The sequence below is a fragment of the Apteryx mantelli genome, chromosome 17, assembly GCF_036417845.1.
Source record: "Apteryx mantelli isolate bAptMan1 chromosome 17, bAptMan1.hap1, whole genome shotgun sequence".
Classification (NCBI taxonomy): domain Eukaryota; kingdom Metazoa; phylum Chordata; class Aves; order Apterygiformes; family Apterygidae; genus Apteryx; species Apteryx mantelli.
In genome coordinates this window covers 8,039,556-8,174,931 of record NC_089994.1, presented here as the reverse complement: position 1 = coordinate 8,174,931, position 135,376 = coordinate 8,039,556, and the positions used below count along the sequence as shown (strand labels likewise).

Here is a 135,376-nt window from a genome sequence, read left to right as displayed (position 1 = left end):
GCAAAGTTAAGGCCACCTTTATGTACTCACAAGAAAGCAGCTGAAGACCCATCGTTCTTCCTTTTTTCGGGCAAAGCACCTTCAATAACTGCTGCAGGAGTTCCCCCAAGCCCTGGAGAAGTTTGAGGCAATGAAGCTGTTTTGCCCTGAATTCAGCAGCACACGCAACACGGGGCAGCCTCCGCACAGCCAATGCTTCCTCTCTGCCCGCGTCTGCTTCCCTCCGCTCTGGAAAATCTTCTTTACACTGTATTCATTTTCTTTGGCTATCCACATTAGAGCAACAGCCTTGAGAAAAACTCACATGCTTCACTTCTTCTGGCACCAGGCCACGGCCCTTGGGGTTGGATGCTGCATCTGATGCACGACTGCAACCTGGAGGCTTTCTCTCCGCCTGGTTAATGGAGAGCGATCTCCCGGCGGTCCAGAGGCGGCTGGCAGCACGGAGCAGCCGGGGAAGCGCCTTCAGGCGGTGCAGGCTCAAAGACGGCTGCTTCTCATCTCCCGTCCTGGGTCACCGGTGCAATCCCGAGCCCCCGAACAGCCTGGCTCGGAAAGCTTCCCAGGAAGAGGAGGAAATGCTTCAGAGAAGGCTTGTGTGCTCTGAGCCCTGCTTGTTGCACTGTTCTACTACGCTTTAAGTACTCGGTGCTTTTTAGCTACAAGATGTCTTTTCAGCGCTGGAGATAGATGGAGGATAACGAGCGGAGTTGGAAAGGAATCAAGGCCGTTGGTCACCTTTCCTGGCCTTCTGTGCACTGCAAACGAGTTTAAAATAAAAAAAAAAGCGCCCTTACACGGAGGAGAAGGCTCGCGAGCGCCTGCCTTGGTTGCGAGCGGTGTGACCTCCCACAGGGGCTTCACGCTGAGAGACGCAGCCTCGGCACTGCCAGGCCGTGCAGCTGCCGGTGCCGTCGCCTGCCGCCTCCGATCGCACGCGCACAGCGGCCTCGCGCCCCGGCGCTGCCCGCGCGACGGCTGCCCCCGCCGGCCGTGGGGCGGCTTTGGCGGCCTTGCGCCTGCGTGCCGGCCACCGCGCGGGGAGGAGGCATTTTGGCCGCCGGTGCCGCCCCGACCCGCTCCCTCCCGCCTGGCTTCGGCAGCGACCTCCCGTGCCCCGTCTGCGCTGCTCCCCGGAGGCCTGTGGTCGCTCCCGGGGTTTAGCCCTGCTGCTAAGCTGCTTAGCGCCTCGCTGAGCTGCGCACTTAGCAGCTTCGACCTCCGGAAGCAGCTTAACGGCACCAGGCGCTGCCTTCAGCCTCTCCTCCGTGGGCTAGGAGCGTCCAATTCTCTTACGAAACTGTAACCCCAGTCCATAGCCTCAAATTCTGGAGGCTTTTTTAAAAGCTCTTTAGAAATATTTTTGTGAGAGAGGCATAAAAAGGGGATCCCAGTGGGACATACGACAAGGGGCATTTCGGGCCCCGCAGAGCTTTCCTCCGCTGTCCCTCCTGTCCTAGATCAGCTCCTACGTACGGTGGTGCCTGGAGAGGTCCAGGGCCTTTCCCTGCCCTCCAGCCTTGCAAAAGCATCCGTGGCAAGGAGACGTCGCCTCCGCGCCAAGCCTGGCTGCCCCAAGGCTTCCAGGACGCCCCGGCTTAATTTAATCAAGGTAAAACTCATCTAGGTGAAATAGGTGCAGCTTGCTCCCAGAAGGGAGGTAATTCTCCATGTATCTCAGATAGCTAATTAACTCGTCATTAAAGTAGTGAAAGCTCCGAACCGTCCCGTGCTAAGAAACCAAGCTAATGCCGCGCGTCACCGGGAGGATTGGTGGCCTTCCCTGCGCTTGCAGCCCTGTTGTCCAGTTTGACTGTGACCACAAGATCGCGGGCTGTTAAGGCTCTCTATGCAGGCAATACACAGGCCAACAAATCCGCCTTTTATAGGCCGCCTTAGAGCTTGATTAATTTGCTCATAATGAGCAGAGCAGTGTCCGTAATTAGCCAGCAGAACTCGGTCATTTCTAACCCCATCGCTGCACCGATGCACCCTCAGACCTGGAGCACCGCAATACTTCAGGGGCGCCGCCAATGCGAACGGCGCTGCAGCGGCAAGAGGGAAAAGGCGTGAGACCTAATTAATATTACATGGGATATTGCTGCCGTCACTTCGTGTAGCGCAGGGCATCAGCTGCGCCTGTCGGCGTGGCCGCGACTGCCAGCAGCGATGCTCTGGGGAGCCCCGAGACCCCCGTCCAGCAGAGGCTGTGCTCATCCTTCCCCCCCACCTCCACCTCCACGTACGCTGCGCTGCCACAGGGGCGGGGGGGCTCCGCTCTTCCCCGCCGTCCCCCAGGCTGCGCTGCGGCGGGCGGACGGACCTTCTCCAGGTCTGGGCTGCTCCGTTCGGCCAAGGGTTCGCGCGTGCTCGGGGGGCAGACGTGGGGCCCGGCACGTCCGCCGCAGGGGGACGGCAGGGGGATGCGGGCGGCCCTGCCGGCAGCAAAGCCAAGCACAAGCAGGAGCCACACGCAGGTAACTCCCGGGCTGCGGCTCCCTTGCCGGCAGGCGGCCGGCTCGGAGGCATCTGCCAGCAAGCTCTGAGCCGCCCTGCGAGAAATAACAACTTGGGAGCTCAGACAAGCTGGTTTGCAGGCAAAACAAAAGCTGGAGCTGTGAAAGTGCGAGGCACTCGATGCAGCGTCTGGCAGCACAGCCCTGCCACCGCCTTCATCCTCTCTCCCTTCTGAAATGTTAAACTAATCAATTACATTTGCAGCCCGGCAACAACAGCCAAAAACATAACCTTCAGCGTAGGCAAGGCAAACACCGTTAGCGCTGTCCTTCGAGTCCGGCTCGACCGGACACCGACCAGGACACCCTCGGTGAGCGCGCGCGGGTGCGAGTGCACGGGGGGGGGGGGTGTGCGGGTGTGCGTGTGTGCGCGCACACACACGCATGCCTGGTTCCTCCCAGCCGGGGCAATGGGAACTGCAGTCGCACCGCGAGCACCGCAGCGGGTTTTGGGGCAGGGGGCTGTGGGGCGGGTGCTGGCTCGGCGCTCGCTGCAGGGCTCCCAGCACCGCCTGCACCGCGCGAGGACGCGTGAGCCACCGCAGCCTCTCAGCAACCCTGCCGCCGTGCCGCGGAGGCAGCCGCCGAGCCCCGGTCGCCGCACGTGAGCCCGGGCTCCCAGCCCCGCACGGCGTCCGCCCCGGCCCTACAGGGATGAAGCGACACAGAGATGAGAGGCCTTGGCAGCCTCGCACCACGGTGCCAGCGTGGCTCCTTCCAGCAACTACCGTCCCCCCCGCTCTCCTGATGGGCAAACGGAGTCGCAGGGGCGAAGCAGGCTGCCTGACGGCAGAACGAGGTGGGAGCGTTCGATGACAGCATCAGCCCAAGGCTCAGAAGCAATCAAAAAAGCAAAGCGAGTGCCAGGAGGCAAACAGAGAGCAAAACCACAACCCTCAGCGTGCCGTCGGGCGGCCTGGGGTGCCTGTGTGCCCCCGCCGCTGCGCCGGGCGCTCGCTCAAGGCTACGGCCGATCTCGAGGAGGGGCGGGGAGCCGCGTAAGGATGATCTAAGGTCGGAAGCAGCTTCTGTACAGTTGAACTGTGGAACTCGCTGCCGTGAGATGCTGTGGAGGCCCAAAGTTTGCTCAGGTTCAAATCCTGTTTAGAAAATAACCCCGCTGAGGAGGCTTAACCACAGAGATCCTCACCTCTGGATCTGAACTACAAAAGCCTGGCGTGTGGGAGAGCGTTCAGGGGAGCGCCAGTCTACGCCGGCCCTGTTCCCATGCTCTCCCCCAGGCATCCCCTATTAGCCCTGCTAAAGCAGGATCCTGGGGGAAATCCTGGCACCCTCTTCCCAAGCACCAAGCTCTCGGCTCGCGACCGCTGTGCAAGACCTGCAGTCCTCAGCCCGTCCCACACAACAAGCGCACGCGACCCGTCTGTCTCCCTGCAGGGCTCAGATGTCCTCGCCGCCACAGCAAGGACAGGGCGGGCGGGACGCTCCTGCAGCCCGGTGTCCCCAGGACTGGCATCCTCACCCAGCGGCTCAGTCTCTCCTGGGGCTGGGCAGAGGATACAGCCTGGGGGGGAGTTTACTCTCCCCCGAGCATCTCCTGCCTCCCCCCGAGTGCAGCAAACCCTGCCGACCACCTCGGTCACAGAAATACGCTCACGCGCTGCCACGTGCCCGTCGAAAGCAGACGTGCATACAGGCAGGATTTTCGCTTAGCCCAGAGAGCTGCCAGCCGCCGCCTCCCTCGCTGAGCTCGAGCCCAGCACTGGTGGGTTCCTAATTAGCGGCTGCGATAGCGCTCCCGCTTTTCGGGCACACAGACAGGAAGGCAGCTGAACTGCTCCGGCGCCTGTTTGTTTGTTCGGAGGATTTGATCCGTGGCGGGATAGTTTCAAGTCACACACGGAGGCGAAGGTATCCCGGTAACGGCACCGTCCCCGGAGCCGCCGACTCACAGGGGCTCTGCTGCCGCCGTGGCACGAGGCACGTGGCCTTGTCCCAGCGCGAGTCTGAGCTGGAGATTACGCGTCCTCCTCCTGGCTCTCCGAGATAAGGCGTGAGACAGTGCAGCCACACAAAGCCAGCCGCAATTAAGCTGAGCCTTCGTTACAAATCCTGCTATTGCTGCTCCTTTCAGCAACGCTTGGGAACAGAGCGGGCGGCGCCGCCAAAGAGGAGCTGCCCGTCCTGCTGCCAGGTGACGGGGAAAGGCCACCACCCTCCCTCCCCGCGACACCTCTACCCACCGCCACCCCCCCGTAACGCTGCACCCAGTACAACGCAGTGGTTTTCTCCTGACCCAGTATCTCTCCGAGCTCTCCAACGAGGTCCTGAACTCCTTACTCAACATTTGCTCCCTCCCAATGGGATTTGCCTGAGTCGGACTCAGCAATATCTCAGGATCTGTCGATGTTAATTCCTCTCTCGCAGGTGCTCAGCTAGAGCAGGGAGGGGAAGAGCAGGCAGACGGACAGTCAAGGCTTTTGTCTCGTTAAAGGTTGAGTAAAACTCCGAGAAGGACCCTCAGGATGTGGCCCATCACAGTTGGAGACCTGCATAAGCACTGTGGCAAAGCCGATGCTTTGGCCAGGCTGTGGCTGAGCCCAGCCCCATTTTGTCCCCTCTGTCCAAGCCAAGCTAAGTCCTTCGGCACAGGGTCTAAAGGAGGCTGCCGTGCTGCAGGGCACCCACATCTCCTTCCACGTTCAAGGCTCTGGGGAAGACCCAGTAGGAAAAATAACTGCTGAACAGGGGAGAGCCCATGGGGAGATGCCAGTAGATCCAGAAAGTGCAAGTGGTTATACTGGGAACACGACTCGGCTGCCTGCAAAATCTCAGTGGCTGGAGAAGGGTCCAGATTTGGGGTTTTACCATCCTCTTGGATCGCAGTGATTTTCTCTGAGGAAAAGCATGTGCTAAGCTTGCTGTGCACTCCGGGGGTAGGGAGGGATGCGTATGAGGAAAACATTTCTACCCACAGCAGGTGAGGAACGGTGCCAGAATCTTACTATCAATTGCGGATGACTGGTCGTGAGCAAAATCCCTGCCGCTTTTGGGATTCACAAAAACACCTTCTCTGGCTGCAACAGCAGACTGACAGAAAACACAGCCCACAGAAGCAGTCCCAGCCAGATGGTGTATGCCGAGCCCCCCTTAATCCCGACCACCTTTTGCGGCGTTCAGAGAGTTTGCCCAGACAGAAAAGCTCCCCCAGCTGCCCGGATGGGAGGATCGGCTCCGGCCTCCCTCTCTTTGTTTCCTCCGCCAGCCGCAAGCGGATCCCGGGGGGAGCCGCAGCCAGGGATCCCCCTGCAGAGCCCCCCCGGCGGGAGGAGGAGCAGGAGGCGCCTCCGGCGGCGGAGGCGGCAGCGGGAGCTGCCCGGCGCCCGGCGGGCCAGGGGTCCCGGCGCATAAGCCCGCGGCGGTGTCGCTCGGCCGGGCACCGCCGGCGCGGGAGCCCGCGGAGCGGAGCGGGGCGGAGCCGGAGCCGGAGCGGGGCCGGAGCGGGGCCGCGGCACCGGGAGCCGGGCGCCGGGAGCGGGGGCCCGAGCGCGGCCATGGGCTCGCGGCTGAGCCGGCAGAGCAGCCTGGAGGAGGAGGGCGCCGCCGAGGAGCCCTGCGCCCGGGCGGCCGCCAGGCTGCAGGGCGGCCGGGGCGATTTCCAGCTCTCGTCGCTGCTGCTGCACCCGCAGAAGCTGCCCGGGGTGCTGAGGAAGAGCTCGCCGGCGCCCTACGTGCGGCGGGTGGGGTGGCTGCGGGAGATCCAGGCCACGCTCCGCGAGCACAAGCGGGAGCGCGCCGTGCACATCCTCCGCCTGCTCAGGAAGGTGAGTGCCGCGCCGGGGCGACGCCCGGGTGAGGGGCGCCCGGCCCGGCTCCCCGCGGCGGGGCGGGAGCCGGCAGCGGGGTCGCGCCGTGCGCGGAGAAGAGGCTGCCCGAGCCCCGGCTGCGCCCCTGCGCGCAAGCCCCTGGGGCGCCGGGACTGGTGCCCCCGGGGAAAAGCCACGGCCATCGCCTTGCCCCCTCCCAGCCGGGCTGGCCGAGGTGGGTCTTTGGGAGCATCCGGAATGGCTTTGGGGGGGCCCCCGGGGACAGCTGAGTCCAAGAGGAGAGGAAAAGGGGTCAGTGTATCAGCGGGAGCTTGTTTCTGCCTGCCGCCATTCAGGAACAGAAAAGCCCGTGTGCAGACAGCGTGGTGCCAAACTGATGCCAAGGGCAGAGCCCTGCCACTGGAACAGAGCCACCTCCTCCATCTCCCAGTGCCACCATCCCTTCCCAGGCAAACTCGGCTCCCCCTGACTGCAGGCAACTTTGCAATCAATAGCACAGGCAACAAATCCTCCCTCTGACTCAGGACATAAACCACAATCCGTCGCAGCTTATCATGTTGCTCTCCTTAGATAACGGTCTACTCTCTACTTTTCTTGTCCGCTGCCATAGAGTTCACGTGAGGAGCGTTACCAGCACCACAAACACCCGTCTTGTCACACTGATAAATAGATAATCCCTCAGCAGAAGCCGGTACGTGTGGAGTGGTACAGCAGACCCAGGCTGAATAAGATTTCAAAGACGGTTTTAGAAAGGCACTATTACGAGAAGCTAGTGAAGAAAGAGAGGCATCTGCTCACTTCACGATTGTGGTGATGTGACAAGAACAGACTTTCCTAGGATTTGCCAGAGGCCAGAACTACAAAATGTCATTTTCTATAGTGCTCGGCATCTCTTGTTGAGACTGAAGCACTCAGGTCCCTCACAGACCCTGAGGTCTCCAGAAGGTCCATGCGTGAGCCGCTGGGGTTTGGATGCTGAGTCACGGGGCCATCTGGAGTGAGGGTCATTTCTATCCCATGTGGCCTGCCAGCTCCTTTTAGGATCAGCTAAGTGCCCGGCTTCCCCATGTCTGTGCTGAGCACAGATGTGGTTCAACGACTGCCCTCGGCTGATGGGCCAGGCTGGGTCGTGTAATCAGGAGAGCGTTATGGTCCCCCCTCACTTGTCTGATGGCAGCTTTATTGGGTAGCAGGACCAGGCTTTCTCCCCGTTTATAGAACTCCCTCGTGCCCAGCTCGCTTCAGCCCTCAGCCCGGCCCCAGCACCGCATGGGCCGGCTTACCTGGGCAGCGAGGCGCTCTCAGAAGTCAGGGCTTACCGCGTCGCAAGCGGGGTCCGGCGGCTGCCTGTAAGAAGAGAGACGCCTTGTTAACTAGCGGACAGCGAGGACCATTTCACGCCATACCTTGTCGCTGCGCCCTGGGCCGGGGCGCAAACAGAGCACGCGCGGGACCTCCCGAATGACCAGGCGAGCGCAGGCAGCCGGGGACGCGGCTCTCGGGGAGCAGAGCCGCCTCCCGCCGCAAGGCAGCCGGCTCCCGAGCAGGGGCAGCCCTCGTCCTCCAGCCCTGCAGCTCCAGCCGGCAGGCTGCGGTCGTATCCGCCAGCGGTTTTTGACCGCTGCAGGCCCCACGGCCCTGGGGGCTGCTTCTGAGACATCAGCAGCACGTAACTAAGGCAAGCCAGCCAGAAGCAGGCTGGGATCCGCTAAACAGGGGTGCAAGATCCCAGCAATTCAGGGGACTGCACATGGAGAACAGCTGCAAACCGCGGGTGCACCCTCGAAGCGAGCGTGCGAGCCGTGATGGAGACGGGCACGGCAGGCACCCGCTTCGTGGCTTGCTTTGCGTATTAGCGCTCTGACAGCTCCACTGCAGGCACCTTACGGGCCTCGGAAACACCCAGCTGCCAAGCCCAGACCAGCCTCTCTGCTGGCGTGAGCGGGCGTCGCTCGGTGAAGGTATTAGACTTACACCAGCGAGAGGTCTGGTACAATCAGATTTCCCTTTGCTGAGGCACTGGTCCGGTGGCCTTTTTAAGATAACAGCACGAAGCCAGCTGACCTGGCCAGACCCATAGTACTCTGCCCTCTGCTAACTGCAGCCGCCCTGTAGACAGCACATTTTCCAAGAAAAGACGAAGGAGAGTAGGAATAAGAAAGAGAGAGACAAAGAAAGATGAACAAGAACATGCCTCTGGGCTGAGAATTTATGGACTACCAACATGAAATTAATATTTACAGCTACATTATTTATAAAACCCTCACAGGCAGGCTTTGCAATGGGAATGCAGACTCATCTTAGCGGTATAGCTCCAGTTTGCGGCGTTTCATTACAGCTCCGACATCCACTGCTGCATGCCCAGCCATGCCATTCTTTCGGCAGCTTTCTTCATCTGTGCATGCTACACTCAGCGTGGGAGGCTCCGTTTCCCCAAAGCCTTTCGGCTAAGACAGACACTGGCGCGCCGCCCTGGTACGCTCCTGGCCCGCAGCCAGCCGTGGCTGGGGCTGCCTGTCCTTCAGGGCTGATCCACTGCTTGGGTCCCTTGCTTGCCGATGGGTATCACCCGTGCATGCACAGCGATGGGGCTATAAAGCATTTGATTTGTTCTTCCTTTCTGCATCAGGTCTGCAGCCAGAGACTCTTTGGTATTGTGCGCTCTGCTTGATCTGAGCATATCCAGGGCAGGGGAGAGGGGTTTAGCAATGGCTTTGATTGCTGCTTAGGGCTAAGATCCTGCACCTCTGCCAGCTCTGGCTCCATCCCTGCTGGCAACATGCGTGCATGTGTGCCCAGCTTCCCCCCCCCCCTTTTATTTATTTATTTTTTTTCCTTAAGAGCTCTCAGTGCATCTTTTGCTGGGTGGTGCCTGAAGCACACATCCAGTGGAGCAGCGCGAACATATGGGGCACACATTTGCTCATTCATTTCTCCTGACAGCAGCATATAGAATGGGCTGAAGACTTGTTTTCTCCCTCAACTGAGCCCTCCTTTGTCAACTGAATCAAACCCAGCACCGCTCCTGTTAGGAAGCTCTTTTGTTCCATATTTCTGCCCTCAGGGTATTTTCATGAAAGTGCCTGTGATTTCTCTGCCAGGATCCCATTTTTCTGCTCAGTTTTTTTCACAGTTCTGTGGTACCTCCTCGTTGCGACGACTACGTGTCTTACATCAGATTTCAGCTTTCCTCTTAGTAAAAATAGCTTAGTTCTTGGCATCATCACCCATCCAGCCCCTGGGGATGCTTTTTGTTCCCAAGGATGCTGAGGGCTCTCCCAGCATATCCCGTACCCTGATTCATGCAGTGAGGTTGCATGGACCACAGACCTTCCCCCGGGTCACACTGTGGAAGAAGAGGGGAGGAGGACTCCCCATGACCGGCAGTTCCACTTGAGAGCTAACTATGGATTTACCATTAAAAGACGATACTGCCCATGCTTAGCAATTCCTGAGAACTTCAAAGCCCAGCTAGACTCACACTGATGGGCCGGGCTTTCAGTCAGCTAGCCACCACCAGGGAGGATGGCAGTGAGGTCTCTGAGTACCTGTAGAAGTGTTTGATTCTTCCAGGAGAGCTGAGATTGGAGTAGCATTGAGGTGGAGTAGGATTGAGAGCCTGTCCTGTCCGGGTTCTTCATCAGATTTGCACATGGAGGCTGGCAAAGCTGCGAGTTTCTCTGGAGCTAATTCTCTCTGGGCTTCAGCTGGCCTGAAATGTTATTGCTCTCACCTTCCCATGCTGAATGGAAACAAGGAGGTCAGTCTCCATGCTGTCTAGCTCAGCTTAACACTGTTCACTTCATTCAGCTCTCCAGCTGTCCACATCCTCCATCACTGTAATGCTGGATCAGACACAGCTGCTTCACCTTTCTTGGGTAGTTTCCTGTATTGAATAACCAGGTGGCACCTCGTGGGATTTACTGTCTGGTTTTGAAATAGTTCCTGGTTGTAGCTCCAAGGAAGCCTGTGTATCTGACTGCCTGTGTTTTTCTTGTAGGACCTGGGACTGGAAGGAACATTCCTCAATGAAGTGCTCTACAAAAATGCAACCTTTCTTAACTTGGTGGATCCCATCTCCCATGACTTGCTGATGAGCCTAGCTAGAGATCTGCAGTGTCCCAAAAAGGTGAACTCTCTCCTCAGCTTCATGAACCCGCTGTGACATGGTGCTGATGCACAGCAAGCTCTGATGGGAGGGCTGGCATGGGGTGGTGCTCACTCATCCTCCAGAACCAACTAGCATATGCCCTTGGTGTGGCAGCATATATGTTGTTGGGCATATTTCTGTAGAAATCAGTTAAAACTACATCGGAAAGGTGGGGAGGGTTATATGCACAGAAATCAGGAATTTACTTTTCACGCCAATAGTAAACTTGCCCACAAGGTGCATGCCAGATAAAAATGCATGGTGAGGGGGGATCAGGTGGTGGGGTCACATTCACTGGTTTGCTCCAGAAGTGCAAAGCAGCTAGTCCATCTGTACCAAGCTCCCTGGGCTCACCTCTCCCGACCCCTGCTACACCCTGCATCCGTGCTACATCCTGCGTAGCACAGTCCCATAGCAATACTGGCACCTGCTTGTGTTACCCTTTGCCACCGCAAACGGTTGGATTTGCAACGTGGCCATGACATCCATTTGCCCAACAGCCTTGGCGAGGTTCCTGTTTGCTGTAGAAGGAGGGTGACAGAGTGGATTTCTTTGTTCAAAGAGAGATATTAAGCACACACACCTCGGAGTGAACAGCAGCACCACAGGGAATATGTTGAATGCCTGGTGCAAATCAGTGGAGTTTCTGACTTTGCTCTGCTGTCCCCCGAGTCTCTCTGGTAACAAACAACTAGCCAGCAGGTCTCAACAGCCAAACTGCATTTAACCAAAGTTTAATCATCATCTCTGGGCTGCAGTAGAGCCTGAAACATCTTTCTTTCAAAGGAAATTTTTGTCCAAAGGTTATAAGCATCTAAAAAGGGGGAGAGCGGTGGTTGTGACAGAGGTACCTCTTAACCGCAGTTCACTTGACCCCAGCTCTTAGCTGTGCTAGATGACTTTACCCAGGCCACCTCCAGCCTCACGCTGCAAGATGCCCTCCAGGGGAGGCGGCATGAGGGGACCTCACCCTACTCCAGTCCCAGCTGCCTGGCAGAAAACATACTATGATTTTATACATCTGCATACACTCCCATCCTCGATTTTCGTGTCTTATAGATGCACGTGCTTATAGGCACTGAACATGCATATACCGTTACACAGATATGTTTTTCCCAGTTTCCAAGGAAGATATTGAACACCTCAGCTGCCCCTCAGAGCCAACATGAGCTTAGTTCGGGGGCTGGAGAGACTCAGCGTCTCACGGCACCAGCACCCTTCGCACCACACGCGTCGGCAGACCACGTCCCCGCTCCGAGCCGGGCTGGGTGCCTGGCGGTAGCTGCAGGACAGGCCAGAAGGGTGCGTGCAGCCCCCAGTCCGGCAGCGGAAGTTAAGTTGGGGAGGACATGGGAAAGAGCAGGAGGATGTTTCTCAGCTGTGAGCCAGCGAACGCTTGCAGGCATCGTGCCAGCTTGTGCGCGCGTGCACCCGCTCGGAAAGGTTTGCTGCTGTCGGCGACAGCAGGGCGCCGCTTCCAGCCGTGCCAGCGCGGCAGAGGGCACCTCACCCCGGGGCAGGGTCGGCCCTGCGGGATTCCCGGGGAATCGTGGCAGGGCTCGGGGCTGCTCGGCCGAGCACCGAGGCCGGGATCCCTCCCCACTTGGCGCTCAGCGCCTCAGCAAAGCGGCCACGTGCCGGCAGCGCGCCCCGGGGAGCGCGGCCGGTTCAGCGCCTGCCTGGGGAGTCACAGCGCGGCTGTTGGCCGGCGGTGCAGGACTTGAACCGCTCGCAGCGAGGAATAAATTAACATACACCCCGGCAGCTTTGCTACGTGTTTACCTATCAACCCCCTAATTGCACACGTTGCAGCACGGCTGGAGGGCCGAGGTGCGGGAATGCAGGTGTCTATCAGCATTTCGAAAACACGAGGGGGGCAGAAATCCCTGCTTTCGGCAGCCACAAGGCCGTGGAGGCAGGGAATGCGTACCAAAGCAGCAGCTCCTTGGTGCCTCCTTTTCCTGCTGGGTTACTGCAGGGGCGGGAGGGAACTGGGGGCTCGAGCCTCCGGGAGCAGAAGGGGCGGCGAGGAGACGAGGCGGAGCGCAGGGATCTCGCCGGCTCTCCTGCCCCAGCATCCCCCAGCAGCAGCAGCACTGGGAGCCAGCGCCGGGGCGCTGCTGCAGGGAGAGCGGGGCTGCGCCAGGCACCACTCCGCAGCAGCACCGCGGGACGGGGAAGGATGCCGGCTGCCGAGCTTTCCACGGCAGAGGAGCGGGTGATCAGTCCAAAGATGATACGAAGTTAGGGTTTGGGAAGCATGGCAGCAAGGTAATCGATAGAAATTTAGCAGAGCCCCCGTAGCGCAATGAGCATTGCTCAGGGATTTCCCAGCATACGGACTGTTCCCAGCAGCGTGCCAAAGGCTGAGCCGATGGCGTTGCAGCAACCAGCGTCGCGAGAAGGCAGGGAGATCCTGTTTACTACGCCTCCGGACAGGCGTCCTTCACGTGCGCACACAGGTGCGCTCTCCCGCTTGCCTCCTTCCCTCCCTGGTCAGAAATCAGCCCGCAGCGTCGGTGCTCGCTACCAGGGCACGCGGCGCTCACCGGCCAGCGCCCTCCCTGCCCGTCCTGGCGCTCTGCCCCACGCGGTCCCGTAACTTCCCCATCGCACATGGATGCCTCCGCGCCTTGACGGGTGGGCGGCAGGAGGAATCATTCCCAGTTTTGCCTCTCCATCAGCCAACCGAGCACAGGCAGCGACTGCAAACATCTGATGCAGCATCCCCTGCCTCCCCCCCGCCCCGGCGCAGGCAGCCCTGTGCCCCCGCCCTGAAACTGTGCTCGCAAGAAAAAAGGAAAAAAAAGAAAGAAAGGGAAAATATTTTCCCTTTCGCATTATTTCAGGTTTTCATGGAAAAATGAAAACATTTGGGGGCTCTGGCAGCCAGGGCCTGCTGCTGGAAATGAAGGGTTGAATGCTTTTTTTCACTTTGGGGTTGTCCAAAGTGGTCATCTCGATGGTTCCTCTACTAAAGCCTTCTCTCCCTTCCTCATTCCCCCATTATCAATGCTTGCAGAAAAGGATGTTTTTGGAGAAAATTCCCTTTGAGTCATGAAAGATTTCACACCTAAAAATACCTCTTGACAGTTTTGGGGTTTTCCAACAAAAATCCACACCCCTAAAAAGGCCAAACATTGAAAAGGCTGGGGAACAGGGCTCAAGCCAAGTTCTCCCGGTCCTTCAACCCTTATCACCGACTCCATCTCCCCGCTTCGTCCTTGCGGCCTCTGCCCCCCGGGGCTTGGTTCTGCGGCAGAAACGGGGGTTTCGCCAAGTCCGAGGGACTGCTCGTTACCAATGCAAAGGGGTTAATTTATAGCCCAGGTCGGTATTTGCCCTCTCAGGCTGGTGCAATGGAGGTCCACCACTTTTTCACGTGGCTCCATCTGTCGCTCTGAAGCGCGGTGATTATCCTCTCTTGCAGCACTGCCTAGCCGGCAAAGCCTGCACATTTATATTCTTAACTGCACGCGCAGCAAGTAGCAGATGTTGTTTTTGTGGCGGGAGGGCTGTTGTGTGGTGTGGTGGGTCCCTGGTAGGGCAGCGATCCATGCTGCGACTTGGAAATGGGATTTTCTCACTGCTCAGTAATTTGTCGTCCTCAGCATGGGCACGAGCAGCCAGGGACGGGTGCGAGCAGCCGGGGACGGGCGCTCCCGCTGCTCCTGCCAGCCCGGGAGGCCGCGTCTCGCGGAGGCATCTCCGGCCTCCTCACCGCTCTGTTTCCAGCCTCTTTTCCCCCGTCTCCTCCCTCGCACGCGTCCCCCTGCTCCGCCACCGTCCCTCTGCCCGCCTCGCCTCCTGCACCGCCGCGCGGCGGCTAAGCCGTCCCTTTGCTTTCAGGAATACGACCCCTGGAAGTCCTCGGACAGGATCTGCCGGCAGCTCATCTACCACCTCACGCCCCACTCCAAGTGGCACAGGCACGGCCTGCCCCGCAGGAAGTCCCAAGTGTGGTAAGCGGCCGGCGCGGACGGGAGCGCGGGCACCTGCCCCGCGAAACGCGGCGGCGCGGACGACCCTCCCGGCAGGGCTCGCGGGCGGCGGGAGCGGGGCCGAAGCCGGCAGCCCCGCGGATGCACCGAGCTGCCCCGGGCTCTGCGTCCCGGCGGGTCTGCGCCCCCCTGCCTGCCCGGGAGCATCTCCGGTCGCCCCGTCGGGAGGCACCGTCGGCCGGCTGCAGCTCTCCGCTACCGCCTAGGCAGTCAGGCGCCCACGCTGGCGTCCCCCGCGACGCTCGCTGGCCTTCCTAGCCGTGCGAAGAGCAATCCCCGCTTCCGCCTCGGAGCCCCCTCCCCTCGCGCAGCCGGCGCCCGCGGCACCCGCCAGCAGCGCGCAGGGAAACGCGGGAGGGCGAAAAGAGGGGAGCCCGTTTCAGCCCCACCAGCTTCACAGCAACGACCTCGGGGGCGGGCGAAAGGAGAGGCAAAATCGGCAGCGCTCTGGGAACGGCCTCGGGCGCTCCCGAAGCTCTCGGTCTTTGGTGCAAGCGCCGGCAGCCCAAAACCCCTCGTGGGAACTGGCGCTTCCAGCAAAGCTCCTCGCTCCAACTCGAGGCAGATCCCCAGGGTGACTTAAGCGATAAGGCACGGGGATGGCGTTTGACCCCGGCGAGACCGAGGGATCAGCGCTGACCAAGTGCTTTTCCAGACCCACTCGGCCACGTGGCGTATTCCCTGCGGGATCCTACAGTGCAGGATGCAGAGTGCAGGTCTGACCTTATCCCCATCCCCTCCCGTGACTTCTGAAGCCTCAAGAGGCTTAAAGATATCAGCGCTGAAGGCGGGGATGGCTGCAGAGCCCAGCAGAGGGTGACCGTCTCCGTTCCTTCCCCAAGCTTCCTCTTGCTGAATCCCAGCCTGGTTCTGGTTTTCCAAGTGTGAAAGTCCCTCCCTGCCTCTACCCGACACAACCCTCAGCCCCCACCATCCTATCTGCAGGCAGGGCAGACCTCTCCTCCTCCAGCCGGACCCAACAGCGAAGGGTCAGCCCGGAGGGGCTGCACGGCCCGGGGAGAGCTGAGGACTGCCTGCCAGCTGCAACTCATCACTTCCCAGCTATGCAGAGAGCAGGCGTGAGACCAGAGGAAGGACCCCAGCCCAAGCCCCACCGTGGGGGGTTCGGGCCCAAGGCATCAGCCGGGTGCAAGAACGTCTGCAAGCGCAAGCAGGGGGATGGCAGCAAGGCAGTGCGCGACGGAGGGAAATGTAGGGCTGAAGTGGGCGGCCCTGCCTGGCAGCCAGGCCCAGCTGCAAGGTGTTATATAAGACACACAATAATTTTGATTTAATATTAAACAGCAGCGCTTCCTCTTTTAAAACTGGAGAGGAACTGGTTTGCAGTTTGCAGCAAAAGGCGCCTGCAGAGTCGGCGCCTGAGGACGCTGCAAGAAAAGGGACGTGCCCCTAGCAGGAGGGCAGGAAATGGCAGCTTCACTTGGAGAGAGCAGCGCCTAATTTTGCCCAGCCAGGGTGTTTTTACCTGATCTGAAACCTCCACCTTCTGCTAATGGGAGCATTTTACTATAATCTCTGAACCTGTGCCCGCCCTGCCTCCAAGCCCCTGAAGAGCAGGGGTGTAGTGGCAGTACTTTTGAAGGCATTTCTACCTTCTAGCATGGATTTGGGGCAGCTGGGAGGAATTGGTGTGTGGAGACCACAGTCAGGAACCGAATTGTCCTCTCGCTTTTGCTGTCTCCTGGGCTTTGGTTTCTGGCTTTGCTGCGCTGATGCAGGACCCCCTTGTTCTCTTCTGAAATGCCATTTCCGCTTTCTGGCACCATGTCAGACGGGTCCGCAAGATAATTAGCGAGCCCAACCACGGAGAGAACTTGGAGCATCTGCCAGGTTTTAATTACCACATCTCCATAACAGCCCAAACGTAATGGGAGATGGGAATAGAAAGGACCTGTAATATTACAGCCAGCTCATGCAAGAGCTGTTTCCCCCAACACACGCCCCCGAGTGGCAAACCAGCGGTTCAGAAAAACTGCAGTCACGTCCCCATCGCCTCTCAGGGCAACCCTGCAATGCCCAGTAAGTCCAGCCCTGAGCCACCCGGGAACCAACAAAGCAGTTCCTAAAAAATAATAATAATAAAAAAAAGATGTTTCTTAGAGCCCTCCTGTTTAGGTACCCAGCAGTGCCGGGACAGCTGGAATTATATAACTCTCTTAAGGATAGATCAGACTTTCCACCAAGCAGGAACAGTCCTGTTACTCATACCACAGAGCCCAAACTAAATATTCAGTTAGAGCAAATTTAGCAAAGCATCTCCATCATCTAAGGCACGTGAGAGCTTTCTGATGCACACAGGTAGGTCCTTCTGGGCCTTCTTAACCCAAACCTGCTCCCCCATAAAGCTCCCACCCACTTCTGCTACCACCTTAAACACTGATTTATCCAAGCCGGGGTTATAGCTGCCACAAAGGAGCCGTGTGCTGTTACAGGGAAGGGACACAGTGGTTTGCCGTTTGCCATTAAGTGCCTTCTCTGCAGAGCTGGTCCTCTAGAGAGCCACCAGCAGAAATGACTGTAATAAGGTATGCGTCCCCGAGTCTGGGAGAGGGATCGGGGCACTGCAAGCTGCCGTCAGACCGCGTGCTATAACCAGCTGAGTGCCCCAGGCCAGAAGCAGAAAGATTATTGCAGCACAGGGGACCCAAAGCAGCAGCAGCTGAAGCGGGCAGGAGAGATCTAGCCCAGGTTTTCTGGCTTCTCTCCCCGATTAAGCCATCACAGATGATGCTGGGAGGCAGTCCCTTCCCTGCATCCCTGCTAGCGGGGTCTGGACACCGGCTGGCTGCCTTGTGCGACCAAGGGTTAGCAGCGTCCCTGCCGTGCAGCTGCCGAAGAGACCCTTTCCAGCTGCCCAGGTGATACCACACCAAAAGCAAGGGTTTCAGCTCTCCTCTCCTGCTAAAACCCCTCGCAGGTCTGCAGCTTCCAGCCAGCAGCCTGCACCACCTTGCAGCTGAGCCTGCCTACGCGACCAGGAAAGTCAGACTCCGTGGAGATTTACTGGGGTTTTTAAATGAAAAGCTCAAAAGCTGGGGATAAGTTTCCTCACCAGGGACAAGCACGGCTTTACTGCACAACTGCAAGACAATCCAGTTCAGCTGTCCCTTATATCCTAACGGGCTTTCTGCTGTAGCGGTGTGTTTTACAGCCTCTGCACATCACTCACCCTAAATGAGCATGATACATCCTAGCCTGTTGTATAACTCCAGTTTCTTTCTTGTTAAATTGATGTTTGTAGTGTAAAGAGTAATGAGTTAAGAGATGCTTCTCCCTGCAAACCTTGGCTTTTCAGGTTATTGGTGCCACTTCTGTGGCATTCTGACAGATGCAGAATTTGGGGATGTTATTAACTGTTGTTTTCAGAGGTCTTGAGGCTTCCTCAATTCAGCAGTGCTGAAGAATTGTGTGTTCTCATGCAAGTGCCACCATCTGCCTCCAGAACAGGGCTGGACCAAGAGGGTGTTTTGTTTTTCCAGGGCAAAGCCACACTCGATTGCACTTCAGAGCGCAGCGGGAGAAGGGTAGGCAGGTGAAGGCAGCCTTTGTTTGGAGAGCTGGATCACAGCCTAGTAACGTAATCAAGGAGCTGCAGATTACAACCGAGCTGTGTTGGCAAAGCTGTGATGGAGAACCTTATGCATCCTCCATTTACATTGTCCCCAGAGCTGGCTGCTTCAGTGCCTCCTCTCTCGAGTGCAAAGGAGCAAATCTAGATCCATAAAACATGCAGGCAGCAAACACAGTCAGAGTGATCTTTACAAGCAGGGTGTTGCTGCTGCAGGAAAAAAAACCAAGATTTTTCACACAGTAACAGGTTCTGGGAGAGCACAGGCAGCTTTGTGCACAGAGTTAAGTAACTCCCAAACTCCATAGACCCGGGCTTTCCTTTTCACAAGTCTGGCCATGGTTTGACTTTGCTCATCTGCCTGAATGAGTTTCATTTCGAAACATCTTGGCTAATCCAAAGCTGGATGGAGAACCAAGTGTCCTTTCTGGGCTCATTACTCCATTTCTCAGTTATTGATGTGCACTGCCCAGACATTGCGGCATTAGATGTGCTTTAAAATGCAAAGAAAGCACATGTGTCTAGAAAACTGCAGGGAAACAGCTCTGAAGGGCTTCAGATCTCCTCCACCCCCCCAAAACATCACTCAGGGCTGTGGATGACAGCTCTGGCAGATTGGATCTTAGCCTTCACGTGGCACCAGAATATTAACTAGAGCTTCATGTCACCCTCATGCAACACAGTAAAGAGTCACCATCATTCCTGTTTTAGAGATGGGAAACCAAGTCAGAGAACAGCAGTCAGTTAGCTAAAGCCACATGGTAGCAGAGTAGATGGGAGCGTAGGAACTGCCCCACATGATGTTTTTAAGGAAACTGCTGCTCACAGAAACATCAACTGGTGAAGACATTGTGGGGAGAGGCAGAAACTGTCTCTTCATCTTGCAGGACAGGAAGGCCCAAACACCACCCATGATCAGGCTTTCCTGAGCATCAAGAGGAGGGTCCGTCTGGAAAGGCAGCTGGGAGTGGTGGAAAGGGCCAACAGACCACTTGACATTACCCTGTCAAACATCAGAAGTAAAAGTCCAGGGCTGATGGGCAGGAGAAGCAGGACCCTTAGGCCAAAAGATGGGCAATGAATGAGATTATTCAAGTTGAGTGGCAGGTGATGGTTCAGAGGAATCATCAGACCCCTTGCACCTTCATGACTTACACAGCTGAAGCTCTGATAAGGTTATTGACTGATGGGCAACCTTTACAGTGAGGGAGGTGATGTTATTCCCTGCTTTCATGGGGAAGGCCCTAGTAATGAGGGGAAATGAATGGGTTCCCAGCCTCAGGCAGAGGACAGAGCAGAGGGGACAGCAGAGCCGAGAGGAGGAGAGGTGCTCAGCTGCATTGTCACCTATAGACACTTGTGTCCCACCCTGTCACTGAGGGAGGGCAGTAGCAGAAAGGCCACCTTTGCACCCCCTTCTCCCTGCAGTGAGGGGTCCCCCACAGTTGATCAGAAGAGCTTGGGCACCAGGACAGAGATGTGCTTGCCAGGGACTTCTCATGGAAGTGGCTTGCTCAGCACTGTCTTCGCTTCGCAGAGGTGCAGGTCTCAGCCTCAGAAGAGCCCAGCCTGGGTTAGTCTGGATCATTGCTTTTGAGGCTTCTCTTTCCTTTTTCGTGTCTCACTGGCAGCAGCTGAAGATCAGCCCTGCAAAGCAGCTCCCTGTGCCACAGAGAAGCAAAGGAAGCAGATTATGCTAAGCAGGCAGTTTAAACCCCACAGCCCATCCCCTAAATCACTGCTGAAAGCAGAAGAACCGCCCAGACGCACCCATCACTGGGCTCTGCACAAGGAGAAGCAGCCAAGAAATTCCTGATTTGTGGCTAATTAGCCATTACTGGCAGTGCCTGTTAAGGAAGAAGGGATGCAGTGGTGGGAAGCTGTGGCATAGTGAAATATAGGGAAAAAATTACATTTTGGAGACAAATTAACATAAAAATAAGAGAGGGAGAAAGCTGGTAATTCCTCAGAAAGACAGGCAGGGGGTACTGGGCATCCCTCATTACTGAAATTCCAGCTGATGGGTGTTGCATCTCTTCCAGGATCTCTGCCTCATCTCATCTCCAGAAGCCCTAACACCCTTGTGCTGAACAAGCTCCTCTAAGCTCCACAAAGCCAACGAGAGCAGCCAAGTGCCAGGGCGACAGCCAGGAGCTGTTACAGCCCTTCCCTGCAGCCAAAGGATTTAGCTGATAAGCAAGAAATTGAAAGGGGAGGGGATGGTTTGTGTGCTGATAGAAATATGCTGAGCCTTTAGCTTCACAGACTCAAAGATGCACCTAGAAGAGAGCCAGGCCCCTGGGACAGTTCCCAGAGACAAACAACTAGCTGTTTTTGGAAGTCAAGATTAATTTCAGGTCTCTTAATTCTTTCATCTAGAGATAGCTCTGAAGTCTCCTGTGTTAGCCAAGTTCCCAGGAGGCAGGAACAGTGACTGAGCCCTGTGCAGGGAGAGGAAGATTTTTATCCAAGAGCAAAGCCAAGTGAGGCACAAGGGACACAGATGAGCTGAGGCTCATCTTGCGTTTTCCCATGTGCCCAGTGCAGGCAGGGTGGTTTCATTCCCTTGCTGGCCCACATTTCCAACTGAGAGGGAGAGACAGCCTTCTTCTGCCCAGGACCAGCGTAGGGGTCTGAGGGACCTGCAGAGGGTCAGATCTCATGCAGCAGGTTCATGGTGCAGCCTGGAGACCACAGGCTAATGTCAGCTGAGAGGCAGAGCTGGCACCTCAGGAAGGGATACCTGGCAGCAAGGGGGGGGATGCAGGTTCCTCATGTCAGCGGGAGAAGGGCCAGACCCAGAGTTGGGAATGATGAAAGGCACAACTTCTTCCAGGCAAGAGAAACAAGGAGGCGTACCTAGCAGAGCCCTCGCTCCTCAGCGGGGCTGGGCTTCTTCCCACCTAGGCTTGCTGCAGAGAATACAAATACCACCCACTTCCCTGCATCCGGGGTCCGGATCCTTGTTAGATGCAATTCCCCATCATTATAAATCCAGACACAGCACCAGCTGCAGGAGCACTAGGTTAATGCAGCCCCTGGTGCTTCACAGTCCTCTGCCCACAAGTCCCATGGGCATTGAAAGCCATGTCGCTAAGTAGCTGTTTTGTCACACACACACGGGCACGCTTCTTCAGCTGAAGCAATCTTTAAGCCTATTTTACTTGCAGAAATTCAGGGATAATAGATGACCCATTTCCCTGCAAATAAACCTGGCATTTTCTCAGCTGCTGCATGAATGTCTGAGCTTGGGGTTTTTCCCTGGAGGGGAGCAGAACTCAGCAGAGCTCCAAAAATACCAAATGCCAGATAATTCAGAGCAAAGCGTCAGCCCACATCTCCCTCTGTCCCTTATCTAACAGCAGATATATATATATATAATCTTTACCTCTAAGGCAGTGGAAGGGAAGGAGCAGTGAGCCACTTGGTGCCCCATCCCAGGGAAGGAGCTGCCCAGGAGCAGAGCTGCCAGGGCTTGCAGCCCCCCGGGGTGTCTGAGCCCCAGACCCCAGGCTTCACCGCTTGCCGGCGAGCTGGGGGCTTTGCCCACCAGGGCAAGGCAAGAAAAAACAAGGCAGCAAAGCGGGGGAGGGCCCTGGCACAGCCCGGGAGGCAGAAAGGCTTAAGCACATTCAGCCAGGAGCAGCCCAGTCTGGAGAATCAATTACGGGAAGATAATTTGTCTGCTTGATTAAGGCTTCCTTGGGGTATTGGCTTGTTGCTGGGGAGAGCAGCAGAAGGTACCTGCTCTGGTCAGAGCATGAGCTGTGACTTATTACTGCAGTCTCTGCAGAGCCGGCGGCGGCGGGGGAGGCTGAACGGGCAGGGAGAGACGAGCACGTCCCTCCTGTCCTTCCGGCGGGTCCCCTCGCTTATCCCTGCCCACGCTCAGAGCCAAGTCGCCCGAAAGGGGAGCCCAGGAGCCAGACTCGCCCCCTTTCAGGAAAGCTGCTTTTGCAGACGCAGGGGGAGGAAGGGGCCCTGCAGGGTCCTGCTGTTTGTGTCCCCTTTCTGCCTCCCCTCCGGGGTCTGCTGTGGGTTGGCAGCACTGGGGAAGAGGATTTCTGACAGCCACAGGTTTTGTTTGCACCAGACAGAGCCTGAAATACTTACAGGCTTGTTTCTCTCCTCACTTATCCCATATCCTCCACCCCAAAGTCTCGATCTAAACCAATACAAAACAGAGAAGACCTCTGTCTCATCTCTTGTACCAGCCTTTTTCTGCACAGCCTACCAGATACAGAGGAAAAATTTCCCCATGCAACTAGGTTTACACTGAATATTCATTTCTCCCTGCTTAATCTGCCCCATATGAACACACATCTCCACCATGCATTTGATGCTTGGCTCTCCTAGAGCAACAGGCACCCCATATCAAATGCCCAGATAAAACACCCAGCACAGCTAGAGGGATAATGTTGTGTCAGGGGATGCCTGAGACTGTTCTAGCTTTGAGGTTTGCCCTGATAAGATTTTGCACAAGCCGAACCCTCCTTCATGGTAGATTGCGCTACACCACTGCTAGTGGTTGATGACAGACTAAACGGGCAAGCGCCCACTGTTTTTCCAGGTGAACTGTAAGAACACAGCCTCCAGGCAGCCTGGGCTGTGATCAGACACCCTTGGGTTTCCAGGAGAAGGGAGGTTAGCCCAGTGCCCACCAGCCTGCAGCATGCCCGTTCGCAGCGCCCACCGCTATTGCGGTGCTGAGCACTGCGCTGCTGTAACGAGCCATGCAGCTGATGGACTCTTCACACTCCTGTCGCTAGCAGTGCCTGGGCTCTGATTTTGGAGGGGTATCAGGTACCAACCCCAAGTGAAGGGCCTGCAAGGAACAGATTTGTGTGCTTTCAGGCTATTGATAACTCCCCAGCACATCAGTCTCTGCTGTTAGTCTCTAGAGACAAGCACTGTGGTCTGGATCATGCAGAGTGTAAACATTTGGTAAGCAATACATAAAGCTTTTCCAAATCTTTAAATCCAAAGATGTAAGCGTTCTTATATGAAGTTATTCCACACTGGTCTTATTCTCAGCCATGACAACTCATTAGCTCAAATCCACACTTCCAGATACAGCCTCAGCCTGGCACAGTGGATTCCCGCAGGAAGCACACAGACATGTAGAAGGAGCCCAGCAAAGTCCTGCTAAACCCAGAGCAGGAGCTTGAGGGCTGGAGAAGGACAGGGCAGGCCTTTTCCACTCCACGCTCCTACGCAGCGGCACAGCCACGGGTATACCAGCGTCAAATCTGCCCGCGAAGGGCCGCAGCACCCACTGATGCCGGGGAACACCAAGGCTAGCCAGGGCACCCTCACCTGCCGCAGGAGCGCCGGCAGCCCTGCGACCTTCTCTGGGGAAATCGCATGCCCCCGCACAGCCATTGCTCACAGGGACTGGCTGTGCTGCTGGCACGCAGGACACTAGGGAAAGCCAGATAGAAAAAGCAGGAGGCCTTCAGATTGGTGGTTAACTCTTAGCCCTCCCTCCTCCCACACTCCACAAGGCGCTTATGGACCCACTGAGCACACGAGTAACAACACTGGTAGGGTCCTAATAGGGCTCCCACGTCCTTAAAGTCAGGTGCACCTCAGACAGCAAGACTAGCATCACTTACATTAAGAAGTCAGGCTCTCATGTATTACACCGACACACACTCAGCCTATCTCTCACGCCAGCACTCAGTCTTGCAGCCCATCTCCTGCAGCCCCACGGCACTCGCAGACCCCCCAGCCCATCACACGGCTCTGCAGCCACCTCCCCTCGCAAATCCAACAGCCCCATGGCATGGCCCTACAACCTACCTCCACTTGCCGGCAGACAGCTCTAAACACAGGCAAGACCCACAGCTGAACCCATCTCTCTAGACCCCCTTTAGCACCCTTATGCCTTCCTCACCTCCCCACAGCTGCAGCAGATCCCAGGGGATCTGCTAACCATGGAGACCAAAACAAGCAGCTACAGGTGCTGCTCGCTTGCTAAGGGGCGCTAGGGAAGGCTCTTAAGGGGACATGCAGTAAATCCACTCCTGGAGCACAGCTTATCTATATTCACAGATTGTTTTCCTGACAAAATATCCATTTCTCAGCCTTATAACACTGCTGTCCTCTGCAGTAGCCCTACAGCAGACATCTCTTGAGGACAGACCCTGGCATTTACCTGGAGAGACAGCGACAAACAGCCCCTGCACAGCGTGAACCAGTGCACTTGGAAAGTTTGCTTGCCTTGGCCGTTTCTGCTGTTCATGCATGAACGTCTGTGCATGCACACACAGACAAACCCTTTGAAATGTGCTAGTGGAATACACTTTAGCATCACAGGCTTAGCCAGTTCTTGCAAAGTTTTTGTACCAATGCTGAGAACATACAGGAAAGCCCCAGGACACGGTCTGCCCAAAGGCATGGTGCAAACCGTCTGCTTTCCCTAAACAAACTCCATCCAGCCTTCACTTCCCCACCCACGTTCTTCATGAAGTCTCTCCTGCCCCAAGTGTGTGCCTGTAACAATCTCTCTCTCTCTCCCCTTCTCCATCATTAGCCTGAAGACCAGTCTGCAGAAGAAGGTAAGCCAGGACTCCATGGATTTGTCGGGGATCCCCCTGACCATGCGGGATGTCCACCGCATGGCCTACTACCTGCAGAACAACGGAGACCACCTCACCTCCATGGACCTGAGCTTCACCGAGCTGAACGATGACATGGTGCGCCTGCTGCTGCCCTTCCTCTGGGCTCTACCCAAGCTTACTCACCTTTCCCTCAACGGCAACCGACTGACCCGGGCGACCATGAAGGAGCTGACTGATGCCATGAAGGACATGAACAAGTTCCCTTGCCTGGCCTGGGTTGACCTTGGCAACAACGTGGATGTCTCCTCCATGCCGCAGCCCTTGCTCGTGGGCCTGCGCAAGCGCCTCAGCCAGCAGACCACGCTGCCCACCATCTACGAGGCGCTCGACTGCGACTCGGAGCTCTCCACGGGGCACGAGGGCGGCCAGCCGGAGGACGAAGGAAGGGAAAGCACCCCGCCACGCGCTTTCCCCCAGCAGGGCTGTGAGAGGTGACTGGGCAACAGGCTGGCGCTGGCACGTTGAAACCGCACCGAGGAGAAGTCTTGAGTATAAACACCAAGCAGAGGGCCAGCTTCACCGGCTTCCTTTGGCGCTTTTCTCTCGCCTTCCCTGACATCTTCCCCCAACTTGCTGTGAGACGAAAGCCTGTCGTCCCCCCACTGCTCCGCTCCCTCCCCTCGCTGCCAAACCCATCGCCCACGTTCCAGAGAGGAACCAGTGACTTACAGCGAACCTGGTCCCCAGGCAGGGTCTCACTGGAAGATGGGAAAAGACCTGACGGAGTCAAGAATATCCTCCAGCAGCCATTGGGTTGAGGGAAAGGGATGGGGAGAAACCTAAACAGAAACAGGCTTGTAGATTACTTCATTTCTTCCTTTTCCTATGCACCTTGGAAACTTTGGGACCTGCAGTCTTGAGTGTGAAGGGAGGTAGCCCAAGAGCCTAGCTGTTGTGGAGCTTAGTTAAAGGGCTCAGAGGCTGGAGCCAGAGCCCGGCAGTGTGTCTCCCTCTTGTGTCTGGCTCCTTTTGTTTTGTTTTTTCCTATTGTGTGTTTTGTATTAATGTCCGAACAAAGGGACTTGGTCAGAGACCATTGGACTGCGTAGGCTGGGGCGGATACAAGGCTTGGAATTGCAGTATCAGGAAATTTGCTGTGTGACTGGGGTGGGAGGGAGGGGAAGGAGGTATGTGTTGGTGGGAGCATGGGGGATGGGATGGGATGGGATGGGAGGAGTGGGGAGGGAACATCCTTGTAGCTTAACGGGATTGGTTTCAAAAACTGTGCGTTTATACTAAAATGACAAGTTCCAAGTGAAATTGAGGACAAGCTGACAGCCAAGTCCATAACTGTGGAACTAGAGGAGCAAGCAGCGAACGTGCCAGTGGTGGGCACTTCCCAAACTAAAGCGCAAGGCTTTGGACCAGCTCCTCACTGGCCTGTGGCATACCTCATAATACAGACATGATGTGAGCAGTTGCATCGCCATTGCCAATGTTGTCCAGAAACCAAACCAGTGATGCAATATTTCGAGTGTTTTCCGCATCGCCCATGCTGTATGTAAACACAATAAACAGTTCTCTTGGAGATGATCGTGAAGCACTGCAGAGTCTGAGTTTCTGGGTTGTTCCCAACTGCAGCAGCAGCCCCGTCGCTGCAAAAGCATAGCCCAAGAGTCCTCCCGCAGCACCTGAGCAGTGCGGGAGAGGACGAGCGGATGCCATCCGCATCGGTGGGAGCAGTTCATTTCTCTTAGGAAAATAAAGGATCTACGTGTGTTTGTGGTAGGCTGAGGCCCTGAACCAGACTAGGATCTTAATGTTGCAAAGTGCTGATACACATACGCTGATCAGACTTTCACCGATCAGTCAAGTCCTCTTGATTATCTGTCCCTGCAGGAATGTTTTCAGAAAGAAGTTAAAGAAATCCAATGCATTAAAGCAATATATAAACCTTCCCTCTCCTAAATTAATGACGGTAACTTTGCCTTTCTCTGCTGATTCTCTCTGGGGGGGTCTCAACACATATAAGAAAGTCTCAGATACTAAACCACACAAGTCCACATGAAACATGCATCTTTTGTGCTCCTTGCCAATCTCACAAGGTGCCACAAGAGGAAAATCAGTGATAGCTATCAAGTGATTTATCCCCTTTGGACCAAGAGTGTGAGGGCACTGGAAGGTATCAGTATCTTTGATCAGCCTCCAAAGACCCCAAATAGGCCCAGGCCCCTGAGGAGGAAAGCTGCATTTAGAGACATTATGACGAGTATTGCAATCTGTCATTGCGACTGCTGGACCATGTCCTGTTCCAGCTGTGGTCACTGGCTGCCCACATCCCAGTGAAGGTGGGAGAGAAAAGGCCCTGAGACAGCCAGGAGGATGGGGAACCGGGAGTGTGAAGGTAGCCAGTCCCCAGCACATCCCAGAGTGGGAAGGGAGCATGTGCTCCCCTCCACAGTTCTCACCCAAAACCTTTTTCTAGCCCTTCAGGCGAATCTGGATAAGTGGAGCGATTCCTATGGCAAAGACGGTATTCAGGGAACATGAGGCTGTTCGGCAAAAGGCAGAGCACAGAGCTTCTCAAGGGGCCGTTCCCGTCGCCGAGGGCAGGGCTGTGCCAGCTTCCAGGGATCGCAGCACGGCTCATTTTTGCCCTCTCACTGCGGCATCCGTTTCCTCTCCCTGCTGAGCAAGAGAGGTTTATTCTTTTTCCTTTTTCTTCTTTTCCTTCAAAAATGCCTTCCAGCAAAAACCAAGAGCATTTCAAATGTCAGCAGGATCTGCCTAAACTCTTGCAGTCTAAGCAAAGCAGCACTATTTGTGCCAAGAAGAAAACTGAGGCATGAAGCATTTAAATGAAGGCCTGGAGCCGCCTGGTGAGTCAGTGGCATATATAGAAAGAGGGAGCCGGGGTGCTGAGCGTTCATTCCCTGGCTCTGAGCACCATCTCGCTATGGCTCTGCATAGAGGCATCTTCACAGCTTTTCCGTCGCGGCAGCACCCCTCAGAAGCAAGGCATGGCCCCAGCGCGCGGCCCACCGCGCACTCAGCTCTTCCCTGCAGAGCCCCCGGCTCAGCCTCTTTCCAGCCCTGCTGAAAGCCGTGTTTGGGGCCCAAGCTGTGCTACTCAGCAGGATGGAGCTGAGGCATTCGGCCCCTTGCGGGAACTCTGTGCTAATTGCTTGCGAGGCCTTGCTGCCAGTTGGCAGCTCCTGGAGTTGGAGATAAAATACGACTTGGGACAAGCTGGTTCAGCGGAGCAGCTGTGAGATCAGTGTTTATTCCTTCACACGCACTTGGTTGCTCTGCCACAGAAACCTCCCCATGGAGAACTGGTTGTCAATAAATACATGCAAATGAAAATCATGAGGTCCTGGCCTAGGAAACTGCTACTGCCTCTTGGATAAACTCTGATGGGCTGCAACTTAGCTGGGAACAAATTGCCACAGCACACCCAGCCGTTCCCTGCAGGCGCCTGGTCGCGCTGACAGGCGAAGGAACCTGCGGGAGCGCAGCCTCTTCGCATGGGCTCCAGGAGACGGTGCACATCCAGCCCAGGAGCTGGGAGATGCCCCACTGCCCCCGTACAGACATGTACTCAGGGAGCAGACCTGGCAGCCCCAAATCGGGATGAAGTTGTCTTCGTAAAAGCCAAGCTCACAAACCAGAGCGGATGACACAACCCAAACGAGCATTTCCTTGCCCAGAATGAGAAAGCTCAGGGCTCTCAAAGGGGACCAACGGGGGGAGGTGCTGACACAGGTCTCCCCGTTGACACCCAGGAGGGACCAGCATCGTCTGTGTGCTTGGGGAGCGCCTGTAACACCCTTCACCCCCGTGGCCTCGCTGGGCCTGCACCCCGAGAAGGCAGCTGCAGGGTGTCATCTCAGCCCCTTCCCACCCCGGCCTCCCTCCAGATGGTCAGTCTCAGGAGAGGCCACAGAGGGAGAGGCTCAAGCAGGCCCTTCAGAAGAAGGAAGGAGCAGCCGCTGGGTGCAGAGTCATGCCACAAGTTCACACCAGCCTCTTTTTCTCAGGCCTTATTAAATACCCCTAGAAAACCTTCTTCCTCGCGGGTTTGCCCGGTCCCTTTTCACATCTACAAATGCAGCACCCCTGCACAAGACACTGAACCCCCCCCTTCGCCAGCCTGTGCTGAGAGAGCAGCTTCCTACCCCGCTCCCAGCGGGCAATTTCCTACCTGGCACAGCAGAGCCGCCTGCCTGCTCCAGGGCCGCGGGAGCAGCCGCCTGCAGCAGCGCAGCTGAAGTCGCTGGCGAGCGCTGTCAGCCGGGGCTCGCGCAGAGCCAGGCGGGCAGCAGGCAGCTCCAGCAGAGCCAGCCACAAAGCCCAGCCGCGGAGGTGCGCAAACCTGGGGATGCAGAGCAGTGTCCTTTTCCGTTACTCAAACAGAAATCCACTTGCTCCCTCCCTGCCCAAGAGGACAACCCCTTCCTCACTCCTCCATCCATCATTTTGCCCTAGCCTCTGAACACAAAGCATGGGGCAATGACGTTAGCATGCTCTGGGCAGCAAGGTCCTTGGCAGAGAGGCCACCACAAGCATCCTGCATCCCTGCGGCTCTGGTTAAATACCTGGTAATTGTTTTGCTGAGGGAAGGATGCAAAAAGCAGTGTGAAGCACAGCCTTCCCTGACCTATTTTATTTCACGCACTTCAGAACCTGTCAAGGCCCTTTTACTCCCTCCCTGCCAAGACTCTTTATTCAACTTACTCCTCATTGTGAGCACTTGGGAGAAAAAGGAGTTTGCAACGTTTTGGGCAGGCTGGCAGGCTCTTCGGTGGACAGACAAAAATGCCAAAATTGAAATTGTTTCCACTTATGAAAGCAAAGAGAGGATTAGATATTTGCTTTTAGAGATCACTCTGTCCCCCAGAAGATCACGTTTCACAGCTTGAAAGAAGAAATGGGGTGTCTCAGTACAACCCCTTATCACTGCACTATCTTGCCAGTGCAGCAGGTATAACAGCCTTCACGGGCCCCTGACAGAAAGCCCAGCCACCCAAACTCTGAGCATTTGGCGTCAGAGTGGAATTTGTTTAGCAGTTTGCTGACATCAAACAAGTACTCTTGAAATAGATGCAACAGCTGATTTAAGGCTGCCAAGAGGTAGCTCGCAACACAAAATGCACCAGAACTCGCTTTACTGAGGCCACTGCTCCAGGAAGCTGTGAACATGTCTTCATCTACTCATGAGACACTGTAAACTCAATTAAAACCTCTTCTGTTCCCCTCAAACTTGATAGTATTCCAATTCAGTGATGCTGATTCAAAACCAGAGTAACCACAAAACACAATAACCACAGAGTAACTCTTCCCAGCAAGAGGAGTGATGAGAAATTTGGCATTTCTTCCACTTGCATGTATTCCTTTTTCCAAAACCTGGCGCTCCCCCTGCTGCATCCAAACCTGCCTCAAAAGCCAGTAAACCACAAAAATCACTGAAATTTCTTTCTACAGCATCAGGCTCATTTCAGCCTGCATGCAGGCATGTCACCAGGGTGGAGACCAGGGTGCAGCTTACTGATCAGCCAGTTCCTCCACTTCTTAGAGAGGATTGTTCCTCCCAGTCCATTTTTGAGGCAATCTCACCCAGGTTTAGTGGCCATCTGTGATCCAACAGTTGGAAACAATGATAGGAAGCATTTGGAAAGCTAGCTAACATCTGCATGGGCCTTGTTCAACCCGTCTGTGTAGCTCTCCTGAAGCATGTGCTTGCTGAGTCTCCTCAAGCACAAACAAGGTCACAGAGAACTGGAAAAAGCCGCTCCGCGTCACATCTCTGAGCAGAACTCTGTTCTTGCTCCCCTGACGTTTTTCGGTTTGTGAAGCCAACAGCTTGACATATGCACCTTTATCTGAACCCTGTTGCAACAGAACAACCGATTCCTTTAGTCTGGAGATCCCTACAAGTGACTGGAGAGCTTCTCTCCATGCAGATAACCCCAGGATCTGCAGGGTAATGCTTGGCCCAAGAACACCTGCTGAAACTGAGCTAGCAGACACTGCTAGACTGGACAGCAAGTCTATCAGAAACCCTTCCTCGGGAATTTCAGGCTTAGGTACACATTATGCTTCAGGTAGCACATTTGTCTCTAGAGAGGTAAAGCAGCACTCTGTGCTTGGTTCCAGCAACCCCTGCAAGCGAGGCATGGACTTCTCAAGGCTCCACCGCAGACATCAAAGCCTTCAAAGCAGCCTGAGGAAATGCTCCCGCTACATCCCAACATGATCAAGCAGGTCCAGTCTGCAGCTGAAGGAGACTGAGACAGAAGACACCAAAGGAACAACAACTTTGACACACAACCAGACAGTCAGAGGCAACAGTCCAGACAAAGTCCCCAGCTGTAAGCCCCCCCGACCAGGTCTCAGCCCTGGACTGGACCATCCCTCAGATCCTATATAAACTTGGAGTCTTTTGCTGAGCACAGCTCTATGCCTGTGCAAACGGATGCTTTCACCGGAAGCCCCCGAGTGCTCTGTCAGTTTTTGCGTTGCTAATGCCTGTGCTGTCTCTGTCCCTTAGCAATATCATTAGGTCACTGAGTTATCTCTAAATCTGCAGCACTCACTGACTTTCCAAACTTTGGCTTTCTTCAGAAGACCATAACAGAGACTCCCTTGTGGTAACATGCAGAGGACTCTCTTTAGAGCAGTAGGAAGGAAAGTAATACACAGTTCACATCTTTCTCCCTCACTAAGCAGAAATTAAGCCAAGCCAGATAAACACAATCTCTAACCACAAACCCCAGCTGTCTCATAGGAGAGAAAATAGGCAAGATGTTGCTGTACTGGGACAGTGCTCTAGTGCGGGGCAATCGCAATTGCAAGCAGGGACAGTTCCTCCATTGGGGACAGCAGGATACATCTGCCATAAGACCTTTTCCAAGGGTCACCTCCGTAAAGTCCTTCTCACCTATTTTCTTCTTGCACTAATCACAGGCAGCTGCAACACACGGCAGCACCAAGCCTGGCACCCAGCACACAGAAGAGGCAGCGTGCAGCGCCTGCTTGGGGAGATTGCCACCAGACAAAAGCATCGGAGCCATCACTGGGGTTGGGGTTCAGAGAAAGAGACAGCCAGGACGGTAAAGTAAGACTGAGGCTCAGCGTGCCAAAGTGCAGCTGTTGCTGCTACTAGAACTCTCTCTGGTGCAACCTAGGGGAGCGGGGTGCCCCTGGCATTAGTTTCAGCCTAAGGACAGGGTTAGGCTCATGTTGCAAGAAGGAGGCAGCTGAGGCACACTAAGAGCAGGGCTCAGACGGGGTTGTACAAGTAAAGTGGGGCCTGTTTACCAGAACCCTCCAACACTCAGTCTTTAGCCAGAGGGCTCAGCATGTCCCATGGTGCAAGCCTCAGCCTAGGGCTAGGATTAGACTTCATGTATTCGGAGTCAAATTCAGACATGAAACACCCCTAATGAGTTCCCTAGAGCTTCATCTACTTACTCGGTGTTATATTTGGCTCATTAACTAGCAAAAAGTTCATACTGAAAAGACAAAACAAAGACAGCACATCCTAACAAATACCCAGGGAGAAGGAGGAAGCGGCATTTCCTCCATATGCATTTACTGCTTCTTTCCCCAAACCACAGCACTCCAGACTGCTGTATCCAAACCGTCCTCAAAAGCAAGAGGTGAACAAGACTGCAGCTAAAATGACGCACTCCTGTCTGGCTCTGAAGATGTCTCTGATGTGCAATTTTAGATAGCGTTCTTCAAAGAGAGACAATATTAGCTGATGGCTGAGCTTTGCAAAAAGGTGCCTGCTGTGGAGCTGCTCTAGAGACATGTGAGACTCATGCAGAAAGGAGCTCATTCAATTGTGAAACAGCAAAAAGCAATACCTTTGCTGCTAGAGATGAGAAAAAAAACTCCTCACTCCAGTTCTGTTTCTCAGCTCAATAACATGTGAAGAGAAAAAAAACATATTCACCCTGCAACCTACTTCAGATTTTAAAAGGCTGTAAAGATAACAATAAGCAACCTAAAATGCACCCACACGGGTCTACACATTAGCACATTCTCAGCTTCACAGCACGTCTGCTGAGGGCCATTGGAGCTGGGTTCCCTAGAAAGCTGCTTCAGATCCCTGCTAACACTGCTCTGCTGATTCCAAAACCTCCTGGAGGTTGTGTGCACTAACAGCCACGTGGCCTGACTTGTGCCTCCCATGAGGGCTAAAAACTGCCACCCCCCACAAAAGCTCATCCCCTCTCCACCAAAAACTCCAAACGCGAGAACCCTGCCAGCCCCTACTGCTAGACAACAAATCTCTTCGTTGTCAGTTATAGATGTGAATTGCACTCAACACACTTTAAATGGGAAAACGATGCCAGCGCACCCCGGTGTGCCAGAGGGCTGCTCCATTCTTAGTGGGGTGGAGAGACTTCTACCCTGGAAGAAGAACAAAAATCTCTTGAAAGAAGGATTATAAACAAACCTAATCTTCTAACCACTATCTTCTGTTGCACCTGGGCAGAGTGATTTGCAAAGTGCTCTTTACCACAGTATCCAAAAATATTTGATTAGCTATTTATTTATCCTCCCCATATCCTTGCCAAGGAAAGGAGTGCTACTATCTTGTCAAAAAACTTATCTAAAAGCCTCCAGAACAGAGGCAGGGACTGTAACCTGTTCTCCAGATTCCCGGGCTCACATCTTTCCCTGAAAGCCCTTCTCCATACAGACATTTTCACTTTTACTGACAGTGAGAAAGACATGTTTGCCAGAAGCTCAGGAAGCCTCAGCCAGATTGCAACTGCAGTTACTATGAACTTACAGGTAACATATTCTCTTATTCTTCAAGAAAGAAACATTAGTCCTTGTCCTTTAAGGATTAAAATAAGGGAGGAACTAAGGGAGGAAGATGAAACTAAATCAACATAGCACAGATTTAGTAGCCATTACTAGAAATGCCTAACAAGGAGGATTGATGCTTGTTGCAGGAGAGCAGAGAAACCAGAATACGGGACACAAGCAGCTACAACAGAAACAACAACCAGTTCTTGATGATTCCACTTTTCCAGAGGATATTGAGGGACTTCCAGCGAAATGTCTACTCCAAAAAGCCACCACAAAGTGGTTTACTGTCCAACAGGAGAATGATGCAGGAAGTAGCGTTTGGAGACCATCACTTCTGTATCAGGATTCATACGCTGTTACCGGGATAACCCAGCAGCCAGAGCACTCCCTGGGCCTCCGGAGACTTTGTCCCTGAGCTCCGGGGACACTGTTAGGCCAGGCACTTAAGAACAGGCTTTCAAAAGTAATTAGGTGCCTACCTCATTGGTTTCAGCAGGAGTTATGAGCCTAAATCTGTCTTCAAGTCTTGGTCCGAACCTCTCTGTGGCTTGGTCCCTGTCTCCCCTGGTGAAATGCAAGGTGATAATCTCTTTATACCCTGTAACAGTTTTGCAAAGAAAAACCCATGAAAGTCTGTGTGCAGTCAGGCAGTTTATGGCATGGAGCCATGAACAAGCTAGAGGGGCAGCTCTATATAACACACCATCTCCCTGCAGATCCCGACATCCCTGTCACCATCCCTTTGCTTCACCAGCCCGTTGCTATTCCCTCTCATGGGTCTATAATGGGAATCAGTTAAACCTTATCATAAGTAAACTGCAAACTTTCCCAGAAAGGGACCATGCTTTTTTCAGTCTGCAGACAGCACTTAACCCACTCGTGGGCACTATCAAAATCCAACCAGCAGCAGTGGAAAGTGCTCTGTCCCACTCCCAGTTAACATTTTGGTCACTGTGGGGCAAACAGTGAGTTTTGCCTCACAAAAAGCAGTGGCTTGCTCAGGAGCGGCTGCACTAGCATCTGTCCGCTGAGCTAGAAATAGGGCAACCCCCCAAACAGACAAAAGATCCCCAGGCAAGGGAAAATGAACTAATTAAACGCTTGGTGCAAACAGTTCACTAAACAGAAGAACAATAATAGTGCTTTTCTGCCATTCTCTTCATTTCTCTCAGCATAACTACGCATATCTTCTGGATAAAATCTGTTTCTTAGCCAGGGCTTCGGCATTCTCCCCTGAATTAATGATGCTGGAAAACCTCCACTTTTCATGGACTCCTATTCGATAGTCTCCGCGGAGCAGCAGAGGGCTGCACAATGCTTGCTTATGCAATGACTGGCCCCAAGCCAGGGCTAATAGCTCCTCTACGAGGAACAACCAATTCACACACAAAAACAAAATACTTTTCTCATTAAATGTCTGAGTTAAGTAGAGTAAAAAAACCCCAAGCCTACTGGTCATGCCATACACCATCCTCAGCCTCCACACTTAACTTAAATTATCCCACCCCTCATCTTCGAGGAACAGCTAGAGCGAGCAGAGGAGGGTAGCATTTCCCGATTCATTACCTCCAAGGTACCCGTGACGGTATCAAGAACTGTTATTACAGGATCAGGTAACAACAGGACACGTGAAGCAGTTAAGATGCAGCTTGATCTGGCAAAATACTTGCGGACAAGCAGCGCGTTGGCTACCCTAGGCACCGGCACACGGAAATCCCGGGGTACCTCTTCTGTCCGCAGGTGTGATCTCTCCCCAGAGAGGATGGGGAGCTGGGGAACAGTATCACCTTGCTTGCAAAGTACTCTCCAGCCAGCGCTCACACTAGCGTTTGTTTCAAGGCTATTCTAGACCATGTTTTAAAGCTGGTGTATCCGTATTTCATCCCAAAAAACAGTGAAAGCAGGAAGGCCCATGAAGTTAGTATTATCTAATCTGAGAGGAGGAGGACCAGGCCTTATTGTCAGAAATCAGCTTAGCTGCAATAAGGTGCAAGTCTAGATCTTAACTTTTGCCTTTGTGAGCATGGAAACATGAAGGAACCCTGGGATAACCCTTCCCTCTGTTTTAACCCCTGGCTGAGTAGTGAACAACCAGATTATCTGCACTTTCTTGCAGACCTCAGAACTCCACCGTTTGCTGTCTTACCAACTCATTACTCCTTTGAGATGTCAGCCTCCCATCCTCGCTCATGTTACACTGGCAGGAGAAAACAGGATATCTACTTCACATGAAAGCTCAGTGTGAAATTTTAAGTAGCAATGAGATATAGACTAGACAGTTACCCCGACCACCAGCTCCAGAAATTCATGTCCTCCACTCCATTCTGCCCTCCTGGAAGGGGTTTTCTGGAGGGCACTGGAGCTCTAGGGGCCACATTCCTTTACTTCTGGCTTTCCCCGGATGAGCGAAGAGAGTAAGAGGCTGCTGCCTCTCTCACCTGCAGTTTTGAGAGTTGATATAAACCAACCTCTGTTACCCTGGAGAACAGGGCTTTTACAATGTGGCATATAATTACTCTCAGAGAAGAGATACCATAGCTTGCCACTTATCTCATCTGCACAGCATGCCTTGCCAGCCTCCCTCAGTCGTAACACAATACCTCTCAGACTAATATTTTACAGAGCACTCTTGGAAAATGAACTAGACAGGTACTCAGCTTTAGGATCAAATGAAAATTAGACACACCTGGAGAGCAGAACTGGGGTGGGATGAAAGCACCTGGTCAGTGAAGAAAAGTCCCACAGTTCTGTGCAAAGCAATTTTTTCAAGTGATACCTTCCCCAACCATTTAACTCTTCTCTGCTGTTGTCGGGGTCTCCTCTCTAGTTCTCCGCTCCTCACTTTGTATGGCTGCACTGTAGCCTCTCTGCCCCACATATGAGTACTTCAAAGGCATCTACACAGGTTATATCAAAGGCGTAAATTCATGTCAAAGCTTCAGGCCATAAGTGTCTCCCTGTCAGCAGCAGGAAGCCACAGAGAGCTCTGAACCCTTTGAACAGGAAGAGATTCACAAGCCCACGCACAAAGAGCAAGAAGTAATGAAGAATGAAAAGAAGCGCTGCAACCTGTGACAAAAAGGCAGCAAATAAGGGTAGATGTTAAAGCCAGAAAACCTTATCTATCCAGAAGACCCTCCAATCCAGAGAAATAGATCACTTCAAGTTACTGAGCTAGAAGAATCAGCACTACCTACCTAAGTGCTCATGTTCAGTTAGCCAAGTGCCAGGGAATCGTGCACAGCAGCTGGAGGTCAAGCAGCAGCTGGAGTAACCTGGGTGCAAATGAAGCCAGCACACTGGGAAAGTTGAACAGGAAAGAAAAGAAGCCGAGAGTTTGCATGCTAGAGTTTGTAATAGCATCGTGCTTGTGGATTTTATACCAGAAGACACATTTCTTCCATTTTTTTCCTTCCAGAGGGTTCTGTTTTTACGTATTTTATTCTCCTAGCGACAGAGCCATCTAGTGGATGACATGTCAATTGTTAGAATGAAATTTTGATTTATAGCACTGTAAGTCAGGATAATATGTAAATCACATATCAGTTCTTCAAAGCAGCCTGTAACAAACTAGCATATTGGCTATGGTCCAGTCAGATTGTAATTGGCTAATAAAATGTTGCTGAGTGATATGGTTATCTTGGCTGGGGCTTAAATTCCTACTGGTGTGAAGCTCCCGACTTTTCAACACTAATTCCCAATACCTTTCTTTCTGCAGAGGGTAAACATTTCAGCCTAGACTCAGGCTCAACCCGAATTCATGGTGCAAAGGTTTTTGCTAATGCAAAATCCAGTATCTTCTTCAAAGCTGATCTGGATTAGAGATGTTATTTAATTAAAACTTAAACTTCCAATGCTGCTTGGAAAAAAAAGTTCTAAAAAAAGTTTTATCACCCTGTATACATACTCAGTGGACAGCCATAAACACAGAGGGCGAGAAACAGCAGCAGGGCTAAGAACTTCTTAAAGCAGATTTGCTGGAGAGTTTGTTCCAACCCTTGGATCTACTTGGGAAAGTTCCTGTTCCTCTCTGAAATTCCTTGTTGTTTCTCTGCCCTCAGCTCTGCTGAATGTCACATCATGTGTTTTTGGGGAAGAGAGGGGATCTCAAAGGAAAGAACAGAAGCTTGGTATTGCACAGGAAGGAGGAACAGGAACTTTTAAAAATAATAAAAAAGATTAGCCAATCATCATTAGTGAAAACATTCCTCAATGAGCTGTTACCGCTAAGCGGCTCTAATGTGGCTAAACAGCATTTAATTGTCATGCTGTCTTTTAGGGATCCCCTGTGTGTTTCAAATCCTTTGCTCTTCTAATAACTGTCTGTCTGCAGTCAAAATGGGTGCCGTTTTTCCCTGCCCTTTGCAAAAGAAGCTAGCACGTAACTTTGCGAAAAGGCCACCTGTTATTTAACAGTCAAAAGGAAGTAGTGAGAAACAAAGCAGATGGACCAGATTTGCAGCCTTGCCAAAATACTGAATCTCTTTTGAAAAAGAAAAAAAAAAAGTTAGTCAAGTCCCCATCTGTGGCTTGCTTCCTTTTCCACGTATTAATAATTCTTTTTGGAGACTTTAAAGAGAAAGGAAGCAAAGCTTTGAAGTCTGGGGAGTACCAGATAGCTCCTGCAAAAAAAAGGATGTAGCAAGCTTCAGTGCCTTCCCTGGAGATTACAGGGAGATCAGACCCAAAACGGTTCTGGCAAAGTGATTTCTCTTTGCTTAAACTACAACTGCATCTCTTGTCTTTCCTTTTACTAAACAAGGTAACAGTAACCTCCTTTGCCACTCTCTGTACATTAAAAACCACCAGGTTGACACTTTTTTGTAAGCAGAAGAAAAACTTACAATCCTCCAACACATGCACTCCATCCTACACTGTTATCTTTATAGAAACTAATCAATGGCACTAAACAATTTTGAGTTTTTATTAGGTACTTGTCTTAGAAAGAGAAGGTAATCTGAGCTGTCAGAGAAGCACCCTGTAAGACCTTGCAGCAGATACTTGCCTCGAATTATACAGAGGATAAGAATGTATCGTGGCAGCCTTGTTCTGCCTGTTGACAGTAGTAAACACCATTATACAAATTTCAGACTAGATTAGCATCACAAATGCAAGCCTGATGTATTAAGAGCAATAAAATCACTCAGATTGCAAATAAAGGAAACTTCTATTTCAAGTGGATACAGTGATATCTGCTGACATCTCAGGTATCACCACCTAGCAAAGCTGGTGGGTGTCAACAGAACATATTTAATGTCACCCACCAAGCCACCTCCAGAGATCCTGGGAATCAGCAAGCGACTACCACAAGCTGACACTTCAACTTTCACTACGAACTTTGTGGTAGAACTTTTCTCCTTCATGTTAAAACCCAGTGACAGAGTCGAAGCGTGCAGAATGGTTTCATATTATAAAGATTCAAAACGGACTTCATGTTTATTTTAAGACAGTCTGTCTCAAAACAGTCTGTGAAATTCAGAAGCCTTTACTAAGGCAGGTGGAGGGGAGGAAGTTCTGTGAAGAGAACAGATGTCTTCTCTCTCACAGTAAGAGTTAGAGCTAAGCTGATTACTGAAGAGCTCCAAAAAGTACGAGCAGACATTTCTGCTACTGATTAGAAAGGTCATACTCTGCATATAGACCAGTGCACTTTTTACTTGCAAGTTGACCGGATCGACTACTATTAGTCAGGCTTCCCTTTCAAGTGATTGTGGATTTGAGGAATACCAGGTTTCCAGAAGAAAAGTTTAAATACTGTTACTAAATTCCTTTAAGTGCTCGCTTTAAGATGGAAATGCTGCCTTCAGGAAAGCATTACTGTTATACAAATGAAGTATGGCTCACATGCCATATTCTGAAGTAAGGTTTTGCAAAAACTGTCTCTGAACTGATTTTGGACAAGCTTACTGAAAACCTCAATTTAAGCATAAGAAAGCATTAAGATGTTTTTTATAATTAATCCCAAGCACAACTTCAACACATTTTAAGTTTCTAATGCAAATATTAGGATGACAACTACACGGAAGAAGGAAATTTATCAAAATTTTTCTAATAAATCGGTGCTCAGTGTTTTATTTACAGACAATGCAGCAAGTTAATCCATTAGCTGAACTTCCATGTCTGCACACAAGGGAAAGTCTTTACAGCATCAGAGCAGAAGAGCAAGAATAGATATTTGACACATGCACAGATTGATAATTCATCACATAAGTAGGAGATTAGGTACAGGAGTGTTGAATTTAAACATTTCAACCATTTAAGTCAGCAATGAGAACAACCACACCATACTTTCAGCAAAATAAGCTAAAACTTTAATGAAATTTGGCTTCCTGCAGATCACCTGGTGATCTGTATGATGATGCATGAGTGTTAAGACTGAAGCTAGGATCAGTCCCAGGTCTTGTTCAAAAGATTAGTCTTTGTATAGAGTCATATTTAATGGATAACCATTAATACAGCCCTTTCCCTATACACCCACACTAGCTTGCGAATTCACAAAACATTTCAAATTTGTCCTCAAAATATAAGTATTTTATATTCTGTCAATGAACTTCTCTCCCCAGGTAGAGGGGGAAAAACAAACAAACTACCAGAAGGGTTAAAATCGAATCTTTGCTCTGAGGCTAGAATAGCCTGTCTATCAAATATTTAAGTTATGCACATTCCTAGTGAAAAATTTTCCCTGTATCCAAAGGGAAAAAATATGAAATACAGGAATACAAATTCAATACACAGCTCTTAACATGGACCTATACATTATAGGTCCATATGAAGCAAAAGAAAGGAGTGCTTTGCTTCTCAGGAAGTTGTCCCCATTTGGCTGTGTGCTCCATAAATGCAGCAGCTAATAAGACTTTAAAACACATGATTTAAAAATTCATCAAGAATGCCTAATTTTTCTTTAGGGAGGGAATGACAATAGGATTTAGCAATAGAAAGGAAATAAGATGATCTTTTAAAACTCAATCCATCATTCAAAAAGATACAATGAAGTCAAGTCTAAGAACCAAGTCCTCTGCTTTCCAGACAAAGCAGTTACAAGTCTGATAACAACCTACAATACATTTCCCAGCTATAAAAAGAAGCCAGAATTTGGATGTGTCCAAGAGGAGTTCTGTCATACAAGAGCAGACAACTTTTTTGTCAGAAATATTTATTTAATTAAACAAAACTTATACTGATGCACATGTAGTCAAGTTAACACCCCCTAATAAGAAAAGCCTGTCGGTCAAGACCAAAATTATCTTCGCTTCTGGAAAATGTTGCCACGGCCCATACCACGGCCTCTTCCTCTCGCAGCCACTGAAGAAAGAAAACATTTGGGATGACATGAATTTGATATAACTGCATCTTTATCTCGGCAACTGAGAAATAAAAACATAAATGATTCTCAAATCTCTTGCTTAGCAGCAAGGAAATAAGGCTATCATGCAGAGTTCAAAAGGTGATATACCACGAAAAAAAAAAAAAAAAAAGGTATTCTGTGAGAAGAACCAGGACTAATGGTTACACAGTCTTGCCACTTAAAACAACACAGTGCATACTCAGATGAGAATGAAGTATTAACACACTTTGTATATATCCCAATCTTACACACAAATCTGTACCACAGGAGATTTGTATCATGGTAGGAATTGCTGTGCCAGAGATTTCACTGATGTTTAAAACCTCACACTAAGATTTTGCAACAGAACTCAATATGCTCCAGCAGGTGTTACTCCCCCACTCACACTCACTACACTTGCTAAAGTTAACAAGGACTTTGCAGCCCACAAGTATTACTCAAACTTGTTATAACTACACTGCTCACATAAGAAAAGTGCTAATGAGGGAGAACTGCAGAATAGCTAGTAGTTACAACTACCCAGTTATTTAAATATTATTTTAATATCTGAATCTATTTTTCTACAAAAGCTTAACAAGAACAAGCTCCTTCTCTAAGTGGTCCAAACAGCTAGCGACCACATTCACTGGAAAACACCAAAATGAAGACTTATGTAAAGCCTCAGAGTATGTAAACAACTCTAACAGGACGACTTACTACATTTAAGTTATCTTCACATCAGTATTGCTCATTTTGATAATTGGGAAGTTTGAGTCTCAACTCCCACTGAAGACAAAACATACAGGGGGGAAAAAAACTCAACAATATATGAACCACTAATCATTCTGCATCTTATGTTATTTGTTTCCTCAGTGATACAAATGAAAGCTTTCCTGTTCCTCCATAGCAAAATGCTAAAACTGGGGTGGGAAGGGGTCCATAAACAAATAACACCCACCTTGAGCTTTGAGAATAGCTGCTTTTCCTCGCCCAGCCCCAGAACCCTGGTTTTTATTCTTCATGCTCTTTAGCATAGGAGCATTCTTCAGCATATCTGGTAAAATGAGAAACCGTATCTTGCTACCTCTGATGTACACCTGTTCAAGCTGTGCCACTCGTCCATCTCTGTACGTCACTGTTATGTTGGACATCTGGAAAGCAAAAGATCAGTCAATGCTTACAGAGGCCTCCAACACAGTTTAGTATTCCTATTTCTCTCGCCTTCAGAATTCTGACTCAGGCTCCTCTGAGTGAAAACTATTCTGGGTCAAGTACTAGCCATTTCAACAGAAAGCCTTTCTAGGTCTCCTTTGAGATTTTAGAGCCAATATAGGCTTTTCAGAAGTTGCAGCAAGTTGGCAGGCTTGCATCAGCAGAATACCAACTAAGTAGGCACAAAAAACAAAGCATGTTAATCATGATTATTCTAACAAAAAAAACCACTACTATACATGCAATTTTTATCTCACTTGTGTTTGTAGTGCCTCCTTGCTACATAAGGAGAGTAGCTTACATCTGATTTTCTTGGCCGATTACAGTATATGATACGTGACTGATTTAGAGTAATACATGTAAGTGAGACACAGCAACAAGAGCAGACAAAAATACATAGTTTACTTACAAAAGAGTGCTAAGGAACATACAGCCAGGATTCAAGTACCAAAGCCAAAAACCTTCCATGTACTGCCTTTTAGACTGCAGTTGTTGCAGCACAAGGTATCCAGGACCATTCGCACATAATGCTAAGCCTACTACCAATCAAGCAGGCCCAACATTTTTATTTTCACCCCAGTCTGAGCCAAAACAAACTCTTAGAGAAATAAAACTCAGTTCTGTTTCTCACATTAAGTCACTTTGAATAAAGCCTTGCTTGTCTTAAGTATTAAGAAAGCATTTTGGTTTGAACAATATGATTTCTATCTAAAATCAAACAAAATTAAGCCTTCTTGGGATGCCTGAAGTCATGTGTATTAAGAAAGGCTTCAACTGCTCAAATGAGACTTTGTTTAATCTCAAGCCCAGAGCAATAAAGTGAAAAACTCCAACAGAAACACTGTTCATAGAACAAAAATCTTAAAAGACCCTGACACTATTGACAGGACTTCCCAGTCCTACTCTAAACAAAGAAAGAAAAAGTTCTGTCCTTTTTGGAGCATTCAGCAATCCTAAATCCATTTCACTATGGCCAAAGCATGCAGCAACAGACTTTTTATGCTAAGACAAAAAGCATCGGTCTTTAAATCAAACTACCAATAAGCTAGCTATTGACGTTTGCTGGTACAGGAGAGACAGCCTCCCTCCCCTCCAACGGAGGCAGATATACCTGACAGTTCATGTTGTCTTCAGCTTCGATAAGCTTGCCCCGGTAGACTTCGCCTGTGTTGGTCTCACATGTCACGATATGGCCTTCCGCCTCGTGCAGGACTTTAATGGGCACTCCAATCGACATGTCTGCAGAGCTGCGGCTCTACACCTGGCACAAGGAAAAGCAAAGGAAAGAGCCTATAAAATTAAGTTTTCCCTATATAAACCACGAGTTTCTCGAGTTTAAAGGCCCGATTTTTTTTCCTTTTGCCCAGAAATACCATATGCTCTGATGAAGCATTAATAAGACCACAAAGACGGCTAAAGGAAGAAAACACTGAAATACGGGCAAGAGCGGCAGCCTACGAGTTCTCTGCCAGGAAAAGGAAAGGAAATTCGCTCCCAAACGCTGGAGAACAGAACCGCTGGCGCAGGCAGGGGCAGCCGCACCGGGGCCGCTCGGGGGGGGGGAAGCTGGCACGCACCGCGCCCCGGGCCCCGGCCTCCCCACGCGCCCGCCCCGCTCCAGCCTTCAGAAGCCCCGCTCAGACGGTCCCCCGCAGCCGCGGGGCACAGCGAAGGGGCCCCGCCGCTCCCGGCACCAGCTCGGCGCGGGCCGCGCCGCCGCCACTCACCGCCCGCAACCGCCTCAGTCCGGGCCCGCGCGCAGCCCCTAATGGCCTCCTCCAGCTTCCCGCCGTGCACCGCGCGACGGAAGCGGAAAGCGGCTCCCGCGGAGAGGCTCCTTCCCGCCCCGCCCCCGCCAGGGCGGGCGGCGCCCCCGGCGCGCGGGGCCGGCCGGGCCGCGGCGCCCCGGCACGATGGTTCCGCAGCCGCCCGCAGAGGGGCCGCCGCTGCCGCGGGCGCTGCCGGCGGCTCCCCGGCTGCCCGTGGGCGGCCCCGCCGCCCGCCCGGCGTGTCATGCCCCCGCCGCCCCGCCGCCGCCGGCCCCCCGCGGCGAGGGCGCGCCGCCCCGGCGCCCGGTCCCCCGCCCCCGCAGCCCCCGCCCCCGGGGCCGGGCGGAGCCAGCGCCGCGCCGAGGCACGCCGGGCCCCTGGGCCGGGCCGGCTCGGCGGGGCCGCCAGCGAGCGGGCGGCAGCCCCGCCGCCGCCATGAAGAGCCCCCGGGAGGCCGGGGAGCCGCTGCCAGGTCAGTGCGCCCCGCCGGCCCCCGCCCGCCCGCCTCCCCGCGCCCGCGGCGGCGCCACCGCCCCCGCCGCGCCCGGCCCCGGCGAGGCTTCGCGCCCGCCCGCCCGCGGCAGCCGGTGCCCGCGGCAGCGCGCTCCGGGAGGGGGCGGGGGGGCCGGGGGAGCCGCTGGCTCCGGCCGCGCGCTCGGAGGCCGCGCCTCGGCGGCGCGGGGCGGCGGGAAGCGCGGCGGCGCCGCCTGTTCGCCGGGCGGCCGCGCCGAGCCGAGCCGCGCCGCGCCGAGCCGAGCCGCGGGGCCGCAGCGGGGCGCGGGCAGCGCCGTTTGCTGCCTGCGGGCTCGTCCCCTGCCGCGGGGGCCGCGTGCGTCGGGAAGCGCAGGGAGCTTGGGCGCGGAACAGCCACACAAATTAAAAGCAGGAGTTATTAGCCTTTGAGGTCATCACGTAGAAAACACGTACTGCTTAAATTAATCTTGGGAGCTGGCAGAGGCCCTAGGTAGGAACAGAAAGGGAACTGACTCATAACACACCAAGAAGAACCGACAGTAAAAGACTTAGCGATGTTGGTTTGAGGAGGATCTGTTTTGTTTTGTTTTTCTTTAGGAGACTTATGTAAGAGCACCTTAATCTAGATTAACAAAGACAACTGAATATACCGGCACCTCTACCAGTCTTCAAAGTCATGATTAAACACAGCAGCACAACTATGAAAAAAATATTTTGGTAGACTCCAGAACATCTATATTGACTTGTTCCTACTGTAGGTTGTAGCTTTGTTAGAAAATAATATAAAATTGTTATTACAAATAACATTACTTAGAAAGTTTTGCAAATAAAATTCTATCAAAACTAGACCAGTCCACATGATATTGAATGCATTTTTATCCTCATGTTGAAGTGTACTTGACCTTGTGTTAACAACTTTCAAAGGTCTTTTCTAGTCAAAAATAAAGCGATTGAGAAAAGCCCTTTAAGACTAGCTTACTCTGATTAAGGCTGAAATAGTGGTAACACCTGCAGAAATACTAAGTCATTCAAATGATAAGGGATCTTCTGAGACCGAAACCACCACACTTGCCCCGAGCCTATAAAAATTAAAAATGGGAAAGATGGAATTATGCCCTTTCCAGTAGAGATTTTTCTTCTTCCTTTTTCCTTTGCTAAAATATTGAGAGTATAATTCAAAAGGCCAAATAGTGTCATTCGTGAGCTCCGGTAACTTAAAATTACTCACATAAATTACAATCCCTGAGGAAGAAGACACGTCTGTAGAAAAGGCTCAGCTCTGTGGGGCTTGTGAGATATGGATGCCTGGAGATTTTTCGTTGTGTCTGTTTTATCACAGTCTGGTTTAACACTTTTTGTGGCACAGAAGTACATTTGGAAACTGTTTTGGACACGTGACACAGGATGAACGGCTGTGCCTTATCTACTACTAATTAGGAGGGGATACGGCTTTGTAACTAGGGGCTGGTGGATTATGTCACCACCACCAAAAAATAAAAAACTGCACAGTGATCCAGATATGTAACAATAATATGAAATTAAACCAGACACTTGATGGTTAACTTAACTTTACAGAAATACCAAACAAACCTACATCCCCCTAGGAAAAAGGACCTGCTAATCAGGTAAAATAAAAAAAATGTTCTTAAATTTCCCCCACTATAGTGCTGAGTGTACCAGTAAGAAAGCAAATTGGCTTTTAATGCTGAGGTATGGAAAAACATGTATATACGGACTGACATCTTTCATGTTTTACTAACTGTTGTTTTCACTGCAGTTGACTGCATCCAGTTGAAAGTGCCAGTCATCCAGCAGCTGTACCACTGGGACTGTGGGCTAGCCTGCTCCAGGATGGTACTGCAGTAAGTAACTGTTTTGGCTCCAAGGGGTTGGAAATCTCATCCCATGGGAGAGGGGTATCAGAAACCAACGTCCAGGAAGAAAGGGTGTGTGGAAGCAGCTGTGAGTTTAACTTCACAGTCTCGTGAGAGCGTATAGTCTCAAGTACCCTTGGAGGATTACTGCTGCCAGGGTCTAGCACAGCTCTCCTGCAAGAGCAAGGGAAAATACAAACTAGGACAAATTTTAAGACTTTTTGAATAATTAACTGCTTTGATCAATGCAAAATATCTGACTAGCACTGAGTAAGATCTTTGCAGGCTAGCATGCTTAAGTTAATAAAAAGTTATTCTTCTTTCCTGTTGTTACAATTTGGAACTAGCATTTACCACAGCAATTCACTTAATTCCATTCTGCGTGTTTTCAAGTGACTGGTAGGTTTATCCCATATTTATGAGTATATATTGCCCCTGTCCTGTTGAGCCCCTGCTCTGTAGGGTAAAGAGTTTTTGTTCCAGGAGTAGTTTTAACTTCAAGGCTGTGCACTGTATTGCCCTTTTTTTTTTTTTTCTTTAAGCTAGTAGCTGTCCTGCTGAACTCCTCTTTCCTTCCACAGAGGAACATGAGCTTAGGTGCAGGAGAAATACCTATTTAGATGTCCACTTAGTAGATATGAAGCAGAAGATTTTCATTTCTCTCCATCCCTACTGCCAAGACGTTAGTCCGTGTGCTGGTAATTTCCCATCTTGACTACTGTAACCTCTGCCTCTTCATTCCCTTTACCCTCGTTGCCATTCCAGTCTGTCCAAAAGTCAGCTTCCAAGATTAATCTTTTTACCCTGCTGATCTGACCTTGTTTGCCCTGCTTCCTCAATTCCAGTCTTTTCTTTTTTTTTTGCATTTATTTCCATCTGTTTTCTGACTTCCAGAATTCTCTATAACTGCCTTTCCCCAGCCCTTTGCAACCTGACCTAAGCTTCCTCCTGACTTTATCTGCCCTTTGCTGCCTTTTGTACCATCAGTGCCTAAGAATATTCCTTTGAATATTTACCAACTGCCTTTACAGTTCCTCCTTTTGAAATCCACCTATTGTCAAGCAGGTTTTAGTCTTTAACACCCCTGTTTGCTGTTACGTTGCTGTTATGTATATTTAGATTGTAACCCCTTCAGAATAGAGTTCTGTACTTTCTCAGTATAGCTTACCTGTCTTACAGCATCCTGTATAATTTTAGCACTATAAAACAATTGAGATACCTGTACATTTTCAATAAAAAAGTCAACAATAAAGCCAGTTAAATATTCCCTATTCCCTTCCCTTCCTTTAAATGTGGGCTCATTTGTGGGTTGTTTTTTGGTTATTTCTTAGCCAGTCCCGTTGTTTCAGTTCTTCCGTCTCGTCATGTGGAGGCTTGGGCTACTGCACACACTTTGCTTCTCCTAAGATCTGTGCTTCCATTCCCCTACCTTTTCTAATACCCTAGGTACCTGAATCATTTGGACAATGATGAATTTCAGAAAGCCATCCAGGAACTCCGGTTAACAAAGAGCATCTGGACCATTGACCTGGCTTACCTAATGCGGCACTTTGGTGTTAAGCATAAATTTTGCACCCAGACGCTTGGAGTGGACAAGGGCTACAAAAACCAGGTTAGCATTCTTATTCACTGGGAAATAGCAAGAAGTTTTAAAAGTGAGCCCTGTGTGTCATGCTATAAAAGCTTTGCTGTGTTACTGACAATTAACCACAGTTGCTATAAACAAGATTTGCCTATTGCCAAAACTGGCCCTGAATCAGTTCTCAAGGCAAGGCTAGATATGATCCCAGATATTTTCCATCTTTGATTCCATAATATGAATTTTAAAGAAAAGTTTTCATTTAGTGTTCAAGAAAGGTTCCAGCCTATTTGACAGCCTTGGAGACTGAAGCCCTCTATTTATCTACAGAACAGGTACAGACAGCCTGGGCAGCGGCAGTGCTAGCTTCCACACTTCCCCCACCACCGTGCCTCAACCTTGACCTGGAGGAACCACCTTTAGAGGTGAGAGGGGAACTCAGTCTCCATGTCCATTCAGACCTTGGCCTCTTCAAGGTCGCCAGCAAAGGGGCCAAAGAGTGCCTATACTGGCAATAACTTTTCTGATGTAGGCTCCTGCCCAGTACAAACCAGACCGACTTCCTTCACGTAGGCAGCTGAATAGCCGCTGGATGGAGATTATAATAACAACTGACCAGGAGTGTATTTGAACTGATGATTTAGAGCAGGAAATCTTATCCTATTACCAGTGAACTAAGGGAGAGACCTCTTATCCCATAACTAGATCTTTAACTTATGCAGGCCCTTGCTAGCAGGGATTAACTAGATTAACTAGGATAAACTTCATCCTAGTTCATAGTTCTCTTCTCTCCACAGTCATTCTACAGGAAGCACTTTGACACAGAAGAGAATCGAGTGAATCAGCTCTTTGCACAAGCCAAAGCCTGCAAGGTGCTGGTGGAGAAGTGGTAAGCTTATTGTTTTCTCTCCTTTCTCTTTGGAGATGTTGGGCCTGATGCTTTTCTTGGAATCAACAAATTAAACTGGTATAAGACAGACTGAAATCAGACCCTGAGCCTTTTTGTGAATCAGAGTCTTTTTTACTATGTCTGTCTCAAAAGAGTGGACATCAAGATTAAATAATGATGTTTGAGGAAAAATAGCCATGAAACCGAATGGTAAGTGATTTGAAATTGCTGACAAGAGTTGACTATTATTTAAATTTTGAATTTGATTTTCCATTAAGATAACCCAGTAGGGAGTGCCTACAGTGCTCTAATGGGTCACCGATAAGTACTGTTGTCATTGGAATGAAGGAGAATGCTATGTGGACATACAACCCATTGTTCCCAGCTGCTGTGCAAACATTATAGATCTCTGTTCCGAGACAGAGAGACAAAGGAAAAGCAGGCATGTGAGCTTTTGCCAAGGGAAGCGTGAAATGATAAGAGATATCCCTACAGAAGAACTGCAAACCCAGGAGAAGGGGAAAAATTGCAAAATTGTTTCGCAACCTATAGCTGATAATGATGGGGAATAACTAAGCATCCATGTTCAGCTTGATTTGCATCCCTTTTTTATAGTAGAGCTGGATTTAGATTTCTGTTTTCAAAGTGGGTGAATGATTAGGAGTAAGAAGAGAGAAGAGGGACACAGGGCAGCCACAATACTATTTGAATGCTGCAATGCACCTGGCATTTACAGAATCATTAGTGTCCTTTTAACTTGGTCTGTACAGCACCATCTGTTTACCTAGAGCTGTGACCAGAGAGAAGGCACAGTCAGGCCCTCTTTCTTTAGAAATCTTAAGATAGTGGCCTTGATTTAGGCAGGGACAGAGTTCATATTCACTGCTCAGATTGGGGCATCAGAGAAGAGAAGCGACACTGGAAAAGATTAAAAAGCACATCAATTCAATCAGGCACACAGCCTCAACATCTGGAACCTATCCAAGGGATGAGTTCCAATATGGAATATACCATCTGCCTCAATAAAGGACAGCTGTAAGAGATGAGATTATAGATTATGTTTGGTTAATATTCATTCTCTGTAGGAGTTATTACAGAAATATATCATTAAAAGAGTAGAGAATCAGGCAGCCCAAACTTACAACTGGGAGAGATACATAATCCTGTGTAACAGAAGCAAATTTGGGCACATATTGAGTTGGTTAGTGACTATAAGATCTTTAACCACTCAGCCAATAAATATTTGGTGCTTCAGATACAAGTTTTTTGTTTTTTTTAAGGGGGGGGGGTAGACTCACTTTTGATTTTCCCACAACAGAAGTCTCTCAGTTATTGAATGAGTTGCCAGCTCCTTTAATATTCTTCTCCAAGGCATCTAATACATTCTGAGATTACATTTATATTACTGCAGAATCCAGAGCTGTTGCTCTGCCCTTCAGTGGCAGCAATGGTATTAAAAGGCTTTAAATGACATAGGTTTTGTCTCCTACAAAGCCTTCAGGATTTAACAGCAAGGAGCTGTACCTGTCGTGTAAAAATAATCACGCCAGTTGCATGTCGTAAATACTGTCCATCATCACACACTTTACTGAATACTGGCATCTTTCCTAAACTGTTAATAAACATGTGTTGATTTTTTTCTGCAGCACAGTAACTGTTCAAGACATCCAAAAACATCTGTCCCAAGGTCATGTAGCCATCGTCCTAGTGAATGCAGTTCTGTTACTGTGTGATCTTTGCTCAAGTCCTGTCAAATACTGCTGCTTCCTCCCCATTGGGCAGAAGTGCTTCTGTAGGAATCCTGACTACCAGGGCCATTTCATCGTGTTGTGTGGCTACAACAAAGCCTCAGGGAGTATTTACTACAACAACCCAGCCTATGCTGACCGTGAGTAGCCTTCGTCCTTCTGGTGGCTTCTCAGGCACCTCGTTACTAAATGTCAGTAATACAGAGCCAGCTGGACTTCCTGTAATAGTATGCATGTATTTCAAGCATCACTAACCAGTTGGTCAGAAGTTGTTTTGCCACATTCATTGATTTTGTGCTGAGCACTGCCTTTGAGGTGAGAAGAACCTCTCAAATGAGTAAAGCTAGTCTGTGTATGAATTGTCACTTTTCTTTGTAGAAGCTGCTAGAGCCAATATAAGAGCCTTTCCATAGGCAAATTCTGCTGACTGACTTTTTACTAATATTTTGTTCCTCCTCAACAGGAACATGCAGCACCAGCATCAGTAACTTTGAGGAAGCCAGGACAAGTTACGGCACAGATGAGGATATTCTCTTTATCTACACAGACAGCTGACATCCACACCTGATACTTCCAGTCATTTCTGGTGCAGCCTGCCTGGCAGCTGGCTGCTTGTCTCAGGACTCCCCCTGCAGAGACCTTGCTTCTGAATTGCAGTGGGATCTTAAACAAGGGAGGCTTTATAGACATTGATAGACTATATTGCAATGCTGTCTTCACCTTTTTATTCCTGATGAAATACCTGATTTTGCAATGTATGTCACACATTTTTCCCATTTTTTAATACTCCATATTTGACAGCAGTTTTAAAATGCAGGCCCAGAGTCTGTTGGCTTTAAGATTATTTTCAAATTAAACACATGAAAAAAAGCAAGAAATTTATGAACTTAAACACTTGGGAATACATTCATAGGTTTAGGTAAACAAAACCAGGGAAAAGAGCAAATACCTGTTTATCTCTTTCTTTCTTTCTTTCAAAGCATCAAGGGCTGATCTTCATTCTAAATCTAGATATTTGAAGTTCAGCAGGATATTGTGGAAGGAAAAAGTATTAACTTAAGCCAGCAAAGCATTTTCACCATTTAGAAGTGCTTTATCAACACTGTCTACATTGTAGGAATGAAACACATTTACTGAAGGAAATTTCCCATTTATTAAATTCACCTTACACAGTTTTAGTGTTTATGTCACTGAATTAAGTTTTAAAGTGTAGCTATCGGTACTGTTCCCTTGCACTACATACTTAGTCTCGTTTTTGGCCAACTCCTCTAGGAATGACAGCCCTGAGCTCTGTATTATCCCAAAAGTTTAAGCGAGGACATTTTATTTGAACTTAGGAGTCTTTATGGGTCTTTGCAAGAACTTCTGTACGTTATGCCACCTACATGTGCCAGTTTTTACAGTGTCCAGTCTAAATACAAACTTTAAACTGATTAAACAAATACAGAAGATGATTGTCCACACACTAATGATATATATTTTATGAGTAATTTTTAAACAGCTGACAGAAGAGACTGGACTGTAACTAAAAGCCTGAATTGTAATTTGAGGCCAAACTTTGCTACTGATATTAATTTATATTATATAATTATTATTAATAACCTTATAAGAGGAGCTAAAACTAATGAAAAAACAGGGAATACAGACTTTTCTTGGCTGAAGTAAAAAGGCAGGAACTCAGGTTTTCTAGCTCTTCTTACACTACAGCTGTGTTTGGATTAAATTGCAGTTATTCACTGTGTTCAGACATTTTCGAGTTAAATTATTAGATAGCAGCCCATTCATAATCCTTTCATGTATTACCTTGGTTTACTTACTTTGAGGAGGAACACTGTAAAGTGTAGGAAATAGTCACCTAGTTCAGACTTATCCATCACAATTTCCTACATGTCTTTCTCTCCAGTCCTGCCTATGTTAAAGTGGGTAGAAAAAACCATTAATACTAAATTAAAGCTAACAAAATTTTGTTTTGCACTTAAGACAGAGATCTCACACCTTTGGCATGGTTTTAAGAACAGAACTCCGTGGAATAACAACAAAAAGACATTGCTAGTTAGTGGTGAAAATAATAAATAGAAATCTCTACTTCCAGCATGATAAAAAGATATTGTTTGTAAAAGAAAACATTTTCTTCTATCAGTTGTTGACTTACTGAAAAGTACCTGAGAAGGAGCTAAAAAGGCTAGAAAATAGTAACAGGCGTTTAAAAAGCTTTGACAAAAAGTACATGACAAGAAACTTACTGTGTATCTGATTCTGCTTATTGTTGTCTAAGTTGGAATACATTCTGGAACTTGTACATGCCAGGATGAGTAAGAATTAAGGTGTGAGTTGTGAGCAGTAGAACCAGTACACAGGTGCCATCGGTAGAATCCCAGAAAAAGACCAGAGTCCAAAACCTATCATAGCTAATGCCTTCTGACTCCTCCAAAATAAGCCACCAGCACGCTACTGATTTGGGAAATTGTATGTCCAAGTCCAACTTCATGATGTTTGATTTAGAGAGACTGTATTAGCTATGTTACTCATTAACAGGTGTGTAAACTACAGGCTGATAGGCTACTCCCTTAACCCATGCATTTTCAGTCAGTTAATTTATTCAATACCATTAAACTGCCACAAGATTTATTTTTAGAGTGAGCTTGGTTTAGCTAAATAAAACAATTTTTACAAAAGGCTTATAACTGATGTTTAGCCTCTTACTGGATTCAGTTATCCAAATATAAATCTTGAACTGTACAAAAAACTTGAACTGGAGGACGTGCTAAATGGTCTGAAATGCACAAATGGGTGTAACACTATTGACTGTTAAGTGTTTGGTACCCAGGGTTCAAATAGTTCAACAGAAGTGAAAAATAAAAAGCTGTTTAAGCTAATAAAGACAAAATTAGATTTCTACCCACTGCAATAGGATTTCTTATGGCCAGTTGGAAAATAGTTATGAAAGATGAAAATAGAAGGGAGAGGAAGAAGCCAACTAAAAAGAATACTGAGCTTTTACATGACACAAATTCAGATTAAAAGGAAGCTCACTGAGCAAATATTCAGAACACTGACATTTTCTGAAACTTTCTTTTCCATGACAAGATTGCTTATGAAAACACTCATTCTGAGAATGTTTTGTCTGTCACTTCATTTCCTTCATTATGTCCATAGCAAAGAAAGGGATATTTTACATGCAGGGATTTTATACATAAATATATTTTTTATTTGTAATTAAGCCATTCTCAATAAAGGTTTAAAGTAGCAGATAACCCTGTAGCATAATGTAGCAGCTGCATTTATTAACTGGTTTACTACACAAAAATGTTGAAAGATCTTTAGAGGAAGTGTTATATACTAAGAAGTGACACAGCTGAAATTGTAATTTGGAATTCTTTAAAGAGTTTAAGTATTTATTTCAGCTATAAATTCATAGTTGTTAGGCTGTAAATTGTATTCCTTATGCACTTCCTAAACACCTACTACATCACTTGAACTAAAAAACCAAAATTTTAAGACATGCTATAAACTCAAAGTAGCCCATATATTGTTGTTATCTATGTACAACAGCTATTCTGTATATTCCACAACCACTGAGTATCACAGCAGAATGCAGCTCCTGGGAAGTGGTTTTCATAACCCATTCTGAGCTGATCCCTAATAGTATCTCTGTGGCTTTCTGTTTGCAATGAAAAGCATGCAATTGCACCAGCCTAGTCTAAGCTGTTTAGCCAGTGTTTGTATTTTTGCCTTGCAACATAGCACTGAGCTTCTGGAGATGTTAAAAGCATCTATCTCCAGCACTACTTCTGGACCCTGAAAAAGCCCTTCAAAGGCACTGTTTGCCATTGTGATTGTAATACGTAGGATAAAGGGAAATAAAAAGACCAAAGTGGTCTTGCTTTATATATGGAAGCCTTCAGTGGGTACAGTACACAAAGATCTCCAAACAACTAAGACACATCAAACGGTTGGTAATTAAGAAGAAAAAAAAAAAAAAAAAACAATTATGTCTCCCTTCCCCATTCTTAAATTAAACATCTGGGTGGAGAGTAAAAACTGGGAAGCAGAAGTAAGTAGACATACACTATGCAATACATTAAAAAGCTTAGTTAAATATTTTAATCTCCTCTGAAGTCATCCTTTCCATCAAACTATATATCCTGTACACAGTACTGGAAAAAATTCACCATAATTTTGTATCAATGTATTACTCACTTGTTATATTTCTAGTAAAGAACAACTGAAAATTGGAAACATTAGTGTAAATGACCAAAAAAAAAACCACCCAAGAAGCCATTTTAAATTATTTTACTTAATACAGTTTTGAATGCTATTATTTAAAAGCTGGTTACAAGAAATTAACATGACAACATTAAAATAGCAACTTGTGATCCACAATAAATCTTTCATCCAATAGTACCTTTTAATTTGATTGTGTTGAGATGATGTCTTCTAGGACTTACTCTTTGATTATATTGGGTGTAAAATCAGGCTGGACTGCATCACTGAGCTCTTCTGCATACATTTCATATCTACCAGTCATCTGGAAAAGAAAATCATAGCTTAAATTCTGTTTTTGAGCAATGAACGTACTTCAGTAAAAAATACTGATGTCTCTCATTTTTTGATGAAGGCATATTATTTAATTGCCCAAACAGTAAAGTCATAATTCACTCAATATGTAAGATCCCCAGTGCCTTAGCACAAACTATTATACTTTTAGAGAACTCAACTTGTGTTGCCTAAAACTATACTTTTACCCCCCAAACAGTAGAAGTGCATTTCTACTCTAAAAAGTGAAAGTTTAAAATGAACACCTTCCTGTCTAGCAGTTCTCCTTTGTGAGCAGAGTCATGTTTGCCAGCTAATTACTTAAAACTATTTTGATTATCCTAGATAGCCGAAAGCTGAATGTGAAAGCTAGATTTTCTCTCTTGTGTATCAACAAAATTCTCTTTTAAATCAGTTATGCCAATGAAGGCAAAGGATTGTACCTGTAATTAAGTCTTCATATTATCTCCTTGGATATGTATTGTCTGTCCTGTCGAGATCCCACTCTGTGGGGTGAACGGTTTGTGTTCCACCAGTAGTTTCAACTTCAAGGCTATGTTCTCGAGAATAAGTGATGAAACCTGCTGCCAGCAACAGGTTTGCATAGGTGTCATTGAGGGTATTTGGGCTGCAGCCACTTTATCCATTAATAGTACAAAATATTATCATTGCTTTGTGGTGTTACAGTAAGCTAAGATTCTGAATTATAGCTATCTTCTTCCTAAGGGCACAGTCTGCAACACTGACTCTGTGAGAGGTGAACTGCTTCTTTCTTACCAGAGTAAATTTTAAAATGTAATGAGGAGAATTTGTTAACTATTCTGCTGCTGGTAAATTTAGCAAGAACATTCTTCTAATGTCCTCTTTAGGTGCCAGTGGCTGCAAATAGCAGATATCGGAGCAGGTTAAATAGGTGACTACTTTCTATCAAGGTTTTTCTCCAATGGGTAAATTACAACTTCGTACTTCCTCACTAACCTGATATCAAGAACTACCTCTGTCTTGGCCACAAATGAGAAGAAAAGGAAATAAATATTCCCTGTCATATAAACAAAAGCCACAGCAATCTACACTGTCCACACAAAACTGTAATGTGCTGAAAGCGCAAGACTTGAAGACAACAAAAATAAACAGAATTTTAAACAAAATAGCTAACGGTCAGTTTTGCTTGTACTGTTTGTTTTTCCTACTCAATACAATTGCTTTTGTTTGGACGCCCCTACTAAGCTGTTACAAGCAGTGCTCCATCTGCTTCCTGACACACTACCTACCTCTACATTCTGCAAAAAGGACCTCAGATTTCAGCAATAAGGCAATATTAAATGCCAGCCCATCTTAAAAAACAAGGGATCTCTTGGCAGAATTTAAGTACATTATGTCAATAACCTTATACTTATCACAAGCACTGCAAAAAACAAGTGCAATTCTACACAAAGACCTAAAATTATTTTTTGTCTTTAGTCCCCATATATTGTTTAGCAGCATTAACAAAGAAATTCAACTTTAGCTGGGAAATGACCATGTTCTAGTTTTCATTAAAAAGTTTATTCAGCATTTCAAACTCACAGAAAACTTGTATATTTGTATCAGAACACATTAAATGTTGCTCAATATGCACAAAGTGGAGTGCACAAAATGCACAAAGTGGTTCCAGATAAACTAGCTCTATAAAAGAAGTGTTTCTGCTTAGAGTAACATTATGTGCAAAATTTAAGACTCCTTAAAAATGATTGATTATTTTAAATACTAGTAATATCACTGAAGAACCTACATATATTGTGACAGTTGCTAGCCAGGAGCTTTAGTCTTTTTACTTTTTGTTAAGATTCAAATCTCATGTTGATTTTAATAGTGGACAGGAAAGTGTTATAGACTCTAGCAGTATTAAGGGCTAGAATTAAAGACCTGTCTCCACAGAAGAATTCAAGGTGTTTTCTTCACAGCCTATTAAAGAAGTTGTCTTCTCTTTTCTCCTTTTGCTTGTTCCTTGCCTTCTTTGTTGTACTAGCACAATGTTTGTGGGGCCTGCTGAAAACTTGACCAGATTGAAAGAAGAAAATAGTTTTGGGTTTTTTAAAAATCTGCATCTTCACTAAACCAGTATATAATACAGCCCCCCCAGATATTTGTACTAGCACAACCAAAAGGTTAACAAACTGCAGTGCTGAAGTGGCAACTTCTTAAAGCAAGGCTGCTGCTGAAGAAATTGTATCAAATTACACCCTCAGGAAAGTTGATCCAAACTAGTTTGGGCTGAGAATTAAGAAAAAAAAAAAAAAAGGTTAAACTTTGTTAAAGCCCTTTGGAGAGGCTTGCAGTCACCTAAATCTGGTTTAGCTTAATTCTAAAGCAAGTTAGGATGCTTCAGAGATGAACATAGATGGTTCTTTTCTTTGTGGCTTCAACATGTCATCAAATTCAGGAGGTTAACTGCAAGAAGTTTGCATTCAGAAAGTTCCTATAAGCAAAATGAGTTAAGATTCTTGGGGTTTGGATTTTTCTTTTTTTAATAAATTCCACAAAAACTGACAAGTAATGCTGATCAGTGTATAAAGAACTGCCATATTAGGTCAGATCTAAGGTCGTTCATAGCTCAGCAGTAAACGGCTTAGGAAAAGAAAATCACATACAAAATGATGCTTCCCTTACTGGTCCTTCAAGTTTCTGGCAATCAGCACTTAGGGACCAAAGGCCAAGTTTTTCATTTAAAAGTTACTGTCCTAGCTTCCATGAAAGTGCCTATCCATTTGTGCCTTTGACCTCCAGAAAATCCTGTTAAATTAGTTCCACAACTAATTTAAGCTTTGGATTGCGGAACAAAGGCTTCCTTTTGGCTGTTGTAGCATTATATGATCATTATGAAAACTTTGTTCTAACATCATATGTAAGTTAGTCTTAAAAACGGGCCATTTCTTTATAATCAGGCTTACCTTAAAATTCCATTTATCACTGACTTGCCTGCAAAGATTTAAATCCATCTCTACCACGAGAAGTCCATCCTGAGTGCGAGACAGTCCTGGGGTTCTACTGCCATCTGGTGCAGCTACGTAACTTGAGCCATAAAAATGACCCAAGTCATGGTGCGCTTAAAGAAATTTTTAAAAAGCATATAATGCCATCTGCAAATACATATACAACTTAACTTGCATTTTTACATAAAACTTGGTTCGTGACTTCATTTGGCAGTTCACTCACTGTACTTTAAGCAAGACACTAACCTGAAGAGTCACAGCACGATCCTAAGGTAACTGTAGTTTTAACTATTTGTTACCTTTCATTCACAGTACAGCTTTCACAAATATCAAAAATAGAAAAAAAATTACTGTATTGGCTTTTAACTTATACATTAATTTGCTTTCTCATTACCAAGTCTGCATCTAAGGGCTTTGCTTCCATTTTTATTTATTTAGAATTTAAATGAATGCTAATTGTTATATTTTTCCAAAACAGCTGAAAGAGGCACACATTCAATTTTCAATGCAAGATCAGAGTTGAAAACACTGGGATTTGAGGCAGGTAAAAATCTTACTTAAAATCGCACAATTCTTAATTGTGCCAAAAAATCAGCCACATCTGTTATACTACTAAGCAATGGATATTGCTGACCTTTTTGCTCCAAAACTAGCTAAGAAAAAGGCTCAGACCCACACCAGATAAGCCAGAGGCAGTCATGGTTGTCACCAGACAAATTATTGTGTTCCAACACACAACTGATGGAGCTTTTCACCTCATGACAGTGTGGTTCACAGTCTCATACTCCTCTTGAAATGCTGACTAAATAATCTGTCAAACAGCAGAGCATGCACTTACTTAGCTTTCAGAACTCATCTTTTTTTTTTTTCAGGCATATGAAGAATAACAATGATGTCATACACTGTCTTTTCTTTCTTCTCTTACTTATGAATTATAATTGGGGTTTGTTTTTGCCTGTGATGTTCCCAACCAGCCCTTTTTTAAAGCTCATGAGCAACAGAATAAAATTAGCCAAGAAAATTACTCCAAGGAAAACCCTATTTCAAATTTTCACTGGTCAGTTGACTCAGATGTTGCCATTAAGTCTTTTTACCCATTCAAAAAAATTTTTTCAGTCTCCAACAAAACTGTGAAACAGGGAAAAACGGTTTGGCTGAGGATACTGAATAGTGATAACGTATCATTTTAATTCAAACTCATAGCTCACACACTCTCCATACAGGATATAGGCTAGATCATTAAGGGTTTGTAGTTCTCCAATTCTTCCCACACCCCCTTCTTCAGTGACTAAGACCAACCAGTTTCTCCACTGTTCACTTGGAATCAGTGGCTCAGCTAAAAGCAGTCACAGGAAAACATGCAATATGGAATCTCAATGACTTAAGCGAGACGTGCATTACCAGTGATGGAAAAAACCCTCTGATTTGGTTTTGCTGCAGCCATTTACATTCATGTACTAATCAGCCAAACTAGCTCTGTAGTGAAGATAAATATCTGCCTTCCAATACAAACTACATATAGAATAGGAATTACAATTAGAGAAATGTGACTGCCTAAAGGCCTTGAAACAGGGAGTGAGATGACAAGACATGAGTCTGTAGAAAGAATACCATCAATCTTTGGTAGCCATTTCCATCTTCAGTGTCACATAGCTCAGTGTACCTACCAAACACACACACATGCCACATGATATAGATGTACAGTTACTACTTTAAATAAACCTTTGTATAAGGAACTCAGTAACTCATATGGATGCCTGGAAAAAGGAACTCGCATCTCACCAGCCCCTGCCACTGCCCCAAGTGAACAGCAATAATCCTTGATAAAAAAAATTCATGACTGATATTAATGTTAATAATCTTAAACCTATAAATAAACTATGTCATGCATGTACTGACAACCCAGGTGAAATTTGTGGGATTTCTGTCTTCCCATCCTACAAGACTGCACGGACTTCCCCTGGAAGTATATACAACTTCAAGTGACCACATACCATCGTATCACCACCTTTTATAGCAAGTGCTTATTCTCTCCAGCCTACATAGCAGCAGTCCTGACTGAGGCAGGCATTGGCCACCATAGCTGCCATGGAACAGACACAGGTAGGAGAGCTATCATTTCTTCAAGACTTCCCAATCAACAATTATTAGCAATGTGATTTCTGAACATACCTTTTCCACCATCTCCAGAAGTAAACGCATTTTTGTAGTATTCCTGCGAAATAAAAGGAATCCGTAGGTGGCAGTATAATTCCATTTCATTCAAGAAATCCTTATTAGTCTATCACATCTAGTATTGAACTTTATATAAATCTATTAAGACTTTTCTGGCCTATTATCAGCACTGTCTAAAGAAGTCACTGGAGTCATTGGAGGGGTCTAGTTTCTAGATTCACATTAGAGACTATCCTGTTAGGATCTTATGATGGACTAGGTTGGAAAACATGATCTTTTTGTATGACTGCCTGTTATTCACACACATGGGGAACATGCCTCCTAACAGTTTTGCAAAGGTGAGAAGAGGGCCAAAGAAGAGATATTTAACCAAACCCATCTTTACAGATCATACAAGGAGGCAAATGTATTCACATTAAGTGCAAGAACAAATCTGGATTTTTGCAGAGAACCTTACAAAAGAAAACTCATTTAGGGTTTTTAGACTAATCCGAAAGCAAGAATGACCTATTGTGGGCAATATTAGTTTTGATTATAGGATTTCAGCACCCAAAAAGAGGCAATACCTGGATAACAGCAGCCAGTTCTGCACAACAGGCTTGAGGATATGGTTCACGTTCATTCTGGCTAAGGGAACACTAATTTCACCATAGAAACTAGGAGAATTAGCAAAAAGGGTGGGTGCCTATTACAGAGAGAGCAATTCAAGAACAGGAAGCAGCTGCAACAGAAGGTAGGCTGCCAGCAACAAGGCAACTCTCAAGCTCCCTGCTAGATACAACGTATCACTGTCCATCTTCAAATCTTCAAAGCACATTATAAACAGTAAGAGATAGAGGCCTTCCACAGTAAAGGAATCTGTGTATCCTAGTGCTGTTTAATTCATTTACCGAGAATTAACACATGCCACAATACCTAAATTATGAAATGAAATGACAAAGTAAAGATACATACCGTTCCTACTCTGTTGATGGGACATGTAAAGCAGTGATTAGCTATGGCAGCATTTCTTGCTTCAATTGGCCACATTGACTCACTGCAATATAGTAACAATAGAGAAGGCAGATATTCATTATTTGTCTGCTTCAGAGCAGTCTTCTGCATTTGGATTATTTATGAGTGTGGGACACTGTACATTTTCTGTTGAAGAAACCAAAGTTAGTTACTGAGACTGACCCTGCTGTTACAGTAAGTCTCCTCACACATACAGCCAAAATGCAATTATTTTCTGCTCAAATATAGGTATAAACAATTTCATGTGATAACTTGGTAAATAAGGATTTTTCATGGCAAAAAGAAAAAACAACACCTCTCAAGATTTTCAAAGCAATTAAAATTAATATAAAAGTTTTTACTCTACTAAACAACACAAAGGATTTACACATGTGCTTTCATATTCCATTAATTTTCAGTGATCCAAATAATATTCTGCAGCAAAGCAGTAAGAGCTGTAAGAAAAAGAAAGTAAGAGTAAGCTGTAAGAAAAGCAGTAAGAGTAAAATACAAGTTGCCTCCTTTTTTCCAAAATAATTCAGCAGGTGTTACAGCAGTGAATGAAATATCAAATTTATATGAATTAAAAAAAGAAAAAGAAAATCTATTCCCATCTTTCTCACTTCTGTTATTTTATGTACCAGTTTCATAGCAATTTCCAGTAAGTCATTTTCCAGTGGCGGGCTGATGAAAAAGAAAGCACACTTAACAAAAGCATCCCCGTAACTTCCCAGTCATTAGCTATTACACCAGTCACCAAATTCACAGAAAAACAAAAACTGGAAAATAAGGAATAAAAGAATTCCTTCTCTTTCACAACCTCCAGCTCTTTTCCAAAAGGAGATTTCAATTCTGACTGATTTTTAGAACCAAAACAGTCATCTTCTCATTAAAAGATTCGATACAAAGGGATCAGACTAGTTAATGGAAGGTCTGGAAGTACTCAGAGCCCCAAAATGAAGGTGATACAATTTGTACATCCTGTGACAATATGTACCTGCCAGATTCTGAGTACTAAGATAGTTAGGCAAGTGCCTGACTGCCATTAATCTCCCAGGCAGACTCAAGAATCTTAAGAGATGGTCACTCGGCTGATTGAAAGGACTTGGTTTATTGCCTTTTTTCTCAATTGCTCTGAGTTTGGCTGCCAGCTATTCTAAGAAAAAGGGATTTTATTGAAAAGCTCCTGCAAATTACTATTTCACAGAATAAAAGAGACAGGAAAAAAAGCTATAGCCAAGAAGTTACCCCAGAGACAGTTTTCTACATGGGCCTCAAGAGTCCTCTTCCTGCAATAAAAATTATACTCTTAAAAACAATCAAGTGAAAGGCAATAATTAGGAGAATCTGAAGCACCCAGAGTAGCAATGAAGTGCTGCATGAAGACAGGGTAATTTCTGTTTGCTCTCCTCTTAATGGGCTATAAGTGGACAAAAATCACAAACATTATTCTAGTACTGATATTCATAAAATGCCCCAAAAGTTCAACTCTTTTCAAAGGACATTTGCCAACATTACACAACCTAAGTAAGATACTTTAATACTGAAAAATATTAAAGACAGTCTGAATGGCAGAATATTGAATCTAACCTACAGTTCTACTCCCCAGGCTCACAAATATATGGTTCTCTGCACTAGAACTGCTTGTGGGTATGAAATTTTTATGCCTCTGTAATCTGTTTTTCATAATTTCCACCCTACTGTGAATGGTCTGTGTACTCCGAATCTTTTTCTAGCTGGTCAGCAACAAAAATTGGTATGAATATTCTCAAACCTTCTTACAGAGCTAGAAAAACTCCAAATTTACATTAAATAGGTGAAGAGAGGGGACTGGGGGAATCCTAAAGAAACTGTAAACAAGATTCCCCTCTTACAATTTATAACTCTTTTATCCTCTTGCATCCCTAGTCAGCAAGTCTGCATTGCTGAATACTTCATACATTTAGGTTTACACAACTTACACTGGAAAAATCTCTTCCTCTGTGTTTAAAGCAATAAAAATGAAAGCATTCTGCGATTAGTACATGCACACAAGCCCAGCTGAAGGGAGAGACAGGAGCAATGAGAAAGAACTTCAAGTATTTTGAGAAGACATCAGTACGCTTTCTTTTTAGTTTACAACTGAATACTATATTTGAATTACAACAGCAAAATATGCTCCTGTTAAGTTTCTAAAAATCATCTCTGGAGCTGGAAACTCAAAGAGAGTTCAGCTAGCCCAAAATAATGGCTTTAACTCACAAAGGAAGCGTCTTTGTTCCAAAGAACTCTGCAAAGCCAGACCTCCCTCCTCCTGTACAAAGCTAACCACTTGTGCCAAAAAGGATAGCTTAAAATATTAACACCTAAAATCCAGCATAAATTACCATCACCTCCTCAGTCATAAAAACACATATAAACATCATACATGGTTAAATTGCTTTCCAGAGCCTAATGTTATCTGGGAAAAAAAAAAGCACAATTATTGTATCATGTATTAAGCTTATGTGTTGACACATTCTGGAATCCTGCACCTCAATTTACAAATAGTCTAATCTGGAATATGGAACTATTGAGCAGTAAGGCAAAGAACAGAAGACAATGAGACTAAAAAGAAGATACAGTGATTTTGTCAAGAAGAGTGGAATTAAAAACAATTGAAACAAATTTCTACAAGGTTTCTGCCCAAAGGAAGCTTTTTTTATTATTTCACATCACATTATATCCCAAGCAATAAACAGCCTGTGTCAGACACAATGCTTTGGAAGCACGGCATGTTCAAAGGTTATTATAATGAAATGTGACTGATGTTGATACTGTAGAAACACAGAATATTCAAGATCTAATCCACAGATTAATCACTATGGGCTGGCTAAGAACTCTATTTTCTTAGCTCACTGAGTGAGTTTTCTTTTAAGAAATCAAGTCAGTAGGGTGCAGTTAATGTCAATCTGTAGAAGATTAATCTCAAGGGAAAGTTTACACTGGTTTAGTCTGGTTCAAGAGGCCTGATAATCATAAAATTGTCAAGAGTAAAATAGAAAAAACCCTTTTCTGAGAAAAGGGTTTCTCAGCTTGGCTCTGAAGACTGCAATTTGATAGCGTACTTACTGGCTCCTAGGTAGAGAATGGATCTTGCAAGCTAACCTAAATGTAAATTACTACTGTCTATCATAAAACAAAAATATTACACAAAAAAGAAAAATCTGAAACACAGTCATTAGCTTCCAGAAGCCCAGCTGGATGCTGGATAACTCTGTTGCAAAGGCAGAATACCTGCAGATATACAACTAAAGTTCTGGAAGAGAACCAGTGACTGTAAGCAGACCAGTAGCCCAAAACTCCAGATGGAGAAGAATGCAGACTCCTTTGTAAAGAAAAAGTAAGGACGTGATACCTAAGGTTCCAAGACCTCAGCGAGGTACCACCCTGGGGCCAAAGCAAGAGGCTCAGAGGTTCAGTTAACTCAGAAAGTATGCAACAGCCTAAAGCAGCTTGTATTTTACCTGAGCGTTCCGATAGTGGCTGAAGGGTTAAAGATGATCTCTGCTCCATTGATGCTATACATAAGCCAGTTCAGAGGGTGATGGCGCCCATAGCAGATATTCACAGCAATTGTTCCAAACTGTGTCTGAAACACTGTGTGTCCTGTATTTCCTTCCATATAGTAGGTAGACTAGGGGGGGGGAAAAAAAGGCAGATTTCTTAAAAAGAAAAAACTCCAGTGTTGCTTTGACACTTTACAATGCCTGATTACCAGCTTCAAAAGTCATAAGCCCATGAGCAAGAACACCTTTCTTTAGTACACAGTTGCAACAGAAGAGCAATTTAACAGAAAGTGGCTCTCTTAGGCTGATAAGATCAAATTCCAGCTTATTTCTGTTTCCCTTTACTCATACCAAACCTAAGTACTGCCTGACTTTGACATACACTCTTCCAGTAACACTAGAAACTTCTACAGAAGCTTAGGAGACTCACAAATTGCCAAACCTTAGGCACCTCTCTTAGTACTTTTACCACATAAGTAAATTGTCCAAAGAAGTCACAATCCTTAGTCTTATTAAATATAGAGAATATGAACCCTGTAAAATGAACAAGGAATTGCTTTACATTCAACTGTTAATACTGATATACAATAATTTTATGAATATTATAGGTGACATCAGTGTATAGCTAAGATTGGTTATCTGAATTTCTTTATGACTATTGCTCTAAACTAACAGAAGGCTTAAAAAAAACAAGGAAAATCACAGAATAAATCTAGATAGCACTCCTTAAAGAAACTGGAACAAACTGTTGGCTTCAAAGATCCTGTTTCCCATATGCTGCCAACTTTATCTTATCATATCAAACATTTCTAAAGAGTTAAAAATGCACTGGTTCCTGTAAAAGGCAATGGTGAAGAGAAGCAGAGGGCACTGTTAACAGCTATCACCAGGGACAAACTTCCAGATAGAGAGACTAAATGAAATCTACAGAACTGGGTCTTCCCAGGTACAAGAAAAGGGTACGGATGGAGTCATTCACAGTTCCCTGAAATCACTGGCTTAACCTGCAGTGGTAGTCAAAAAAACAATAAGACATCAGGCATCAAAAGGAAGGGTACTGAGAATGTAACAAAAAACATCATTTTGCTGGTACATAAAAATTGTGTGCCCATAGCTTGAGTTCTCTGTGTAACTCTAGTGTCTGCACCTCAAAGATACACTAGAGACGGAACAAGCAAAGGCCACTAAAATGATTAAGGGGATGGAGCAGCTGCCTCACGCGGGGAGACTAAAAGGCTCAGTGTCTTCAATTTGCAGACAGAAGGCTGAGGGAGGTTACACAGGCAATTTACAAAATCACAAAGGCAGTAGACTTTATGAATGCAGAAATCCTGAAACAGCAAAAGTAGTGGGTATTCACTGAAATTAGTAGTCTTGTACATATATCTTTTTTTTTTTTTTTTTTTTTTTTTTTTTAAACACAGCAGGTAGAGCTCTTCTGGAATTTGCTCCTACAAGAGTTTGTGAAGGCAGATTGTATCAGCAAGTTCAGAGGGGACTGGACAAAATCATGGACAAAAGGTCCACAAACAGATAAGAAACAAAATAGCCAGGAATGTACTATCTAACATTCCTAATATAATGACTGTGGATACTGAGGGAGTACAAATGCTGCAAATAGTGGCCAGACTCATTCCTAATAGTATATCCTCGTGATGATCTCAGAGGCAGAAGGTAGATAACCCACTGGTCTGACCCAATGAGGTGTGTGTCTTACCATATGAGTGGCATGTTGTAAAATAATTCAATTTTTACTGAAACTGTCTGTCCACTGTACCAACCACTGCTATTGGAGTTCTGTTCCCTTCAAGACCAATGTCAGGCCTACAGTAAGCACAGTAACTGCTAAGGAACAATCCAGGACCTCATCTAAGTGTAGGAGAACGGCATGATGGAAGCGACAGATACAGCTCTGAAGGGGATCATGTTCAGAAATCAAGAGGGGCTAGAGGTTCAGTCTGCCTGGTAAGTGTGATAATCTCATGTTTGTTATTTACTGTCAGGTCTCCTGAAATTGCAGATTCCCTTGGGCACAGATTTTTATCTGCTTTCTCGTCTGTAGAGAGCACACCATGTGGTGGGCCCTCACATAATCCTGTTTCAAAACAGTTCTGCTGATTGAATATCTTTCCATTTTTTCTTCTATTCTCAGTTTTCTTTTATTACAATAGGAGAAGAAAAACAAGAATGTTAATTGCTTCAGGGAATTCATCAATTCTTATTCTTTATTCCTCACCAGAAGTCACAATCATCTCCACAGCAACTAATTGTGATGTCTCAAGAAGGATTGATTTTTGTTTATTTATATGCCCTCCAACACACGGCTGAATAGGTTAAAGACCAATCTCTTTCCCCTTTGCATTTAGTTCTCATTGATTCATCAAGGATGATTGTAACCAGGCTCCTTTTCCAATCTGTTCTACAGAGACAATCTACATAGAATAAGTTTAAACTCACCCCTTCCTTGGAGGTAACTTTGTTGATTAAAAAAAAACAACAACAACAACAATAAAACAGCAGAGATGAGTATAATCCTTCCTTGTAGTCTTGTCTGCTTCTAAAGTTCCTCTTTCAGAATTGGTCAGCCTTAACACAATTCAGAAAGCTGCTCTCACCTCTCTTATCCTCAAGCAGGATAACAAATCACGAGCAGAATGGGCAGAATGCTTTCCTAACAGGACTAGTCAAAAAGTTAGCACTGTTTTAGGTAAATACTACTTGCCTGTTATAATGAGACAGATACAACAAGAACTGTCAAATCATTATAATGCACTGGCAATATTTTAATAGATTGTGTCTTGTGATAATTCTGGAATTTAGGATCACGGGAATCAACTCCTTCTAGGAATTATACAAACCCTTCAATACAACTATAGTAATACTTCATATGGAAAAGCAAAAATATTTTATAATTCTTTTATAATTTTATAATTCTTTTACAATTCTATAATTCTAAAAATATTTTATAATTCTTTAGGTGTCTTTCATTACAGTTTCATAGCTAGAAAAAAGAAGATTCTTGGAATCTGTTGATGCTACATATACCACTGTCTGGAAAACTGAAAGACGTATTTTAGTACATGCGACAGGATTTTTTTGTGTGTGTGTGTGTGGTTATACAAGAAAGGCATCAAGAATGTGCAAAGTACCAAAAATTCATTTGTATTAATACTTATATTTTATACAGGATTATTAGTTCTTGTTTTGCTAGCTAGAAGACAGCTCAGACAAAATAATATTAAAAATCAAAATAATTGTTAAAGATGGAAGTCAGGCTCATGTCTGACAAGCCTGTGACAGAACTTCATTGTGTAAAAAACTATTAACAGCCTCCTCTGAAGAAACATAAACCAGGACGATCAGGTCTGGGAGCACAGGTCTGAACTTTCAGAGGTCTTTGAACAGGAAGTTTCAAGACCAAAAAAAGAAAAACCCTTTAAAATTAATAAAAAGGCAGTCTGGCTTCTAAAGCCTCAGTTTAGTGACTGGAGCATTTAGAAAGGGAACAGAAGCAACTGCAAGTATATAGTTCTCAGTGCTTAGGAGAAATGCCTCTGTTAATTACTCACTTCAGCTGACAAGGAGAGATTAAGTTAGGTAAGACAATGTATTTTTAGACCTCAGTTAATTTTTAATCCTGATCTTTCTGCTTGTGATAATTCTATGGATGGACAAACACATTTCAGACCAAGCAGTTTCCTTCTCACATTGCTTTTACTACCAGTTCAGTTTCTGAAGCTGATTCTAGAGCACAGCCTAAAAATAGCTGGGGGCTTCAGGGGAAGTAATGTGATTAGTAAACAGAATATGCTATAAACCAGTGATTCAATCAAAAGCGTGATGATTAAGGGATTCCACTCAGAGAAACAAGAGCATAAGAACTGTCATTTCGACGACAATCTCGTGGAAAAACAAAGATCAAGACTATAAATACTGCTCATACCTGAACCATGAATCAGTTCCCCTCCAAATTAAATCAAATTCAACAGGTGCAAAAATTACCTGAGACCATCATGCACAAGTAATACAACACAGCTGTGACTTACAGAATTTTCTTTTAAAAGTCCTCAATAGTTTTGTAGTTTCTATCAGGCCAAGGAAGAGCATATGACAAAGATTCAGTGTCACTTGTGCTTTACAGATCATCAATCTCCATTCTTGATAAATTAACTTATTATACTAATATAATCTTACCTGGGAAAAACTGATTTGATGCTTAGTGAATCACATTTTCCAAAAATACATTACATTTCCTTCCTGTATGGCTCTGATGCAACACACTGCAGACATAAGCAAGAGCTGCAAAATAAGACTAGCTTGATAATCACAGTATTGCATCTTACCTCATTGAAATCTCCAATCCTTGGAATGTGATTTTTCCTACTTTTGCCAAGGATAGCTCCAGAATTAGAAATGACGACTGCAGTATTCCAAAGAGTTCCCCCATGTATTTCATCTCGCTCCAGGATTGGAGATACCACAACCATATTGTATTTCTTTGCCAGCTATACAAATTAACATAATTTTTCTATTACACATACAAGCCTAGAGTAATCAATTATTTTCACCTTGTGTTCATAAAGAAGCATTAAAAAAGGTTTTCATTTTGTGCATTACTTTGACTGTTATCAAGTGCTAATGCTTAATCCACACTGGAACCGCCTGTACTGCCAGCTTCTTCAAAGATGGATATATCACTGAGAGCCTTCCACCTAAATCATTCGATTAGAAATGCAAGGTACCAACTGGAAAAAACATCCTAACAGCAGCATTAAAACTACAGGGCTGACCCATATCTATTCGCAGGTATAACAGGAGGTTGATCCCACTTTCATTCTGGTATCCCACTTACATGGATTTGTTTAACACCTCAGCTAGCTGAAAGAATGTTCAAACACTTATGGGAAATTTTTAAATATTATTAACTATAAATGTCAATAAATACAGGTGTGAGTGAGAAATATAGCACCATCTGACTGCCAGTTTACTAGTACATTGCTGTCTTTTCTTTCATACCACTTTTCTTTTTTTATATTTCTCCGAATTTCCATAGTGTCAGTAATTCTACAGTGAGAATCAATCTATACTTGCCCTAGATCAGACTGAAGATAAAATGGCTGTCCACAGAAAGTTAAATAGGTCAGTTCATATCTGGACAAATATGACTCCATAACAACCTTTTGTGAATCCCTTACTACAGAAAATCATAAAAATTCTTTATCACAAAAATAAGTTGTCAGAAGACAAAAATATACTCTGTCACTTTTGCAGTCAGCAGTCGCTGGAAGAATAAAAGCCAGCTAACAAATCTCCTTAGGTGCATAAAAAAGCCCCCTATATTTTGTATCATTTCACAGGGAGATGTAGAAGATCTGTGTGAAAGTGTTCCCTGTTCAGAAATAGCTAGCTATTCTCCTCAGGACCACACTTCATACAAATATTGCTTAATGCTCACCTGTTCTAGCCAAGAAACATCTTTTGAATAGAAATTAAAGGCATTTGGCTGGAAAATTGCTCCCAGTTGTAAAACTCAGGAATAGTTAAATGGGAAGTTTCATATACCTTCCAGGATAAAAGTCAGTCTATAAATGCAAAGTAATTTAAAAATTAAATATTGAGCATAGGTTCTGTTGCCCATTTTTACTTCATTCGCTACTATAATATTTGTCAAGCAAGGTGAAAATTTAATTTTTATTATTTCTATTTTATCAGTGGTAGAAGACTGGTATATAAAGAAGAAATTCTTGCTAATCTGCGGCAGTTATTGGCTTGGAGGGGAGGGGAGGTGAATTTTGGGTATTTTGCTTTGTTTGTTTGTATACCTCTTGGCAGAATTTTGTCGTTGGCCCATCCTCTGCTGACTCAGCAAATTCAGTCCAAGGAAGCTTCTCTCTTGTACAAAATGCAAAGGGCATGGCTAGAAAACATCGATGCAAGGCAAACTTTACAAGAGTATGCATGTCACTCGAGAGACACAGGGGTAGTTCTGTTTCCATGAACACGTAAATAAATAAACACTTAAGAACGATACAACTGTTCTCCTTGTTCAAAGAACAAAGCTTTTTAGTAATATTTTTAGCAAGGATGAGGAATGTTGGGGCCATACATAGCAAAACAGAAGAGAAAGAATGCACTCACTGTGCATTACTAGTCTTAAAGGAGGTAAAGATCTAAAACACATCCTAGTCACTACTGTACACTTTCTGCGAGCAACCTGTTTTCACAATGGGGTCTTCATTTTGGTTTTGGCTCCTATTAAGCTTCAAAGACTCCATTTCAATTAAAATTTATTTATATTTCTTAATATCTGTCTAGATAGAAAAAAAGCTTTAAGAGAAAAAAATGAGGAAAGGATCACAAAGGACAACACAAAAAATGAGTGTGACTATAAAACTATTGCAACATACATCTCTCCTTACAGACTTCACACAGATCTTCCACATAGTTCTAACAAAGATTCTTTGTTTTTCTTTAAAAAAAAATAAAATAAAATATAAAAAAAAACAAAATAAATCAGTAACAGTCAACTGTTGTATCTTGGAAGATCTCTGTTGTTTGCCTACAAGACATATTTCGAGTACAGGATACCTGTTAAAACAGAAAGAATTTGACCATTGACAAGCTAGAAGGAATCAGAGAAAATACTCACTCCAAGCCTCCTGGAAACAAACTATGTTGACCCCACACATTGCTGCCACCTCCACAATCTCCTCAATTCTTCTGTGCAGTGCAGCCACCTGATCGTGAGAAGTTTCACACTATAAAAAAGCTGTATGTTCTAACTCACTTGTATATTACTAGCCTGGTTTTACAAACTTTATTCACATTAAATATTTTTATCTTGTTCTGTACTTAGTCCCATTGCTTTCAGAGGGAATACCTCAAGAAGTAATCATTCATGAGCACTGATATCAGAATTAGAACCTAGAGAATTAAATATAGATTTTTAAAACATAAGTTTAGATGCTAAAAATACAGAAAGCAATTCACTGGAATTCTCAAATTCCATGGTTGCCACATTTAAATATCTGGCAATTAATCCCTGACTGCCTTGTAAACAGCTACAAATCTTAAAAGAACAAGCAAAAGTCATCTTTTTGTTGCTCAATGGAAACAACTACTTAGCAACGTTAAGAAAAAGTGAATTCAAAATCAAGTACTCAGAATTTTACAATATGAGGTAAGGATAGTCCATTTCCTTTGTTATCTGCAAATCCTGCTGACACACATGGATCTTGGACACTTTCTAGAAGTTATTAACCCCAAAGTATTTTCTCAATCCCTCTGCCTTAAGATCTAAGTAGATTATTACCAAGGAAAACAACACAGCATTTATTAATTAAAGACCTTTGTTTCAAAATATTTTTTCTTTGAGCGCTCTAGTTAAAGATGAGCATAGATATAGCACTTTTTATCGATACTTTCAGGTATCAACAAAAAAATAGATGCAACACAAGTCAACAGTGACCTACAAACTCAATGGCTGTACGCTGATTTACAGAAATAGTTATCTGCTAGTTCTGTCCTGTCTGTGAACAAAACTTTTACTCCAGGAAATTTCATACACGTGGTATTTTCTTCTACTCTTTTTAAATGACTTTGAAGAGGCAATTTCTACATAAATGTGTCATCTCAATGCTTTTGTGTCCAAGATGTTAAGAGATGACAGTCACCTTGTAATATGATTTGGTTTATTGCTGCGCAAAGAATAATACAGCTTTATTAATCCATGTTTGTGCTAATGGATTCTCCTACAACGCAGCATTTTTCAATTAAAACAAGAACTGCACCTGTGGTTTCCATGGATTGTGATCTCTTGAATTCTGGAAAATGTTTTTTCTGTTTCATTTTACAGGCAAAAACTTTTCATTTACAAAATCAGTGGCTAAATATTTAGCTATAGGAAAAACACAAACAGGTTGGGCAATTCACTAGATAAACATAACACAGAAACATTTCTGAGGAACAATAAAATTTCACGTGTCATTCTAATTTCTTATAGTATACTGTGTTCAAGAGAGTGTTGGGCCCTGTGTTGCCAGACAAACAGTAGGCATTTCATGATGGAGCTTATAACGCCAAAAACTGAAGGGTGATATTTCTCAATCCAGTAAAAGAGGAGTTATAAACAAATGGCCCAATTTTTGTACCTGGCCTGCCACTGCTGTGTCTGTGGGAAGTGGAATTTTATTCTGTATCAGTCCTACTCGAACAATGCGTGGCCTTCTCAATTGCTCTGGGGCAGCTTCAAATCCATAGCCCCGTAGTTCAAAATCTCTCTCCTGAGCTGCTGATACAGCAGCAGCTGGCAAATGAAGTTTTCTAGAATGAAAAGGAAACAAAAACATTTCAACCTGAGATACTCTCCTTTTCCTTTCTGGATGCAACAAACCCAAAGGATAACAAATACTGTCTACCCCTGCAGAGGCACCTTAGCTTCAAGCTCCGATGCCCCAGCACACAACTGTCAGAGGGAGGGAACAGCCAGACAGCAGCAAGGTCATGTGCAGTCTCTCAGCTCTCCCCCATGGCAGCAAACTTCCAGCCTCTCCTTTGATAACTCAGATCTCCAGACACTCTTACCTTACTACAGAAATCAAGGAGCTCTCATCTACAGACTCCCACTTGTAACTCCCAGATTACACTTTCCCTCCAATCTAAAGTGCTTTTCTCCGTGTTAGGTCCCCACTTTGCCAGCTCCCTCACCCCCAATCCACAATACCCCCAAACTATCCCCTCACCTCCTTCGCTCCAGTCAGCCACCCTCTCATACCACTTCTCTACTCCCCTCCTTCCCAAACGAGGATACCCCCGAACTACCCCGCAGTTTTCTCACCACAGGCTTAAGTTCCTCACCTGCCCCCCTCCCCTTTTTCCCTTTCAGCCCCGCCCTGGGGACCCCCCCCCCCCCCCACACACACACCGGCTCCTTCCCCCACCCTCCCAGGCCGAACGCCCCTTCTCGAAGCGGCTCCCTCCCCCGCGTCCCCGAGGGGACGCCCCCTTCCTCCAGCACGCCCCTCCCCGCAGCGCACCTCGCCTCGCCGCCATAGAGAATCCGCTTCACCTCGGCGAGGTCCTCGGGCGGGATGTGCCGCTCCAGGCAAGACTCCAGCGACTCCAGGCCTCCCTCCATGGCGAGGCGAGGCGAGGCGAGGCGCGCGGACGGCGGGGCACGCGCCGACCGTTGGGCTCGCGCCCCCCCGCCCCGACCGTTACCCCCGGGCGGCCCGCTCGGACACGCCCCTTTCTCCTCAGAGGGGTTTTGGCGCAGCGCCGGGGCTGGGCCGGGTGCGGGGAGGCCCCTCCGCCACGGCGGCCCGTCGCGGCGCAGCTCTTGGGGGCTCAGGAGGCAGCAGCGGCGGGTCCCGTGTGGCCCTCGCAGGGCTGGCTGGGATGGCCTGGTGGCCGACCCTGAGACGCCCTGAAGGGTTAAACAGCCGTGGAGGTGGCTGTGCCCCGTCACTTGCCCCTTCTGGGCCAACTCCTCAGTCTCAAAATTAAATAAAAACGAAGGTATCTGTAGGAGGATTTTATGAAGATACCCTTCTACATAAAGGCTTAGAAATAGGAAAGAGATCATAAAATACTGTGGTTTTCACAGGTGTGCCTGTGTGTCTGTTTTGGTTACAATAAGACACTGAACAGGGGCCAGGAATAAAAATTAGCTTTGTCCCCAAGATGCATTTCAGGCCCAATATGATTGGAAATTCATCCCAGAAACAAAGTTAATGTCAGACAAAAGAGCAAACAAAATAAAAAGTCTATCTGGCTCAAAGAAAAGTGCATCTGAATAGAGGGTATTTCCTGTTGGTTAGGTACCAAACGGCCACCCTGTTTAAACCAATTATTTCCACCAAAACCAGTAACTACTGGCTGTGCTTTCTGCTTCAAAATGTAATTGTGAAATGAAGAACATAAATGCTTCATCCAAATGAGAAAACCAGTTACCAAGTCCAGGGACAGCTACAACAGTCTAAATATATCACACTGATTTTAAGCATTGCTTTATGTATCTTCTAGAAGATAGAGTAACATTCAGCATTGAGCGTCTCCAGCTGTCAGGCATTTTGAGTTAAATATTAAGCCTTTCAAGCTGTCTAATATTTAACTTTAAACAGAAAGAATCCAGGGATAATCAGGTTTCATCAGGGCATTTTGAGATGCAATTCTCTTTCATCTAGTTTTTTTAACCCAAGAAGTTGCAGCAATACTCTGTATGCAAGGTATACAAGGGCAGAGGTGCTGGTCCGCTGTTCTGTTGGGAGCACAAACTCCTAGAGTAACTCCTAAGAGCAGAGTAACGCTTTTAGATAGAAAACAGGAAAATCCTTTAATCTTTCTGGGAATTTTCAAGATAAGCTAAGCATAGGGATGAAAGTATGGAGAGCTTGCACATTATGTAAGTACGCATATTGTACTCACCGATATAGCAGTCTCAATGTTCATGACCAAGGGCCTAAAAAACTGTTCTGAGAAATTATTTTTCTTTCCCAAACATGCTACTGAAGTGCAATGATAAGCAGTGACTGATAGTTACATGGTAGTTTTCATCCAATGAACCTTATTTGCTTTACTAGCCAATTTTAAAGGTATATGAGGATCATTTCCCTAGTTCATGGCCGGCAGATCTTTAAACATTTTACAACAGAAGATCAATACAAAAGTCAGCTGAAATTACAGGGGGAATTAAGAGACCCACAAGTAAATTAATTTCCATGTCAGTATTCCCAGAATATCAACCAATGGACAAAGCCGTTCTGAATGGATTCTTAGAAACAAGCAGAAGGGCCTGGGTTTGTCTGGGAACTCATCTGGACTTGCCTGGACTGCAAGTTAAAGGGAAAAACAGCAGGTCTATTTTGTATACAGCTCCTGAAGAAGGTCACATAACTGCACTTTTCTCCTCAAGCTTCTATTCTTAGTGTGACCTTTCACTGACTTCTCTATTGGTGCCTTGTTTGTTTGTAATTTGTTAAGTTGTACTACATGTAGGAAATGGACTTCACGGCAATAAAACTGAAGCCCCTGAAAAGAATACTCATGAACAGTCAAGATCTGAAAAAAAAGTACATTTCCTGTGCACCAACCACACCAGCCATCCTGCAACAACATAGTAAAGTCCAGACAGCATGAATAGGAAATGACAAGCCTAGAATTACTAATAATGATGAAAGGAAATCAGGCTATTCCATAGGGACTGTGTGTATATAAAGGTATAACTCTAGCCAACACAATAAACCTTCAAAGCACGAAATGTTAATATTCAGCAGGAAAGTAACCTAATAAAGGAAGATGCCTTCCATACCCCAGACAAAAGCATATTAGAGGGAGAGCTTGAATCTAAATCTCAATGTTCCACCTCAATCATTACAGTTGTATTTTAATTATAATGCTAGAATCCAGATCTGGTTTTGACTTCTTCAAAGCTCTGTATTCAAACTTCTTCCCAGTTCTGCACTACCTGAACTAAGTAATTATTCTGGGAAATAGCTGAACCCTCTGGCATAAGCCCAGGCTGCAATAATTGGTTTACAGGGAAAATTCTTACAAAACAATTCTGAAGTTCACGCAGTTTTCCTCTCTTGCCCTCAGTCAGGGTGGTCCAGAATGTCAGATAAAGAAATCAGGACCACACGGGTGTAATCTGTGTAGAAAGCAGTTTTTCTACTGTGCTTCTATGTTGAAAACCTATGTTGCACAGATATCATCTCAGAGTTCAAACTGGATTTTGATAATACTGGTCCACACTCTGTGCTTCAAGACTGTTCCCAAGAGTTCCTGTAAAATCCCACAATAGCACCCTGGCATTAGTCAGAAGCACCCTGGAGAATGAATTTAAGAGCCAAACATCTAGAGTTCAGGCCAAAATTGGGAGAGACCCAAGAACAGATTTAAACAAACAAACAAAGTCTTTCCACTGTAGCCCAGGATAAGAGCAAAGGCTGAATAGCATCACATATCAGAGCTAGTAGGCAGGACTGTGGGCAGAATTTCTGCCTTTCCCTTTAAGTTAGTAGTATGTAAATATATTCCCTCTGAAACACACAGCTTCTTACAAACCATGCTACTATCATGTAAATCATGTTTCTGGACACTTTCTTCTGCTGTCATTCCTTGAAATGGATCACACAGAGTTCTCCAGAGCAGCTAAATAAATGAATAACTGGCATCCTTGATGCAATAACTGTCTCAGATCATCCAGAGAGTCATGCTCCTTGTTATTAACACCTATCAAGGGATTTAAGTGCACGTGAACCCAGACATGTCCTGCAAGGCCACATGATATTGATGGCCTGTTTAAGCTTTCTTTCTAGATGCTACAGCACCCTTTTAGAATAACCTTGCACACTGTCCTTTTCCAGGGGCCACAAAATAAAGTACTGAATTGTACTGCAAAATAGATCACTGAGATCTCTAGAGCAGATGCACTGCTTCACTTCAAATACAGATCCCTTCACTTCATATAGAGATATATAAAAAAAAATTATCTTGAGACACATCTGATTCAAAACATTTCAAATGTAAGACATAGGCAGTGAAGGGTAATTAGCAAAGTAAAAGTTGTGAGAGAAGAGACAGCTCTAAAATACAGGGAGAAGATAAATGCTACTTAATGCTTCACGGTACTTAATACACAGCTAGAAAGGAAGAAGACAGTAAGCTTCATTCTGTCCTGTTTTGGTTTATACATCAATACAAGCAAGTTTTAGGGGTGCTGTGATGTAGGAAAACTAAAATTCTCTGTTTTAAAGTCACTCCAATGTACCATGACCTCCTGCTAGTAACACAGATGGCTTTATTCTAGTTACAGGCAAAGAGTTCTTTTACTGATTCTACTTAAATCTTTAAAAGCATTCTTACCAGTTTTAGAAATGGGCCCCTATTCAAATCCTAAGCCAAAATGGAGGTGAGGATTTTGATATACATTGAAAATTCTGGTCTGCTTTTAGATGCCATGCCTTTTTGGTGGACTCTGCCAAAGCTGCAGGTGCAATACAACCACCTTTAGAGTAGGAGAGCCAACTTATAAACCTCATATAGTTGTCTTTGTCTCATCTAGTCTTGGCTTCCTGCCATTCTGGAGGCTGGTTGAGGGGAAATGGGCTGAAGAACTGAGGAAGTTTATTTTTGACAATACATTTAGTCTGCTCTCAGACATGCCTGGGACCCAAGCAGTCCCAAATCAGCCCCAGGTCTGGGGAGTGAAACATAACTTTTCAGTCACCTTTCCCTCCTTCCACATGTCCTGAGCTTCATCAGATGCAACAAGAAAAGCCCCGCTTACAGCTTTTAAAGAGTTAATGTAGCTTTGAAAGAGTCCTTCTGTTGTTAGCACTGGTGTCTTTCTAGCTAGAAATATTCTGCTTGTTTGCTTTGACTAAATCACACCTGAAAAGGTATGTTTAAACTAGGAGAGAAGAGATTCACAAATTGATGATTTTTGCCAATTAACGAAAGGGCTAAGAAACATCCCCAAATTTAGTTCTTGCCTTCCTGGAAAATGTCTATCTCCCCAGTGCACAGGAAGTGCATTAAAAAAGTAATAAACACTCATAAAAAACATTTAATGATCTAACATTTAAGAGCAGTGTTCTTGTTCATTACCGTAACCTTATGCTAAATTATCACCACCAAGATTGCTCATGGGCTCAAAAGGTCGTGTTATTTTTTCTGTTGAAATCATGGAGCCTGGGAAACAACTGTGTGTAAATCGCTGATAAACTGGAACAAAGACAGAAGAGAAAAACACCGAACATATAAGAATGCAAGTAAACCAGCAGGAAAGGAGGGGAGGGGAAGAATCTCACGTAGAGTTTATTAAAAGAACAAAAGAATAAAATCTGGTGCATTTGTGTTCCACGGGTTCAGGAAGCCCGGTCTTTAAGCACCTACTATAAATAGAGTGTTCTAATCCTTCATCAAAGCGGGCACTAGTCTAAACCAAAATGAATGAATTTTAGGTAGAATCTGGGAAGGGAAAGATGTCCTTCCCCTTGTAGTAGAAGAAAGATCTCTTTTCTGAATCCTTGCAGAAAAGAGATATTCCATAGTGTAAGAACTGGAGAGATATGACGCAAAGCCTGGAACATGATGTTTCTATACTGAGAGATCCCTGGCAAGAATATTGTTAGAGAGGATAGAATTAGCAGATATCTAATTTAGGGATGAATAATCTGATTTTGAGAAAGACGGACCTGAATTTATCACATGACTGACCTGAAAATCCTCATAGAGTTCCCCTCTGAGGGAAGGCTGTATCTGAACTGTATGAACTTTGAAAAAGCATTTGATAAAGTCCATAGGGATATCATTTAGAAAATAATGGGAATTTCTTTGAAGTTCTGAAAAGGACCATTTACAGTCATGAAAGCTTTTTATAAATAATTTCAGTATAAAGTAATCCCAAAGAGCTACCCAAGATAAAAATAAATGCAAAATACTGGAGACTTCCATTGCCACTGAATAAAATTGACCAAAAAACAAATTCAGGGAAAAAGTTGTAAATTGTTTCAGGAGAGCTCATTAGAATGGCCCAAAAGGCATAATTCTTTAGGCAAGACAGCTTTGACTAAAAGCTTAGCCAGCAGCAAAGTGGTACAGAGTGACTCAGTATTCCAGTCTGGCTCTTTACTTTATGGGTTTGGGTTTGATGCTGTTCAAACCAACACACCAAGGAGGCTGAAGAGGTGTGTCTCCTCAATCTACCTGCTGAACTGAGTACTGAATGGGTAACTTCTAGAATAGTCACTGAATATTATTCGGGCAGATCAAAGCCTGCACACATCAGTCAATAAAGGGCTTTGTTAATCTTTGGTTTCACACTTGGCAGCGCAAAAGGAGTAACAACATCCACTAACAGTCAACATGTTGCATTTCTGGGAAGGTATTTTAGCTGTGACATGAGAAATTATAACAAGACATCAGAGCCTCTCCCCTCACAAAGAACAGGACCCTTCCTACCACTAGGATTATCAAGCAAATCCCTTAGATTTCTACATTCCCACAGCACTATGCTCTCCTTATAGAAGCTTTCAAAAATGGACCTCCAATGCAGATTGCATGGATTGGCCCAAAGACAGACCATTCTCCAAGTTCCTACAGATCACCCATATTAAAATGCTTCACCATTAGTCTCTCACCATAACTATTCAACTCACAGTCCCCACAGACTGGAACTAACTAGGGCTGCAATGTGATTTGGGTGGTAAGGAAGGAAAGAAAAAAGGCAGCACTGTGGGATCACTCTGCCGCAACATGATCTGGGAGGATATAGTTGTGCTAATGGGTGGGAAAGCGGACTTCAACTCTTCAGCTTAATCTGCCCAATGAACTGGTGAACACCACCAATCACTCGGGAACCTGAGCTCTCAAGATTTCAGGCATTCTGGGCTTTTGTATACCGGCACTAGCACTGACACCCAGTCTGGAAACTTTTGTTTCGGAATAACTTAATCCGCTTTGGAATTATTTCTGAGTAAACATCCTCATATTCCAAAATGAGAGAATGCATAAAACAGAAGTAATATTCCACTTGAACTACAGACTCCACTGCAATCCAAATCTGTTGTCCAGTGTAAACACGTCCTTGTTTTCAGAGAAGTGGGAAGAAGACAAGCATGACATCTTTTAAGGACAGCACATGGGAGGGACATTGCTGGGCCTCAACAGCACATTTGTTTGGTGAAGGCCATTATCACCGGCCCACAGCAACATATGAAATTGTCAGACAGTTGCAGCTGCACTTGGCAAACAAATAGTAGTAACCTAAGCCTGACACTGTAAATGATGGCTAATGAACTAATGTCTTCATGAAAAGGTTAGATGCTGGCAAAAGGGCATGAGGAAGACAAAACAGAAGTTTAATTAACTTAACAGGAAAGCAAAAATCTCCCAGATAAAAGGGAGAGAGCTGTTTCTGAGCCAAGTATTTAAAGGGTTCTCAGATCTTCCCAGGCCAAACAGTGTGCATGTGTAATGCTGACTTCCTTCCAGCACTCTCTGTGCCAGAAATAACTCTTCAATGGAGTATATCTCATCTGTGTACCTTTTACCAAAGCTAGTCTTGCAAAAGAAAGTGATACTTGCTGCTGACATAAAAGGCACATGAGGAAGGAGAAGAAAGCTGCTTTAATAGTGTAGTACATTCTGCTATCTTTCTTCTTAAAGCACATATGAATGCTTGCTCAGTTGTAGTGGAATGAGCTAAAGAGTTAAAAAATGAGAACCAGGGGAAAACTGGATCTGCAGTGACCAAGGGGAGGAGGATAGGATTGATTGGCCTCTTCAAGATCTTAGGCATCTTCAGCATTTTACAAAGACTCTTTGGCATCTTACATCGCTGATACTGTATTATGTCTTGTTCCTAGCCAAGCAGGGTGAATATGGAGACATTTACTACGAGTGTCACACAACACACCAAAATCCGAGCAGTTCATGTTGTAAGCAGAAAACACACTTGCGTGTTGCCTGAAGACACAATACCTAACTCCTGACCTGATAGAGGCACTGAAGAAATCATATTATATATACAGTTACACATTCATCCACCAACTGGCTGTGGTTTGCCTGACATACTCCAGTTCAGGACCTCAGCTTTAATTTAGAAGGAAAAGTACATTTCTAGCTTTCACAGTCTCAAAGAAAATAATCCACGCATGAATAAATTGCGGTAGCTGAAATAGTGTCTGCTGAAGTCTGCAGAGAACCTGAAATCAAAGCTCCAAGAAGAGTAATTACCTTCCACCCAGGAATCATTTTGGAGTCCAAAATTCAAAGAGTGGCTTTATGAAGAAAAGAGAGAGAAAGAAAAAGTCAGCGTTAATTATGTCATTGTTGGATAGCAGTCTAGGGAGACTGCAATTGAAACTAGTTGGACAGAGAAGAAAAGACAAGATGGATTAAAAACACAAAGGCTAATGGAAGCAGAGAGAAAGAAGGGAAGAGACTGTGGAGGACCTACTGGTGGAGATAATTTTCCTACTGAGCAATAGTTATAGCAAGAATAATTGTTGAGCAAACTTCTAGCAATAACTGTAGCGTTGTTTACTAACTAGACTCCATACTGGACCTTATGTCCAACCTCCCAGTGCAGAGTTCTGTGGGTCCAGAGGAGAAGACAGTACTAGATTTATAGCCTAGGCTATCATTAAGGATGGAATTTAGTCCTTTCCAAGAATGAGTGACACAATCCTCCCACAGCAAAAAGAGGCGCATTTATCTTTTTTCTTTCACACAAGTCACCCCCACATACACTGCACTGCACTGCATGCATGGAGCCATTTCCTGAAACATTTCAAATTTGTTTTCCTTAGGTTATTTGTGTCTACAGCCACCAGCTGGTCTCTGTCAAAGCCGGTATGTTCAACATATTATTCCATTATCCCATTAGGTTGAACATGTCCTTCCTCCCATGAGAGCTGTTAAGAGATCAGTCTTGCAGAAGGGAGACGACTTTGGTCTCTCTATCTCCTTCAGAGTAACACACTGTTTCACTACTCATACGGCATATAGGTAACTTTTTAGCCCATGCTGATGTTCTGTGCTCATACACACAAAAAATGATACCTGGCCATTTAATATCCAACTCTCTCACTGAACAGGCCACACTCATGGATCAAGCAGGGAAAAAAAAGACTCTTAAGCCTAATTTTAGAGCCTAAAAGCCTCTAAAGACAATGCCTGATTTTTTTTTTTCAAATAGCAATTTCCTATATTATAGTACTGCAATATTTGAAATCATCACTTCTCCTCCTCCATCAAGATTAAAGTCATATTTCCAAAACTTCTCTCCATCTTACAAAGTTCTGGAAAACATCTCTGATTCAGGTCAATGACTTTTAAACTGAGGAAATGGTCACCTTCATTTTTCCTCTGCAGGCTGTTCATGCCCCTGGGAATGGGAGAGCAGAAACTCCTGGCTGGTTTCCATGACCCCGAAGACAGCACATTCCTTGTTTGAGGAGCCTTCCCAACTCCTGCACCAGCCATGACTAAGGCAGCTTGTGTCAGCAAAGATCATTTAAAAGAGGCCATTTAAGACTTGATGGAGGTAGAAGGCACTGCCAAGGCACTGTGAAAGCGGAGAGAAAGAGACAGCACCACTGCTAGGGAGAGAGGCAGCGAACACACAAACAAACGAGCCCACATCAAAGATATATAGGATTCTCTTGGGGGAACACTTAACAAAATGGCTGGCAATGATATCAGCAGTAGCTCTTGCTTCTCTCCAACCCAAGATCCAGCTCTGTGCGACAAAGACCCTGAATGAGGGACCTTTCTCCTGTTTAGACCCCATAAAGAAATGCTTTTGAAAACAATACATTGCCCCCTTCATTCACATGCCTGAAGATTTCCATTACCTCACGCCCTACATTTTCACAGAAGCACAGAAATGACTGGCAAGAGAACAAACATCCCTTGAGTCACATGAAGAGGAAAGAAATGTAACACAAGCTCCCTGGACAGATCATCTGCAAGACAGGGTCCACGCACAGTGGGAAGAAAGAGGAGCACAGGGAATGAGCGAGTGTGGCAGGGGTGTGATGCACAGGACAACAGGCTTGCGGGAATAGAGAACTGGGAGAGCAGTGTTGTCCCATGAACTGCTATCCCGGAGTCTCCTTGCCAATCAACTCTAACTGGTCAGACAGGCTATTCACAGCATGCAGTGACAATGAGGGGGCTTTTCTTTTTTCTTTTTTCTTCTTTGGTGGTGTTGTAAAAACGGCACTATTTAGCAAAAGCTACAGCACATGTCTCCCCCCCCAACGCACACCCTACTTGATTCAACCTCCAGCATGGAAGAGAGCTTGCAAAGGCTTCATACCCATGTTTTACTACCATCTAACCCATGTTTTACATCTTTTATTCCACAACAGGAAGCAGCAGGTCATCATTCACAAACATGCTGGCATTCAGTTCATTTTTCCCCCTATCCCAGCATGATGAGAACCAGCAGCATCAGCTCAGCTCCAGCCACTGAATAAAATAAATCACTTCTCTGTTGCCTCCATCAAGCCAGGCTGTGCCCTGGGAAGCCCCTCTAGCACAGCCTCCTTCTCTTGAGTAATCAAAAAATGAGTGAAGAGCACACACATGCTCACACAAACAGCTATCTCCCTCTCCTCACCTCAACTCAGCAAAGCACTCTCAGGTCTTTCAAGCAGAGGTGAAGATGTGTGAGTGAGGTCCATATGGCTCCTTCAAGAGGCACCAAAGGCCAGAAGTTTCCCCAAAAGACCATGTTCACCTCTGCCATTGCTGGATCCCCTCTAGCTATAATTTTTTATGGTCCTGTCACACAAGGATTGTATATTCTTCCCAGAGAGGTGGGAAGTGATGAGTGAAAGTTAACACATGCACAAGCATAGAAACTTAAGAATAAGCTGATAGTAGTGCAGAGTGGTAGAGGTTAATACCAGTAGTTCCCATTGGGAGGTGCTGGCAAATCCTCATTTACAGATGATGGCAGAGGGACTTTTATAGATGCTTGTACTGAGAAGCAGCCACTGCAAGCAGCAGCTCTCAGCAGAGCAGAGCAGCAGTGCTGCTGTTTTTGTGGGATGGGACAGTGGTTAAGGGATGCCAGAATGTCTCTCACAATATGCTGTGACTCAGATCATGCCCAGCCTCTTTGCTAATACACAGGGGTACCGTTTTTCATTTCCTTCCTTGCTGGGCTGCTTTTGTCACCATAAATCCAGATGTTCAGGCTTTGGGAGGGAAGGAACAATTATACCACAGGGCTGCTCAGCACTGCAAAACAACATCAGGTTAGGCTGTGGTCCTGAGGAACTGCAAAAACTGAGAGATTCATTCAGACCTTGGATTCAGTGTACAAAAATACAATACACTAAGTATCACATGAGCTGGTCCACGCTATATCTCTGTTATTCCCTTTCACATTGTATGTTTAATTTCATGTTAAGTATTAAAGCTCTTTAAATATGTTCCTTCTAACATATTGTCATTTTCCACCGTAAGCAAGCCCTCTTTAGAAACCACTACCAGACTACTTGGAAAGCTTTCTGTACACAAAGCTGTAGTTTTCAGTCCAGAAAGCTCTCCTCAAGGCTAGAAGCAAAATCTTAGTGGAAGCGTTCCTCACTTTTCACAGGTACAAAGAGCCATCCTCCAGCCATGGTGAAGCTTGAATTACCAGTCCTGGGTGAATGTTTACTTGCAACATACTTGCAAGCCCTCTTGCTCCTGACCAGAAAGTTGCTCACCCTTCAGGAGCACCAAGCTGAAATACCTGAACCAAGATTGTTACAGCTGAGAAACATAGGCACATCTTCCTGAGCCCAATTCCAAAGTGTGGTCTTCACAGAGAGAGAAGGAAAGGGGGGAAAAATGGAAAGCAAACAATGTGGAAGACCCTCCAAAAGCAAAAGGAGGCCTCGTAAGTGTGAAGTAAGAGGCCACCCTGGCCTGCCCCAGGCAAAAGAGAAGAATTGCCACCCACCCTGCCCTGAGCGCTCTGGCAAGGCACTGTCCAGTTCAGTTAGCCAGAATATTTTCCAAGCTACATAGGACAAATAAAGACCTGGGCTGGGACCTTCATAAGCCCAAAATTCAGAGTAAAACAGATCCAATTATTTGGAGGCACTTCCACTCTTAAGTTACTTAGTTGCTTTTGAGAAATCCTTTGCGATAGCCCCATTCCCAGTTGACTTCTTAGCACTTCACCTAGACACTTAGGCTCGATGCTGAGCCAAGTAGCATCACTGCAGGCAGGAGCATTCTGGTTAAGAAACCAAGTCTCTATCATTGCCATTTAAGAGTGGGGAAACCTGCCTGAAGTAAATGACCCCAAAAGTCAACAGAACAAGCTTCTTTACAGACCTGGGCTTTTTACCCCAAATTGAGCAGGATCTTATTTCTTCTGGCCTCCCACTGGAAGAAACAGCATAGGTATTACCTAAACAGAATGAATCTCTTGCATGAGTTCCCCCCGCCCCAGTCTAGTCCCTCCTCTGCTGAATACCAGAGATGCAACTTCAGCCCTTTCCCAACTGTGTGTTTCACTAGCGTCCAAGCCTGAAACCCTGCTCACATACGGGCTGCTGCCACAGTGTCACTGAAACCAGCAGAGCCCCTCCCAGGGTGCTGTAAGACCCATTGGGTCAAGGTCCTGCATAGCAATAGAAATAATTGTATTTGATATGGGTCCTTTACAGTGGCATCTATAGGCTGAATGGCTTCCAATGTCATCCCCACCATGGCAAAACATTTAAACCTAGGGCTGAGTGGGACTGTGCATTTTCAAAGCTCTGTGCACATCAGATAACTATCAGATCCTTCGCTTGTAGTTTTGTTGATTCAGAAGACATTGTCACTCCTTCACTTACTCCTTTTGCTTTGTTTGCAGCTCATGGACTCTGCATTAATGGGAGTTAGTTGGAAACCTGAAAGCCCACATACAGCAGAGGGAGCTCTCACTGCTTTTTGTCCTCCTGCTCAAGCATAAACCTTAAACCTGTAGGAGTTGGTTTCTCCTGTCAACCAAAAATAAAAGTAAAAATGATCCTTAGTGGTGATCAAGAGGAAGGGAGAGGACTATATGCAGTAGCACAAATGCTACTGAATTCTTACGCCTAATGAGATATTCAAATCCAGGGTTGAAAAGGGCCGTGTTTAGAAGGTTGTTTACCCCACTATACCAGCTGGCTGTGAGCAGCCTGCACCAAGTACCTCAGGCACAGGTAGGAAACACAGCTATCAAAACACAAGTTTTGTTCAGAATCTGGATTAAATCTAGAATTTTACTGGTGGTGTGGAGACAGGAGGGAGGCCTGGACTGGGCCACTGAAGCCTCTAGTTTTGGTCCCACCATTTCTGCTATGTTGCTGGATAATGCTGATGAAGACTCCACTCCACCCAAGCCCGGTGACAGTCTCCCTTCCATTCAATGTTGGTGGGACACTGAGCTCCTCTGTAAAGTGCTCAGAGACCTGCTCATGGAAATCACTACGGGAGAGAGGCGTTCTGTGAGCTGATCCAATAAAGTTAGTTACTGAAAAATTTTTGTAAATACCTAACATTAATGGGCTAAAGAAAAAAGAGTCGGGGTGAAATGTCAGTTTATGCTGTTGAAATGCAAGGCAGATGCTTCCTAATCTGTTTACCAGGACATCACCTGTGGTCTGGATGCCTGCAGTTATGACACTCCTGGCTTTCTAGATCTGTGAGAACCATCCAAGTATCTAGGCTCCAGAAGTTACCTTTTCTCCACCATGTGCAGCAGCCTGCCCAACATACAGGCACAGTGACTACCCCTACTTCGTAAATCCAATGATCTTGCCCAGAAAAAACAAGCCCTTTGGACAGCCCTTTTCTGCTTCCCAGGCAAGCAGGAGGAAATGCTGCAAATAAGGGGAAAGGCTCAGGGCTGCTGCTATTTCCTGACTCCAGCACCAAATGAGAGCACAGGGCCCTGTGATCTGGGAGAATAGTCCCAAAGAAGAACTATCATAGAAGGAGTCAGGCTGCAGGCCTTCCCTCTGCTTGAGCAACAGCGCTGCCTCCTCCCTTGGCTAAAGGAAGCTGCATACGTAAATGAAAAGTGAGTGTACTGGAGATTTAAGTTGTGGTAGCACCTGGAAATCCTCTAGGACGAAGCCATCTTCTGAGCACTCTGATAGTCAGGGTGACTCTTGGAAACAAGAGTCAATTGATGCTGGCATGTGCCGATGGGACAGACACAGCTGCGTCTGCAAGCAGCTGGAGGGAAGCACTGAGAGGACAGCTGGAAGATAGTCTTGGAGACGCACAAGAGAAAGGCACCGAGCCGGTGCTGGGGATGCCGTGGCATGGGGAACCTGTCAGCAGGAGCTGACAAGTTCTTTAAAGCTGGTGGCTGAGCAGATCTTTTAGGGTGTAATTCTTGGGTGAAAGGTAAGAAAGAAGGCAGCAAGAAAGCAAAGATTACAAGGCTTTTACTTCTCCAAAACTGAAAATAAAGTGCAGAAAGAGGGGGGGATGGACTGGAAAGCAGACCTGCCAAGGCAGCAAAAGTAGGCAGAATGCTGGGAGAGTTCAGGCCCAGGACTGTAGGAAGCACAAGCATTAGGAGCAAGAAGCTTGAGTTCCTCCCCCACCTCTCTGCTGGCAGCCTCCATCCCCTGGGCCCCTCCACCATATCAGTGCAATAGCAGTAATATCTCAGGTTCATGGCATAAGTGCCTACAAAACATGCCAGACTTTCTGCATTGAAGACTCCTCTGGTACAAAGAAAAAGGCAGTGTCTGAGTCAAAAAGTGAGACTACCTCAGCAGCACTTAAGAAGCGCCAAGCACAAAGAGGAGCTCAGAACCAACCAAAAGAGCAGTCGTCTCTACAGACATGCTCTCAGCAGCCCTTGGAAATTTCTGATCAAAAAGGCCCTGTCTGCCTGCAACAACCTCTCCACCCAGCTTCTCATTTCCTCAGTCTCTGACCTCATTTCTTTCTCCTGATGGCTTTATTCTCTGCTCTCTTTTCCCTTCTTGCTCCTATATGGCCCCCTCAAAGGAGCAGCAGGGGATCAGCTAGAGATATGGCCAGCAGAGACATGGCCAGCCCCAGGGCCTCTGCCTCATATACCACAGCATGCAGCTCTCCTGGAAGCAGGAGAATATAGGGGACAGGAAAAGAAACCAGCAAAGAAGTGAAAAGCAAAAGCAAGACAGCAGCAGAATTGATATATGAGATGAAATGAAACAATTACAAAAAAAGCGAGAAGGTGGTGGAGAGCGCAGCTGTCTTCAAGACACAGCACAAATAGAAGCTGGGGAGACAGGGATTATGGAAAGACACAATAAACCGAAGATGCATGGAAACAAAAGTTTTCTTCTTTTCCTCTGTGATCTCTGCCAGCAGTCTTGCCCTATTCCCCCTTCACCCATGCAACTTCACCTTCAATTATCTCAGGAACATTCATTACAGGAAGATGCCCTGAATGTATCAAATTAGAGCATTAAGAAAGCCCATTCAGGAAACATCCATGTGATCCTTATTCAGTTAGCAGAAGGGGATGGAGTGGGGATGCCAAGAGAGAAGCGGCAGAGGGGACTGTATGCAAGCACATGCATCCAGGACTGATGGGCTGGCAGTGCTCTGCCCGCATATTGCAAAGGGATCATCCCCTGCCTGCTCTGTGCCAAGTACTGATACAGCCTTGCGTTCCTTTTGTGCACCATAATCATTATATTTTAGAGTTTAAAAATTAAGACTAGATGGAAAACACTGGGATAAACAACTGGGCAGGAGGGGCCATCCAGAGAGGATACCCCTTTTTCATCCACATGCTGCAGAACTAGTGACTAGGTTCACTCAGCCTCAGATGCCCTTGGAGGGCGCTTAAACCACAGATCTTGACTATGGACTTAAGGCATTGGAACAAGCAGCCAAAATCACTTGAAGCAATAGCAAAGATTATCGGATTTCAAAATGTTCCCCCTGTAGGTGGGGTTGGGGAAAGGTGAGATCTTTACGTGCAGTACATAGAGGTCTCAACTGCTGCAAAATGTACTAATCAAATAGTTGAAAACTGTGTCTGTGACACACTGAAGCCATCCTGGCAGCCAGTGTCTTTAGCACATTTCCTTAGGTGCTGCACAGAGATCTCAACCAGAGGACACAGCTACAGACTAACACCTCTGCTTTTTTAGGTAAGCTATAGCAGAGTTCAGGAACATGGCGTCTCAGAAATGCACCACTCTCCTGTTTGCATTGCCCCAGGGAAATAGGATGCAACATGTTCCCAGCAGCTGTGAGCAAACAGGATCGTCCCCACAGCAGCTGTAGGGTGAATGGGACTGAACAGAGAGAAATTCTTATCTCTGACAATAGCTGATGGGCTCCAGGCAGACTAGCAGCTGCAAAGCACCCAGTTCTCTGCTCTGGTTCAGCTGACCAGGCACCTCTGGGACTGTACTTTGAGCCGGTGAAGACAAGGGACAGAACATGTCTGCTTCTATCTATTTTTATATTGCAGATCCATCTGCTCCTCTCCACAGCTGGCAAGGCCTGGAGCTCAGCTTAGATCCTCCCAACAAAAGCCTCTTTATGGGGCATGGGAACCCCCCACCGCTATCAACACCATTTGGTTTGGATTGCCTAGGCAGAGGCTATTTTTGGCAGCACAGGTGGCTTCTCCATCTCCTTGCTGAGCACGGGGATGCAGCCAGCAGATGCCTCACCACCAGAATACTCAGCCATACCGTCAAGGATAAAGTCTGAGCAATGTGGAGGCTCTGTTAAGCCCGCAGGATCTGGGGGGACAGGACAGAAAGCCAATAGGAGTTCAGGGAATGGGTTTCACAAGTGAGAAAGAGCAGAGAGTTTCCACCCACACAGAGGCCCTCAAAACTGCTTTTGAGACAGAAGTAACATCCAGGTGGAACAGAGCTAATCAGGGAGTCTCTGACCTGAGGAAGGCACTAACTAAACCTGCACCTAGATCTGAGATCTTCATTCCACAGTCCCTGTACCCTAGAGAGGAACTGCTACCCTGTCTGACCAAAGCAGAAACCTTCTTTTCTCTCCCTTCCTCTCTGTCCAGGCAGTAACATTGTCCTTCATGCTAAGACTTGACATCTGCTTGCTCCTATTACAGAGAGCTCCAAGCTCTCTGTAACCTTCCCCCCACCACACACACACAGCAGAAAGCTCTCCCAGCCTCTCGTTTCTCTGTTATCTTATTGCATGGATGCTATTTCCTGTGTTTATTTTTCTTGTCTAGCTAGCTAGCCTAGAGGGTCTCACCTGCTGGAAAACTGCCATTACTTCTCCATCTGCAGCACTGACCAAAGCTTAGCGAAAAAACAGCCTTAGGTCACTTCTAGCTTCCTTAGGATGCCTGACTACCAGGAGAGGCCAAAGGCCACCGGCAGAGCAGGTTCCTGTACGTCTTACCTGAAAGCTGACAGCAGCAGATGCATGTCTTTAGGAAGCAGAACAGGGACACGTGTTTTACAGCACTGAGATACATCTGGCATAGAGAGAACACAGCCACCTGGAAAACACCAAATACATTGCTACGTGCACCAGGACCTCCCTTCAGAGGGAGCACAAACATGTAGAGCGCAGCCTCTTCCAAGACCTGATTCACACGCAGACATCAGCATTCAGAGTCATCCACATGTCACTGACATCCTGACCCCAGCACACAGCCTCATGTGTGACGGGAATAGAGCATTAAACTCTCGCTTGGAGGACTGTGTGTCCAGCACAGTGCTTCCAGATCAAATGCTGATTGAAAGATCCTCCTGGGAGGGAATCAAACAGAGACTGCTGTTAGTATGCAGAGAGCACATCCCTCCCGCAAGCCTCACAGTGAAAATTTACAGGAATGTTGTTACAGTTCTTTTAAAAGACCAGGTAGTGCTGAAACACTGGAAAGGATGGACAGCCCCAGCATCTTGGAAAAAATGTCATGCTGCCCAGTCTCACGTAGCGTAGGAAAGGTGGTGTATGGGATCACTTGCAAACATAGAACTAGGACAGGTGGAAACTTGCACAGGAAGCAGGTGGTCAGAGCCAGCAAGCAGTAAAGATTTCTGATTAAAAGCCTTGATCGCCAAGGGTTGGCTCAATCTATAAGGAAAAGAAGATCTAGGGTTTAATTTATTTGCAGATGAATGTAACATGGGTTAGTGCTCCAGACTGAGCAAGTTAAGGATATTACTGTATATTTCCTCTGGAAGGAAATCAAAATGCTATTTCTCATGAATTCAGAAAGGACGCAGCTGTAGAACAAACAGCTGACTCTCAACTTTGGTTATGGCATTGAGTTACCAATGGTGGGAGAGAAGACTCTTTCTGTTTTTCTAATGCAACCTTTAGCATTTTGATCCTTTTGGAATTAGAGGATGATCCTGAGGAGGGTCTGAGATTTTTTGTCTCCACCCCATTCTGTTAGTGCTTTTGGCCTGAATATAAAGAAAGGCAGGAAACACTTGGAATACTGGATGACTCCCAGATGGCAGACACCTAGAAACTTGGCAACCAGCTGTCCTTTACTTTACAGTGCTGAACGCGCATGCGGCCCAGCACCCTGGTGCTGGTGCTGGGTGCTCCCCTCACGAGGCTTTAAATCAGCCATAATCTTTGCGAATTAACTGCAGCTCTCCTCCTGCAGTCTCTCTGGGCTGGGCATTCAACATCCGCCCTCCTCACCCCAGTGTCTTTTGGCTCTGCGGAGTAACTTCATAATCTGATGTGTTACCATCACAGAATGGCTTTAGTTTAGTAGCACATGATTCCCAGTTGTCTCCAAAAGAGCCCTGTTTATCACAGCCCCTGCCACCACAGCTAGCTCAGAAAACTAGAGTGTGATTGCTCTCAGTGATGGTTAACAGAAGAGATGGTGTGGCAAGGATTCAGCCAGCAGCAGGCAAGTCTCAGAGCTACCATTTCTGTCACCTGCAAAATTGGCCACATCCTCTGGATGATGGAACTGTTTAATACCACAGGATCTGCTGTGCATGACAGGGCTGCTTGAAAGACATTAATGCAGGAAGCAATACTGCTCAATGTTGACTTAAAAGCTTAAATGCTTATGCAGTAATATGAAAGAATGGAAGTCCTCCTTGCCCCAAGATTCACACCATTGCAAGCAACATTATCAGTCTGCACGAGCTTTCTTTTCTTTTTATGGCACAGCTGCAAAAGGTTGTATCAGCATGGATTCAAAGTGACCTTCCTCCAGCCTGGATCAGCAGGGTCACAGACACCAGGTCCAGTGCACCTGCCCTACAGAAGGCTTCAGCATCTGCCACTGCTCAGCCCTTCAGCACACCTCCAAAATAGGAACTTGGCAAACAAACCTAATGGAGTGCATTGCTAAGCAGAACATTCTGCTGAGTCCCGACACCAGGACTGCATGTTATAGGGCATTTGCCAATTCCTGAGTCAACTTTATTTATTATACACTAGAAAGGTCATGACGAATCTCAAAAGATAAAATCTGTGTCTGTCAAGCCGCCTTCCTTATTTTCATTGGCCCAGACCCTCATGTTCCACACCAACAATAACAGGACATGGGTTCAAGAGGCACCATGAGTGCAGCTTACCCTGAGATGGCCTAGCCTTGTTTTGCATTCTTTGTAAAACTGATCCAGGCTGCTCAATTCGCTCTTTATTAGGAGCTTTTGTTTTTGCTCCTGGATACAGTCACCACGCTGCACAGTACCCTTGCACCCCTTGAAACCTCAGAGCATAGCCACACGAGACAGTCCCAGCCCAGATAATGCCAAATGCCACAACTGCAGGTTCTCCAGCAACATGCAGCATTCAACTGAGGTATGCCTAACCCCCATTCAGAAGAGACATCCTGAACTAACATCAGCCCAAAGATATCCCCCTGACATCACCAACAGCTGAGGCAGCAAGATGCCCCATGCACACAGGTTTTCTTCACTGTCATTCTAAGCTGCGATCTAATCTCCTTGCCTTAGGTAAAGCAAAAAAGCAGAGCTGCCTAGGCCTTTGGGTAAATCCTTGGCAACCAAAGCCTGAGCAACTGCAGCTCCAGTGCTGTCAGCGTCCAAGCTGTCAGGTTTAAAGCCTGCACAGGGCTCTGTAAAAGTTGCAGTTACCTGTCTGGATTGCAGTTTGGGCACTTCCAAGAGCCACAGTTCTAGCTTTGGAGTTTAGAGCAACCTGCTCAGACCACACAGTACAGATTTGCACTCCAAATAACCTCATCTTTACACAGTTTATTCTGCACATGCAGACTGAGAGATCTGTTTCTGTTCCTTGCCTTTCATTTGCTGAAAAAACATGCTATTCTCAGCCCCAAACTTTGCTTAGATCATTTTCTGTGATGCATTGCAAGAACTCCACTTCCTGAAATGAATTTCTAATTTTCTGAGATTTGAGGAGTACTCACCTGTCAATCTGCATGATCTGAGTAGCGACTAGATCTGGTCACACAGCAGAGAAATGATACTGCTTGTAAGAGCAGTGCATCATACAACCGAAGATCCTGACAGTCTCATCCACTGGTTCATTACTGAGGCAGCATCTCCACTGTCCAGATGTGCCCCCTTTGTTCTCAGAACAGCACTGAAGAGGAGACTGGGAGGGCAGGAAGAAATACAGGTCCACTTACATCCAGACTCCAAATGGCAGTAAGTCACATCATCTAACTTCAGGAATTTACTTGAGGAACCAGAGAGGTAGATTCCTCCCAAGATCACTCAGAGCCGACAGGAGTCTCTCTCCCTCCCTCTTTCCTATGAAAATATGCTCTGAAGTCCAAAGTACCTCAAAAGATATTCAGACCTTTTAATTCCCCCAAACATCTCCTTCAGACTCATGATGGCTAAGAGCACTGCAGGATAGCACAGGGGTCCCTATTTGGGGGCAGAAGTGGGGAGGAAGATCCTGCTGATTTAAATGCTGTGAAAAGTTTTAGCCATTCATGTTATTCACCCCTTAGCAGGGAGAATGTCATCTCCCACTGCCCCATCCTACTTCACCATTTAGAAATGTCACCAGTTTCCCAGCATGGCAGTAAATATTACACTATTGAGTTACAGTATCCTCAGGCAGATCTCAGTCTACAGCAAAAGCCCTGCAAAGTCTGGTTTCTCTGGATGACTAAGCCAAGGTGTGGATCTCTTGAGGTGAGATTTCCAGATCAGGCCAATTGTGTTGTTAAACTGGGAGCTCTCTTTGTTCTTTCCAGTACTGGGCTTTCTTCCTGGGGCCAGGCAGGGCCATTGTTCCCGAGTACTCCTGCAGACTCCCATTGTTCCCCCAGCTCCTGGCCTTTGATGCTGTGGAACAAAACGCACAGTGTTTGTGAAAGGAGGGAAAAATAAAAAGCTTTTCAATTACACAGTTGGTTGAACAGTTCAGGCACAGCTGGCCACAGAGCACCAGGGTGCCAGCCCCTCACCACCAACTGGGGCCTCCAGCCCCGCTGCAACACACACTGGAGAGGGAATGGCCAGCAGCTAAGGGTTATCTGGAGAACTTTCACTTCCTCATCCCTTCCCAGTTCAAAACACTCCTGGACTATACAGACTTGTGCTAACCTCGCCCCACATACATTTAGTAGCTGCCAGCTGGAAACGATTCCCGCTGCATGCTGTCAGCACTGCTCAGAATTGGCCCGAAAGGCACCACAGCAGCATCTTGATGCACTGCCTCCATTCCAAACAGATTTGGCTGACTTCAGGCTGGAGTAGCTGAGGTTGAGGGGCACTGGCAGAACAGGACAGAGGGCTGAAATAGTGATGATGTTACAGGGAGCTCTGAGGGGCACCAACAGGGCTGTGTGGAGGGAGAGCCAGCGGGCTGGGATGCTCGTCACAGCAGGCAAGGTTGTGTAGCTGTCCGGGTATCTCCTCCAGGCCTTGCTATGTAACTCTGTTCCTGACGCCACAAGCCTTTGGGCAATTACAGTGCTCTGCCCTGTGTTCAGTACTCAACTGTTAACGTTATCTTCTCTTATTGCTAAGATGACAGATCGCAGGATGTCAGAGATGTGAGGGGGCTTCTAGTATGTCTGGGCCTGTCACCTCAGTCCATGTTAATATCCACAGCGAAAGAACAGGCAGCGCCAGGAACAGAGCCCTCTGGAAGGATTAGCCTATGGAAAAAGCTAATAAAATAATAAGACACTTGCACAAAAAATGGCCAGCCAGCTAGATCTTCCAGCCCTGGGACAAAGGCACTCACACTCTCTTTTATAAATATATTTTATTATTTTAATGCTTATTAAGAAATGTAACCAAGACAGACTCAGCAGCACCAGCGGCTCCTCACTGCCCAGCAGTCTGATGACTTCACAGCTATGAAAACTTCACAGATTCAAAAAAACAAAAAACAAAAACAAAACAAAAAAACTTTGGTCAACGCACTTTAAATACATTTGCATGCACAGATTCTCCCGCCCCTTCCCTCCCCTCCCACTGGTAACTGACAGAGGGAAACAACAACTACTTTCATAAAACATTTAAATTAAAAGACTAAGTGTTTTATGGTGACAGCACGTGCAGCAGGGTGTTCATAGTGTCTTGGCTCACAGACGGCTGAGAGACGACCACTCCACAGAGCAGAGGAAAGGAACACCAGCTCCTTAGATGGGGAGGAGGGAAAGCAAAAGACGTTCACAGATCAACAGGTTCCAGTCTTGATTTCTACACATCCTTGTGTGAACAGTCCCAGCAAACAAAAAAAGATAGGGAATTACACAGAACAGACATCACCCCAAATTTGGGGATTCCCAGTCTGTCTGGTTCAGTTCACTACTCACACAAATGAGGAACTGGTATGATTTTAGTTATTCTTGATGTGTTTTACTGTAAAGAAGGCCAAAAGTTCAGGGCTAGAAAAAGCTCCCTGGTCTGACTCAGTGCAGTTTGATGCCCAAAACAAAAGTGGGGAGAGAGCTGACTATTTGGCAGCTAAACTTAACAAAACACCACTAGAGAGTCTCCAGTTTTAATCCATCACAGCACTGTTACAGCAAGTTCATCCTTCCCACAAAACATGGCTGGATTGGTTTATTTTTTAGAGAGGGCTCATGTTCACAAAGCACAAGGGCTTTTGCTACACCTGGATATACTCATGAAATGAGACAAAGCATCTGGCAAGGAGATAATTGAGAAGAATCCTCTCTTTCTCAGTCACATAGAAGCCACATGAAAACAACCTTCTGCATACACCAGGGCAAGGTTTCCTCTAGGCAGTGACCCTAGAAAAGCCACAACACTCCGTGTACATCTCTTCCAGAGTCCTTTCTCAGCGAGTCACACTTCAGTTTCATGCCAGCCCCACTCCCCTGAGACTATCTGTGCAATCCCAAAACCTCCCCAGCACACTCCCGCTCTCCTGAAATCCTCCCAAACACCTACCCTACAAATCCTCCTTCCTTGCTGAAATTTGTCATCTAACCCTAGCACTTCAGCCTGCTCCCACACCTCAGAGACTTTCTTACATCCTCCAGTATCCCCTAGAGCCTCTTTTCAAAGAATGATCAAAAGGTTCAAACTACTCCATATAACTCCCAAGTCCATCTGCACCGTAAGTTTGCTATCACCAGCTGGAATCAGTGGCAAACCCCTTCTGTCTACAGTAACCCCAACTGTCCCAACGTGCCCATTTGCTAGCATCCTCTGTCAAACCAATGTCAGCCTTACTACATCTCTTTCTCCTCTCACTTAGCTCTGAGCAAGAGTTAGAGTTCAGTCTTGCACACAGCTTTGAAATACTGCTGATCTAAAAGAAACTCTGCAGGACATAGCTGAAGTGCATTTATTTGCACACGCAAATAAATTGCCCTATTGAGGAGAGGGCCCTAAGAAGAACACTTGATAAAATTAATCCTGGCAGCTGATCAGAACTTTACTTTCTCCAAAACCCTATAAAGCAAAAAAAACCTGGAGCATATGAGTCTGCAGGGAATAGTGAAATTCCTAGAATTCCCTCACTCAAAATAAGGCACCACATCTCTCTGTGGGTCTCGAACCATTTTTAGTAAGACGCTCCAGTTCAATGAAATCAGTCTCTTCTTACCCAGCTCTTACTCTCTGGACCCACTGTATCTTGGTTCCCAAAGAGGTCTTGTCCAGCCTCTCCTGATGGTCACCTCATTTTTACCTTTGTCTTGGTACCATCTTTGTTTATCCAGAACAGCTACATTTCATCAACTAAACATTCTCTAGCTGGAAGAAAAATTGGGATATGAGTGGGGAGGTTAGGAAGAATTATTTAATTTTCACGTTTTAATGATCCCTGTCCTATGCAGTTTGGAAGATAGGTATTTTTCTCAAGAGTGGAGAGCACTAAGAGGAGGAGAAGGGAAGCAAACACTTCATTCATGGGACCCTAAAGCCTCTTTTTCAAAAAAGGAATGAAGTCTCAAAATCATAATCCCTAGAAAACAGGATACAAGAAGTCCAAAATTCTGCCCAAAAATCTCATGCTCCCCACAACAATCGCTTCGGAAACACTTTCTGAAGGTCCATCTCAGACATAAGTTTGCCAGAAGGCACACAACATACGGTGCAGTTGTCCATCCCTTCCTTCCTGTGACTACAGACTTCTAATTCCATATAAACCCACTTACACCCACTACACTCCCTCCTACACACATCCCACAGGCCCTTCGCACATCCTTTTCATTTCGAATCTGAATCACTAATATTGAAAGGGACTGGACAGACTTGGGGGCACTTCAAACAGCCACAGAAAAACTAATTTCAAGACATCTGGGAACTCAGTAATCTTATATGGCAATCCAGCTGGGTAGAAAAGTTTTCCAGAGGAATTATCCCAAGTGTGTCACATCAACACAGATCAGTTCTTTCTTGCGGCAACGAAGCAAGAAGCTGCCACAATTGAGTGTGAAGCAGCTCAGGAAACAATAGAAAGCAACCAACCCGCATCAGCTGTTGGAAGTCTGATGCAATGTAGCATAAAACATCCTTTTACATGTCAACTAAAGCTCAATAAGAGACACTTCTGCACTTGTGCGTGTTCCAGCACACGAGCGATGCTGGTATTTTCCCACACTTCCTTCCCTGCTCTGCTTCTTTGTGGACCTCATTGTTATTGACATGAATACCGGATGTGATCTTGTGCTATTCATAGAAACATTTCAGCTTCCAGCTGAGGCCCGATGAGATCAGACCCCCATTTTCCTGACTGAAATCTGCTGCTGTTACAGGAGGTCAGAGGAGAGATCCCTCAAACAACCTACAGATATATTCCATCAAGAAAGATCAAGAGCAACAAGATCCCAAGTCACCTTACAGAAGAACTACCTACAACGTCAGTTACAGGGAAATGGCTTAGTGTGTGTTAATGGTGCTGGAGTGATAATCCACTCCTCTGACGTTAGACTACGTAGAAGAGTCATGCCAAGAAAGCAGCAATTCAATTAAACTGTGAAGTCTATTGTTCTATGTTCTTACGTTCTTGCCTGTCTTTCTGCTAAAGACTGTGGGGCTGACCACATCCTTTTATCCATCTCAAAATAAGTTCTGTGCTAGCCTGGGGTCATTTCATACTTAAACGCGCTTAGCAGTTATAAACCACTTCCCATCTTCATCCAGGGGGACTGGCAAAAATAAAATTCTTTTCATTTTAATAGTTTGCAATATTTAAAATAAATGTGGAAGGAGAACACACAAACCTAATCTTCTGCTATTCCTGAAATATTAAAACCCAGTTCCCCTCTCCTTTCTGAAAATGACTGATTTGAGTTCTGAAATGTTCAGCAGGCAGACACCAGGAAGATTCAGAGTTGAGGGCTGATACCTCTGATTTTTTAAGCTAGGAAGAATCTCCAGATATCTGGAACTACCAGACTTTGAGCTTTCCAGTAGGATCATTACTGCCTGTCTCCAGTCCCAGAAGGGTGGTGGTGTTGGACATGATACTGGAATATTTGTCTAGAAAACAAAGACTGAACAGTCTTAAGGTAGAATACAAGCTGGTGTGGCTCTCTGCTGTCCTTGAGCTACCAGGCTTCGTAAATGACAGAGCAAAATATCACCCAAACTGCTGTAAGACTTCTCTACAACAAACCACATCAGCACATGCCCTTACTGCAGCACAGATTTGCAGATTTCTCTTACATGGACAGACTAATGTGGTTTCTAAGTAGATTGCCACTAGTACTGATGCCTTCCAGCTCTCCAAAGTAGGAGCATTTTCTAACTAGACACTGACCCAGCTCTGCTGGACATCAAAAGGCCTCTGCACTGCAGGGACACATGGGGCTCCACAGTAAAGCACATCAGGAATCAACCGAAATCACAGAGAAAAGGTGTTCATCAAACAGCTCCCTGGAATTCCAAAAGGAAGTGTTGGGTATGTGTGTGTGTTCTGCCCACCCCCTAGAGAAAAAAAGAAAAAACTACAACTTTTTGGGTGAGGATGAACACGACTAAAATAAGAAAGATGACCATGGCTCACACACACTTAGGGCCATGGAAAGAGTTAGCATTCTAGGTGCACAGGAGGACAAGCCAGAGAGAGAGGAAAAAAGCAGAACCCGTCAGTGCCCACCAGTCTGTAGACACTTCGCACACCTGCTGGCTCTCCACAACACCTCAGGGCATTGCTGGATCACCTCTGGGAACAGACCAGAACCTGGTCTGCTCCTCTACAGCCTGCAGCACCAAGCCCTGCTAACAGCCTTTTGGCTAAGGGAACTCCATACTTGAGTCTCCGTTTTCATTATTTGCTAGACAAAGTGGAGGGCTACGAGGTTATATTTGTCTTGTGCATCTGGAACATTGAGCACTCAGGGAATGGATATGAGTTCTTGCCCAGCTTTTATAACTTAACATTAAGTAATCTAATCAAGACAGGAAAAAACATCTGAGGAACCTGTTACAGTATAAGTTTAAAAACACAAACCGAAAACAAAATGCCATGGTTGAAGGTATTCAAAGTTCCCATCAGGTAAATTCCTTCCTTCTCTGAGAAGCTGTTGGCATCCTCCCCGACCAACAGATGTTGCTATCCCCCTTCAGTTTGTTGCAGGGCCAAAGTACTAAAAGGCCCCTCCCTGTTGCTCTTTGCAATTAAATGAATACTTCCAGCCATGCTTTTATTTCTCTCGGTAGAGACAGCAAAACCGACGTACAACCATGGACACACAGTACAGCATAATGTCACAACACGCCCTGCATCAACGGAGTTCTCCCAGTGCTGAACTTGGAATGCCATCCCTGACCTTGGCACTGCTCCTGGTGACAGGTCTTTGATGGGTAATGTGTCCCTTCCTCTAGTCCATTTTAATGGTCTCTTGGCTTTATCTCCAGTCTAGTATTTAGGATCTTCCCAGGAGTCCTGGGTAGGGACACCTTTCTCCACAGCAATCTTAATACAAACCTCTCCCCCCGACCCCCAACGTCCCTTTCTGCCACAGCAGAGGCCACCAATGGAAAAAAAGTAATTCTACCAGGAAGACTTTTTGAAAGAGTCATCAGGAAACATCAGCTGCTGCAAAGGCTGTGCTTTCTAGATCCGAGTAAGAGACATGGGCATCAATTAGCTCTTCACTATGAAGCTCCCTGTTCACGCATGCATCTGAGAGAATCCCATTTTTGCAGGAATGTGGGAGATGCCCATTTGTCTCCATGTCCAGAGCATTTCCATTCTGGTGCCATTCCAAGCCTGCTTTGCATTTGTTCAAGTCCTGCTTTTCAGGATCCCTGTGGATCTCTCCATTGGTGTATACCTCTAATGCATACTCACCGATTCGTATGCTAGCATTCTCCCCATCCCCACCATGCGTGGAAGTCCTAGAGCTGGCTGTTCCTGCCTTGAACTGCTCCTTCCGGCCCAGGATATGCTGGCTGATGATTTTACGGAAGGTGTGACGGAACTCCCTGATCCGGTAGGCATAAATCAGAGGATTTACAACTGAGTTGGCATGAGACAGGATAATGGCCAAATACATCAGCCAGAGGGGAGCACGGGCACAGTTTGGGCAAAAAAGGGTGAAACAGTTAATAATATGTAGTGGAAGCCAGCAGATTGCAAACAACCCAACAATGATGGCTAAAGACTTGGCCGCATGGACTTCCTTTTGCAAAGTGGAGCGTGAGCGTTCCCCATGTACCATCTTGTTCTCCATCTGCTTGAGCTGTCGTCGGGCAGCCATGAAGATTTTCAAGTAGATACCAAACATAAGGAGGAGAGGCAACAACACACAGGCAAAGAAGTTGTAGTAGACCATGTATTCCATGGTGACCACAGCCTCAAAGAGACACGCCACCATACTGTTGCTGCAGTTGATGGGAGAGGACTTATTGGTACCCTGCTCTTCAATTTGCGAGCGTTTGTGCCACCCAAGCATTGGTGTCAGGCCGATGATGAAAGATAATACCCAGCAGATCGCAATGATACCTTTGGCTCGAGAGCCAGTCACCAAGCCATTGTACCTATAAAGCAGAGAAGACCAGAATTACAACAGTATTACTGAATAAGCCTCTGACACCTAAGCAATTTCCCAAAGGTCCAACCTCCCAGAAGGCAGAAGAGAGCAAGAAAGGCTCCTTCTTCTTCAGATGAGCCTTTGAACAGCTGTGCAGAACTCACCCAGCCCAGCCGAGCACAGCAAGGACTCGATAGTGATGTTGCATGCAACCTACTTCCCTCCCCTCTCCCTTGGGCAAAGTGCAGATGACAGAAAAGCAGGTAAATGAGTACAGTTTTCATCTGCGTTCCCTCCCTCCATCTTCTCACTTGCTCATATGCATGAATCCTGGATAACTGACAGCCTGCTCTGACCTTGGGCAGTGGATAAGAACACCCCAAAACAACACTCAAAATGTAGCTCTGGTGTTGAAGGCTGAGGCAGCTCCTCCATTCTCCAAGATAGCAGCCCTGTGCCACAGCATTGCTAGGTCTGTCTCACAATAAAACTGTGAGCCAAATAGTACTAAGGAACTCAGAGATAAAGTGCCGTCAGCCCGCTGTCTGAGTTTGGATGGGCTCCAGGGAAAGTCTATTGCAGAGGCCAGGCTGGCATTTCCTCGCACAGCACCTTGCACTGTTCCACAACGGCACTTTCAAGAAGTTCAGTACCACCAAGCTTCCCTTGGCCAGCAAAGTGCACCAGCCCAGCCCAGCCCAGCTGACCCCATGTCTTTCTCAGGAAGGAGGAATTAAGCTGAGGACAGAGCTCTGGCTACAGGTATGCTGTGGGCTGCACTGCACACACAAAAGGAGACCTCAGTGGTGAAGGTATTGATATGCCCAGCTCAAACCAGTGCTCCTAGTAATAAATCCTCCCAAATATTTTGAAAGAGACAATAAGCAACATGGTAAAAACCTGACAGTGCAGCCAAGGACCTTTGTTTGTTTGAAATATCAGCCAGTTCCCAAGGCCTCACAGGTTACTGCGAGTGCTGAGCTGACTCCACCAGTTCTACTTTCAGAAAATGTAAATCAGGGCAGCAGTTTAACATTTCAATGCAATTTCCTTTCCTTGGTAACACTTAGCATGGAAAGTAGATGGCTGTATTCCCACACTGTCCAGCATGGGTCCCACACTGTACTTGACCCCATGTGTCTGATCGGACAACGGTAGCTTTGGGCTCCCAGTGTTTACCCGGTGTTCCTTCTCCCTTTGTCTACATCTTGAATTCTTTCAGCAAACATTGAAGGGGAAAAAAAAAAAAAAAAAGGCCCAACAAGCTATGGAAATTTCTCCCTCTCTCAACAAAGTATTTAATCTCACAGGCTTATGCTCCTATCCTAATGCAAGTTCAAGATAGGGGAGAAGAGATGCTGCTTTCTCCAGGCACAGAACTGAACGGAGATCCTACACATGCTTTAAATCCCAGCTGGATGGGCCTTGAAAGGAAACCGGCTCTACACAAGAACTGGCAGGCCTGAGTCTCCCCTCCTGAATTGCATTTTAAAATCAGAAAAGAGGGAGTCAGGGGAGCCAACCACACAGTTCCCAGAACCCAAAATGCACTGAAATCCTCTTTCTGCAAATTGAGGGAGGAATTCAGCTGGTTCTGGGAGATAAAATGTTTTTCCCAGCAAGTGGTGGATCCTGCTGAAAGTCCTGGGGGGTGGGATGAGGACACTGCGTGAAGGGTAGAAGGGGAGCTGCTTACATTCAGACCTCATCAACACAGCAAAACAGCATCTGCACTTTGAAAAGTACACCGAGGGAGCAAGAGTGGCCAAAGGCACTTGAAGCTTGAAAAACCCCCTGAAGCCCTGGAACTGGCTACATCTTTCTCAGAGGAATTTTGAAATTGTACAGCTGTTATCCCACGACTAGAGATGTTCCTTCCCTTCTGCTAAAAATATATTCATTACTGCTCCAGGCAAACACCCCCCGCTTCTCCCTCCCTCTTACCCTCTGGGGATTCCCATGCAACAAAACTTTACAAGGCTTTGGAACAGCACTGAACCCAAGCAGTCTCCTGCTTTCCCAACGCAGTGTATTTTGCTGGCAGAGGTAATTACCAACATATTCGTGTGTGCATTTCCATAATGCCTTGCTCAAGATTGCCAAGGGCTAAGGGTGAAAATTCACAGCATCTTGTGATATCATGTGTGGCATTACATTCATGTTGGCCAGGCACCTATTCAGAAATGTCCATTCACTTGGGAGAGCTTCATTTCTAGGACCCACATGAGACACTGGCTGACTTGGCTGAGGCAGGCTTACTGTCCAGATGGACTTTCCTGGATTTATTCTTTCTTTCCACTTAGAAATTTCACCAGGCTGGCACTGAAGGTTTTGTGCACCTGTCTAGGCATATTTTGAGGCTCACAGCAGCCATGTCAAAGCTACTGTCTGTATACCCAATGCTATACAGCTCTACACCATCAGTTCAGGGCTTCTAGGAAGCATTACATTTACTGTGAGGAGGTGGCACCTACGCAGGAGAGACAGCCTGCTGAAAAGAGCTGGTCACGCCTACAGCCTATGTTCTGCATAGTTGGCAGGTGACTTTGTCGTGTGTCTGAGGTGTCCAGACAGCACTGGATTGCCTGTGCACAAGCAGTTCTTATGCTTCCTGGAAATACTGGACTTGCTACACAAATAATGACTTTTACTCATGAAAACCCAGACACAAATAAAGAACATTAGTGCAGAGCACAGACACACACAAGCTGGGGTTGGGTGAGGGGACGTGGGTGCCTGACTCCTCCAGAAAACCAAACCCAGTTTTGCAAGCGCATAAAAAAGTGGATGTTTTCCCCAAAATAATTTTTTCAGCATCTTGAGAGCAGATAACAACAGGACCCAGGAACCCTGCCTGCCTTGCTGCTCTTCCAACCATCAGACTGGCACCCTGCCCCTGGGAGAACAGCCACCCTTGGTGAATGCACAGCTCATCTGTGCTGTCTACAGTGGTTTGGCTGAGGACATGACTCTTCTGGATCCTTGGCCTATGCTCTGTGTCATCAAGGTAATGATCCTGCAGAAGATGAAGTACCTCACCAGTCTGATTTGTAAGCTACGAAGCTGGGTGGAAGGCAGAGCTGGTATGAGAACCACAGGGTCCTCGGGTAGAAGTTGAAATCCTTCTGTACACTGCATGATCTGTAGCTGACCTAACATCCTCACAGTATCCAACCATCCAAGCTACTTGTCTTCCAAACCCACCTCTGGTTGACAGCACTGGACATCTTGGCCAGAAGGCTCTGCCATGCTCAGAGCATGGAACAGCCACACCTTGACTGCATCACACCAGAAAGCATGTGCTCTCTGTTGAGGGCACTAGGCTTTCATTCGCATTTCAGCAGTGCTCAGTGGTTTTTAACAGCTCACTATGAAACACTGTTCACTGAACACATCCTCCCAACAGCCCATGACTCAGAGAGCTGCAGTTGCAGAGGGCAGGACAGAAGGAGCATATTGTATCCCTATTACATGTATCTGGAAATGAGAGACACTGACAATCCCAGATCATTCAGGAAATCTTGTAACAGAGGCAGAAACCAAGCCCAGACCTTCTCATGCAACATCTGAACAACCCTTTCCCAAAATTCTCAATCAAGAAACTTTCTCCCCTTTTATCAGGGGCTAACAGACACTAGTGCTTGACTAAGCTGTGGAGGCAGGGTAGGGTGGGATCCCACAGATGGACACGTATCTCTACATGGCAGACGTAATGACAGCAGGCAGGGACTGTTCCTTTGTGCACTGCAAGATCCACTGTACATACTATGTGCTAAATGGACCGACCATCTTCCAGACTGAAATCATGTAGCAGCAGGTTCCACTGGGACCAGTGAAGCCACAGACAACTAGTAGTGCTTTCAAAGTCAGACCCATGGTTGTTCAAAGGAGGAAGCATATTATTCTCCTTTCATATTAGGCTGAATCTGCTCATAATATATTTGAGACAAAAATGAGCACATGTAGGTAATGTTTGTCCTAAGGTCAAAAGGTTTATGGCAAGCAGGGAAAGAAAGCAATACAGATATGTCTCAAAGTGCCAATAAAACATACTTTGTTCAAGGTTGTCATACATCTCCTCCATTCTTCCCAACCCAGACTCCGAGAAGCAAGTTGTGTCCAGCTCCCGCCCAGGCTCTGGCAAAAAAGCAACCCAATGCCAACTCAGAGCTGCAATTCTAATCACTGTCAGATGGATGAATCTAGCTCCAAGCTCCAAACATCAGGGAGCTGCATCTTAGTAATGCTTTCCCGGAGGAGCATCCCAATACCTTGGGCAGTCAATCGTCTCCCAAGCAACTTTCGTCAGAGGAAAAGATCTGCACTTCAGCAAGTTAATGTAGTTGGCACCATATGACAAGCACAAGGATTCATTCTGCAGGTGAACACCTGAAGCCAGCATGTGGAGCCAGAGGTAACCTGAGAAAACTTTTCCATTTGGCTGCAGGAAGAAAAACTTCTCTCTTTCCAGTGCATCCAAGCTACCTGTCCTTCACCATGGGAATACTTTTACCACAAATGCATGCACAAGAACTCACGGCTGGGCAATATGCCCTCAGAGCATTTGTTGGCACCAAAGAGCCTGGAAAGTGGCAATTTTTCTTGGCCCATGACTTCATCCTGGAGCTCAGACTGCCAGCCAGTTTTATTTAGAACACCCAGGGGGTTTATATCAGTGAGCGCAGGATTTCAGGCACCTGCCATGTTAGAGAGAGAGTTTGCTTTCAATCCTAGACTGAACAATGGCTGAGGCTCACTTCCTCGGGAACGCTCTTTTGCCACTTTCAGTGTTACAATTGTATAAAGCCTGGTAGAATGTGTTGCCAATCCCAAAACTCCAAAAGGTCTTGCAAACTTTGGAAAGTTTATCAAATTCTGCACAATGTTATAATCATTTAAAAGGCAGAACCCATAAGACATTCCAAAGCAAAATGTATCAAAAAATTAATTTTATGTATTTTTAAGTTTTACCTATATGTGCCTTTTCTCATTGCAGTTTTGGGGGGATGGTCTTGTATGCACAGAAAAATTGTTCCAAAGGTAACTCTAATTATGTACTGAGGTTTTCAAAAAGAAACAGTATCAGAAATCTCATTCTTCAGCCTCTTTAATACTTATAATTTATTTGTGTGGGAATACACATCCACATATGCAACCATCCACACAGATGGTTACTTCTCTTAGGACAAATCAGACATGAAACCATTAAAAAGAAAGAGAAGAAGAAAAAAATAGGTTTAGGTCCCTTTGGGTTTTTCTAGGATACATGAAGGAGGTCTGATTTTTTTTTTCATATTATTTTTTAAGAGACTATCTAATGACTATTAGGAATGCCTTAGGTGTTTCCTTTCTTGTCCTCTGAGGAGAAGAGAAGAGGCTTTCCCAGATATTAAAGAATGGGGTGAAAACATAGCATCTTTAGTGGTGGAACTTTCCTTCCAATGGTTTGACACATTTTTGAGGCAACCAGATACTAAAAGAAAAAAATGAGGAGGTGAACAGTCTGAACCATATCACATTTCTCTTTGGCTAATCAGCTTTCACCTTCTCAGCATGTCTGAGATCATAAATCTTATGTTTATTCATCCATAAATTCTTCTAGGGAAAACAGAGTTGACAAGTTCTTCGGTCCTACTGTAAAACGACATCCCCCGGTAGGGGACAAGGGGGGGGGGAACCCATGGTTCTACCTGTGAGTTTCTGCGTCCAATCAACTCTACCGTTTCTGGAGTGGAAGAGGGTATGTTTTGTTTTTTCAAAAACAAAATAGTGAAACAAGCACAATACCCAACACTGGTGAACTCAGATTTTTCTAAAAGACTCTTTACTTTGACTCATTCCAGGAAATTAAACTCTCAAGACAATATAGCTACAGTGATACCAAAAAACGGGCAGAAATCCAAATTTTTAAAATCCTTTTCCTTGCAAGTCATCCTCTAACAATGTGAATGCTTAAACTGTCAGGAAAAGTTTTCAGAGCTAACTCATAAGCAATGAATTAAAGACATTAGACATTTTCAAAATCATTTCAGAGGCAAGCCCGAGAGCTACTCTACATATGTTTCTTTGTACCATTTATCATTATGTTGGTTTATAAAACTGAAAACATCTGATCTGTAGAACTGTAGAAAGGTGGAGACAGTCCAATTTAGAGGTACTAATATTGACAGAGGGTTTTTTTCTGCAGTGGAATGGAATGGTTACCCCTTACAACTACATCAAAAGTAGAGGCTGTAACACTTAGGGCTATAGGTTTGGAAACCGACAATTAAGAGCAATGTTACAGAAGCACAGGCTTGCCGACACAAGCCTTCATGAAAGACTGTGCTGCAGTGGTCCATATGGAAAGGTAATCTCCCCAGCTCTAGGGAGAAGAGTGTTCTCTATTTTTGAATGTGAGATTTGTGCTAATCAACAAAAGTGCTGGATGACCAAAATATTCACAAGAGACAAAACTGAGTTGCAGAGATCAGCACAAGTGATTCAAGCTCAGCAGGAGTGAGAATGTCCAAAACCTCAAACTTGAGAGCAAGAGAATCAGAAATTTGTTCCACTTTTGCAGCCACATTTTGTATGCAGCAGAACAGGAAGCAAGTCTCTCTCCATTCATGAGAGCTCACTGCATCCTCCTAACAACGGGACAGGACGGAAGAAGACTCCTATGCTCTGCCAGCACTGGCCTCTCCCGGGGCTTCCTCAGCATCTTAAAAGCTTGCGGAATGACTCGGGAAGCATTGTCACACAGCATTTAAACCAAGTCCACAACACACAATGCCACACTGCATCCACAGTCAGATAAATTCCATCCTGACAACGTGCTTCTGGAAGACTGAACTGCGTAGCAGCCCTGTGCATGTGGCAAAACTTCCCCTTGACCCACATCAGCCTCCCTGTTTGCACACAGAGTAGCAGCTAGTTACAAGCAGCTTTCAAGCTCTATTATTCAAATCTTCTTTTCTTCCTCTGAACTCCAGACTAGAGACCACAGAAAAAACACCTTCTGGGCTGGAGTGGGGACAAGCCTCTGCCTTGATCTAATACATGCTTTGTTCCAGAGTCAGTGCCTAAGTTAGTCCAAATCCTCCTAGGCTTGATCTTTAAAGCATGCTGCTTCTCCTCCCTCTCACCTTTAACGGACCCCCAAGAAAGATGCCCATTTCCTCTCTCCACAACCCAGTTCCTACAGTGGCCGGGCAGAGTCCCCCATTCTTCCCAACAGGAAGGAGACCAGCTGTGCTCAGCCCCTTTCTTCCCTCCTTTGCATATAGCTGTGGCTCAGCTTTCCCACAGCAATCCTTCTGGCACTGCCTGCTCCAGCCCAGAACGCAAGTTACTGAGGTTACAGCATAATCCTGTCTAAATATGGAACGCCAGCTCCTAGGCAGTGCCTGTGCAATGCCACGGGCACACGCTCTATGAGGACGGAGAAGAACTGGAAAAGAAACGACCTGAAGATCCAGCAGCCAGGGCAGCTTTCAAGACCTAGAAAAGCATTTTTCAAATTACAAGGAATTAAGTGCTGCTGCTCATTTAACTTTCCCTCTCTCAGAACATCTCCAGATCTGTTGCTTTTATTGATGACCATCCCTCACCAAGATCCCTCCCTCCTTCCCCCAGCCTGCCCCATGCTTACCTGAGGGGTATGCGGATCGCAATGATTCTGTCGATGGCAATAGCAAGGAGGCTGAAGATCGAACTCTGAGTCAGGACCAGGACGAAACAGGCAATGAAAAGGCAGCCATAGAAGAAGGCACAGAAGCCAGTGCTGATGGTGATGGCAAAGGGGATTGCCAGCACACCCACCGCAATGTCAGCAGCAGCCAGGGACACCACAAAATAGTTGGTGACGTTCTGCAGGTTACTATTCAAATAGACTGCCCAGCAGACCAGGATGTTCCCCAAGATGGCCAGGACAGCAATGACCAGTTCCAGGATGATGTAAGCTACGTCTGAGAGGAAGTCTTCTTTCCCATGTACTAGCATGGTGAGAGCAACCAGGCCAACGCGAGAACGTGCCAGAAAAGCTCAGCGTTCATATCTGCAGAGCACTGAACAGCCAAGACACCTCAAAGCTGCCTGGGGTCCGAAGAGCACTCGTTCAGCTGCCAGCTTGCAAGGGTGGTTCACACACACCCTTTTCTCCCCATGGCTGTTCCAGATCTTTACAGTAACAGGTGTAAAGAGAAAAAACAGGGCTTGCCAACTCCAGCAAAGTGGATTAACCAGATGCAGAATAATTCACCAAACTCCAGCAGATAGGGCCACAGAAGAATAGCTCACGCAGATGAACACTGCTCCCCAGGCCACAGAGTCCAGCAGACAACACAGCACAGTGAGTGCACTGTATGGCACTGTCACATAGGCTCTGAGTTTTTGTTTCCTGTTGACAATCACGCTGCTAGTCATGGTTTCCTGTCATTTACATACCTACCAGCAACATCCTCTGGTTCTCTTTTTCCCCTTTTCCCCCCAGGACTTGGGAAATATTCTCTTCAGCTGAAGCAAGCATTCAACTTCTTCACTTGTTATTTCCTTTAAAAAACAAACAAACAAACAAAAACCATACACACTAAGTAATCAGCTCCATGGAGATGGAAAAAGCAAAATCTCATTAAAGTGGCATATTAAATTGATAACGGATATAAACAGACCTAGAAGAATACATCACTGGCAAAAATCTCACATTTTGTCTATCTTGAAAACTGCAGAGCCAAACCCAAGGTTGAGGAAGGCAGTATTTCACAGTGGTGATGAGGAACAAGGGATGTTTTGTTTTTGAGGCTACCAACCGAGCTGGCACTTCAGCAGCTGCTCAATAGTCTGCCCTGAAACACGAGAGCCCCACTAATTACGCCTTGGCAAGCGCTGTGCCTGTGCAGGGGAAAGGTGGAGGAGCCTTTTCACATACACCTGTCTCCCTCCCATCACAAACACAAGACTTGAGCCATCACGGGCTTCCCACCCTCATGCACTTCGTCACAAAAGCGTGCTGGACCCATGCACTGCTCTGTGATGACATGAACATTCATTCATAAGGGGTCTGTGTTGCTGGCATGTGTGTTCACTCTGTTTCCATACTGTTTCCTTTGAGTGCACGGACACTGAAACGCGATCAGCGGTAGGGGAAATAGCCCACGATATGTCAGACAGTGACATTTTCTGATACTTGCCCGCTGAGAACAGACATTCCCTGCAAGGGTTTGTGGAAGCTCCCATCCCGCAACACTGTCTTTGATACATAAATCTTCATGCTATTTGCAAGCCATTTTATTCTTCATACCTGCCTTTTACATAGTGTTTTCTGCATCCACAGATTCTGATACACTCTACAGACAAGGTCAGCACCATTCTTCGAGTACAACCAGCCAGAAACACACCCACCAAGTTACCCCTCCACCCCCAAAGAAACACTCGCAGAGGCACAATGCCAACGTCATCTCTCAAAAGTGAACATTCACGCTCCTGCACTATCACATACGCAAACCTGGCACTAGACTTGGTGCCGCTTGCAAGGACACTCACTCCCTACAGCTGCCACTGCATATGAGCACGTACACATCTTCTACATGCTTACGTGCCTTGCTGATCTTCACAGGTTACCTCGTATCTCTGATTTCAGATGTGGGTTCATTTTACCCACAGATTTGGCCAGAAAATATAGCAATAAAGAATATGGTTTCCTGAGCTTCATGCCACGCAGTTAAGTGATAATTGCCTGCTGTCCTACCCTGTCACTTCTGTACTGGGTTTTAAACCTTATTTAGCAAACTTTTTGCAGCAATATTCTCTCATAAATTTAAGAGAAGTAATCAACTACTGCAAACAAACATCAGAGGGCTAGGATAGTTAGAGAGACATAGCACTAACTGATAGATCACTCAAGCTCAGTTTCAGATGCAATATGCACCTCCAAAACAGAAGATCCACAAGAGATCTGGTGTGGTCTAACCCACCAGGGTTTCATGCCTTCACAGTTCACTCTGTGTTTTGAAGTCGGAAACCTAATTTCTCAGGACAAAATAAAAGGGTAAAGACAGTGATAATACAGGAAAATATGATTAACTTGTGATTCACATATGATCTCAGGAATATAATCTGATTTTGGACCTTTCATTGATTTAGAGCTCTACTGCTAATGCTGCATTTGAAAGGAAAGTGAATGGTTCCTGGTGGTTTGGATGCACTTCAAAATCTAGCTTTTCCTCTACCTTCAAAAATCTTGTGTATGCATTTTGTTTGGTTAGTGTGGGAGAAATCAACATGAGAGATTAGTTTTTGATCTAGCTATAAAGAGGAAGATAAAGATCATCGATTTAATCTTTTTTCAAGTACAAAAAAACCCAAGAAGTTTCTATATTGCCTATTTTCTTCTAGCAAATATCCTGTTTTCCACTGACCTGCCAAAAATTACTTCTACTTAATTGTTTCAGTGATGTTAATGCTATGCTCCTATATCACTTCTCCAATGTCTGATTACCCATTTCAAGTCCTAATGGGTTTGTTTCAAACCAGCGATACTGAAAACACCCCCCACCAGCCTGACTTCCAGGGAAACGGATTAGAATTAACATCAAATAGAGACAAAGAAAACCTGGAGGGAGAAAAAACAGAAAGGGCAAGATGAAAACTAAGCTACAATGCTCTGTGCATGCAAGAAAGGGAAAAAAATGTCAGGAAAAAAGGTGGCAGGGAAAAAAACCTGGGGGAAGCAGTGGGGTAAAACTGGTGTCTAAGAGAAACAGCTTCTGTCTGTCAGATGTATTACATGGTTATGCCTAAGAGCTCTGAAGCGGGCGCTAGATCTCATGTCCCTTAGTATCACAGCAGCACAGACAGCGATGAACTAATACCCTGGCAATGGAGGGGGAACCCTCCACATTCCCCACTTCCTAACACCCTCTCACATTTCCATGCAGGTCAAGCTCATGACCAAACTCCAGTTGTAGAACAAGTTTAGAAAAATCCCAAAAATTATTGGGATGTACTTGAGGCAAAACTAATGCTATGTAAAATAAAACGATCAAAAGAAAAAAAGTATAAGCTACTCTGTGAGATGAAGCTGAAAGAACTAAAAAAACACTTTTCAGAAAGGAATTAACATTAGAACCGGTCAAGCACATCCAGACACCAAGAGCATTTACTTAAAGTACTGCTGTGTTGCTCTTATACCTCATGCTCTTATCTCTTACACATCAGCAAAGAGGACCAAAGTGAAATTACTGGAATATTCTTTCCCATTTCAGAGCTTCCTTTAGTAGGATTACGGACCATATGAATCCCACATGCATTTTGTTTAACCCAACTCTTTCAATGGCTCCTTTCTGACTAACCCCTGTTTTCCAGGTGGGCATGGAGTGAAGTAACAAACCTGCGCTGCAGAGGTCCCCCAGATATTAATCATTTAGTACAAAGAAAGCTGGAATTACCTACAGCTCTGCACATATCCTGGAAAAGAATGATGCTGAAATCTCAAATTTAATGATGACATCACATACTATTTTCAGACACAATGGAGTTTTTAACCTTCTCCTTCAACCATTTGTTTCCTAGTTTGATTTTAACTTTCTAATTTAGCTTTGAATTTGTCTAGTCCCTTGTTTCTCACCTCCCTTCACAAATGGTGGCCTGATTTTTCAACTCAACCCCTAGCCATATAATTCCGAAGCAATCTGTGAGATGTTATGTCCAGAAGAGGACAACATGTCCTCCCACCCCATTCCACTCTGCTCCCAGATGGGCTGGGAAGCAATTAGAGAGTTCTGCAGAGCCAGCACACCTCAAAAGAGAAATGACTGGAGCTGAGTAAGTGTCCAAGCTAGGACAAAACAATATTTTGTGTCCACTTCAGCACTACTACTACTCTGGTAGCAGCAGACATTAGAAAAAGCAATTTTTAGCCACACAACCCCAGCACATGAAAGGCCCCACACCTGCTACATACAAAAGGTGCCACAACCCAGGAGGTTCCCATGTTTCACCTGAACTTACCCCTCATCTCATTCATCTCCTGCACTGTCAGTCTGCAATAGCTTTCATCCAACACAATACAGGGTCTTTGATTGCAGAAGTATTTCCAACTTGTTTTAAAACAACTACAGGCCCAGTCTTTTGGTGCATTTACAGGGACAAAATGAAATACAGACCACCTAGAGAAGACAACACATATTCTGAGGAAATAGAGAGTTATTATAGAATTATCTACTTCATGCAAGACTCAAAGGCTCAGCAACTAGGTCTGACAAGATAAAATTAATTAACAACCTGTTTTACTCACTGGGGAATTGTATATTAAACATCTCAGGCCCTTGAGGGATCAATATTGCAAGCTTCTCAAAACTTAGGAAAAATAACTTATATCACACAACCTTCTGGACAGCTACAATTAGTATTTCTTCTCAAGCTCATGCTTTGTTTTGTTAATTGGATTAATTCTTCCTTGATACCCTGGGCTATGTTCCGGCCTTTCCCCCATTATTAAATAAACCTTTCTTGCTACTCACAAACCTGTAAAGCTGTTGCCCTGTTCGCTTTTAGTGATTTGGAACACTTTGTTCTCGCTCATATTTCAGCCCCAGTGAAAAACTGCTCCTTGAAAATTCAATAAGGCATCTGAACAGCACGTTCCCATGAAGCAATTCACCACTGGAGACTGAGCAAGCTTTTGTTTGGGATCTCCAGTTGGCTTTGGACTAAGGTGTTGCTCCTACAGTCTACTGAGTGCCAAAAGAGCCCAGGTGAGCACCGGCCTACACTGGGTTCAGACAACCCTCCTCAAACAAATTTGTTTCCTGCTCTTGTCCACTTCAGACCGAGTTTAGTCATCTTGGTTTTGGAATGCCCATGCTCCATCACGCTAGTAAGGAAAAGACTCCCTCCTCTCTCAGCGTGCCGGACTGATGTATTTGACAACATCTGTGACGTTTCAGTTTGACAACTACTCTTGAGAGACATTCGCAAAATTCCCCAAGACAAGTCTGTGGGCATGTAGGTAACAAACTATAGATTCCCGGTCTTCCCCCAGGAGCTGTAGCTCCCCCCAGTCTCCAGACAAGACTGGTTTCCCCTTGTTTGCTTCAGGATGGGGGAAGTAAGGTAGGAACGCAGCAGGCGGCTCGTGCGAGGCCAGCGGGGAAGGGGGAATGGTGGCCCTTTCAGGAGACAACATCAAGGAACAAGACTCATTCCACAGATAACAGCCTCACATCTCCTTCTGACAACATGACTCTTCCCAGGTACCAGCCACATACAGATTACCTAGTCCCCTTAGGGAAAATCCTTGAATTCACATACAGCAATGAGCAGAAAATTGGTGCTGCTAAGTCACTTGTTTTCTATTTTCCAAAGATCGGAGGGGGGAGATGCTTGTCAGTTTTTATCCTCTCTTTGAAAGCCCTTCAGCTCAAAGAGAATCTCAGTATTTTTCAAATCAAAGTTTCTAAGAAATCTTGTCTCTCACCATATCTTGAGAGGATCAAGGCACAATAAATGAGCCAATATGCACACAAGGTTTGCACGAATTAGCAAAAGATATTTTACAACTACCTCACGCAGAACAGCTTCCCCATGCCCTTCACTACTCCACACAGCCGGTGCGGTTGGAGCCGTCCAAGAGCAGCCTCGCGGCTTCTCTCCCTCCTGTAGAAGGATGCAGAGAGGTGGCTGGGTGGGGCAGGAGAGAGGAGGAAGGGAGGCCTCACCCGTCTCACCAAGACATACTTCTTCTGGCTCCTCTATCTGCTTATTATTGGTTGCATTTTAAAATGATCTTTTAGGTCATCTGCTTACAGTAATAGGAGGAAATTAAATATTAATAATAGACTATTTCCCTCTAGACTGCTCTTTGTTAACAAAGGATAAAAGTGAAACAAAGCAGGCAAAATTATCAACACACCACACTCTTGGTTTTCAGATACCTGGAGCACTTGCAGTTTCCATCAGCCTTCAGTGGAGCTACAGATGCCCAATTTTTTGCACCCCTGCCTTTGTGGACCCTCATACAAATGCAGAAAATGGTGATGTCTAGAAATTGTTGGTCTATCAAAGGGTTCCCTCCACACTGCAGTTGGACCCTTGCAGGGCATCTTGTTTCAGACTTTATCCAAAACATCACCTGGGTCACCGACGTTCTGCCTGAGAAAAACGCAGGGCCAAGGATCCTCTGAAGCACAGAGCCTGCCTTCCTGTGGGGAGCAAGGTCTCCCTCCAGGGTAAAAACCTACGGCTGGGCAACGAGATCCCAGCAATGGCTCTGCCAGTTCTCCGGAAACACTGAACAAAATGAGGGCTTCAGCTTCTCTAAACTTGGTCTAATCCCCTCTTACGGGAAAACAGCAGCCCTCCAAGACTTAAAACCTCCATGCCACGTACTTGCGTAAGGCAAAAGAAGTGGCTCTTCAGAAATTTGTGCTGCCTCTGATCTTTGTAAGTTCAGGCATGTGGCAGAGGGACATTATTTCTGCTTTACATTTCCATCTCTGCTGCAGTCCAGGTCCAAAAAGGAGTCTCTGTTCACAGTGAGAACAAACAGGGTGAATTTGGGTGCAAAGTCTTTACTGACCGGGGGATTACTAGGATAACAGACACCTATGCTGCTGTATCAGTAACAGCAATAAAAAGCATAAACGATCATCATACCCTTCCAATCTGACCCATTTCTCACTTCTCCTCCTGTTTACTCCCATTAAAAAATCACAAATCAAAACAGTCAAAAAAGAGAAACCGCATCAGAAACCAAGCAAAGGTCATAACACAGATGAGCCAACTAACAGAAATGGCTAATCTGAAAACAATATTTCAGCTTTGCCTCCTGCCCTCCAAGTGCTAGAAGAGGATTAATTTTTATTGCAGCAGCGGAAGAGAAGACTGGAACAGAACACATTTGACCTTTTTCCCCCCTTTTTCTTCCCTCCTAAGTGGATGTTATAAATGTTTAAAATCAAGCAAGAAAACAACTCACAGTAATGATTTCCATTTTAACGATCACAGAAAGCCAGGGAGGGCAAAACTAAGTAAGACTGAACGACCAGCAGCTAAGGAAGCCAGAGCAAACAAACAAGCGAAAGGAAAAAGGTTCCCCTGTGCCCACTAGAGGAGGCTTGTCTTACTGCCTAGTCCTGCTGGGCAGCGGGTGTCATCACACAATGCCAAAAGGCACAAAAACACATTGGATTTTGGAACAAACCATTTGTATCCAGGGTTAATGATATCAATTCCCCTGCAGCGCCATTTCCAAAAATAAAAAATGGAACATTTGGATAACCTTTCATAACACAGACATGTAAAAAAGCATAATCAAAACAAAGCACTCTGGCCCCAAAGAAGTTACTACTACCAACATCATCCACAATGTCTCTGAGGATCCAGTTTTCCTTTTCTATGTGAGGGAGGAGCTGAAAGTTAAATTTTGCCTCCCCTCAGCCCTACCAAAGCCAGCTGTGTTCACACAGGAGGAACATCTCCTTCAAGAACAAAATAAGAGAAAGAAGGAAACAGGATTTCAAGAAGAGGTGACCCACTGAGGAATACAGGCTAGGGAAGAATTTGCTTCAGAAATACTTACCATGCATTGGCAACAGCTAATGCGTCCATTCTGGTATATTTTAAAGCAATGGTGTGGACTTCTCTCCAGATGCAACCTCACCTCCCTATGAAGCTTCAAGACACGCAGTCCCAAATTTTGTCTATCTGTTCATTTGCCTGCATTTTTATTCAGTTGTTCCCAAACCCTATTGCCCTCTTGAATCGCAGGTGTGCACTCCCCCCGGCCTGCAGAGCCCCGCTGCCTTCCCTCTGAGCACCGTCATGTCGCAGGTTGTAAGAAGGGTTTGTCTAAGCCCTGCCACAGCGAACCAAAACTCCCTAGACTCCAGTGCAGGCCGTGCTGCTCAACCAGGGCAGCCAGCGTCACATCTTCTACAGGAACATACTTTTTTCCCCTGTATCCTTCTGTGTGGCTTAAAATCTCTCCAGCCCAAAGCGTCCTTCCCCACCCTGGTGGGCAATATGAACAGAGATGAGCAAATCCTACCTGCCTCCGAGCCAAAGCAAAGCTGTATCACTGCTGTATCTCATCCGTTGCTCATACACCGATACCTCTGAGCGACGGTGATTATTGTGGACTCACCGTGGAGCTTCCATGTCACCCAGGTGTTTGGACTCGTACCCACCTGTGAGACAAAAGCACTCAGCCCTCTTGGGTGGCTAACGCAGCCCTTTGCACCCCCCCTTCCCAGCTCGTTCCCGTATCATTTCGAGCAGTGTGACAGCGGCAGCCTTCAGCCCGAGCTCCCCACCCTGCGCCTGCCGCTCTGCGCCCGCCGCTGGCTTGCAGCCCACACGAGAACCCCTAACTCCCCCCGTGCTCGGGGAGGACCTGGCCTCTTGCACCCCCAGGCCGTGCAACTCATCTCACCTCAGCTTGTCAACTAGCTGCCAGTGAAACAGCATGCAGACAGACTGACAGCGCTGGTGTTGCGTGCTCGTCCCAGAGGCAGGCAAAAGCCACAAAAACAGTTTTTCTGCCCATTCCGTTTCCAGCAACTTTCCCTCTTCTATTTCCTTAAGGTGCTTATCCTGACTGGCTAATCCTGCGTCACCCCTCATCACCCCATCAGTGCTTCTGCCTCACAGTCTCAAAGCCATTTACAATGTGTTTTTAGGACTCTCCCAACCTCTGTGTTGGAGGACTTGATGCTCTGATGTTTCAAGGCCACATGCCCTTACTCAGTTCCCCCCTCTTCTCTTTGCTATGACTTGCACCATACTTCTGTCACTCTTGCAAAATGACTTGCATTTTCACTATCTCGGTCAGCCAAGCCAATGCAAGCCTTTCTAGAGGTATTCAAAGCTTTTTTAATTTTTCTTAAATAAAGTCCTTGATTATAAGCCAATTTATTAAGAACTCTCCAGTGTTGCTGCTTACTGATCCTCAAAGCGTCAATGTTTAGCTGATGCTCTGAGGACTCTAACGAAGTCGTTCCTTCGTTTCCTAAGTCCTTGCGCTGTGGTAAAAGCACATCCGCTCACATGTAACAGCTGGCTACTTCTGCTCACTTCCTCCGACTTTGCGCAGGCCAGAGACGCAGATGCTCAGGGGTGGAGAGAGCACACGCTGCTGGCAAAAGTGACGTTTCTAGAGGGCACTTTCTTTCCTTCTACATCAAACTACTGCACTGGAGAGCCAGTAGCCATTCATAAATTACTTTATAAAATATTTTACTGGACCGAGCATCTTGTCAGCAGCTTATAAGTTAGTGTGCTTGCCTACAGGGAACAGAAAAGCAAGGAGGCCAGCAGCAAGCAGACTGCCAGGACAGCGACACCGCTATCACACATGGAAAGTGGTCCTGGACTCCTATGAAAACCTAAGGTACTTTACAGTTTCTGCACAGTAGGACCACAAAAAGTTCCAGCTGTAAAGAAATCCGCAACCATTTCTCAAATGCACGACAGCCACCATCCCCACAACCAGCAGAACAAAGATAAACCATAAAAGATTCCCAAGGCAAACTCCTTAGGGACTGCGGGATTTGACTCCAAGTACAAGAAGTTAGGCAGAGATGGCTCCAAAAGAGGCCCCCGGAACAGACATCCCCAGGCTTCAGGGTTGTTTCTACCCAAATGGACTGAGTCCACCTCTTGCTTGTTTTAATCATACAGCTATGCTGTCCTGTGGCTACATGGAGGGAAAGGAAGATCTCCCTTCAGGAGAGAGGCAGGAAAAACAACAGAAACTGTCACTGAATCCTCCTTCCAGTCTTCAGCTCAAGAATACAGCTTCTTACCTACCTATAAGCTGCAGGAGCTGGCACCACTTGGATGTACCAGAGAGGAACAATCATGTAACCACATCAAATCCCCTAGAACTCCCTATGTCTACCCAGCTTATAATCCTAAACTCCTCATAATGGGCAACCAAAGTTTGGATCAGCATCTAAACAAGCCCCAAGATGGTATAAAACAAGAGATTAACGTATTTTTAAGTGTCTAACAAAGTCAGGTGCCTCAGTTTTAGCATATCCAGCTAAAGAGGCCTGATTTCTCAGAGGGAAGCACCTTCTGGAATCAAGGTACTTCAAGGGATCAAGTAGAGAGCCATTAGCACAAGTCATTTTTGCCTAAAATGCAGGCCTCAGAACATTCAACTAGTTTTTTAAAAGTCAGTGAGCTTCCTCACACAGGCTCTGGGAACTGTAATGGTGCTGGTGGCTGCCCAAGTAAGTCTGATGTTATTTTCCATCATCCCATTGAACCTGGGCACTGATCTGTGGATTAGACGTATGTGGAAACTGTAATTATTCAAATCAATTTCAAACACGTGTCTCTCTTCTGAAGAGGGTATTAAAGAGCCAAACACCTCTTGACTGTCTTTTGTCCTGGGAAATTTTTCTTATGGAAAAACCCAGTGTGTGCCCAAGCATAAAGGTCTCATGCTGAAACCAAAGCTGTTATCACCACACAAGATGATATTTAACAGCCCGCTTCCCTTAACTCCTTAACCTCAATGCCCGATTCATACCAGGATCTGACAACCCCGTTCTGGGGAAACTTCAACAGCCAAAAGGACAGGTCAGCTCTTAGAGGACTCTCCCAGCACCATACGGGGGTTGTGAGTAACGGGCCAACATCACAGGACAGGCAGAGGTTAGAGTCCCTCCAGCAAAGAGAGCAGAAACACCTATGCTCCTTTAGCAAGAAAAAAAAGGAGACAGAAGTAGAAGGCGGCCACAAGAGGGGAAAACAAAACAAAACAGCCCCAAAGAAGAAAAAACAGGACAAAAATGGGAGGGACACCGAGACTGACTACTAAAGGAGGAAAGAAACTTCTAACAGGGAGAGCAGTGCAAACCTCACCACTTCCAAACAAGACACATTAAAAGAGCAGAACGAGACCAAATTCCCTCTGTTCATCGGCATTACTCACTTGAACACACAGGGGCCCGGCCCCACGAGAAACGCAGCCGGGACCCCCGGCTGGCGCTGGTTCGGGTTCAGCTCGGCTCCGAACGGCTCCACCAGCAAACAGCCCTGCTCCTGCCCTCCTGGAAGAGCTGCTGGACAAGGAGCCACGACTGTCCCTGCGAGCGTCGCCTGGGATAAACACTGGGGACGTGGACATAGAGAAGGCTGTATCTCAAGTAGCAGCAGATAAAAACAGCCTGAATCCACAAGATACTAGAGGTCTCTTGAGAACGGCCGAGTGCCGTCCACCCTGCATGTGAGCGCAGCAATCACAAATGCTAATCGACGTGCAGATAGGAGCCCAGCATGTCATCCGTCACGTCTCCAAGGCTTCAGGAAAAACCCCCTTTCCTCTCCTTGTATCAGAGACGGACAGGAAGATTCCCTCATCCTCTGCGCGAGCGAGCCTTTCCCTCCCCCTGCCCGTCTACTCCTGGCTCAAACCATCCCTGCAAGAAGTTTCACTCCCGCTAATTTCTCCATTGTCTCAGATGCATTGTTTGTAATTGTTCCCTAAAAATGCTATGTAAAGCGATCTCTATTTCTGTTTCAGATCTTTCCACATCCCCCTGTAGCACCTGGCCTTTATCTCATTACCTGTCAGATAGTGATAAACCTACCGCATACAACCCCAGACTTATCATTTAAGATAAATACAATCCATCTTGTAGCTGTCATCTCTTTTCAAACCCTGCCCTCCCCGTGGCTGTATTTGTAGTTGTAGCAAATTACTTATTTTCTTTGGGCTTGAAATGCGTAGCTTTTCAAAAAATAAATAAATAAAATCAAAACACACTAGCAAGAGCCCCAAAACATACATGAAATTTCAAGTCTGGCCTTCCTGGCACTACATTTCCTGCTCCTTTGTCAGCAAGGAAATTCCACTACTCCTGCTCTTCTGTATTTTCTACAGTGGCATTTGCATATACTTTGAACATCACTCATTGTATTTTATGTTACCTGCTAATTTTTTTTTAATAACCAACCAACAAGCACAATGACAAAAAGCATCCTTTTTCCAGAACAAGTCCCAGGCTAAACCCACAGGGTGGAGCGAGTTGCTCACATATAAGCAGCTAATGAGTTCCAAACCGCTCTGAACTATCCCCCGCGCCTCGGCTGTCACTTCCGAGGGGCACACGTCTCCCTTAGGTGCTATCCCGTTCTCTGCCAGCCCCACATGGGTGTCTCAGATGGCACCAGCTGTCTGTTTAAGGCACCTGAATCAAGCCCAGGGTGCCCTGAACAGGAGTGGACAAAGCTTATGCTCAAACACGCGCTGCAGCAGGGTTTTCTCTTTTGCCTAACAGTGATCACCTTGAACGTGTAATTTTTGCAGAGGCATCTCGTTGCGTTTGGCTCTTCTCTGAACTCTCCAAAGCTTTCCCTTAGCGGCTCATCAGCTCTTACAACCTCATCACCATGTGTTTATCCAAAAAATTTTGTCCCAACTTTGCAATTACTATATCACGCATAACTGTAAAGTTGCGTATCTACCACCTCCCTCACGCAGTATTGCAGATTTCCAGCAATATCAAACCCATTTTGATTTGCTTCTTACAGAATTCAGGCTGAGGAGTAAAAGAGATCACAGCCCTAATTACTCACTCACATATTTAGCAGGTATCCAGGCTAATTCCAGTGCTAAGGTTGTCTTGGCCGATCCTCTGTGGGTTGCCCTCTGTTGTTAGGATGAGGAAGGAGTTAGAGCAAAGGAGGTTTAAGTTGGCCATGGGGGTGTTTCCTGCACACCAGGAAAGTGTGGAGTCTCCACTGCACTTCTTTAAGAGCAGGATGGACAAATATCTCTCAGGAATGGCGCAAAGCATAGCTGATCCTGCCTTTAGGCAGAGGCATGGATTAGATGACCTCGAAGTACCTCCTGAGGATATTTTCCATAATTGAGAGTTGTATGTGCCATCTGGCCATTCTGATCTACAGAGGTTTACTTCAGGAAAAAAATGTGCAATGCAACCAATAATTATTCTTGACACAGATGTAACCTTTGCGAGGGGAGAGGCATCTTCTGATTTTACAGAGAAAACCGAAGCCTTCAGAGGTTAAATGACCTCAAGGCAACAGAGGCCAGAGTCTTGCGTTTATTTGCTGGCAGAACGCGGTCAGCTCTTCACCCCTAACTGACCAAACCTTAACATTCAGCTACACGAGCAGCTCATTAAGGAGGCAACTTTCTCCTCCTTTTTAGGATGAGCAGAAAGGCAGGAAACTGGTGCTATGGTGTTCACACCATTCTGGTGCTATTTGTTGCTGCAAAACCTGAAGGTGGCCCATGAGGCACCAAGCTACCTGGTCTTAAATAACAGATACCTGAGGAAGAGAAGTAACTCTCTCTTGACTTGTGAGAATCCTTCCTATTTCCTTGACACAGAGCTTGAGATCTCTTGGGGGTTTTTTTAGCTTAGAGTCCAACAAAAAAAGAAAATGCTTCAAGACCCCATCTGTTTTTTTCAGATGAGAAAACAAAGACGGATCTAGAGAGTTATTCATCATCCACACGGCCTAGAGAACATGAACAAGAGCTGCCACCTCTCCAACCTGAAGACAAGGTTGAACTCCGCAGGACACCAACAGACACAGATGCCAAGGCTGGCCTTAGGATAAAAAAAAAAAATCCCAAACTCACTCTTACAACTGAGCAGAACTCTTAGGTGGAGAGGGCTTAGCCACACTACGTCTCATCCTGTCTCATACGCAAAAACATGAGTGGAAACGTCAAACTGAAGCAGAGAGTTGAAGCATAGCGAAAATAACTGTTTTGGTGGAAAATCTGTGAAGTGTTGAACATCCTGGGTAGATGAGAAATCATACAGCCATCACTCACCCCGGCAAAACGGAAGTGGTAAAGGAGGAGGTTTTCCCTCCATACCAGATGGAAAAGCTGCCAGGCTCAAGACCGAAGGGGGATGTATGCAGCCAACCAGCCCGGACCCTTCACAGAAACGCAACTGAAAGGAAGAGTGAAAATTTAAAACAGCCTCTCCAAAGCATCCGCCTGGACTGAGCTTTTCCCCGTAGTTCTTAAGAGGGCTTAAGCACATGGCTCAACATAAAATCCATTATAGAAGATTAAGCAAAAAGATGAATAGCTTTTAAAAGTTGATTACATTCAAATGCAATAGTGCCAGCAGCCCTTATGGAAACATCCTATTAAAATATCAGGAAAAATAGAAATGCAAACACAGGAGACCTGGCAGAAAGCTTTTCAGCTCTGATCTTCAGTGCTTTCTGTACCCACTGACAGAAGGACAGAGGCTAAAAACATCATTACTAGGTTGACATCCCTTGACCTGACGCAGGATGATGCTGATTCTATTTTTTATATACAAATACACATATGGAAAGAGAGACAGATTATGTGCGTGTAAATTACAAACTTATCACGTGGACACGGCCTGTCTTCTTCTTCTTTTTTTTTTTTAAACACTTATGAACCCTGGAGTAGGTCATTTTTATTTTATATACACACATACATGTTTGCAGTTTGTACCCTTGTGTTTTCTCCACAAATTCAGAGGTTCATAGCTTTCCTGGCTAATTCAGAATTTCATGTTTGCCACGTTAGATAGGATTTCGTTTTCATATTATTCTTAGGATATATGATTACATTTATATCGACTTTTTTAATCAAGATGAAAAAGACATTTCTTCCACAGATCTAATCTAGTTGAAATATTGCTCACATCCCGATTGCTCACTTTACCTAACCTTTCTGCACTTAGCCTGGGCAACACGTTCTGGTGGCTCTCTTTAAAGGCAGGGGAGCCGGCCACGCTTGCTTTCCATAACATGCCAGAGAACAAATTTATCAATCAGTTACAGTCCTTTAGTTACACAGGCCCGAGACTTACGAGTCTGATAAGAAACCTGAAACAAATACATCTAAAGATAGAGTTATCTAATAGTTGACCATCTGCTTAGTAAAATAATTTAAAGTAGTTAAGGCAATTCTATTAACTGCTATTTACTAAATGAGTCACGTTGTCCTCCAAGTTAACCCTTCCCGCCTCCTCCGCAGCCCCGCTGCCCCAGGAAGGTGCCCACAGCCCGCAGGCTCAGCCAGAGCGGAGCCGGAGCAAAACCAGGGCAAAGCCAGCGCAGCCTTCGCGCCCTGGCTCGCAAAGCAGCGAGCGGGAAAACCTCCTCGCGCCTCACGGCAGCATCCCCCGCGCAAGGGCAGGGCACGGCCGGGGCGCGCCCGCCGCTCGACGCCCTCGCGTGGGACGGGACGGGACGGGACGGGCCGCCCGCGCCCCTGTGAGCCCCACGGGCTGGGGCTGGTGCAGAAAGCTGCTGCGTGCGTCCTGCCCGCAGCCAGGCCGCGCGGTCGCAGCCCCCGTCCTCCGCCAGTCCTCCCCCGCGCACCGAGGTACCAGGTCCTGCGGCTACCGAGGGCCAACTCAGGCCAGCGCCGCGTGCCGGGAGCTCCCGGGCGCAGCGGAAGGGACCACCGAAAATCTCTCCGTGGCACTTGGCCCGGACAAGACGGGGTCGGAGCTTTTGGGGGCGAGGGATGGGAAAAGAGCGCGTGCGGGTTTAACACCATTTATCTAGAGCCTGCGCCTTTTTCCATTCGCTCGACCGTGACGCGCGTGGAAATCTCCCTTGTTAAACGCCGCTCGGGAAGCTCGCAGGATGCGGAGCGCTCCCGGGGAACCACGATTTTATGATTAATTGCTTACAAGCACGAACAGCAGCAGCGGGACCGGGAGGAGGACGGGGTGCCGGGGGCAAAGTCCGGCCCTCGACGGTCGGCGGGCGACCAGCGGAGCAAACACGGCGGCGGGGGTGTGCCGCGGCGCTGGCAGCCGGGCGGCAGCGGGGCGCGGGCTGCCCGGGAAGCGGCCCCCGACGGCGGCGCGGTTAAAGGCGCGGGGGGCAGCAGAGGCGCCGCGGGGCGCAGGGAGCCCGAAGGCAGCGCGGGGAGCCGCGGCCGCCGCAGCGCCCGCTCCGCGACGGGGCCCCCCCGCCGCCCCTCACCGCGGAGCCCGGCCGCGCCCGCGCGTCACCCACCTGCCCTGGCCGCGCCGGGAGCCGGTGGCGGAGCCGCAGCCGGAGCCGCCGGGGCGCTGCCGCTGCCGCCCGCGGCGCCCTCCGCCGCCGCCGCCGCAGGACGCGGGACGCGGGACGCCCGGCGGCGCGGAGCCGGCGGCAGCGCCCGCGCGGCGGCTCCCCCTGGAGGGCGGCGCGGGCGGCGCGGCGGGGGCGGCGCCGGGGCCGGGGCGGCGCGCAGGGGCGCGGAGCGGCGCGGAGCCCCTGCGCCGGTGCGGAGGGAGCGCACGGCCCCCCCGGGGAGGCGCTGCCCGCGCCGCCGGGCGCCCGACGTCGGCCCGAGGGACGCGCAAGCGCCAGAAAGGGGCTTCTGCTGCGTTTTACCCGCTTAGAGTGAAAAAGGGAAAGGAGAGGGGGGTTTCTGCGCGCGCCCTAAGCACGTACTTCTTCCGAGGCAGCAAAACTCACCAGGGCGCTCAAGGCTACGGCTGTGGCAGGGGCCCGGGGCGATGCGATGCACGGAGAGCCTGAAAGACACCCCAGCAGAAAGCAAAGCAAGCAGCGGCTCCTTCTCCTTTCTGTTCAACTTTCACTACCGCCACCCGGAAAGGAAACGCCCGTGCATTACTGTTTTGAAGTCTCCAGGAGCTCTTAGTGAAGATATTAAATATTTTACAGAAGTTTCACATTTCCCCTCAGCATTTGCATGCGCGAGCCGCTTGGGGCTGCCGGACTCCGGGGACCCCTCAGTTACCCCACGGGGACCCACGCGGGGGGCAGCCGCAGCGCGGTCAGAGCAGGGGGAGAAACTCTCCAGAGTCTGAACCCGCTGCTCTGTAGGGACTTCTTCCAAGGATTCTTAGTCTTTTTGTTTGTTTTTTTAATTTTACATCTTAGTGAGTATATTATCTTCATGTTCCTATTGGTTGGACATTACAAACAGGAAAAAACACCAGCAAGACTCCCCACTTCCCACCGACCTTATGGCAGACCTCAGCCTATGAAAAAGTGATTCATTTCAATGCCAGACAGACAGGACAAAACTCTCTGCTTAGGGTCAGCCACGTCTTGGATGCTCACGTCATGCAACAAAACTGTTTTTTCAGGACTCAAGTCCAGAGACGTTTTGCTCGCGCTACATCTGCCAGGAGCCTACGCACATCACTGACCCACAGGCAACTCAGCAAGAGCATTCGTGTTGCTGGACATTTTCAGGCACACGCTATGCCAAGACAGTAGGAAAAAAGCAGCAGAACCGGCACCAGCCCGTTCAGCACCAACCTCAGAACCTGTGAGCCTCTAAGCATTAAAAATTCACCACCGACAGTATCATCTGGCACCTACACCGCCTGCCTCCGCACTCCCCCCAGGCAGGGCGGTAGGCTAGTGCACAGACTGCGCTCGCCACAGAGGCATAAATTATAGAGCTGAGCGGAGACCAGAACACGGCTCCAAGCACAATGGAAATCCTGTGAAGAGGAGAAAAAGAGAGTCATTTCCCCAGGAAGTTACAGAAAAAGGCTGGCGAAATGTGCCGCGCAGTAACAGGTAGTGATTTTGTAAGGACTATGTACATCAACAGGCCAATTCAGGACAAAAAGCAAGAACAGGAGACTATGAGAAATTTAGGAGCCTCATCAAACCGCCCTGCAATATTGATAAGTTTAGAAAGGCTGCGTACCTACCCCAAGTTTGCCAGCGCTTTTTAAGAAATGCTGATGCTGGAAGTGAGCGGCGTTCCGGTAACGGTCTCACTTTTGCCCTGTGCGGGAGATAGTGTTTTCCAGATCCTGGCTGATACTCCACAAGGTTTTGTGTTGTGGGGTTGTCTCTGAACTGGAGGGGCAAGCGTCACGCGGTAGCAGTTACCGTCTGCCAGATCTGCTGCGCCTGTTTGGTTGCTGCTGTGCCGGCAGTTTCCAACACCCTGGAGGTGGCCTGTCATCTTTGGCCCAGGCCCTCAGAGACATCTAAATACCTATCTCCCACTGAAATCAATGAATGCCGGGAATTCAAGATACCTGTGAGGAGCTGGGCTGCAGTTTCTAAACACGATTTTCATCCCGGATGCATTAAAATCGGTGTTGTCACAGCCAGCCCCCTTTATGAAGCCGTCGGGCTGGTTTCTTTAACAGTCCCCTTCTCAACACGTTGCCTTATCTGCAAGTTTCACGAGTCACTGATGTTGACCAACAGTTCTTTGAAGGACCCCAGAAATGCTTCACCGGATGTCTCTTTTCCCAGTTACAATTCTTTTTTGATTTTTGCAGGTAACTGGTTTTAAGATCATTTAATGTAGACTATGTTGATTTTTTTAAACTAGCATGCCAAACTATCTAAAGCAAATGTTTGAGTGATTCCACAGGGTTGGCTGATAACAGTAACTTGACAAACTTCTAATGCTTGTTAGAAATGACCTTTTTTTTCCATGAAAGCATGCTGAGTGGCATTATTCAGGCTACCACTACCAAAAACAACCCCAAACCACTGGTTACTTCCCCTCCTGGCCATTCCAGTTTGGAAGGAATATCAGATCATCCCACTGTTGCCTCCCGATTTTCTCTGTGTAGTTTGGAACTCTGCAGAGTTTCAAGATATGTTAAAAATCAATGTTACCGGCTCCTGGAGCTCCTCAGACAGTTCTTCTGTTACTTCTGCATGCCCACTAATTACTTCTGCAGACTTAAAGTGTTTTACAACAAGCAGCTGCTGTTTTATGTCCTATTGAACAACTGGATAGGATATTTTTCATTACTACAGTAAGATATAAATAAATTTTTTGCCTTGGTTTTGAATAAGTGAATTGCTTTTCTATTATTTTTATGCTATTGTCCCTGTCAAGTATCATAACTGTATCATTCTTCAGATCATATCTGTTCTTGGGTATATTCAGTGTGTATTGTCGTTACCCTAATGGCTATAGATTTTCTACTTATCCCCTCCCTGACCAGTGGCCAACAATGACAGTAAAGTGACAGTTAAGGAATACAATCCGCTTTTGCATTTTTCTGGTTTTGTTTTTATAATATATGGAGGATGGGATTGCAAGAGTGCTAACTTCCTTCCCCTTCCTAGGGCGGGGGGGAGAGGGGGTATCATTACTGCTACTGCTACAGCCAGATGCAGTTTGAGAAGGGACTACACAAAAGGGAGAGAAGGTAGGTAGAAACCGTCTGGAAACAGAAAAGCTTCCAGCAGCCCAACAGCCTTGGTGACTGGTACTGACACAAGCCTAGGGCAGGCCTCTGCTTCAGGCTGTGAGCTGAAAAGTTCAGGACTGCAAGGAAAGAAATGAAATTTTCTGATCCTCCTGTGTACAGCCAAGAAGGGCTTTTGCATACTCGAGGAGAAGCAGAGTTGTAGTAACATACCAGACGCCACCTCCCCAAGTGAATGAGCCAGTAAACTCTTGAATTTTGGCTTGTTGTACAGTTGAAAAGTAGTGACGTGAGACTACCTGCACTTCCCAGATTTAGTAACCAAGCTGAAGTAGTAAAATCTAGAAAGAAACAGCATAGTATACACCTTGAAAAGTTTCCCCCAAAAAGATGAGAGCAAAGTCTAAATAAAAACTTCATATTTGAAACACATCATGAAACTTACCCTTCTCTTTGCTGACACTGCATTAGCAATGGTTTGCTTGGGCAAGTCAGTGATGCCACTGTAAACACAAAACAGGCAAATATAATGACTATAATCACAAGGAACCTGCCACCCTTGCAAAGGAGCAAAAGAGCATGAAAAACATACCAAAGTACTGAGGTTGCTGCGTGGAGGCCTGTTCTATTGAAAGTGATCATCGGTTTGTCTAGAACAGAATCTGCGAGAATTAATTTTTTTAAATTTGAAAACTATATTTTTGCCTTCAAGCAAAATGACTTTTCTTTAAGGTTAATGGGAAATACTGCACTTTCTGCATCAACATGTTTTTAGCTACTAGAAAGTGACCTGAAACCATCAGCTCTGCTCATTAAAACACAAACTGTCAGTTTGCTATTTGCTATTGCCAGATGTGACAGTTTCTAACGGACTGATACCTGAATCACAGAAGACACAGGTAAAAGCATTGAAATGATGCCATTTGACGGCTAACGGGTAAATGACCGAAGCAAACTTCTTAATGCCAACGATGCACTGGAGCTAAGATCACAATGCTTTAGAGTGGATCTATGGCATCAAAACCTGGTTTTGTAAGCTAGACAGGAATAAATAGCTATTTCCAGTCTTTCACATCCACACAGAGTACTCTTTACTTGTTTTAGAGCTCTACTCCATCTTGCAACTTTTCTCTCTAACCAGATTGAGTTTTCCTACATACAAGAAATTACATCGATGATATGCACATTTTGTGAAGATGCATCAAACTGAGTATTGCATTGGCACACATACGTAATGTTGGCATACAGGACACTTAAAATGCACGTGTTCTGATTTGTACATAATCCCATACCCAAAACTACTGCCTGAACCTCTCTAAAAAGTAGCCTTGTGTTAGTGTAAGAGAAGGAATGGAGGCAGGGTTACTTGAGGTTCACTGGAAACATTAGCAAATAAATCCTTCAACATTAGAGTTGGACTATATACAGGCAATTATTTCTCTCACATTGTTTAACATGAAATATTTGTTAGTAATTTTAAATCAACATTGAAGAAAGAGCCTCGATTTTCTGAAGAGGAAGCAAGTCCTTTAACAAAGTTATGTGTGCAAAATTTTGCTGAAAATGCCCATCTCTAACAGCTTAACCAAAGGATACTCTCTGTGCCAGAGACTGAAGCCTTCTCGCAAACTCTTTAATTCCAGCATAGGAAGAATACAGCTTTTACGTAAACTTAAGGAAAGCAAGCCAAAGTCAAGGTAAGATTCATGCCGACAAGGAAACACAAACCCTTATCTATCTCACTGCTTAAATCCCACCTTAGGTCAGGAACCAATGAAGGGTTTTCAGCAATTTCAGGTCAAGAGTTGGACTCATCTCCATAAAAGGAGACTCTCCAAGCAGATTGTGGCTTCGTTTTTCTAAGTGCTGTTCAGCCTGACAGAGGACAAGATGGAGTTCAATCTAAATTCAGGCACTCTTTGTAGACTACCAATAGAGGAAAAACGAGTAGCGTGAGTAACGTGGAAGTTGTAGAGCAACAGCTGCTTATTTTCTATAATAGCAATATATAGAAGTTATCTTTATACAAAAAGGAACTGTTGGAGGTACAGGGCCCAGCAGGAGGAAGTCAGATGATTTCTCTTCGTTTACAGTATTCTCATTTTCTTCTAAGGAGCAATGAGAGGGCAACACAAACTCGACAAAATCCACATTGCTCATATCCGAGCTCCTTCCGCAACGTGGATAAAGACAAGTAGTAGCTACTGACCCTGCTCCCCAGCACTCCCTGCTAGGGATTGGTATGACACTGAGCTGCCGGAAACGTTGCTGCAAAATGATGGAACTTCATAGGTTTATGAAGCGAAGCCAGTGCTTTAGCACCTCGTTCTGACGCTTGTAGCGTTCGTACCTCTGCCCGGCAACAAGCCTGCTGCACCCCTTCCTTTTACCCTTCCTTCCTCTGCTGGGCCACCAGGCCAGCTGCATTATTGCTAGACCAGCCATTTGGGGGAGAGATTTTTTGGAAGGACTGGACACTTAGCAGCCTGTGAGCTGCAAATGCTCAGCATCCCTCAGGACCAGGCCCTCCAAAGTTGTGATTTGTTTATTTATTTATTTATTTTTAAGAGAGCGCACTGGTTACGTGCACCACAGGCTCTACCGCGGCCCACTGCAGTTTGGAGAATGATATCAAGCAGCGCTGAATTTTGCCCCCGAGACACGCAGCGTTAACTCAACATGCTGGCATGTCAGTGCTCTGCGGGTTATTTATTTTTGAAAAATATGATATTGTCAACAGCTTGGTGAAGTTGTCTCCAGACTGTTATGTCTCCTTCTCAAGTTTCTTTCATTTTTAAGAGCTTAACTTTTAGGGTCCTGGCGTGAAGAAAGAGCCTAAAATGGTTTAAGAAAAGGCAGCATAAACAAGGGAGTGAGCTACACACAGCACTGGAGAGAAGCACAAATATTTCCTCACACTATATAATCAATGCAAATGTCTAGCTGCAAAAACATTGTGATAAGGAGCTCCACTGTGCTCAACTCTATTTTCATAATGAGATTAAGGAGGTCCCAGAAGATCTAAATATCCTGAAGTGGAAAGGAAACAATATCTAAAAAAGTTGACATCATTTTTCAAACAGGGTCTTTCATAAACAGAAATTAAATTCTATAATCAGAGTTCAATTAAGCTGTGGTGATAAAGAGGGCAACTACAGACAAGGGCTAGTAAAAACCTTAACTTGGACTAGAATTGATGGCATCAGTCACTGTTTATCTACTTTTTTTTTTTTTTTTTTTTTAATCCTAGATGAAAATTTTGCCTAAGCAAAGACCTGCATTGGAGAAGTTTCAAAGTGAGTTTTCTAATAGAAATGAAGCTAATAAAAACATTTAACTAGACATAAATGCTCTCCTAATCTTGAGTTGCCAGGCATAGAGCCTGTAATTAGTTAACTTCTCCTTTCACAGTGTCGAGTTCACACATCAAGCACTAATTAACGTGGAAGGTATCAGACACGGTCTTTCTGGATGAAAAAAAATCCAGAAAAAATAGTTTAAGAGACCAAGAGAACATAAATTCTGGGCCCAAAGAAAGATATTGCTGAAAATAAGAACTAGACAAAATACTAAGCGAGGGAGCTAAGAGAGGGTAAATGATGTGAAAGGCACCGCAGAGAAAGGCACAGAATTCAACTTGAAGTCTTTACAGTAGCTGCTGGCTATTAATAACTCTTCCCATCTGGAGAAAGTAATCAACTTTTTATGATAAGCTAGTGTCTCTTCTAAGAAGAATCTTGTGTAGGAAGAAGCTGCATCTTAATGAGCCCTTCCCATTGAGGCACTCTGCGCAGCTGCACACAGGAGCAGGCTTCGGTCCAAAAATTAAAACTCTCTTATATCGACAATACAATTCAAGCCTCTTCCTTTGATCAATATAATCATGAAACCCTATTTTGACATGAATTTTAGTAGAAAGCTCTGCAATATTAAACTAATTCAATACATAATGTAACTGCAGAACAGCCATGATTCCAGTATAAACTTTTTTATTTAATAGGACGGAATATTATATTGTTGTTGCTTCTTAGATCTTTATTTTACTATTTGAGGCAGTTATAGTTCATTCATTACAGAAAGATCTTCAAAAATATTTAACTAATTGTATTTTTTAACGTAAAGATGCTCAGGAAGCTAATTTCACGTTTTTAACATTATTCTCTAATGTTGTCATCTTGGAAGAGAATCCATGAAAAACCGTGGTTAGAGAACACTTTCAATAAATACGTGAAAGGAAAGTTGCAGCCCCCCACATCATACAGACATCACTGTTTTAACATACCTCGGACCTCAGCTGTGTTCTGCTTGCTGCTTCTGTCTTGACCTTCAGATTGCCAACTGCATTTGTACAAACCACTCACACACGCGGTTATGCCCCTGCTAAAGAAAAGAATGGGCAACCAAACCTCTACTTTTGGACATGAAAGTCTACTACAAATTTCTAAAACATTTATTCTTAAAGGAGTATGAAAATTGAAGATCCATACTTAAAAACAAGATAAAAATAATTTTGAGAACTAAGAGATTTGTTAAACCACTCAAATCCAGGGAGATTTTTTACCTCAAGAAAAAGGTAAGCATTTCCTTGCAGAATAAAAATGAGTCAAAGGTATTTCTGGCTTGCAGAACAGATAGAAAACACTAAAACAAATTTTAAAAATTGCATCAGAAATAGGCAGAATTATAATAGCTACCTATACCAGCCAGTATGTTAACAACAACATTTGAAATAAAGAGGAGCCCATCCCAAACCTCTGGATCCAGGCTATTCCAAGGCATTTCAGATTAAAGCTCTATGCTGCCTTATCTGAAAAGGTGTGGAAACAGCTATTCAAAACCAGTTACTGTCCACGACAAATGAGAGCAAATCAAATTTTAAGTGTTCTAGTCTTCATTTTCATCTGGAACTTTTATTTTTAGGCATTTATCTTAAATACTCTGAACTGTCCTATAGATGAGGATCCCCTCCCATACCTTAAGAGATAGTCCAACTCAAGTAAGGCAACTCCTTCTCTAAATAGCATTTAAATAATTTAATATAATCCTAGATTCTAATATATATGCTAATCTAATTCTAATCATATATTAAGGACCAGGACAATCCAAGCTAAACAGATATCTTAAATACATCTCTCTGATCTAGAGTATTCTTCATGATATCATTTAAAACCCTTTAGGCACAGATGCTGTAAAGTATGCTGGTATACCAAAATAGAGATGACTTCCCAAAAAATCATGGTTATGTGTATGTAAATCATTCACGTGCACTTTTCTCATCCATGGCACACAAACCTCCAAAAACTACTTCCTGTAACATCTATCCTTGAAAAACCATGGTGGCAGAAATAAGTGTTAAAATAATCCCTCTTGTAGTAGCCACATTCAAGAAAACGTAACACACATTTTGCTATTTGTAATTTTTATTTCATGTATAATTAAGAAGAAAACATGGCAACATTGGAAAATTGAAGGCATACATACTAAATACTCATACAGAATACATTATGGAGAAAGCAAATGCCCAGATTTTTTGTGGTCCTTGCAAACTAAAAGCATATTGGTCCTCCAAAAGGTTTAGCTTAAAAATATGTTTGCTGACCTTTTAAGTTCCAATGCTGAACAGGTGGCGCCTTTCAAACCAGAAACAGGGTGAAGTCTAATTTGAACACACTTTCAAATTTTCCTCAAACCAGTTTTCTCAGATTTCAGGTTTTCTCAGATGTAACTGGGACTGAATGTTTTTTTCCCTCCTTACATTTTCAATGTGTAAGTTGTTAGACCACCCTAAGTATTCAAGACTCAAACATTTCTTGAAACATTTTCACTTTTATTAAGAACCTACATACACACACACGTTTAAATAAAAACAAATGTGTGTGTGTGCATGTGTGTATAAACTATTTGAAGGGGTTCTGTAAGAAAGGAAAAGTGCTTCTTGTACAGAAAAAGAGCTATTAGATCCATACAAGCGCTGTTAGGTGAATCTAACAGTCATGTTTCAAATGAGTATAAAACCAAAACAAACCAGAAAAGCTGGCTAGCTGGGAAGAGCCATGGAAAATGAGCTATTTCAGAAGATATTATTACTGGCTGCGGTGTCATTTCAAACAAGGTTAGTCCTTATCCAATATAGTGTTGTGATGCTAGATTGAGAGAGACATCCATAAAATTCTGTTCTTTCATGAAGGTCCAAAATTCACCACACTGTTCTGTCAATTCTGCCTCACACCTGAACTGAAAGTACCCTCGACCACGAGTTGGAGGGTACCAATTAATGCCCTTCTGACTTTGATGTGGAGAGTTATCCAACATTAAGTGAGATCACTGATTTATTTCATACACATTGAATAACTCTCGATCGTTACTGACCTAAACCGAGCTGATGGGCCAGAGGCTGACTATCCCATATTCTGCTTAGTAGGTTTATGTTTTCTTTCTATTAGATGACATACAGAAAAGACTTTTTTCCAAAAAACCCTTCAGATGATAAATACAAAAGTGCTACTTAAAAATAGTAAAATTGATCTTACTATACATGTAAAAACAAAGGATTCTAACAAACTGAAATGTTGTGAGTTACGAGAATTCATTACTTGAGTGAATTATGTATGCTTGCGCCCTCTTTACTGAATTGATTCCCAAGTAATCATCCTAACTGAACACATGCAATAACCGGAAACCAGTAAAAACCTCCAGAGAAATTTCAACAATGGGACAGAGTAGAAGAACCTTTTCCTCCCCATTTGTTGAAACAGAATTCAGGAAAAAAAAAAAAAGTTCCATTATTGCAAATGCAGTCTACTGTTAAAACAAGTCTGTGAACTCCATGTTCCATGAACTGTGGAACC

At 46.1% G+C, this 135,376-nt stretch overlaps 5 protein-coding genes across 10 annotated transcripts; 2 read left to right on the top strand and 3 right to left on the bottom strand.

The window, feature by feature from the left end:
• The first annotated feature begins 5,720 nt into the window (after positions 1–5,720).
• Positions 5,721–25,768, top strand: LRRC75B (leucine rich repeat containing 75B). Its single transcript, XM_067307007.1, has 4 exons — positions 5,721–6,301; positions 10,305–10,433; positions 14,304–14,416; positions 24,580–25,768. Exons 1-4 carry the CDS (start codon positions 6,032–6,034, stop codon positions 25,100–25,102), a joined length of 1,035 nt encoding a protein of 344 aa, XP_067163108.1. The 5' UTR covers positions 5,721–6,031; the 3' UTR covers positions 25,103–25,768.
• Positions 25,769–39,479: 13,711 nt separating this feature from the next.
• SNRPD3 (small nuclear ribonucleoprotein D3 polypeptide) lies at positions 39,480–43,800 on the bottom strand. Its single transcript, XM_067307096.1, has 4 exons — positions 43,700–43,800; positions 43,084–43,233; positions 41,719–41,911; positions 39,480–40,738 (listed from the first exon to the last, which is right to left on the bottom strand). The coding sequence occupies exons 2-4, from the start codon at positions 43,207–43,209 to the stop codon at positions 40,677–40,679; spliced, it is 381 nt and encodes a 126-aa protein (XP_067163197.1). The 5' UTR covers positions 43,210–43,233; positions 43,700–43,800; the 3' UTR covers positions 39,480–40,676.
• Positions 43,801–44,111: 311 nt separating this feature from the next.
• GUCD1 (guanylyl cyclase domain containing 1) lies at positions 44,112–52,989 on the top strand. Its single transcript, XM_067306749.1, has 6 exons — positions 44,112–44,213; positions 45,993–46,077; positions 47,536–47,701; positions 48,466–48,557; positions 50,204–50,445; positions 50,769–52,989. Exons 1-6 carry the CDS (start codon positions 44,177–44,179, stop codon positions 50,858–50,860), a joined length of 714 nt encoding a protein of 237 aa, XP_067162850.1. The 5' UTR covers positions 44,112–44,176; the 3' UTR covers positions 50,861–52,989.
• Positions 52,990–54,741: 1,752 nt separating this feature from the next.
• Positions 54,742–90,445, bottom strand: UPB1 (beta-ureidopropionase 1). Of its 3 annotated transcripts, none has more exons than XM_013944880.2 (10): positions 90,408–90,445; positions 72,659–72,830; positions 71,158–71,266; positions 70,331–70,425; positions 68,852–69,013; positions 64,467–64,636; positions 60,943–61,024; positions 59,986–60,028; positions 57,772–57,926; positions 54,742–54,833 (listed from the first exon to the last, which is right to left on the bottom strand). In XM_013944880.2, the coding sequence occupies exons 1-10, from the start codon at positions 90,431–90,433 to the stop codon at positions 54,750–54,752; spliced, it is 1,098 nt and encodes a 365-aa protein (XP_013800334.1). In that variant the 5' UTR covers positions 90,434–90,445; the 3' UTR covers positions 54,742–54,749. The 3 variants fall into 3 exon arrangements, with proteins under 3 accessions (XP_013800334.1, XP_067162847.1, XP_067162849.1); XM_067306746.1 differs by lacking the exon at positions 90,408–90,445 and adding an exon at positions 73,544–73,773; XM_067306748.1 differs by lacking the exon at positions 90,408–90,445 and adding an exon at positions 73,544–73,770 and having other exon boundaries at positions 71,158–71,245.
• Positions 90,446–95,189: 4,744 nt separating this feature from the next.
• On the bottom strand, positions 95,190–128,336 carry ADORA2A (adenosine A2a receptor). 4 transcript variants are annotated; one of them, XM_013944890.2, is made up of 4 exons: positions 125,815–128,336; positions 109,034–109,932; positions 99,876–101,407; positions 95,190–95,305 (listed from the first exon to the last, which is right to left on the bottom strand). In XM_013944890.2, the coding sequence occupies exons 2-3, from the start codon at positions 109,381–109,383 to the stop codon at positions 100,447–100,449; spliced, it is 1,311 nt and encodes a 436-aa protein (XP_013800344.2). In that variant the 5' UTR covers positions 109,384–109,932; positions 125,815–128,336; the 3' UTR covers positions 95,190–95,305; positions 99,876–100,446. The 4 variants fall into 4 exon arrangements, with proteins under 4 accessions (XP_013800344.2, XP_013800343.2, XP_067162960.1 ...); XM_013944889.2 differs by having other exon boundaries at positions 125,839–128,336; XM_067306859.1 differs by lacking the exon at positions 125,815–128,336 and adding an exon at positions 125,392–125,442.
• Between the last annotated feature and the right edge of the window lie 7,040 nt (positions 128,337–135,376).

Coding starts and splice junctions, on each gene's coding strand:
- LRRC75B (XM_067307007.1), top strand. CDS start 6,032: ATGGGCTCGCGGCTGAGCCGGCAGAGCAGCCTGGAGGAGGAGGGCGCC. Junction 6,302..10,304: donor TCCTCCGCCTGCTCAGGAAG/GTGAGTGCCGCG, acceptor TTTTTCTTGTAG/GACCTGGGACTGGAAGGAAC. Junction 10,434..14,303: donor ATCTGCAGTGTCCCAAAAAG/GTGAACTCTCTC, acceptor CTTTGCTTTCAG/GAATACGACCCCTGGAAGTC.
- SNRPD3 (XM_067307096.1), bottom strand. CDS start 43,209: ATGTCGATTGGAGTGCCCATTAAAGTCCTGCACGAGGCGGAAGGCCAT. Junction 41,912..43,083: donor AAGACAACATGAACTGTCAG/GTATATCTGCCT, acceptor TTTGCTTTCCAG/ATGTCCAACATAACAGTGAC. Junction 40,739..41,718: donor AGCTATTCTCAAAGCTCAAG/GTGGGTGTTATT, acceptor TTCTTTCTTCAG/TGGCTGCGAGAGGAAGAGGC.
- GUCD1 (XM_067306749.1), top strand. CDS start 44,177: ATGAAGAGCCCCCGGGAGGCCGGGGAGCCGCTGCCAG. Junction 46,078..47,535: donor TGCTCCAGGATGGTACTGCA/GTAAGTAACTGT, acceptor CTAATACCCTAG/GTACCTGAATCATTTGGACA. Junction 47,702..48,465: donor ACAAGGGCTACAAAAACCAG/GTTAGCATTCTT, acceptor TTCTCTCCACAG/TCATTCTACAGGAAGCACTT.
- UPB1 (XM_067306746.1), bottom strand. CDS start 73,644: ATGGAGGGAGGCCTGGAGTCGCTGGAGTCTTGCCTGGAGCGGCACATC. Junction 72,831..73,543: donor CTCTATGGCGGCGAGGCGAG/GTGCGCTGCGGG, acceptor TTTTCATTCTAG/AAAACTTCATTTGCCAGCTG. Junction 60,029..60,942: donor CCATCAACAGAGTAGGAACG/GTATGTATCTTT, acceptor TTTATTTCGCAG/GAATACTACAAAAATGCGTT.
- ADORA2A (XM_013944890.2), bottom strand. CDS start 109,383: ATGCTAGTACATGGGAAAGAAGACTTCCTCTCAGACGTAGCTTACATC. Junction 101,408..109,033: donor GCGATCCGCATACCCCTCAG/GTAAGCATGGGG, acceptor TCTGCTTTATAG/GTACAATGGCTTGGTGACTG.